At 43.3% G+C, this 131,321-nt stretch overlaps 4 protein-coding genes across 8 annotated transcripts; 1 reads left to right on the top strand and 3 right to left on the bottom strand.

The window, feature by feature from the left end:
• Positions 1-51,957: 51,957 nt before the first annotated feature.
• On the bottom strand, positions 51,958-74,715 carry NDFIP1 (Nedd4 family interacting protein 1). Its single transcript, XM_035105378.2, has 8 exons — positions 74,451-74,715; positions 63,118-63,205; positions 61,942-62,072; positions 61,665-61,752; positions 61,056-61,180; positions 58,861-58,927; positions 56,767-56,872; positions 51,958-52,494 (listed from the first exon to the last, which is right to left on the bottom strand). Exons 1-7 carry the CDS (start codon positions 74,505-74,507, stop codon positions 56,769-56,771), a joined length of 660 nt encoding a protein of 219 aa, XP_034961269.1. The 5' UTR covers positions 74,508-74,715; the 3' UTR covers positions 51,958-52,494; positions 56,767-56,768.
• A 105-nt stretch (positions 74,716-74,820) lies between these two features.
• GNPDA1 (glucosamine-6-phosphate deaminase 1) lies at positions 74,821-88,744 on the top strand. 2 transcript variants are annotated; one of them, XM_035105376.2, is made up of 7 exons: positions 74,821-75,132; positions 82,662-82,791; positions 84,959-85,060; positions 86,346-86,528; positions 87,040-87,224; positions 87,778-87,952; positions 88,607-88,744. In XM_035105376.2, exons 2-7 carry the CDS (start codon positions 82,668-82,670, stop codon positions 88,702-88,704), a joined length of 867 nt encoding a protein of 288 aa, XP_034961267.1. In that variant the 5' UTR covers positions 74,821-75,132; positions 82,662-82,667; the 3' UTR covers positions 88,705-88,744. The 2 variants fall into 2 exon arrangements, with proteins under 2 accessions (XP_034961267.1, XP_034961265.1); XM_035105374.2 differs by lacking the exon at positions 74,821-75,132 and adding an exon at positions 81,623-81,730.
• A 321-nt stretch (positions 88,745-89,065) lies between these two features.
• RNF14 (ring finger protein 14) lies at positions 89,066-102,131 on the bottom strand. 3 transcript variants are annotated; one of them, XM_035105371.2, is made up of 10 exons: positions 102,056-102,131; positions 100,277-100,428; positions 98,832-98,994; positions 95,811-95,962; positions 93,758-94,264; positions 92,820-93,048; positions 92,332-92,367; positions 91,803-91,975; positions 91,188-91,318; positions 89,066-90,820 (listed from the first exon to the last, which is right to left on the bottom strand). In XM_035105371.2, the coding sequence occupies exons 3-10, from the start codon at positions 98,983-98,985 to the stop codon at positions 90,769-90,771; spliced, it is 1,434 nt and encodes a 477-aa protein (XP_034961262.1). In that variant the 5' UTR covers positions 98,986-98,994; positions 100,277-100,428; positions 102,056-102,131; the 3' UTR covers positions 89,066-90,768. The 3 variants fall into 3 exon arrangements, with proteins under 3 accessions (XP_034961262.1, XP_034961263.1, XP_034961264.1); XM_035105372.2 differs by lacking the exon at positions 102,056-102,131 and adding an exon at positions 101,853-102,046; XM_035105373.2 differs by lacking the exon at positions 92,332-92,367.
• Positions 102,132-104,672: 2,541 nt separating this feature from the next.
• HSPA4 (heat shock protein family A (Hsp70) member 4) lies at positions 104,673-130,788 on the bottom strand. Of its 2 annotated transcripts, none has more exons than XM_035105369.2 (19): positions 130,311-130,788; positions 122,592-122,649; positions 121,629-121,769; positions 121,019-121,141; positions 120,172-120,271; positions 119,188-119,321; positions 115,878-116,122; positions 114,383-114,459; positions 113,025-113,176; positions 112,402-112,508; positions 111,961-112,094; positions 111,371-111,552; positions 110,478-110,588; positions 110,007-110,159; positions 109,736-109,861; positions 109,344-109,451; positions 108,291-108,410; positions 107,764-107,925; positions 104,673-106,664 (listed from the first exon to the last, which is right to left on the bottom strand). In XM_035105369.2, exons 1-19 carry the CDS (start codon positions 130,415-130,417, stop codon positions 106,458-106,460), a joined length of 2,547 nt encoding a protein of 848 aa, XP_034961260.1. In that variant the 5' UTR covers positions 130,418-130,788; the 3' UTR covers positions 104,673-106,457. The 2 variants fall into 2 exon arrangements, with proteins under 2 accessions (XP_034961260.1, XP_034961261.1); XM_035105370.2 differs by having other exon boundaries at positions 110,487-110,588.
• Positions 130,789-131,321: the final 533 nt, after the last annotated feature.

The raw sequence follows: 131,321 nt of genomic DNA, 5'->3' as shown, positions 1-131,321 counted from the left end.
CCACATCTGGTCACATCTGCATCTAATTTAAGTTAGTTTTAATCAAAGCGGCCCTTTCATTTAGCAACTTCCAGGATGAACGATCAATATATCCCAATGCCGTAACTGAATCTGCAAGGGTTGTCATTGCGTTTTTACAAAAATATAAAGCAGGCATAGCAGCACAGGGTTTTTTTGGACCCATTCAAATATTGTTAAGTACTAGGATGAGGTCTTGACAGAAATTAAAACAAACAAACAAACATTATTGGATGCCAGTGACCAAAAGACCCTCGGGTTGTATTTTTTGCATACTGTAAAGAACTGATACCTCAAGAAGAACTAGATGTAATGATTCCTCCATTAACTGACGAGCCATCTGTCAAGAATGGAAGAGGCCAGATCCCCCTACTACAGAAGAATGGTTTACAATAATAATCTGTATGGTTAAATTGATAGATTTTATTAGGATTGGAGAAGGAAAGCAACAGGAGAAAAACTATGTTGAGAAAACAAAATAAAAAAATTCCTTCAGTAGCACCTTAAAGAAGGTGCTACTGAAGGAATTTTTTATTTTTTAAAAAAAATAAATTTTTTATTTTTATTTTTTATTATTATTTTTTTATTTTGTTTCGACTCAGACCAACACGGCTACCTACCTGTATGTTGAGAAATGCAGCCTGCTTGTATTGGAATAATAAGCAAGGCACATCCGTACCCATTATTAGGGGAAATATAGACAAAATGAATGCAAAGAAGCATAATGTCATTGTACAGTGTAGGACAATTATGAAAGGTAAAGGATCAATGGATGATTTATCAGTGGTGAGCAATGATGCATTTTCGACCATCACCCTGCTTATTATTATTATTATTATTACTATTATTATTATTATTTCTTGCATTATATATTAAAGGGAGGCAAATGTTGAAATAAGCTAAGCTACAGGCTATGTAGTATGGTTATTTTTAATATGTCAAATGTTAAATGCAAATATGTTAATAATGACAACAGTAGCAAAATAAAATCAGCTTCCCTTTGCAACTGGGAGCATTTCGTACTCCAGTGTTTTATGCTAGGTGAGGCATTCAACTTCTGCCTTGCCCTGGTATAAGCTTCCCCGGATAAGGTCGCTGTGAGTGATGACTTTTACTCACTTTCATATCCCCATCCCAAGTGTGTCAGATTCTGAATGACAAGCCAAACCTATGAATGAAAAGAGTGGGCAAAACTGCAGCACAGGAAGCTTTCAATTAGCTTGGATTGAGTTTCATAGCTCGACTAACGTTTTTCTACAACATCAGCTTCCTGACTCAGCATTTCCTCTGTAAATAATTTATAGCCGAAAGAGCAAATGCCAGAATCCTGGCAGGGAGTGGAAGGAGGGGGACACAGTTAATGCTAGAAGGTAAGGAAGAGAGTCATTCTTCATGCTGGGCGCTGATGATGGCCTCCCCTCAGACAATGCAAGAGGGCCAATATACTGTATGTCACACAGAAAAAGAACCCAACCTTCTGGAAGCATCACCCAAATGGCTTGCCTAGAGATAAATTGCCGTTGCACTTTGCTTTACTTCCTAATGACAATAACCTCCTGCATGACACGGGGAATTGCCAAGCCTCTCCTGCCCCAGAGGGACCATAAAACTTTACAGATTTCAGTCAAATAATCTGGAGTAACAGCTACTGCTGAAGGCAAGCACCAATTGCTGCATTAAAAAGCAAATGTTTCTTCTTGTAAAACAAGTAAATCGTAAGTGCTGTGTGTGTGTGTGTGTGTTTTAAAGGTCAAGGCAGAATGTTCTAAAAAGGAATGCCAGTTGAAAAGTTTAGTTTACAGATTGCAGATTCAGTTTGCAAATTCAGATTAATGTAAGCAGAATCACTGGCTTCCGTTGATCAAGTCATCCTATACTATTTTTTACACATCACTTGGGAAGACAGGTGAACTAATATCAGTGTACTGGAAGAAGCAAAGATCACCAGTGTTGAAGCAATGATTCTTCAACATCAACTTCATTGGACTGGTCATGTTGTGTGGATGCCTGATGATCGTCTTCCAAAGCAACTACTCTATTCCGAACTTAAAAATGGAAAGCATAATGCTGGTGGTCAACAGAAGAGGTTTAAAGACTGTCTCAAGGCAAATCTTTAAAATGTAGTATAAAACAAATCTTTCTATTTTTTTTTAAAGGAAAATCAAAACCTCTGTCTACTGAAATGTAACAAGTGCTTTATTTTTCAAATGGGGGGAGCATTGTTGGTGTTGGGCTACTGCCAGGAAAGAGGTCCACCTCCTACCGTACTTTTTCCCTCCTACATGCTGCACATCATTAGCACATGAAAGTTGGGTTCCCCCAAAGCAGCAGGTATACTTTGACAAAGCCTGGGCCACTTCCACTTCAGATCAGATTTTGGCTGTGAGTCATAAACTGCCAACGGAAACCCATGGACAGAAACAATTGCAGGAACCTGACAGCACCAAGATCCTGTGCATTTCATGGGAAGTGCAACTTTTAACTCTTCCACCCCGTCTGGCTGAGAGGAAGCGGGCAATAAATAACAGCGTAGCTGCGATGGAAAGGAAACAAGCTATTTATGTATATGTATTTTTAAAAAAGTAAAAATGGGAGAAAATTGTTTCCTAATGATGTAAACTCCCTGGTAAGTGAGCAGTGAAACGTTTGAACACATACAGACCTCTTCAGTAAGTACCTCAGGGAAGTTGTGTACCACACACCCTGTTGTGGCAGGAAGCTGAAGGGGGAGTCTTGTGAAGCAGGGGGCAATATTAACACTCCTCTTGGAGACATGTAGGCCTGGGGATGCAACCAAATCCAGCTGTTGTTCAGATCTTCTGACTCAGAACCGCAGCAATGGTACTGATTCCAAGGAACTACTGTGCATCCACATGAGGACAGCACATGGCAACAAAAGCATCAGCATGGGGTGGCCTATAAATAACAAAGGGAGCGGTCTTTATTTGGACATCAAATTAGCATCATATAAATGGCAGCAGGAGTTATTCCTAATGCCACCTTCCTTCCTTCCTTCCTTCCTTCCTTCCTTCCTTCCTTCCTTCCTTCCTTCCTTCCTTCCTTTCCAGCGAACAGAATACAAAGTTTTTAACAATATGGAGAAGATGGCAATGACATCTTCAGCCTGAAAATGAGGGGGTCAAACAGCCAGAGGATAAGACCTGACAGGGGTGCCAACTTGAATAAAATATTGGGGGCGCAGGTAAACTCTGTCCTGCATAATAGATCACATTATGTGGCACACACACATCATTTGAATAGGAATGCCCATCAACTTTGGGGGGGGGAGTCCCCTCAATTATTTGGGGGGGGGGACAAAGGCACCTCGGCCCCTAAGAGTTGGCTCCTACTGGGAACAGAATTTCAAAGGAAATGCCTTTTAAAGCTCATAGTCTTTGAGTAATGCATTAACATCATCACATGGTCAGAGACGAATCACAGGTATAGTCACCTTCGTAGACAATCATCATGAGATTGTTCTTAGCTTCGAGAATTACCGGTATCAGTTGCTTTCCTAATAGTGGTTGTCTCCACTTAGCTCTCTGTGAAGCTGCTCAATGCTCAACAGGTTTGAGGTTGGGTTTGTTTGTTTGTTTATTTGTTTGCTTTTGCAATCAAGCGGTGTATGAATGTTAGGAAATTAATTAATTAATTTCCATTGGGTGAGATCTGTCCGAAGCAGTAGTTGTAAGGGTAGATTTTTGAAACGCAGAAGCTGTGGGGAGATCATTGTTGCTTCATTTGACCTAAAAATGTTGGCACCTTGTTTTAACTATCAGTGGTATTTTATTTGATCCTGCTGCAAACTGCCCTGAGCTCTTATGGGAGGAAGGGTGGTTTAGAAATATAATAAGCAAAACAATGCCGTAGTTATGTCCTTCTGTCCCTGAGTCAAGATACTTGGCTCCTTTTATTACATACCCCAGTGCGAGCCTAGTGTCATGATTATAGCTTTTACATTCTGAGATGGGGGAGTAAGATAGCACTCCCATTGGTTTTCTTTCGACGTGCCTTGTCTTAAATGGAAGGTGTGCACCCCAACTTCCATGCTGGAGAAAGGCTTCCTTGTGGAAGAGTCCAAATCCACTTTCACTGCACAGTCTTAATTTACCAGTGCATGAATGAATCCCAACCTCCTAAATAGCAGCAGTCTAGAAGAAACCTGAGAACTCAGGGAGGGCAACAGGATTCCCATCCCTGATATAGACTATGCAAGGGCACTGGCCAATAAGAAAACAGTATGCTGTATATATTTAGTATCTCAGATTTGCTGTGATTGCAAATACATATGGGGCGGTTAACATTTCAAAAGGTCACAAATGAATAATGTAGGCATGCGGCTGAGGGGTGGAGATAGAGTTATGCTACTCACCACTAGTCATGTATAGGGCACTTTCCACTAGGAGAAGGTGACCTTGACCCTCACCCAACCAAAATCACTATAGCAAGCAGTCAGGGCAGGCCAGCTGCAGGCAAGGGTGCGGAGGCTGCATTTTCTCATGATGAAATGCTGCTTTTTGAGGGTTGAGAAAATGCAGTGTCCCCTCAAGAGAAGAACTGGCTGTGGGGAAAGATCAATCAAGCAACAGAGGAGTGTTTATTGTCAGAGGTGCCATTTAGGAAGTAAAGGGGGAGTTTGTCATATGATATAATGCTCCAGAAGAAAGTAAATCTCTCGCCAGTTCATAGGTTTAAAACACGGGGTAGCTGTTGTTGTAAATCACATGAACAGCTGCATATGATGGCAGCAGACCCATGTCTGAATTTGGGTCACACATAAATACCAATAAAGTGGTGGCACTGCTGTTCCAGGCGTCGGCAATGTTTCCTGGCCGTGGTCCGGATCATTCCCACGGACAATTGTCCGTGGGCCAGACATGCGCCGGACATGCACAGAAGTGATTTCCAGTGCCGCACTGCCCATGTCCGCGGCTCTGGAAATCACTTCTGCGCATGCATGTCCGGAAACTGAAAATCGCGTCTGGGCATGCGCAGAAGAGATTTGCAGCACCACATGGCGAGTCCCCGCGCTGCACTGTGCCGGTTTAGCGCAGCACGTGGGGGACTTGCCAAGCAGTCGGCTCGGTGACCGGGCGGCTCGTGGGCCAGATAAATGGCCTCCATGGGCCGCATCCGGCCCATGGGTTAAGCAGTGGATGATGAGAGGGGGTGCTGGATTCTTGGCCTGCCCAGTGTTTTTACCTTCACAATAATTCTCTACAGGCTGCCTTTCCTCCAGCAGAACTGATTCCTGGTCTTGAAACCCACTCTTAAACCACTAACAGAGTCATTACCTCCCCCAAAGAAACCTGGTCACAGATTTAGAGCCTTAGATAAAGCATGTTAGCAAAGCCATGCTCCATTACACCAGCCATGGGCCCAGCTCTGGAGGAGCAGGGTAATTTAAATGCTGTCATGCATGTGATGGAAAAGTGACCCACAGTCAGTGTGTCAGGATGTGGTGTAGTTAGAAACCTCCCTCGTTTCCACCGAGATCTTTATTTTATTTTATTTTCATTGCGAGTGAATAGAGAACAGCCTTGACGCAGTCAACAACATTTCCCATGTGTGGGAACCACACACAACGTTGTCCTGACAAAATGAAGACATGGTCTAAAGTACACAAACATGCTCAAAAGAAGGAAAACCATGACATTAAGGATAATAAACAACAAAGAGAGACCAGTGCTTATGAGTCATCGAGATCTTCCTGCCTCATCTTATAAACTGTGGGAATCCACAGTGGTACATCCTCTCCTGAAACCACCAAGGTGCTATTTTCCGCACATACCAAGTAATAGAAACCTGAAGGATGGGACTTGAGTGCTTTTGCAGAGGAGGAGGAGGAGGAGGAGGAAGAGGAGGAGAACGGGAAAATAACAGTATCTTGGTTCTTTCCTCCCTCCCCTTTCCTTAAATGGGAAACCAAGTCAGGAGGCCAAAACACTGCATGGCACATAAATAGCATCAACTTCCCCAGCCAGATGGGTAAGAGCACAGTGTTCTTCCACCCCAGTGCAGTTTTCCAACAGCAAAGGGCTGAACAATAGGAAGGACATGAAATGCGAGGAAAGATTAAAGAGCTTGGGACATGTAGCCTTTGTCATAGGTTAGCATTCAACCATTGTTTATTGCAGAAAAACAGTTTCATCATCCATTACATCACTGAAGATAAGCACAAATGCTTAACCCTTTACAGTGAGGTCCCACCACCCAACTCTTGTGCTTTATTTCATTTCAAGATAGTGAAGAAATGAGTTCAAGTGGACTCTTGACACTTCCAACAGTGCTGCCACTGCCAAGAGTTCGTGGCATTTTTGATGGAAGGCAGAGGAAAGAGCGAACCTAGATGAGAGCTGTATGCAGCTATTGGAACAGGGAAGGGGAATCTGTGGCCCTCAAAATACCATTGGGCTATACAGTGCTCTTCCGCTGTCTTTATTTCTTATGGCTGCTTTTATACTGCTCTTTGATATTGTGGTGTTTTCAAATTTCTGCTTTAATGTTTTTGTTTAAGTTCATTTGATCGTACAAGCTGCTCCAAGGAAGCTGTTGAAGGACTGGGTATAAATCCCTTAAGTAAACACAATAGAAATAAATATTTCCCTCTATCCATTCAGAAAGAATTTTGCACACTGTTAAGTCCTGGTAGTCAAAATAATATGATGGCAACAATGTCCCCTCAAACAACTTCTGAATACTACATATTTTGAAGGAAATAAAAGAGTTGAAACCCCTGAAATGTCAACCGTAAGTGATATAATTTCATGTTTTCACTAACTATGCTTGAGCAGCTCCTTTCAACACCAATAACACCTCCCTTGTTCTTAAGGCCTGAGGCAGCCATGAAGCCAAGAGGCAATGCCTTGCACTTTTAAGCACAGTGTTAAATGAGAGATGACAGGCTGTGATAATGGCAGAGACCTTGTTAGTGACTGGCGATTCAACCAGCAGTTAAACATTCCAAGGTCTAATGCAGGTTGTCCCCCCCCCACCACACACACACACACACACACTCCAACTATGCAGTATAGAAAGGTGTGGAAGTCTGTGTATGAGGGAGAGGACAAAGAGGTTATTTTGCTGTCCTACTGTTATTTCACTAATTGCTTCAACAAAGATTTTTCTACATACGTATTCCAAATCAACTCAAATTCAGCCCTACATCCATGTTCTAAGAGCAAACGCTCTGGCCCGCTTCCAAAAATATTTCGGGATTGATATCATATTAGGATCCGTTGTTTGATATCGTCTCTAGAACCAGCCGTGCTGGTCAGCTGGATCCAGCTGCCCTTTTAATTTCACATCGTCCAGCAAGTCCAGCAAACATGCTTCTTAGAACTGGCTCTACAGAGTAATCAATGTCAATGGAAGAGTCGATGCCAATTATTGTAATCATTTCTGCTCTACCAAAGACCTTTTTGGACAATCATGCCATAAACTCTAAATACACTTTGGCAACTGCCTAGGCATTGGAAAGCAGGCAGTAACTAGAATTTGGCCTAGATATTGCTCCATTATCCCATCACCCAGTGATGTTATGTGCATCCCCAATAAGTTCCCCTGTGATCCTTCTGTTTGTATCACTGTCTTGCTGTTCAATAAACACACAGGGATGGAAGACAAGAGAAGGGAAATGGCATTTCCCCAGCATTTTTAAAAATTTATTTGTGATATCTATAGCATGAAGCCCAATACCATAATTCTTTGTGCAAGTCACCACATAAAACAAAATAAAAATTAAATACAGGTCATAGAAGCTGTTTTATGACTGTATTTTTAACATTCCAGTATTAACAACAATTGTCACATAAAAGAGTTTGGCAGAGAGTGTGCGAAAACCAGTCGGTGGGATAAGTAAAAATATGCACAATAAAAGCAGTGGATCAACACTCAATATTTTAAGATTGCAAATTTGAAAGGTCAAGGAGAATAAAAATGTCTTCACCTGGTGCCAAATGACCACAAAGAAGGTGCCAGGTGAGCTTCCCTGAAGAAGGCATTCCACAGCTGGGGTGCCACCACTGAGAAGTTTCTGTCCCTGGTAGCCACTCCCTTCATTTCACTTGGAAGGGACATCTGGAGCAGAGCCTCTGAAGAGGACACTTAAGGTTTGGGCAGGTATATCCAGAAGGTGGAGATATTCCAGGTCCTCTGATCCCAAGTCTTTAAGGGTTTTCAAGGTCAAAACCAGCATTTTTAACTGGGTCCAGAACAGGCTAGGACCATTATGTACAGTACTTTGCTGCAGCAGTACTGGAAAAGTGCACTTTTTCTGCAACTGATGTGATATGGTGGGAAGATTTCCTGATTTCCTGCAGTAAGTGCTTATTTCTTGCATAATAAAACCAGGACAGGAAGAGTTCAAAGGCACCAAGATCCACTCAGTTCTGGGAATGCTCAGGAGGGCCCATAGCTCAGTGGTAGAACATCTTTAAATTCAGAAAATCCAGGTTCAATCTCCAGACTCTCCAGGTAGGGCTGAGAAAGATCCCCTCCCCGAAACCCTGGATTTAGACAACATGATCCAACAAACCCCATATAAGGCTTGTTCCACTTAATAGGTATGCATTTTGTATTTATGTCTTCTTCTTTCCATTCGTAGGGGAAGTAGGTGGTTTGGGTATATCAAGAGGATGTTTTCCAAATGTCTGCCAATATAATTTACTGCTAAGTAGAAGGCCAGCTGGAATGTGCAGGAGAGAACAGAAAGGAGGTGGTTGACAAACACAAGAAAGAATGTTAACTAAGCCCAACCTGACCACTGAGTACACAGACAGCATTGCCTGAGGCAGGAAACTATTGTCAGCCAATGAAGAACCACACCCACCCAAGTTACATGGACAGTCTGTGTCTGAGCACAGGAAACTCTCCTTAAGATCTGAAATGAAGAGGATGTCATTATCTCACAACGGAATGTCTGCTTCATTCTTCAGTGGTTAGTACATGAGTCGAAAGCCAATGTGCCTGTAAATCTTATTGTTGGATAGGCTAGGGGCCGCCTGCTATTTGTCCTTAAGTATTTTGGTTGGCTGAATGGTATCAGTTTCTGGCTTCCCCTAAGCTCCTCAGATCCAATCTCATCCTGATATTTTTGGGTATCTCAGGCAGGGGTGGCAAACCCCTGAGATGCCCTTCCGAAAGCATGTTTTCCCTTGCTTCCCCCGCGAGACCCCACCACTTTAGGAATCACTGGCAAAAAGAAGAAACAAAAAAAAAGCAGCACAGGCTCGTGTATATATATATATATATATATATATATATATATATATATATATATATATATATATTGGCACAAGGTTTCATGGGCTTTCTTTCTTTCTTTCTTGCATGCCCATGTCTCTGATGAAGTGGGTTTGACCCCACAAAAATGTATACATAATAAATGTGTTTGTCTTTACGGTGCCACACAAGACTCTTTGTTAGTTTTGCTGCAAACCTCTCTGCCCAACCCTGATGGGGATGCAAATTGCCTCCTCCCTGTTTATCAGATCAATCAATGGATGAGTGGAAAGGGGGCAATATATGGGAATATATATGAAGAATGGGAAACCTTTTGGGCCTGGCGGGCCAGATCTTTATCTCACCCAGACACAGGGCAAGCATCTGGCAGCATAAGGATTCTTAAGATTCTAAAGAACTGGCTTTATGAGGAATTGAAACAACAAAGAGTTGTTGTTAAATATGACCAGGTGGCGCTGTGGGTTAAACCACAGAGTCTAGGGCTTGCTGATCAGAAGGTCGGCGGTTCGAATCCCTGCAACGGGGTGAGCTCCTGTTGCTTGGTCCCAGCTCCTGCCCACCTAGCAGTTCGAAAGCACATCAAAGTGCAAGTAGATAAATAGGGACCGCTCCGGCGGGAAGGTAAATGGCGTTTCCGTGCACTGCTCTGGTTCGCCAGAAGCAGCTTTGTCATGCTGGCCACATGACCCGGAAGCTGTCTGCGGACAAACGCCGGCTCCCTCGGCCTCTAGAGCGAGATGAGCGCCGCAACCCCAGAGTCGGACACGACTGGACCTGATGGTCAGGGGCCCCTTTACACTTTACCTTTAAGAGCAGGAAAAATTATGCTACTAGATGCCACAAGTGCAGGGGAAGCAGAAGGAACTGGTCACAAGAAACAACACCTGAAAGAGTATTGCCTTGAAGATGCACATGAATACTAGGCCTGGTCTATTTATTCTTTTGTCTCCTGCAGCCTGAGTGACATGCTTGCCCAGGTGCAAAGCAGATGTAAAACACCCCTGTTGTGATATGGCTGATTTTTACTAGGGTTGGGCTGTGGGGGTTTCCGCAATATGAGTGCCTGAACAAGGTGGAGCAGAATGAGTCACAGGAAGCAGCTCACCTAACCGGCAGGAGCTGTAGCTGTTAAGTGACATAGTTGCCATATATCATCCTACCTGCATTACCAGAAAACAAATCTGTCCCAGGCTAGGAGATCTGATTAACATAAACAAATTATCACTGAATGATTTAAGTAGCTCATTCAGTTGAGAAACACAGAGTGATGACTAAGCCGTCAGCTTGGTCACTACTCCCCATTTCCTACCTGGTGTCCTCCAAACATTTTGTACTACAGCTTCTAGCCACACCAGTCAGTCAGCCAATGGTCAGGGATGATGGGAGTTGTGGTACAATGATGTTTGGAAAGCATCAGTCAGAGAACGATATACTAGGCTATATATAACCAACCACAACAGTTAAACATACCCACCAAAATCAATGTTCTAGATCAGGCACCCCCAAACTTCGGCCCTCCAGATGTTTTGGACTACAATTCCCATCACCCCTGACCACTGGTCCTGTTAGCTAGGGATCATGGGAGTTGTAGGCCAAAACATCTGGAGGGCCGCAGTTTGGGGATGCCTGTTCTAGATTATGGATTATTTCAGAAGATGTGCACTACATTTTGCAAGCTGTGTACTTGGCGACTGCTGCAGTTTCCCCAACTGTTGTGTTTGTTGAAAGTCTTCCTGCCTGAACAAAACCCATTTCAATAACGTGGAAGACTTAAATGAATATTGTCATCCAGGACCAGAAACTCAGTCTGAAGAGCATCTAATAAGATTGGGCCCTGAAATTGCCAGTAAAAGGTAAAGGTAAAGGGACCCCTGACCATTAGGTCCAGTTGTGACCGATTCTGGGGTTGCAGGTCTCATCTCGTGTTATTGGCCGAGGGAGCCGGCGTACAGCTTCCAGGTCATGTGGCCAGCATGACAAAGCTGCTTCTGGCGAACCAGAGCAGCACACGGAAATGCTGTTTACTTTCCTGCTGTAGTGGTACCTATTTATCTACTTGCACTTTGACATGCTTTCGAACTGCTAGGTTGGCAGGAGCTGGGATTGAGCAACGGGAGCTCACCCCATCGCAGGGATTCGAACCGCCGATCTTCTGATTGGCAAGCCCTAGGCTCTGTGGTTTAACCAGTAGGTGATAATAAATAAACATAAAAAACAAGCAACATTCATCACTGATGTCTCCTGTAGAATCCCTGTAAAAATGAAAGGGAACACAAATTCATAATTGTGCTCTGGCACAGCTCCTTATAGTTTGAACTGAGCTAGCAAGGGAAGAATGAATTCCCAGTTGTCTGTGTTCCAGATAGGAATAACCAACACAATACTCAGGTGAATAGGAACCACAATAACATTAAATTCTTCTCTCCACCTTGAGGCAGGAGAACTATATGCACATCATGTCTTCACAAATTGTGCAGTGGCTACTCAGAAGAAAGGCCCATTGAGTTTCCCATTTTGCTCATGTAAGCATTTTATAGGATTGTGGATCCTTCCACTACTACCCCAAAATCATTCCCATTACAGTGAGAGCTGAAAATGCATTTCCACAAAAATCGCCACTGAGAAGCTGCAGCTGGAAACTCAACTCACATGCTCCATTGTTAGGGTTGCCAGACTCAATAGAGGACAGGACTTCTGTGCCTTTAATTGCCCTGCTCTCTTTTGAGACTGGAAACCTTAAAGAGAAACCACCTTTGCTTGGAAATTAAACAAAGGGTCTGCTGGTTTCTCTTTAAGGTTTCCAGACTCAAAAGAGAGCAGGGCAATTAAAAGGCACAGAAGTCCTGTCCTCTATTGAGTCTGGAAACCCTATCCATTGTCCATGCAAATGCATTTCCAGGGACAACTGGGGTTATGAATATCTGAATGCCCTAAATATTCCAAATCACTAAAAACACTGCTAAGTCTATTTTAAATAATGCAAGTGCCCTGGTTATGCGAGTTTTATTAAGTGTAATCTGCTTTTAAGTAGCAGACAGTGCAGTAGTTAGCTGAGTCCAGTGTTTCAAAGTCTTCCTATGTATTCATATTGCCCTAAAGGCAAGTGCATGGCACCGTCACATCCAGCCTCTGCTTATTCAGTTAGACTGCTACTTTCCTAAAACATCTGAGGCTTAACTGGAAGGTCTTTCATCTTGGTCTATACTGACAAGTGCAATCCCACTTAAATCTATGAAATAGATAAGATTCCACCCTCAGGTGTAATGGCTATGCCTTGACCACATCCATAACTATGTGTTGCACATGCAATGAACTCCAATAAGCTTATTTTTGAACAAATGCCCTGGGTGCCATAGAAAGGGGTCGAAAAATCACAAGTAACAATTTGGCTGTATTGGTGCATAGCACTAAGTCATAATTTGTTCAGCAAACCGTGAGTCATTTCACAGATGAGCAAACAAGTCATAGATTTCTCCTCTGAAACGTCATCTGTTTTCCAGCTGCTCTTGCCTTGGACATTTGTAGCTTGATAAGTGTCTGGTTAAGCAAGACTGTTGTGTCAGATATAACTCTAAACCATAGTTAAAACAAGCTGTGGTTTATAATCCAACCCAACTATGGCCTCACATCATGGGTTTTGTTTTTTGGTTTTTTTGCAGAAAACAAAACAAGGTTCAAATAAACCATAGTTAAACTATTGGCTCAGCATTAAGTGCAAACAAGGCCATTAAACCACTTATGCATGCTTGAAGGTTCATTGCTGAATGTTAACATCTCTCACTAATTTTATTTATAAGGGCCGAAGCTCATCTGCACAGTACATGCTTTGCTTGCAGAAAGCCCAGGTTCAAACCCCAGCATCCCTAGGTGGGGCAAGGAAAAACTCGTCTCTGAAATGCTGGAGAGACACTGCCAGTGTTGGCAATACTAAGCTAGCCGAACCAGTTGCCTGGGCTCAGTGCAAGGCAGCTTCCTATGTCCTTGCCCTGGGAATGCCAGTTGCCCACTGAAGAACAGGATGCACATCTTAGGGAACAAATGAATAACCACAGAGAACAGTTCCTTGCGATTGCTCTCCACATAAGCGCTCCATTCTCAGCCCTTTGTAAACCTTCTGAAAGGGAAACTGACTGAAAACTCAGAGCAGTCAGGACAGCACAGACTATGGGCCCAACCAGCAAAGAGCTCTATAGCAACGGATTCAAGGAAAAGCAGAACCGCCTACTCTCCCCGTCACCACAATGGCAAAGGAGAAACCACTTTACACATGCATTAGACCATTTTACCAATGTAATCAAACTTGAACTAGTGACCCTCAAAGCATGCCACAGTGTTTTCAAGTAGGCGGGCACTGTGTGCATATGAGGATTTTGTTTTGTTTTGGAAAACAGAGAAAGAGGGAGAGCCAGTGTGGTGTGGTGGTTAGAGTGTTGGACTGGGACCTGGGAGACCAGGGTTCAAATCCCCACTCAGCCATGGAGCTCACTGGGTGACCTTGGGCCAGTCACCAGCTCGCAGCCTAACCTACCTCACAGTGTTGCTGTGGGAATTAAAAAAGCAAACAAACCAGAGAAACAAGCTAAAACTTAAAGTCCTGCTGAAGTCCGTGAGGGGTACTCTTGAACAAACATATCTATGATTACACTGAAAAAGTGCAAAAGAGATAATCAAGGAGAAGGCGGCAAAAAAAAATAAAAATGTTTGGACCAGCCAAGAGTAGCTCGCCACCAGCCCTTTCCACAGGGCTACCAAGCGACAATGACTAAAATAGGCCACTGAATAGTGACTCCCAGAGCATGAAATTGTTCCTGACTCTGGTCTGTGGTACAACTTGGGTACCTCCAGGATCCTAGCCTAAGATCTGACAGTAGAAAGGGGCATGGGTAGAAGAAACAGTTCAGAGCAAAAGAAGAATCTTTTGTGGGTATGTATATACACCCTGCAATTCTAGAGGAGGGAGAAAGGTTGTTTTCTGCTGCTCCAGAGAAGCCGACACGGAGCAATGGATTCAAGCTACAAGAAAGAAGATTCCACCTAAACATTAGGAAGAATTTCCTGACGGTAAGAGGTCTTTAAGCAGAGGCTTGACAACCATCGATCATGGGGGGGGGGGGAAGCAATGACAGGGATGTTTCCTGGTGTCCCTCTTTACCATCATTCCAAGCAGAGGCTAGCAGTGCTTATAAAAATTCCAACTGTGCAGAGCAGCCGCCAAAACCAAACGCTATTTAGAATGAGAAAATTGTTTGCTTTGTTTTACTTTCAGGCTCAGGCTACTTTCCCCGAACCTTCAGCTGGAAAGGACTGGAGAGGGTCATGTTTTTCATGCAAACATAATCTCCCTATCAATGTTTATCCTACCTAGAATCATAGACTTGGAGAGTTGGAAGGGACCCCGAGGGTCATCTAGTCCAACCCGCTGCAATGCAGGAAAATAACCAGAGAAACATTTGAAAACTTGTTTTATTGTTTGTTAGGTTTTTTTATATAAAAAAATGTTTCTTATTGTTATTCCTTACAAATGTGTCTATAGAGCACCCCCACCAAACTAACTCCAGGCAGCACAAAGAAGTGAGAGCTAGTCACAGGAAGTAAAAATTGGCTTCTGTTCTGTAACACAGAAGAAGCCAATAGCTCAGCTTTAAACCACTTCCTTTACCTAGTCACAATGCTCCAAGGAATTTCCACACTCTGGCATGACTTCCATTTCTAATCTTGGGGGGAAAGAAATATTATCAGAACATTCTGCCGTCGTCTCAGCCTCACGGACTGTTTGGTCTGGCATTCTTCAACTAAGCTAAAGGATCTTGATTTCCCCAAGGCAGGGATGGGGGGAACCCTCAACCTACCCACCATCGAAAAACTAAACAAAACAGAAGAACTAAACAAAACAGAAGAACAGAGGAAAGGTTAATAGCATTTTACAAGTGGCCTGAGCTGCAGTTGTAAATTTATACCAGCTACTTAGGGCTGCCACTTTTCTCCTCTCCCTGTGCCATTCATCTCAGCATTTTGGCCCCACACATACCTGCATTTTGTAGAGCCTGGGAAGGTGCTGGAAAGGGCATCCAAAGTGATCTGAGGGCTGCAACCACTCTCCAAAGAGAAAAGGTTGCAGTATTTGGGGGTACCAAATTTAGAGGGGGGGGAATGTGAGTAAGGGGGAGCATGGTAGAGGTTTATAAAAAAATATGCATTATGTGGATAAAGTTAGATAGAGATCTATTTGTCTCTTTCTCTCAAGAATCCAGTGAAGCTGACTGACAGCCGATTCAAGACAGACAAACATTAATACTTATTTACATGGAAGGCCAGGGACGCAGGTGGCGCTGTGGGTTAAACCTCAGTACCTAGGGCTTGCCGATCAGAAGGTCAGCAGTTCGAATCCCCACAACGGGGTGAGCTCCCATTGCTCGGTCCCAGCTCCTGCCAACCTAGCAGTTCAAAAGCACGTCAAAGTGCAAGTAGTTAAATAGGTAGCACTCCAAGCAGGAAGGTAAACGGCGTTTCCATGTGCTGCTCTGGTTCACCAGAAGTGGCTTTGTCATGCTGGCCACATGACCCGGAAGCTGTACGCAGAGGCTCCCTCAGCCAATAATGCGAGATGAGCACTGCAACCCCAGAGTTGGTCACGACTGGACCTAATGGTCAGGGGTCCCTTTACCTTTTCCTTTACACAGAAGACAGTTTATCAATACTACAGGATAGTGCAATGGCCACTAGCTGTGATGTTTTTGTCTCATGGAGGACAAGACTACCAGTATGACAGCTATATGCAAGCTCCAAGATTAGAGGCTTTTTGCCTCTGAATACCAGATGTTGGGGAAACAATAGTGGGAGAGGGCTATTGTCCTCCCGTCTAGCTTGTGGATTTCCCAGGTGCATCTGGCTGAGAGCTGCGTGAGCAGTATGGTGGACTGAATAGGCGTTCTTATGTACTTATCCCTGACAATCGCCAACTCCTAAATTTCTGGGTGTCAAGAGCAGAGACTTATATAATGTAGCAAGCGTATGGCCAGAATATTGTCTCCTGTTTGCTCTCTAGCATCTCCAGGGAGAGCCACTGCTGCCAGTCAAAGTAGACAGGACTGAGCTGGATGGACCAATGGTTTCACTTGGCCCAAGGCACCCTATGCTTCCCTCTGGTTTCAGGTGCACATACATTAGCATTCCACCTTGGCCACTAGTACCCTTCTCTCATCAGGGCACCAACTGCTGCTTGCCTGCACAGGCTACTGACACACCTTTAGCAGGTTGTCAACACCTTGTCTCATAGTCTGTTTCTCTGGTGCCTTGTTCATTTTTTCCATGGAAAGGAAATATTTTGCAGGTGGGACTTCTCCTAACAATGATGGGATCACTGGGATGAGCGAAGGCACACCTGCCCAAACCTTCTTTGGTAAGAAGTTGGCAACCACTGCCCTACGCCCCTGTTTTCCAGGTGTAAGGCTAAGAAAGAAAACTTCTGGGAAGATTTGAGGACGTGTTTTCAAGCAACAGTCATCTCCTGCTGCGCACAGATGCTAAAACATTCCTCATTCACTGAAATGATCCCTATGCATGGCCAACTACCTCAGTGAGATCATGGGTGAAATCTGAAGATGCTGCTTCTGAGGATATGATTGATACATAAATGGAAAACAGGTAAAGGGAGCAAAATCTAATCCAAATATTTACATCCTTCTGTATTAATAATTAGCCAAATGAAGCAAACGGTATATGAATTGATTGCCCAGCATGCCTGCTGAACTATTCAGCATGGACATTGCTGTTTTAAGTCTGAGTTCAATCTCGAGTGATGTATAGGATCACAGAATCATAGAATTGGAAGGGACCCTGAGTGTCATCTAGACCAACCCCTGCGGTGCAGGTATCTTTTGCCCAACATGGGACTCAAACCCATGACCCTGAAATTAAGGGTCTCATGCTTTATCTCATGCTTCTAGAGGTAGTCACTCTGCCCCTTGCATTAGGTAAGATTGCACAACATAATTTGCTTTCCTGGCTATGACCTCCTTTGGCCAGGAACACACACACATTTCTCCTCAAGCATATTATTGAAACTGGGCCTACAGTCGAGTTGTGTCACTCAGATGGGGAAACTGGTACATCCATCCTGGGCAAAGAATGAGGGATCATGTAATCCACTGACAATTATTAAAGAAGCATTAAACCATGCAATGTTTGCTTTCAGCTTGTAATCATTTGGCATGTTGTCCAGGGGCCTGGTGGAAAGCCATCTATGGTGAGCAGATCAGACACATTGGTGCCCAACTGGCACATTATGCACAGATCCCAACTACACCTTAAGCACATTATGCACAGAAACTATTATGCATAGGTTGGAAATGTGACATGTCATGGGCATAGCGGGGAGTGGGGCAGGAAGGGGCAAGTGCCCCCCCTAAATCAATAAAAATACATAGCAAACTGAGGTTTTGCCCCCCTAACAAAAGGCCTCCCCCACAACAAAAATCCTGGCTACGCCCATGGGACACATGATTCTGTCTAGCTAGTACTGATTCAACATTGCATATAAATGTATTGGAGATTATTCCACTCTGTCTGAGTTCACTGAGATTTTTCTCTACCAACAGAGTGTTGTGACAGTGACAGTAATTATGCTGCTATGACCTGATACCATGATTATATTGATATCATAATGCACTCTTTCCACTAACTTTGTCCACTATGGGAAACGGCACAGGCTTCCTCCAGACTGGTGCTTTTTTGTGGGTGTATTCTGCAATGTAAATGTATTACTAGACTGCACATCATTTTGCTTTACTAGTTGTTCTCCTATGTTCTCCAGCATAATCACATTATTGCCATCCAGAGGAGCCCTCTTGCACTCTAGTGGAACTAAAGCAGGCTAAAAACAAACAAACCGGGACATTTGTGGTATAAATGTCAGTAAGTTGTGGGACACGCACTGAATAGAAATGAAGCAGCATACTTGCCCTGAAACCTTTGTAGACGCAAATGGTATTGAAAGTCGGAGGACATACAACCACCCCAATACCATCAGGAGCACAAATCATCATGAATGTACCATATATCTGGAGAAGCCCACAGACAAGGTTTGCTGGATTCTCACTTCCTGCCACTAGCTTGATGACCCACTTATTCCTTCTCTCTCCCCACTCCACCTCCTACCTGTTTTATCTTTTTACAAGTCTTAGCATACATTGCAAGACCCTCCCTGTGATGGGCCACTGTCGTGGAGAAAGAACATACTTTTCGTTTTGACAATTCCTTTTGAGATGAGAAAAGCGGGAAAACACAGCTCCGCGGCAACTTTCCCAGTCCCGCTGATGACTCCCCCGTGTATTGGATCTCCTGGTTTTTTTGTAACATCTTTTATTAGCCAGGGATTCTTTGGGCTGTTTATTTTCCATCTGCCCTTATGTTCCCCCACAAAATCCAGGCCAGCCTCTGTTTTAAGTTTAGGCTTCGAAGATGTAAGCGCAGCAGATGAGCAAGCGCATCAAGCCAAGCGGAAACAACACAAGTGAAAACAAACACCATATGTTTCCGGGGGGAGGGGCTTCTTTCCCCCAAGAAGTGGAAGGCTAGGACTGGTTCAGACAAACGCCTGGGGACGCCACGGGATGATTGCACAAAGTAACAAAAGCAGTATGTCTGAACGGACCGCTGGGTGATGGGAGAGTTCCAGTTGCAAAGGCGCAAGATGGCACATGATGCTGCCTTTACTGAGCAATGAGCAACCCTCGCATGAACCAGCCATGGGAAACAGTCTGATGTTTTGATTGTGTTGACAAGACTTCACAGAAATCTCACAGAAGCTGGCAAGAAGGATGCCTACTTCTAACAGTTCTGAAATAAGGGATTGGCTCTGCTGTTGGGCAGAGTGAGGCTCAGATGCTTGAGTGGGGGTAGGGGTGGTACCCCATTAGTCATTCCACCTGAGCCCTCTCCCCATTACTAAGCCGGCCTCCCACCACATAACTAGCCTGATGCCCTCAGATGCAACAGGAGACATCTCCCCATTGCTAGTATTGAAGTAAGATTCTGCTGTGAAGTAAGATTCTGCAGATGAAGGGGTGAGAGAGCCATCTTTCCTTCACCTCAGGAAATATAATGTCTTGGACCAGCCTTGATGTCTCTTAGTCACATATTGTCAGAAGCAGGTGCCAGGAGCAGGTAAGCAATAACTCACATGGCTTCAGTGAAGTTAACTCTTTAGTCAAAGAAACAAGATAGCTCAGGAAGCCAGGCCTAGAGAGCACAGCAACTTTTCCTGGTAGAACCTGCCCCTATGAGGCAGTTGCAAGGACTGAATGTCCCCACATTCCCACAGCTCCCTAAGTCTCCTCCTCCCCTGGTTCCTTCTCCAGCAATCTGAAGCTCCGTCCTCTTGTCTGTCTTAGCTCCTCCCTCTTCATACCTCTTTGGGTTCTGGGAGACCAGGGGGAAGGGTAGCTGGTAGCAGCAGGAGCAGGAGACAGCCTGGCTTTCTCTCCAGTCTGACGCATCTCTGCCTCTTGCCCACCCCACTTCTCTCCATCTTCCACTTTTGCCTCTGCTTCTGCCACAGACTCTTCCTGCTCACCAACCCTGTTACTGTTTCGGATTCCAACCCCTCCTCCTCCTCCTCCTCCTCCTCCTCCTCCCAGTCTGTTTCCTCTTCTCCCTCTGACTACAACCAATCCCCTGGCATGAGCCTTCTTCCCTTGAGGGTTCCCTAGCTGATGCCTCCTCTGGATCCAGCGAGTCCATGACAGCTATGGTGCTACGGTAACACACAGAAATCCCAGGCTGCTCCTAGGACCCCATTTCCCACAATCCCCTAAAGTGAGATTCCATCAGAGACATTGTGGCATATTAGAACAGTGGCTGGTTCTAATCAGAGCACTGCAGCCGGGTGAACCACAGGGGACCCACCAGTGCAGGAAGGTTGCTTGCTCAAAGGCAGTCAGAGAGGATGTGGCCAATGTGGGGCTTCAGAATCAGGCCTTTGCCGTCTCTGATGGGTGACATTTCATTCACTGGACCCAACTGCAACTGTGTGCAGAAATGCAGACAATCACAAGGAAACACAAAACAGCCCTGAGGTTGAGAGAAATTCTGTGTCAAACTAGTGTAGGGAAAATATTGCTATAAAATTAGTGAACACTTCTGGACGCATGCTGTTCTTCCCATCTGGTGGTTATTCACGCCAAAATGGAAAGAAAGACGGAAATAATGCTTCCCCCCCCCCATTAAAAAATCCTAATTTAATTCCAGCGATAGCTTGCATAAATGCACCATAACAGCTGCATGCGGTCTATGTTGCTAAATAATGCTTAATGGCTTCCATATTTGCTTACAGTTTCTATGTTCCCCACGGTCAGCAGTTTGTATCCATTATTCACATGTGGAGAGGAAAGGAGGAAATAGAGAACTCTAATGTTTCTGCAAACGCTTTTGTCTCTCAGGGTATATTGCAGTTACAATGTACAGGTAGAGCTTCTTGTAGCCAAGTGCTGGTCTGGGCAATAGCTCTAGGCAAAAGAACAGAAAGGAAATGCATTTTTTTCTTTTGCTTGGAGCTGTACTGTAACCTGGAAATGCAGACAACCTTCCAATTTTAGGACTGAGTTCCATAAAGCCAACTCGGTCCTGTGCTGCCTGCTCACGGGGGGGGGGGGACGTAACACATGGCCCATCATGTTGGATGAGATCATCTGCAGAAGCTCTGCTTCAGGTCCCCAAGTACCAGGGAAGTCTGCTAAAGGGGGATTGGAGTCAAACTTTTCTTGGATGTTGTGCTGCAGCTGTGGAATGCCCTCCCTGGAGGAGCCCAGTTTATGACATCATCCTTGTCAAAAGCTGTGCTTACAGTGCACAGAGTGCAATAGATGACTTAGAGCAACCACTGTAGAGAAATGGGAAATGGGACATTATTTCTAAATTCACAAGTTGCGCCTAGGGTATTGTGGTAGGTATCAACCCAAACGGATAGGCCTTCCAGTTCAAGGTGCCTCAAAGGTTATCCACAGCCACTGGAAGCCAAAAGTCCTATCAGCACTTCCTAATCATAGCCAGCTTGGACTCTGGAGAGTTTCCAAGAAGAAAGGGAAAAATAAGGCCACTCTTGGAGCAGTGTGAACTCTGGCACACAGGTGAGATACCTGAGAAAGTCAATCTGGGAGATTGTTCAGAGTATACTCATAGTACCAGTTTGGGCCAACCAGCCAGTCTCTCCCACTCTAAGGTGCTACAGATCTTCACGTAGTTTTAATTTCCACAGAATTGGGACCGAGTGGATCAGCACTAAAATATGTTGCACACTGTGAGTGTCTTGCTATTATATAGGCCAGTGTGACATACTGTATGTTAGACTTCTGGGAGCAAGACAGGAGCAGTGGCATACAAATATTAAATCAAGCCAACACAATGAAAGAGTATTCTGCATGAAAATTCTGTCTGTGATAGAAGGTGGCTCCTTCCAACATGCAAATCACCATCACTTGATTTTACAGTCATCGAGTGATAGCAACAGAGACAAAATGGGTTGTGTGCAGTGAAGTCTTCTCATTAGCACAAGGACTTCTTTCCCTCGCCTTGCACCCTTCTCCCAATTTGTTCCGGAGGAGATTTGGAGGGATGCAGGAGGCACACAAGGACAGAAGAGGGAGAGGGAGACCCATTGAGCAGGCGGAAGTACTTGTACTAACAGGGCAGCTCCACTGGCTGCCACCCAATGTAAATACATTGACGGTTTTATCTATCCACTTTCACACGCAGGCAAAAGGTAAGAAATGTTGCAGACTCAGTGCCCTGATCCTATTTTACCGCTTGCTCATTTCACACACAGATTTGTACCCCTCGGTTTCCAGCACATGCATAACAATATTTCAATGAGATTGTTCCCAGACTCTGATCCGTAGATCACCAGTGGTCTGCAAGCTCCATTCAGGGGTCCACAGTGTGTGTGTGGATTTGTGGCTGAAGATGGGAGATGGCACATCCATCCCATTAAATGTTGACATTTATTTTTACTTGCATTTTTATTCCCTCTTTTATTTATTATATTGTATTTAACTATATTACAATTTGAATTTCATTAAATTCAAGTTGCAATACAATAAAATACAATACAGAAATACAAGAAGAAATAAAAATACTGTGCAAGTAAAAATCATATGGCATCTAACATAGCACATTACCATCGCTATAACAGGCAGAAAAATCATCAAGTGATCCACCATGGCCCTTGTTTCCAGGTGGTTGGGAGAGGGAAAGTTTCAGAACTACTGTTCTAGTGTGGTTTATTTGTGGATGTTCATATTTTAAGGCATATATAATTGGTTTTTATACTTGTAAACCACTTAGAAACCTAGTTTGGCATTAAGCGATAGAGAGAGAGAGAGAAATGGCTGAGGAACATTCTGTTGGTTAGGAAGAGAATATGCATTTGTTTTATGGTTTTATTCTATTGTTCAGTTTGCTGTAAAAGAGATAATGCCTAGATGAATGAGGAGGGAATCTGGCCACCACAAGAATGACTCATGCTGGACTGTTTTTAAATTTAAACCTGGAACAGCAATTTTCTGTTGGGACAGATTTCAACTGTCATATTGTTGAGACGCTGTCGAAATGCTACATTTGCTAAGTTATTATTCTGAAGGATAATCATTGGCATGTTGCCATGTGTAAATGTAGTCGGTCACATGCCGTATGATGTGTAATATGGTAGCTCTTTCCCCCCAGGACATTTTAAAGAAAGAACAGCCTATGGCGATCTTGCAATGTCCTTTCTTTCACCAAGAACTCATGTTTTAACTTTCTAGGTGAAACCTCTGAAGCTGTTTCATTCTTAACCGATATGCCGCCATTACAAGAAAGTTTAAAGTCCAATCTTCAGTTCCTTATTATGTGACACATGGTTTGCTGTTTTGGGGTTTGTTTTGCTTCAAATGCATTAAGGTGATCAGTGTTCTCCTATGGCAATGCAATATTTTAAATATATCCTTACACTGGTGGTTTTCAACCAGGGTGACTTGGCACCCTGGGGTGACTTGAATGATGGTCAGGGGTGCCGGGGGCAACACCGGCCTCTGTCCCTCTTTCCTTCCATCCCTCCTCTAATGTCCTCTCACATCTCTGCCTCCCAATGGCTTGCACAGCTGTTTGTTGCAGCAGCCCAGGCTACAAGCTCCCCAGGAAAATGGTGCCTCTTGGGCTGGGTTTCCCAGGCCCTTGTGGGGCAGTGTGGGGAGGCACCTCTCTTTGGAGCAGAGGGACAGCTCACAGACCAGGGGCAGCAGCTGCGGCTGCTCAAAGAACTCCCAAGGAGAGGGGAGAGGAGAGGAGGCTGAGGTAACACTCCACAAGGGAAGATGTTTGAAAAAGGGTGACAGGCTGCCAGCTTCAGGCAAGGGGTGACATAACTGGGCTCCTGAGCCTCACAGGGGTGCCGCAGAAATAATCTAATTGGTCAAGGGAGCCATGGACTCAAAAAGGTTGAAAATCTCTGCCTTACATTATTTCATTTGGGGGGCAGATAAGACAACAAATCAGGCACAGGCAAAACAATTCAAATGCCCAGATCAGCTGTGAAATTCCATGTTAGGGGTAGAAAACAGAACTTGCAATGGCATAATTTACGGTGCGACTCTGTATTGTTCTGGCTGCCTCACCTAAAGAAAGGATATTGCGCATTTGGAAAAGGTTTCACAAAGAACAACCAAAATGAACAAGGTCCAGGGGATGCAGCAACTCCCATAATAAATAAAATATTCCAACATGCTGATATTTTTTGTTTAGAAAAAAAGCATGGGACATGAGAAAGGGGGCATGATAGAAATGTACATGCTTGTGCATGGTATGGAAGAAGTGGATTGCTCTCCCATTATCCTAGAACCTGGAACCATTCAATGAAACAGAATATTGGAAGATTCAGAACAGACAAATGAAAGTACTTCTTCATAGTTAATTAAGCTCTGGAGCCCACTCCCAGAATATGTAAGTGATGGGCACCAACTTATAGGGTTTTGAGAGAGGAACCTCGGCAATCTACCTTGCAAAAATCTATGATGATTTTATATGGTACGTTCGCCATATGGTACAATGTATCTGAAGAAGTGTGCATGCACACGAAAGCTCATGCCAAAATAAAAACTTCGTTGGTCTTTAAGGTGCTACTGAAGGAATTTTTTAATAAGAGCAGCAGTTCCTGCCAATAAATTGCTGAGGGAAGGAGACAGGGGGCCCAAGCCACACAAAGTGTGCCATGCCCAGGAAATCCTCTTGACATCCTTGCCACGGGCAGCCCCCCCATAGGTGTCTTCATTTGGCCCTGCTTGGGTTCTCCTGCATAAAACCAACCACTGAAGATACCTTATTCTGGCATTAGAAATGCCAAGATCTCCTTTGGGTAGTGGCACAAATTGCTTCAAACACAAAGAAACACAAATCTTAAAAAAGATGGAAGGAGGCATCTTGCAGGAAGTTCGTTTTCCTCTCCTGGAACATCCTAATGCACCCAGCCAAATATTCTTGGCTGTACATGCTTATTGTTTCAGATATGCATGAGGTAATTCATAGTAAATTCAGGAAGTTTGTGGCCATAAAGCACTCCTTCCTCTATATCTCCGGCAGCTGGATAGGGATCGGGTAATGAATTGTTCTTGTCTGATAAATATCTCTGCTACACAACAAGCAAGGACAATGCGGGCTGCCAAAACAAGAAGACGAGCAAAACCCAGTTGTGAATGACATGTCCGTGTGCGCTTCATGTCGCCTTACTTTGCCAGAATCTCAGCTATGAGTCAACAGCAAGCGAGTTTTGAAAACCAAATAAATCCAAAATGGGCACTACTTGCTCATTCCTGCTCCGTGGGAGCAATTATTTAGATACTTCTTCCTCAGCAGACCGTACTCAGGAAAAAGGAGGCACATGGAAATGAACGCAGATGGATCCAGGCATGTGTGCAGTGGAGGAAAACAACGTCAACAGAATGAGAACAAAAACAATGAGGGGGGGGGGGAACATCCGTAATTCTAAGAGGAACTTCTTTTTCCAATTCTGAAGAGAAATTCTTCAGCAGTGACATCACATTCACACCAATAGTCCCTAGTTACCACCCCCATTTTAAGTAGATGCCCCGGTAAACTGGGTTTCTTTTCTTTGGCTTTTTTTCCTTTTGGGAAGAGTTTGGGGCTGCCTTTCAAATATTTTGTTTGTTGCTAAAGTTGTCTTTCTTCAGGTTTCAGCTCATTTCCCCTCAGGTTTCTAAAAAGCCCAGAACCAAATGCCATGAGACGCCTTTCACACAACAAGCGATTTATTTTTTAATTTAATTGAAACAAATCAAATTATGTAATTTTGCTGGCTCAGTTCTGTGTTATTTTTGTGCTGCTGGAATTTGTTAAACAGATTGGATATTGTTAACTTATGTTACAGGCTCTGCTTTTATTACTGTCAGCTGCCTTGGGTCTCCTTGGAGAAATAGATGGCGCGGAAATGTTCAAAGTAAAATCAATAATAAATAGAATTACAGCAAATAGAATTAAAAGGCTTTTTTTAAAAAGTTAATAGCAGGTGTATGTGTGTGATCAAAATCTGGATCTTGGAAGAAGGGAGGGGGCTTTAATCCTCCACCCCCTGCTGTGGTCTTAATCCAGATGGTGCTATTGAAAGAAAAACTGTAAATGACACAAATGGGCACTTAACTTCTGCAAGTAGCAGCAGGTGTGGGTCCCCAGTCTGGATCAAGTCCACCAGGAGAGGCAAAGAAGGATCACAAAATCCTGATCAGGACTGGTGGAGGTGTCTGCTATTTACTTTTGGAAAACCACCCATGCAATTGCTAATTGTGTCAATGGCATCTCGTTTAGTTTAACCCTGCACGTCGGAGTGGGAGTGGGATACTTTCTGACTGCACTACACAAGCATGTACACCCACACACAGAAACACCAAGGGTATAATTGTGCATATGCCTGGCCTCCATGGGATTCAAGCAGGCTACGTACCTATATCTGCGCAGCTTGCCATTTCACATACTACACTTAGGCAAAGTTCATGCTGAACTTTTATTTAGGGCAACTGAGGACGACTCAGGAAGTTCAATTGATCCAAAATATAAAAGACAGGTTATTGCCTGAGGTTCCTTTTAGATCACTTATAACTTCTGTGTTAAAACAGCTTCCCTGGTCACCTCATTTCTGGGCCCAATTCAAGGTGCTCACATAAATGGTTAAGTAATTCCAGCCCCCAAGATCCGAAAAACATCCTCCTTCCCTACAGACCCTCTTGGGTGTTAAGACTGGAAACATTGGAAGGTATGACACAATATCCCAGGCTTTACATTCCTACGGCCGCAGTTCTTGAATTATTTCTTAACAGAGTTGGCCCATCCTTTGGCCCATCTTCGAAATGAGAGGCAGTAAACTGGAGCACGGGAGCCAGTGTGAATGTACCTGTTAGATCTAAAGCCATTTTTGTTATGAATGCAGTCCTTTGAAATTTGTTTTGGTAGGACATTTGAGTTCACAAAGGCTTGCACAACTTTGCACAATCTCTCTCTCCCCCCCCCCTTCCCGCCCCATTGAAAGTTGTCACGAATCCAACCTCCCACTTGAAAGCAGAACTGTTGAGCAACCACACGAGAAAAGAATGTTCTACGGGTCCCATTCACAAATTCCCCCCTTGTGTTATTTGAAAATATCACTGCCAGTTCAAACAGCGAGATATAGAGCATGTAGTCATCTGTGTGCTGTGGCGGGTACATATCTAATGTGCAGGACCACGGGGATGATCAAGATTGCAGGACAAAGCAAACAGGCGCATGAGATCATTATTCTAATCGTTAGCTTCCAATTCATAAAGTCTACTGTCTCAAAACACAAAACAAGCAAGCTAACTTTTTCTAACTGTCATATCAGGATTTCAGAAGGGTAAATGAATCTCCTCACAATGTGACACACACAAAAAAGAACATGATTTTCTTTCTTTCTCTTACTTTCATCTTTGGTTTTGACAGGGATATAATCATTCATCCCTGCTTTTACAGTAATTATATTGCTTGCACTCAGCAATGCTATAGTGCTCTGTCAGGGAAGACATTTAACCATCTCTCTATTAAAAAAGGGACCCAGGTGGCGCTGTGGTTAAACCACTGAGCCTAGGGCTTGCTGATCAGAAGGTCGGCGGTTCGAATCCCTGTGACGGGGTGAGCTCCCATTGCTTGGTCCCAGCTCCTGCCAACCTAGCAGTTCGAAAGCACGTCAAAATGCAAGTAGATAAATAGGAACCGCTATAGCGGGAAGGTAAACGACGTTTCCATGTGCTGCTCTGGTTTGCCAGAAGCGGCTTTGTCATGCTGGCCACATGACCTGGAAGCTATACGCCGGCTCCCTCGGCCAATAATGCGAGATGAGCGCCGCAACCCCAGAGTCAGTCACGACTGGACCTAATGGTCAGGGGTCCCTTTACCTTTACCTTTACCTATTAAAAAAAAGTGTTAATGAATAACTCACAATGCAATCCTATCCTCAACCTACGTCCATTGGGCAAGGATAGGATTGGTGGTGGTACCCAAAGATATGACAGCTGATCCACATCGCAGCAGCCCTGGAGGTACCTAACCCTTACACCAGTTAACCTTACACTGGTTATGGGGGTGCAGGGTAGCCCATGTGATACAGCCAGTTCTGTCCTCCAACAGAAGGGCGCAGGGAAGGGGCTCTAAAGTAGTGGACCTCAGCATCTACCTGAGACCGTTGTCCAACTTTGCCTAATGGAAGGACACACACACATACTTCAGGCATTATGCCCTACCAGCAATGGGGAAGGTAAGGACAAGTGCACTCGTTTCATACACCCAGACTGTCCCATCACAGTGTATAAAACAGAGGCCTATCAAATTATGCACAGTGTGGGGAAAGTTCCCCACCCCTCTCCCATGATATTAGAACCCAGGGTCATCCAACACAGTTGAATGTTGGAGGTTTCTGGACAGATAAAAGATGCTCTCGCACACTGTGCATAGATATGGGCACCAACTTGGGTGGTTTTAGAAGAACATTAGATGAATTCATTGAGGATGAGACCATCAATGGCTACTACGTAGCAATGATGCCTATATATTGATTGAGCAATGAATACCGGAATGTGCACATATCCTGCTTGCGGACTTCTTATGAGCATCCTTTGCCACTGTTGGAGTAGAATGCTGGACTAGATGTCCCTTTGGTCTGATCCTGCAGGTGTTATGTTCTTATCTCTATATTACACCAATTATCTCTGTGCTAGCAGTGAAACCTCATAGCTGGGTTGTGATACCCTTCCATAGAAAGTGATAGGATTATCAACATATGCAATGCCTTGGTTACAATGACTAACTTTAGCTAGATTGGCCCAAATACTAGCGTAGTTTGCACCATTTCAAATGTGTTCCTTGGGTGTAAAATTTGCATACCAGTTTTGATTTTTGAGAAATGATGGCACAGTGACAACTCACCTGTTACTAGGAACCCAGCCATTCCCTGCTATGGCTGTTCCTCCATTTCAGGAATACAAATATACTGGATTCCGTTCAACTCAAAGGACATCAATTAATTCTAACGCAATAGGAATTCCAGTTTCCAAGTGTCTCTTGGCATTGAAAAGTGCATCCCATTGCTATCCTCAGATGTAGGTACTTTCTTTATCTGTGGTTGCCATGAAACCTTCCATGCACCTGCCCCTGAAAGGTTTTAGAAACTTCTGAAACACATTAATGATAAGAACCTAGTTGGCAAATATGCCCACCCAGTCACTTTGCATGGTCAATGTGAAAGTACACCACTCACCTTTCGAGGGATCATTTGATGTGGTTTCTGCCTTCCATGCTGTGTCCAAGCAACCACAGAATACCAATGTCGTTGCCTCAAAAATGGACTTTTTATACAAATGGATAATGCTTGAATGCTCCCTGTGGTTGTAAGGTTGTGTAGACTAGTTCCTTGTCATCTGAAAGCAGAGGACCCTCAGCTCAATGATGATTTTCACACAAAGGTCTCCTTTGCATACTATTTTGTAAGGAAATAGTGTGTGACAACCATTACAGGTTGCCTCAAGTTGGCTTAACACATAAAGAAAAAATACTGGATCATCACAGTAATGCACCAAACAAATGAGAGCACACTCTTTTCTCCTCCCAGCTGACATTATGCGCAATTAACTGAAGGCATGGAAGGACTTGACTCGTGGTTCTCACCATTGAATGGTCAAAGAGAATATGGTCTCCATAGATGCCTAATGAAGATGGCATAAAGTGTTTTGCAAGAGATTCCCTTTATGTTGTGTTTGACCCGGGAAGGCTGGGGAATGCAGGCTGCGTGCTAATCGTTATGGGATAAAAAGGAAGCTCTAAGAAAATATTCTCATTTTTTTAACAGCAGGGTGGAATTGCCAAGCTGCAAAGAGCTAGTATGCTTTCTAGAAATGTACGATGCAGGGCCAATTCTTCTAACCTTCTAGCATTCCATGGTTCCTGGAGAAAGACAACAGGAGCATTTGGTCTAGAAGCTAAATTGCTGGGTGTAACCTAAAGCAGTTCTCAGATCATTCTGAAACAAACAGAAGATAAGATAACATTTTTATTCTGTAGCGTGCCACCCTTTTATAGTGGGTTATGAAAGCAAGTCTAGGCTATATGTCATCCCTTTGTACGCTTTCTTTCAATGCATACAAAGCTTACCAAACAGACTCTGCAAGGCAATAATCAAAATAATGGATTCTCAGTCTATGAGAGCCGAGCTACCTTTGTTGTCAACACCCTTCAGTAACACAGAATTTAAGGCAACGGGTATTCTTATAATGATATCTGATGGATGGCTGAACAGTTAGAGAAATAGATTGTATATAAGGCTATCACATCTGGTGTGTTTCTGTGATAGTGTTACAGAAGCACATAATTCAATACACAGAACAGAATTCAACATCCTGAGAATTTCAACTTCATTTTTAAAAATGCAAGTTTCTAGTGCTTCAGTCCAATGAAAGGACTGTAAACATACAAGAAGAATCTGATGATATCTCAGAAACAGAGGAAAGAAAAGCAGGACTTTCAGAAACCAGTAAGAGAGAGATTTCAGCACCCCACACAGCTCCTTGCCCTTCCCCATACACACAGAAGAAACAACTATATGCACATTTGCTTAATGTGCATAATTTTTCATGCTGCTTCCAAGGAATCCATGGTATTCTGTGCCATAATGCCTCTGAAAACGGAGCCTCCATATAGCCTTCATAAATTATATCGATTCCCATATTGTACATACTTAGTTGATGGGATTTGCTGCACAAGATGTGATGAGGATTATGATTGCCACTCGTTTAGATGGCTTTTAAAAAAGAAATAAATCATTTCCCAGTATTTTTAAATTATTTTACAATTCCACCACATATGAAAAAGTGCCTTCTTTTTCTTTACACTTATTGGAGCCTGTTCTATACATTTTTGCCACTTTTGCAGGTGTAATGTAACCACTGATAACATCATTGTCATATAATTCTCTTTTAACAATATATAATCGGTGAATTTTAAATGCACTTTCCATAGTTTTTCCCAGTCTTCCATTTGTATATTATGTGCTAGATTTTTGTGCCCACTTAATCATTATGCATTTAACCTCTTCATCTTTAGCCTCCCATTCAATGTGAGAAAGGCATCACTAGCAGAAGCCACAATGCATTTGAGATTAAGAGAAAGGCAGGGTTTTAAAGTTTTGTTTTTTTTAACCTTTTATGATGAGATGACTAAACTGTGGCCTTCCAGAAGTTGTTGGACTCCAAATGGACAGCATCAGCCCCAGTCACCCTGGCCAACGGTCAGGGATGATGAGAGTTGTAGTCCATCAACATCTGGAGGGCAACACTTGTTTTATACACTCAGAAAGAACATGTGTCTCAGTCAACCTCATCTCCAAGTGTCAATCCATGCAAGAAGAGAGGATGTGGCTTTATCCTCCTGGCACCATCTGAGGAACCCATGACCAGCCAACCCTCCTTGAAGATGCAACACAACCCCCGGCCCACCGCCTGTTCGCTTTAGTGAATGCTCTCAGTGCTTGCAGAAGATGGCAAATTTTTCATTTTTAAATAAGGTTTCGTACATTTCCACATAATGCAAACAATACTCACATGTAAAGGCCTGCAACATTTGGTAAATCTAGGCAGCAGATCTGAGCAAAGTACAGTGTGTTTTGTAGCACAAGACTGTACATGATTCCCCCCCCCCTTACTGCTCTTTACAATGTTAACATCAGGAAATCATTAACTTTATCACAGGCACAGACAGTCTTTCTTTTGGCCTTTTAATAGACACAACAAGGCCTGACTGCCAGAAGAATACACTGTACCTGTAAATACCAGATACCGGGACACACACACACACACACACACACACACACACTTTGCATAGGACATTTCCTCTATCTGCAACAAACATGGCAATTTAAAAAACAATGCAATGCCAAGCTGTGGGCTTCAATAGGACCTGTTCTGCCCCATGTTACACTTCTGTGAACTGCTCAAGATCACAGCATTCTGCTCCACCCCCACCCAAAGGGACAGTTGCTATGAAACTATTCTCAGGGGAGGGAAGGAAGGAAGGAAGGAAGGAAGGAAGGGAGGAAGGAAGGAAGGAAGGGGGGGGGATAGGGATAAGGAAGCTAATGTTTTAAAGCTCCCTTGAGGATACTTGTGAAGGTTGACAATTGGGCTAGATTTTTAATAAACAGGGCAAAAATAACCCCACCACGTCCTGCTTGTGAACATCACCAAACATTTGTGTACCATGTTCTTGAGAATAGCCATAGTATGCCATACCATGGAACTGCAAACCCAGTCTGAAATAATATATGATATAGCATCACCAATCAGCATCTGGAGGATGCAACACTGACAAAAGCTGGTCTACTCTGACTAGCTAGGGCTCTCTAAGGTGGGAGGCAGAGGTTGCTTCCACCCCAGCTCCCTAAAAGGCACCCTCTTGGCAATCAGAGACACTATGTGCCATCCAGTCCAGTAAAGTCTACTCCTGAGCCAGCAGCTCTCAGGCAAAGAGAGCCCCATTTCTCTGAGATCCTTTAAATTGAGATTAAAACGGTCATCTTTTTCTGGATGGAAAGTATGCCATTTGCTACCATATTCTGGACCCACCAATGAGCAATTAGTATCAACTCTCTTTTTTCTGGTAGAGCTCCTGAACATTTAACTGTTTCTTAGAAGGCAAAAATTCAAGGGGTGAGGCTTTTTTCAGCTGCTGACTATGCAGCTGTGAAGGGCACAGAGCTCATGTTTAAAAAGGAAAACTGACATCCTTGCACCAAGAATGTTCTTTGTATCTGCAGATGTTTGATACTGTATTTATCCAATAGTACTAAAATGCAGCAGAACTGAAATCAGACACATTTTCTACAGAGGTTTACTATGTTTCCATCTTCCATTTGGTTATTTATACTTATTTATTTTTTATGTTACATTTATATCCCATCTTTCCTCCAAGTACATCAAGGTCATGTACTGTGCAGGCAGTAAAACTTGGCTTAGTTTCAGGGGGTGAAGGTTCCTAAAGTATTGGTATAGGAACTCAGGAAAGGCTTGTTAGAGCCATGTGGTCTCTAACCATGTGGTTAGAGCTTGGAGCAACTACCTCAGACCTCTTTACATGCTGAGCTTCTCAGGTAGACTGGGGTACAACAATAGGCTTGATTACCTTCCTCCAGGGTGAGGGGGAGTGACCTAGCTATGGCTGGAAATACAGCTTACTCTATGGCATTAATGCTTTAATTACACTTAAGCAAGTTGGGTCTGGGAAGCTGGTTATCCTACCTTGGCAGAGGGTTCTATGTAAACCTGCATAGCATCTCATGTCAAAATGATGAGACCCCCCTCCTTCCCCGTTTATCTTACCCCTTCCTGATTCAGGGAGGAGTGTACACCAGAATCTCGGGATAAAATGGAGGTGCAATTGCCCTCATTTTACCAGGTACTCCATGCAGACCTGTATATGTAGGCCTATTCTGTATTGCCTAAGATTTCTGACAACATATTTATAAAAGAAAGGCCGGTACACCTACAGAGGTTTCAACTTGCAATGGAAATGAGCTTTCCATATACAGGAACTTACTGGTAGAAGTGAGCAACCACGGCCTCCAAGCTGAAACACAGATATGTTTCTCTTCAGAGAGATGCTCTGCAATTAGCCCAAAGGCTTTCAGCATAGCTATTCCAACTCCATGTGTTTTGTTTTGTTTTTCCACACATCTTTCCAGCTATGAGAAGGACTGGGGTCAAATAACAGAACTCTCTGTTGCTGCCTGTTACCACTGCAAGATTAGATCCAGCTGAGGTTCCTTACTCAACATATTCTATGCCATAAAGCAGCCTTCACCAACCTGGCGCCCTTGAGATATTATGGAATATAATCAGTGCTATACTTCTAGAAAAAAAGAGGCAGCAGTACTCACAATGAACACCTCCCTCGTTCTCTTAGAATGGCAATGACGTCCATCTGAAAGATGCCAGGACTGAGTTCCAGTGAGTTCCGGCTGAAAGAAAGCCCTGACTATAATCCCCAGGAGCCCCAGCCAACAGAGGCTGGTGAGAACTGTAGTACAAAATATCTGGAGGTCACCAGTTTGGAAAAAGCCACCCTAGAGAATGTTTGGGTGTTGTCTTGTGGGTGGGTATGATTGGATAGCCACAACACCCAATTGGTAGGTCCCTTGATGCAGGGTTCAATCAGGCCAATGGGACGCAGGCTAATCGGATCAAGGGACCTACTTATACCCATGCATGTGACCCAGAGTTTCCGCTTTCAGCTCGTGCATTCGGAAGACCTGCCCACCTCTCCCTACTTTTAGAGCTTGTGTGCTTGACCTATGCCAATGTGTGTCGTCTGTCGTTGGGACAGGGGCACGACAGGAATTTTCCCCTCTTGACTGATTGGCTGGTGCCATTTGGGTTTCACCTGCCGCGTAGCAAATCGTCACAACTTGTAAGTTTGCGGATAGGCTCTGGTTCAGGTGATAGGAATGGAGGAAGCGTTCTCGCCATCCCTATGTGAAGGATATTCCATTAAAGGAATCCAGGGACTCAATGGTTTGGTCAACTCTGAGAGGGGTTGTGCCTGAGTCCAGGGGGACATCTGGGTGGTGGACATAGCCTGTCCCCGGCTTTCCACCATTCCAGGTGTTCACCCTTGGCTGACCTATGCTGGTACCCTGGGTCAGCGCTACCTGCAAGGGTACAGGCAGCTAGTCGAACCAGAGCCTATGCAACCACTCACTTTTCTGCAAGCAATAAAGTTGTGGCCTAAATTCTGCCAAAAAAACCAAACCAAAATCTGAGTCTTGTCTGAATTTATTTAAGGGGGAGGTTTACAGGTCTTCACAAGCAAAGATGATCTTGCCTCGGTGTGGCTGGTTAGAATAGATCGCTTTCATGTTCCCTGGGGGTCTAATTCCAAATGCTTTGCCGTAAAGTCTGATAACAGCACAATTATTATGTTTCTAAGCCTGCTTAGCCCAATAGCTCCGTATGTGACCCATAGGTCTCAGAACTATAGCTTGGAAGCTTTGCTCATCTGGCTGCAGCTTCACAAATGTACAGACTTGTCCCCTTTAATTTCAATGTATGCAAGTCCAGAAACAATACAAATGAACTGAGGAATTGTCAGAGGGCCAAACTACACATTATATTGAAATCACGTGCTTTTGTAACATGAAGGTAAAGGTAAAGGGACCCCTGACCATTAGGTCCAGTCGTGACCGACTCTGGGGTTGCACGCTCATCTCGCATTATTGGCCGAGGGAGCCAGCGTATAGCTTCCAGGTCATGTGGCCAGCATGACAAAGCCGCTTCTGGCAAACCAGAGCAGCACACGGAAACGCCGTTTACCTTCCCGCTGTGGCGGTCCCTATTTATGTGCTTTCAAACTGCTAGGTTGGCAGAAGCACATGCAGGTATTTATTTATTTTTTAATTTTAAAAACGCCAAATGTATCAGTTGTGTAGGGGGGTAAGAGGTAACAAGTCTAGGACAGACAGAAAGAGGAGATTTGATTCTTTTTCCTCCCTTGCTACAGTAAGGGAGAGAAAAAGAGTCAGATCCTGAAGAAAATGCTGCTTCTGTAGCTGGTACAGTATTTGCTTTTTTGGGTGGGAGCAGGGGGATAGCGGCAAACAGCAGCTTCAGAAAAGATATTTTCCTCAGGACCACAGTAATAAGAAAACACAGGGTTATATCCCATCTCCATGCTTGCCTTGATTCTGTTCATTTTATTTTTTTTACACACCTGCCAACTAATGCTATTTGAATTTTTTAAAGGGCTTATAGAATGTTGTGTAGTTTGGCCCTCAGTTTCCCAGACCTGTTGACTAAAGCCAGCGCTCTGCTTATCTTGTTGACTGTAGCAATGTTTGTTTGATGCCAGTGCCCAGGCCCAACCAAGCTGCCACTGCTTCTCTGCTAGCACCAGAACATGCTAGATGGTATCTCCTCAGGGATAGGTGCTGCCTTCTGTGATGGATCCCCCACCTCACTGCTTTAACCTCAGAGGCTCTCCCTGTGCTTCTCCACAAACAGGAGAAAAAAACCTCCAGAGTCCAAATTGGACTTGTCTCCAGAGTACCTCAGGCTCTGCGTTCGAAACCTATTGCCACCAGTGGGGTCTCCCTCCCTGGGATCCCTACTGCTACAGTGTGCCTCTCCCTTAGGCAACTATGTGGCTCCTTCGGCTTCGCTAACCAGCCCTTTGTATGACAGGAGAAACAGCAAACAGTTTCCTCTTCCCCAGGAAAGCTTTGTTCTCCCCTCTTTGTCACACCTCTGAAGGTACTGAGACACTGCCGAGTCAGTGAACATTTAAGCACATTTAACTTTATTATTTAACTTATAAACATGAGTTTCTTTGGTTCTTAAAAGCACATATCTTCTTTTTTATTTAACACAGTTTTCTTCATACAGCTCCTGCATCCCTCTTTAACACTCTACTCTCTACCAACTCCCTAACTCCCAACTGTCAATCCCCAACTCCCAACTGCCATTTAGAATGCCCCCAAGCTCCGCCTCTCAGGGAACACTTGTCTAGAATGGGAGTGAGGGATTAACCCATGATGAACCAGAATCATCATCAGGCACCATTCCGCCACACCTTCGCAACTATTCCAAGATCCCATACATTCATCTGGTGCAGATTTTATCAAGTGGTTAGAGAACACATAGCTGATCCTACTAGGAGCAGAGGATTCCGGTCAGCCTTTCAAGACCTGTCTTCCTTGAGGGGACTAATAGATCGATTACCAAACAGGTGGCAAAATATTTGAACGTTATCATATCTCTCAGACCTGCTATGAATGTTAGTTCCTAACTTGCCAGAGTTAATCATTAATATTTAGCTCCCCTGAGGCTGTGGTTTTTATATTTTGTACCATGTTCACTGGTCGATCAGCCATAAGAAACACTTGACTGACTATAGTTGTCATCTTCTGATCAGCAAACAGTGGCAGATTGGCACAAAAAGATAAGTGACGTTAAATGTTATGACTGTGGAACCAACTACTAAGGTGCCCTGAGTCCACTATGTGTACCAACCCTAATAAAGAGGTGGGGGGAACCATTATTCTCATAGTTGTGTGGTCATCTCAGTTAGCAGTGACCAGAGGGAGAGTTTTCTCTGTGGCAGCCCCCTTTCTATGAAATCACCTCTCCTTGGAGCTCTGAAAAGCATCAACACCAATTACATTTTGGCACTGTTTAAAACGAGGTGGAATATGTACCACCTAATACAATCTGTCTCAAGGCTGTGTACAAGTTTGAAATGATAAAACAATATTTTTCTTTATTAAATTTGCATACTGCCCTCCATCTGTTGATCTCAGGGCAGTTCACAGAATGAAAATGCAAGATAAAGACAAAACAAACCAATAACCACCACCACCCCTCTCTCCCACACCGAAACAATACAACAGCAAAGAGCTCAAATGGCAGTGTTACTCGTCCACACTATAGGACAGAGTGAGGCTTGAATCTCGGACAGTAGACTCTGGGTGTCATTAAAGAGTAGCAAGCTGTAAGTTGATCTTTAACCAATGGAATAGCAATTGAATTAGCCAGCAAGAGGGGGGGCAGATGAGCAATGGTGAGGAAAAGCAGGTCCACAAGGCTCTACATGGAAGACCCCATCCTGCTGGGGTGTGAGCCCCAGAACATGGCCAGCTGTGCTGACTGACCCCCTGATCCAACTCCCTTGGTCTACAGTGGCTTCAGGGATGTAGCAAGGGGGGTGCGACGGGAGCAGACCGCCCTGGGTGCCGCCCTGGAGGGAGGTGAAACTTGGGGTGCTGCTCATGCGGCAGCCTATACGGCCGCCATGCACAAGCAGCAGCCCGTACGGACTGCGCATGTGCAGTATCCCACACGTGCGCAGTCCATACGGTCTGCCGAACATGCCGAACATGCCTTACACACGGCGGCACCCCGTACGGAGTGCGCACGTGCAGGATGCCGCACATGTGCAGTCTGTAAGGGGTGCCGCACATGCGCAGGCCGTAAGGGGTGCCGCACATGCGCACTCCACCGTGTACCGCCTGGGCTTGGTACGCCACTGAGTGGCTTTCTGTTCCCCAGGCAGAGGAAGAGGATAAGCAATCCTTTTGCCACAAGGAGAGCTGGCAGGCCCAGGTGAAGGGAGAGACATCCTGAAGATGAGTCCTTTTGGCCCCTGACCATTTTGGCCTGGCTTTTAACCATTTTGGCCAGCACTTAACATCTTGAAATGAAAAGTGCTGAAACTCGAGCCAGGAAACTGTAGCTTCTGAACTGTAACAGCTGTCCCCAAATGGGCGAGAGGTTCAGATTTTGGCTGTCGTTAGTCAGCTGAGGGAGTGAAGATCACTGCAAATGACATTTGCCAAATGCTCAGAGGAACTCTCTTTCCTGTAATTGCTTCATGTGTTCTGAGGCTGAACCGAGCATTCGAAATGGGTTCTGAAATGGAGCCCTGTGGAACTGCAGCTCATTTTAACCCCCTAAAGATAGCTCAAAAGTATGATGCGCTAACCAGACATTGAAGGGCTTTTAAGTCTGCTGCAGTGCTATACTCATTGCTGGCCGGGCCAGAGCAAGATATTTTGCAGCCTGAGGTAGAAAAGCGAATGGCACCCTTTCCCACCAAGGCAACATCCATAGTATCTGTGGAAGTCAAATTACTGCCTTCTATTAGATTCTGGCAGTGGTTAGGTTAGCCTGACTTCTGTCGTCTATGCTCTGCTAACCTCTGGGTTACATTACTGCAATGTGTCATCCATAGAGCTCCCTCTGAAAATGGTTCAGAAACTTCAGCTGGTGCAGAATTCAGCAGCCAGGTTGCTCACTGGGACAAGAAAATTTGAGCATATTACACCGCTCCAGGCCCAACTGCACGGACAGCCAGGGCCGTCTCTAGGCCTGGGCTGGGTGGCGCAATGCGCCAGGGCACCTGGCCACCGGGGGCGCTGTTGCCGGGGTTGGGATGGAGGAGGAGGAAGCGGTGGCAGCCGCCAATGCTGCTAGTTCCGCCTCCAGAGGACGGGGAGTGGGAGGCAAGCCCAGGGGCTGCTGTGGGTGCAAATGGGTCCGCGGCTGCCTGCTCTGCGAGGCCACTCCGCCCCCGCAGGTACCATGTGCGGCATCGGAGGAGGAGGAGTGATGGTGAGGAAAGGAGCCCGTGCCTGCTGCCTTCGGCCCCGGAACCTCTTCAGCTGAGGGGCGCGCGCCTCTTGAGGGGGTGCAGAGTGCAGGCGCCCACCGCGCGGGCGGTGAGAAATTGCTGCAATTATAGTAGTGGGTGGGAGTAAAGAGGCCAGAGGAGCCACTCCGCTGCGAGGAAAGGTTTGGGGCTCTATTGGTTTGGGGAAAAGGCGCAGGAAAAGTGACACGATCATGGCAATCATGGAGAAAGTGGGCAGAGGAAAGTGTTTTCCTCCTTCTCTTACCTAACACTCGAACTCGCGGACATCCCGCGAAGCTGAATATTGGGAGATTCAAGACAGAGATAAGTGGAAAAGGCCCTTCTTCATGCAGCACCAAGGTCTGCAACTCTGGGGAACGGGGGGGGGGGGGGTGCCAGAGGGATCTTTGAACCACGGGGCTGGATAGGCTTAAGACGGCCCTGCGGACAGCCAATTTGTTTCTGGGCCCAATTCCAAGTGCTGGTTTTGACATATAAAGCGTTACACAGCCCAGCACCGTAATGTCTCAAGGACTGCCACTCCCCTTCGTTGCATATCTTTAGGTGACAGGCAAAAACATTCCTCTTCTCCTAGGCCTTTGGCTAATTAATCTATTGTCTTTTAAACTGTGTGGGGAGCATTGTTTATGTTTGCTATTATGGTATGTATTTTTGTGTTGTTGTTTTGTAAAGCACCCTGTGATCCCTGAATGAAAGGTGGTATATTATTATTATTATTATTATTATTATTATTATTATTATTATTATTACAATATTAAACTAAATAACTACCAATTTGCTTCCATTTCAAGACACCCCATTTCAGCTGCCTGAGGCTGCCCTCTCACTCTGCCTAATGGTAGGGCTTTGGCCTCCTCCTAGTCACTGTACTTACACAGGGCCAGCTGAGGCAAGGTTCCTAATCACTGCCCCTAGCCAATAAGCTGTTTTCCAGCTTTTGACACACATTCACCCGTGTGTGTGTGTGTGTGTGTGTGTGTGTGTGTGTGTGTGTAGTGATGTTGCTTGGGTTTGCTTTCCTTTCTTGCCTCTGCTGCAATCTTTTGCTAGTTATAGATTTAGCAGCTGGAGCCAATTGGATTTGTTTGATTTTTCTGTTGATGGTTATTAGGCACAGGAAGTGCCAGAAGGGATTTGCCTTGAGTTCAGAAATCCATTCCCATTACAGCCACCGAGTCTTTAATTATAGATTGTGTGCTGCTTCTGGCTTTTTGTGCTTTGTTGTTGTTGGGTTTCAAACGGTCAGTTGCGTGCACTTCTGTTGCTTTTGGTGCACAGAGCTTCAGCAGCAACGGGGGGGGGGGGGGCTGTGCTTATGGCCCATTTTAAGAGGAGGCTCTGCAGATTTCACAGCTTGCCGAAATGAGTTGCACCCTTGGGAAAGAGTTGTAAGGCTCAAAATTAGGTATTTACAAAAAACCAAACTGCATGGGAGGCCAACAGATGATATTTCCAGAAACAGCCTGGTCCTTGGGGCGCACTTGGCTGAGTAACGGAAGTCATCTGAAGATTGTCCTTTTGGGGCAGTTTTGTCCCGCCCCGCCCCCACCAATACATGCATACCTTCTGCGCCCTCACAATGGTTTTCTGGCCCTCTCACATCAGAAATACTGATGGGACAGCAGAGCAAGCTACCCCATACTTCTCAATGTTTTGTGGGAGGGATTCAGAGGCAAACCAGAAATTTATCTTGGTGGAATTCGTGCATTAAAGTGCTCTGTCACCCTGTAGTTCAGGGGTGTCAAACTCAAATTCATCGGGGGGCGCATCAGCAGTTTGGTCACCCTCAAAGGGCCGGTTGTGTCTGTAGGACTATGTGTCCACTCTTTATTATCATAAATTATTGTCACTGCATTCAATTATTAGTTTTTTGTAATAATGTAAGCTCATTCCCGCCCCCACGCGGATCACATTCCTGCGTCGTGGCGTGTGTGGGGGAGGGGATGTAAACGAGGGAAATTTGAACAAAAGGTGGGGATCGACGGCTTCGGGGGGGGGGGGCTCAACTAAACCTTCGGCAGGAAGGAGAAAGCCACTGCTGGGATTAAAAACCTGCAGATGGAAAGAGGGCTTCCCTCTCCCGCTCTGCGCACACCCAAACCCCGCTAGGCAGGATGCCACACGCTGCAACCCACCCCATGCTTTGGAGAGGGGCAGGAACATGCGGTGCAGCGCCAACTCCCTGCTTTGCTTTTGCATCCTCCCTCCTCAGCACCAGAGTCCCTTCCCCTCGCGCTGAGGGAGGGCAGCGGATTTCCCGGGGAGGAAGGCGGTGGCAGCCCCAGCGGACGTGCATCTTCGCCTCAGAGCTGCTCTTCCCCCCACCCGCGCTGTTGTCGTCTTCGCCGCCGCCTCTCCCTACCGGGACTGCAGGCAGAGGAGGCTTGAAAACCTCCCCCCCCCAAAAAAAATTCCCCTCCCACCTACTCAAACCGCGAGGCGACTCCATCTGGAGCCCTACATCACGAGGGGTTGAGAGGAGGCGGCGGCAGAGCGGGAAGAGCAGGAACCCGTGCCGTCGCCGCCGCCTCCCTCCCGGCTGCCCCCTGGGGAGCAGCTCCGCCGGAACTGAGAAGCCAAAGGGCGGCTCGGGGGTGGGGGGCAGAGCAAAAGCCAGGCACCCTCCCGAGTGTCTATGAGGAGAAAATGGGGGAAGAGGGAAGAGAAACCCGGCTCCATCAAGAGAGCGGCTGTTGCGCTTCGCCTACTTCCCCCTCAGGCTCACTCCGCGTCCCTTTCACCCGCTCTCTCGCCCACCTCCCGGATGCAGCCGAGGAGAGGAAGGGAAGCGGCGGGCGGCGGCTCCCCAGTGCCGCCTCACTCGCTCTCGGAGACAACAGCAAAGCTCGGCAAAAAAAAATCCAGCGCTGCTCCGTCCCGGCACCAACTTTGCCGGCGCCGCCTGTAGGGCTTTCCTACCTCCTCGGCGGGCTTCCTCCTCCTCCTCCTGCATCTCACTTCCCCGTCTGGCCGCTGTGCCACCGCCTCCCTCAGCCTCATTCGAAATTGAAATTCCCTGGCCAAGGCCGTCAGCGCGGCTCCAGCGCCCCGGCCTCTGCCTGCAACCCCGCCCCCGGTTTTGACCCTCGGCCAATCGCAGGCTCCAGAACTACTGTCAGCGCCTAATGTCGGCGGCGGCTACGCGGGCCACATGACGAGGTCTGGCGGGCCGGATTAGGCCCCCGGGCCTTGTGTTTGACACCCGTGCTGTAGTTAGTTAGTTAGTTAGTTAGTTAGTTTGTTTGTTTGTTTGTTTGTTTGTTTTTGCAGTTAAGAAAGTGAGGCGACAATGCACTGAGAAGTATGGGATGGACAAATGATTGACAATGAGACCTATCACCACTGCACCTGAGGTGAAACACAAAATGGCACTCCCCTCCCCACTATGAGTGAGTGAAGGTCTACACCAGAAAGAATGGGGGAACCAAGATCTACACTGGGGTGTACGATAGCTGTGGATCCTGTCCCCTGAGGCGGCTGCCTCACTTTGCCTCATGGGTGAACCAGCCCTGCCCTGCCACTATACAAGCAGATCAGGATCGATGTCATATAACCTCTTCAGAAGGTTCAATAAAAACCAGACACAATCTAAGCTCCCTGTGAGCTTTATGCAAGCACATCAAGATGAATGCTCAGGTATGAAGCCACCAGGAGGAACTTTTTGTTATAAAAGAACTCAAGTAGGGCGCTAACTATAACCCAAGTGCCTGCATGCCTTGAGTGCCTGATGCAACCACCACCACCACCTATGCAATTGCCCTTTCATGGTTTGGTGCTGGGTGCAAAACAGGCAGCTCCTTTTTCATTTCCTTCTTCACATCAAAGTCTTGGAAGCCCATTACAACACTAATAGCTCAGAGGAGCTGATTCGAGTTGCCTCGCCACCTCCTTTACCTGACTCTATCCCTCTCCTAGTTTCTCCTTCCTTCTGGCCTCATCCTACCCTAGCCAAGGTTTTCACTCTGCCTGATCCCATTCACCAGCACCCCAGCCTTCAGCCAGTCTTTCACCCAGCATTCCTGATTCTCACCAGACAGGTCCTGTCTCTTTGCGCATTATTCTTTATTTCTTTGCATCAGGATATATATCTCTAAATATTTCCTCTCCACTGCATTAATTTGCTGCTTCAGTTTGCTGTTCTTGCTCCCCTGTGCCTCTTTCAGGTGACCCTGCCCCACAGGGTGAGAAGCGCAGCGCTGGATTCATGCTAGCCCTCTTGTAAAGGGGAATATACAAGGCGCAGCACTCGGCTCTCCTGAGCGGAACTGCTGTTTCCAAAACACATTCTCATTAGTTCGTTTCCGAAGAGAGGGAACACATGCAGGCTTGAGGCACATACATCTGGAGAGCAGAGGCCCTTTCCCTCGCCTCAGACCCCTCCTTCCTGACCTCAGCAGTGAAACCAGAGGTTCTTCCGCTTCTCCGACCCCAGCTTGAACAATATCCACACACAGGCATAAATAACATGACGACGATATGGCCAGCTGTCTCGGCCAGCTGTCACTGATGTTGGAGGAGCCTCTCAACTTATTTTCACAGCTAAATAACGTGCAAAGTATACAGAGTTGATGTATACAAGTAGAGCTCTTGTGCTGGATCAGGCCCAAGGGCTACCTGGTCCAGCATCCTGCCTCCAGGGTGGTCAACCAGATGCTGAAGGGAAGCCCACAGGCGAGGCAACTGTTGTTCCCCAGCAGCTGGCGTGTACGGGTATGGTGATTCCAGTCCTGGAGGTATACCAAGCTGGTATATCCAGCTGTAATTGTGGTCAAACTACTAACACAGAACAGTTGACAGCCCAGAATGCAGCTCCCCATGTGCATCGAAACGCACATCCACCCAGTTCATTAGGCATCAAAATTCTGAAAATAAAGGACTCCTAATGTGGGTGATTCTCTTTTGCTTGATGATGATGATGATTTATTTATACCCTGCCCATCTGACTGAGTTGCCCCAGCCACTCTGGGTGACTTCCAACAAATTATAAAACAACAGTAAAACATCAAACATTAAAAACTTCCTTGTACAGGGCTGCCTTCAGATAATAATAATAATAATAATAATAATAATAATAATAATAATAATATAATAATAATAATAATAATAATAATAATTTATTACTTATACCCCGCCCATCTGGCTGGGTTTCCCCAGCCACTCTGGATGGCTTCCAACAGGAGATTAAAAATACATAAAACATCAGTCTTTTTTAAAAACAAAAACAAAAAAACCTTCCCTAAACAGGGCTGCCTTCAGATGTCTTCTAAACTTCAAACAGTTGTTTATTCCTTTGACATCTGATGGGACGGCATTCCACAGGGCTGGTGCCACTACCGAGAAGGCCCTCTGCCTAGCTCCCTGTAATTTTGCTTCTCGCAATGAGGGAACCGCCAGAAGGCCCTCGGCACTGGACCTCAGTGTCCAGGCCGAACGATGGGGGTGGAAACGCTCCTTCAGGTATACTGGACTGAGGCCATTTAGGGCTTTAAAAGTCAGCACCAACACTTTGAATTGTGCTCGGAAACATACTGGGAGCCAATGTAGGTCTTTCAAGACCTACTCCTGACAGTAAAAGTTGTTTGACAGTGGAATTTGCTGCCAAGGAATGTGGTGGAGTCTCCTTCTTTGGAGGTCTTTAAGCGGAGGCTTGACAGACATCTATCAGGAATCCTTTGATGGTGTTTCCTGCTTGGCAGGGGGTTGGACTGGATGGCCCTTGTGGTTTCTTCCAACTCTATGATTCTATGATTCTAAGATGTCTTCTAAAAGTCGGGTAGTTGTTTATTTCCTTGAGATCGGATGGGAGGGCATTCCACAGGGCAGGCGCCACTACTGAGAAGGCCCTCTGCCTGGTTCCCTGTAACCTCACTTCTTGCAGTGAGGGAAGCTGGACCTCAGTGTTCAGACTGAACGATGGGGGTAGAGACGCTCTTTCAGGTATACAGGGATCAGACTGATTTGCAGGTCTGGGTCATTGGAACCTAAAGAATTATGTTATTTATTCATTACAGTATTAAATTTATATCCCACACCTCCCTCCAAAAGAGCCCAGGACAGCGGACATGTCAGTACTAAAATAGCACAATTATAAATTTCTAAAATGGTTTTTAAAAAATCCTAAAAACAATGAAAACTCCTAAAAGTAATCAGCTATTGCCAAACTAATAATTTCGGGGCTGCCAGGGACAGAATTTTCAACCATAAAATGCACTGGCAAACAGGAAAGGTTTTTAATTTCTCCTAAGAGTTAATAGTGAGGGAGACTGATAGGGCATTTCACAATGGGGCATGGTGTGGGGAGGAGCACCGCCAGAATAGTCATAGCAAAAACCAGGCTTTTAGTCAGTGATAGAAGAAAGAAGAAAAACAAAGCTAGAAATCCCAAGGTTATCAAACACCAGCAGAAAGAGCATGGAAAGGCATGTTGACAGCTCAGCAGCGTCAGAACAGGAAGTTATGTCCACAGCAAGAGATAATCTGGAGTTGGTCAATACCTATCCACAGCTGAGCCAAAGTTATTTTGTCAAGCCAAGGTCAATGATATGGGAGAAACTTAAGGTCAGAATTCATTACAAAGCAACAGTTCAGAATTCATTACAAAGCAATAGCAAAAATAAAAAATAAAAATCCAGGACTCTGGGATACAGAGAACCATCGAAGCATCAACATGCAGTGCAACCTCATACATGCCTACTCATAAGTAAGCCATCTAGTGCTGCAGGTATCAGGTTATGCTTAGGATTCAGAGGTAAAGAAGCACTGGCTGAAACATAAAACACAGCTGTTACCCAAATCTGTCTCTTCTGAAAAGAGTGAGATTAACTGTCCATTAAAGATGGAGGGCACAAGGAGAAGGGGACGACAGGGACGAGATGGTTGGACAGTGTTCTCAAAGCCACCAACATGAGTCTGACCAAACTGCGGGAGTCAGTGCAAGACAGGAGTGCCTGGCGTGCTCTGGTCCATGGGGTCACGAAGAGTCGGACACGACTAAATGACTAAACAACAACAAACTGTCCTCCAACGTGGTCTTGGTAAGAGGAAAAGGAAGGAAGGAAGGAAGGAAGGAAGGAAGGAAGGAAGGAAGGAAGGAAGGAAGGAAGGAAGGAAGGAAGGAAGGAAGGAAGGAAGGAAGGAAGGAAGGATTAGGCCTCAGCCAGACAATCAGGGGTGGGGGTGGCTCTGCCTGCCATTGCTTCTGACTTCACCTACTGTTGGTCTCCCTACCTGCCACTCTACCAGTCCTAGTGGGGCTGGCCAGGTTTTTTGCCCCAGGTGAAGCCTCCAGAGGGGCGCCACTGAAGCTCCCAGCCTGTGTGTGTATGTATGCAAATACATGTGGGGTGGGTTTGCCAAACTGGGTCTTTGACCCTGGTGAAATAAAGCCTAGTTTCATCCCTGCCTAGCTGCCACCACACAGAAAAAAAAAACACTTTTGTTTGCTCCCAAGAATGCTCAGTCAGGATCTCAGGATAGTTATTAGGTTTAGGTACCTTCCTCCTATGTCGCTACTGCACTACAGAAAGAAAGTGAGCCGGCAGTGAGTGGACCAGCAGTGAGGCCTAAATTGGCTGGTAACCCCCTTCCTTGGATTTTGAAATCGAGGGTGTTCCCACCCCACCCCCCACAAAAACCCAGTGATTTGACTTAGAGGGGGGAGAGAAACTTACTGAGAAATCCCAAGCTCCTCTGCACATTTAAAATGGCTCTTTGGGTTCCATTGGTAACTAGCTGGAGACAGAGGTAAGAGCCATGAAGACTATACATTCGTACCTTGGTTTTCGAACAGCTTCATTCCCAAATGTTTTGGCTCCTGAGCGTCGCGAACCCGGAAGTGACCGTTATGGTTTGCGAATGTCCGACGACGCTTCTGTGGCTTCTGATTGGCTGCAGGTTGTTTTGGAAGTCAAAAGGACTTCCGGAACAGATTCCGTTCAACTTCCAAGGTACGACTGTACTCTATTTCCACAGTCAGAAGTAGCAATGCTTCTGAATACCAGTTGCTGGAAACCACAGAGAGGAGAGTACTCTTCTGCTCAGGTCCCACTTGTGGGTTTCCCACAGGCATCTGGTTGCAATGGCGTAGAGCCCGGGGGTGCGTGGAGGGGGGGGAATGGGTGGAGTATGCATGTGCGCCTAATGGTGTCCAAATCACCCAGGAGATTGCAGCCAGAGAGATAAGAAGAGTGCTTCTGTGGTCTGGAAAGGTCACATTTGCATGGAGAAGCCATTTTCAACAGAGCCCAGCGACGAACACATGCAGCTATTTAGATGCAGCGCCAGGTGTTGAAATTTTGTGCCCCTAACAATTTTGCACCTGTCGCAACTGCCTCCCACCACCACACTACACCACTGTCTGGTTGGCCACTGTGAGAACAGGATGCTGAATTAGAAGGGCCTTTGGCCTGATCCAGAGGGGCGCTTCTTATGTTCTGATGCATGCCAACACGGCAAAGAAGCACAGCAGGCCTTGCCCAGCAAACGCAGGTAGCCTGCATTTTGTTCTAGGTGCCGTGCATAGCACAGTCAATTGTAGTGTCTTTCTGCACTTTCCTACATAAACCATTCAAGCCAAGCAGAATCCAGGGAAATGGTAAACAAAAAGTTCACGAGAAAGCCACGCCTCCCTCCCCCGCCTCACCTCACGTGGAAGCCCTCTGCTGCAGAGGACAAGCCAAGTTGCCCCACGGTGACCCAAATGAAATTCTAAACTTTGCACCATCAAGGCAAAGGTAAACATGTGGCTGATTGCTAGGTGCAAATAAACACAGTGGGAGATAAGGTGCTGATACTCTGTTCCTGGTGCTTCCGGCAGGCCTATTTGAACACTTTCAGAGTAACACACAAAACGTTCCTTTGTCTGCTGTGCATCCGCGGCTATTCCCTCTGCCCCGAGCGGCACATAAGTTATTATGACAGCATGCACTTTTGTGTTCTTCATGTTGTTAAGGCGCTTCTTTTCCTTTGGCACAGCCAAGCAGACTCCACGCCAGTGTTCGTTCAGGTAAACACCTGGAGTCTGAAGGAGAGGCATGTATTCTCCCAGGCCAGTCTTAACCACATCGAGCGCCATGGTGCAAAGGTCCCTCCGCCGCCGCCGCCCCCCACTCACCGCAGACGCAGAGGAGGGACATGGCATGGGCGGGCCAGGCGCTGAGGGTGGGACGAGCTCAGGGGCGCCACAGCGGGTGGGCCAGGCTGCCTGGTTGTCCTCCGGGGCACCGGCACCACCTCCTCCTGCATGGAGGCCTCTGCTGGGGGGGCGGTGCCGTGCAGTGCCCGGCCTCTTGTCCTCCTCATGCCCCCAACCCAACCTGCCAGGCTGAGACCAGGACTCGAACCCGCGGCGGGAGGGAGGGAGGCAAGGAGCAGGGCGAGCGGGAGGGCGGCTGGGCTGTCTGGCGGGCACGGCGCAGCGCAGCTGTCTGGCGGACGCTGCAACGCGGCACCCCCTGGCGGCCCAGTGCCCTGCCGCATTGCGCCACCCAGCCTTGCCTTAGGGCCGGCCCTGTATTCTCCAAAAGCCCAAAGAGTTGTAGTTGTTTATCATTGCCACAAAACCAGCAGAAAATCAGGGTGCTGCATTTGTCCCAGATGCTACATTTATGCTAGTCGGCTGTTAAAAGCATGTTAAAAGCAGGTAGGGATGTCAATTTGTGTTTATTTTCTCATTTTTCCAAATCTTGAGTTCAGCTCCCCACATTTCCACACTTGTTTGCAGCTGTTGGTGGGTAGGCTTTTTAAAAAAAGTTAGCATGAAAAATCATTGACATCTTTTCATGTGCATGTCACATAATATACGCTGGTTCAGGAAATGCATATTAAGCAAGCTCACATTCAAATGCAAACCAAACTAATTCTCTCCCCCAACCCAGTCTCTAAAAATATTAGGGTTCAGATGAAGGGAAGTCATAGTACCGCTCTGTTCTGCTTTGGTCAAACCCTCACCAGGAATACTGTGTCCAGTTCTGGGCACCACAATTTAAGAAGAGCTGTCACATGGAAGATGGAGTAAGCTTGTTTTCTGCTGCTCCAGAAGGTAGGACTCAAACCTACAAGTACAAGAAATGAGATTCTGACTAAATATTAGGAAGAACTTTCTGATGGTAAGAGCTGTTTAACAGTGGAATGAGCAACGCTGGAAGGTTGTGAAGACTCCTTGGATTTTTTTAAAAAAACAGAGGTTGGCAGCATTTAAAAATGCATTTCACTAAAGATCACTCAGGATGAACTTAATGACATTTCCCCGTTCCTTAATATGCTCGGTGTTATTGTAAGATGAGTAATAAGTGTTATCCATAAAACGCACCCTGTGAACCCACTCCCAGCACACTCCACCTCAAAACAATGTTTTTAACATTGGGGGCAGTCTGACTGCTAATAGAGTGAATATACGGAGAACAGATTTGCCATGTCAGCAGTCTCTCTCTTCATCCACACAACAAGCACAATAAAAACAAGTGCACCTTCTATTAAAAGACAGTTAATGGTGTAATTGCAGGGCAGGTTTGTCTCTGGAGAGGATTGTAACATGTAACTTTGAGCTGGTCACCATGAAAGTAGCACCATCAGACACTCCTCAGATATGGGCTCTGGTACCTCGTACTCATTGAGCAGGATTGGGCAGTGGTGGTAGAGGGCTCATCTAAGGTGAAAACTGCCATGCACCTAATAAATGTGAGAGGCAGTTCTCGTTGAGGTAGTGACTACATTTAAAATTAGTCTGCTTCTCTGGAGCCAAATGAGGATGAGTAAGTTTAACTGATACAAACTGCACAATAGCTCAGTTGCAGTAAGGTGTACCTAAATTGTCAGGGCACTTAGTGGCACCACTGTAGGGTTTATTTATTTTTAAAATTCCAAATGCATGCACATTTTTCAAAGCTGAAGTTGTAAATGATTCGCTTCTCTTTGCAAATGAAAGGATTTGTGTTTGCCAAGTGCCCTGGCCAGGACAGCCAAATTACCCACTACCAGGGATGCTTCCTTAAACCTCTTAGGAAATGACCAGAGGAAGAGGGAATGTGACACCTCTTTAGCAAAAACAATGAATATCTATTGAAGGTGACAACAGTGAATGCTCAGGATCATTTTACGATTAAGAATGCTGGAAGTTATACATTGCAAAGGATCATTTTTTTTGTTTTTTGTTTTAATTAAATATAATAAATTTAAAGTTCTTACAAGGGTCAGAATATTTTAATGGTGTTTTGTTGAGAAGGAAATAATCCTGATCTAAACAGGCCACTATGAGCCAATGCATTAAAATTATCCACAAAATTCCCTTGAAAGGTTGAAATTCAAAAAGCTTCTTGCTCCAATAGTAAGCAAAAAGGTTTAGAACACTGCAGAACAAGGGATAACAATGTTGAGCGAGCCATGAAGCTATGCCATCCGTTATAAAACTTTCATCACCAAGTCTCCTGTACATATTGCATCATCCAGAATGTAAAATCTACCACTGTGCTGCAAGTTTAACACTTTGTCGCAGGTCAATATGGAGAACAGATTTTCCATGTCAGCAGATACGGAGGCAGAGTTTAGGATAACACCTTGTATCTGAAGAAGTGTGCATGCACACGAAAGCTCATACCAAAATAAAAACTTAGTTGGTCTTTAAGGTGCTACTGAAGGAATTTTTTTATTTTACTTCGATCCAGACCAACACGGCTACCTACCTGTAACCAGAACCTTGTTTCAAGAAAGACATTGCCATGTGATAGACTGATATGCCTTAGAACAAAATGAAAAAAGCTTCTAAATTGTGGTGTTCACGAACATTTATATGTAAAAAAAGGAGGGAGAAGGAAGCCCAGTGGGTGTCCCATAATCCTATTGAAATGCTCCTCTTGTGGGTGGGTGGTGCAGTTTTGGCTACGTAACAGCACTCTTGTGGAAGGGGGACCTGGAACAAAATGTTGCAGTGTGGAATACTCCTGTTCATAATTCCAGATGCTCATATTTCATACCCCCACCCTGGTTGGATGGTGTGATTTTGGCTACATAAGGACTGACATTTTGAGGGCTGAGAAAACTACGAACATGCTTTAAAATTTCTGAATTAATGGCAACGGAAGCAATTGGTTTATGGAAAATAAACTCTGCGCATCCACCAATATTGTAATATTAAGAGCTGGCACCTGATTTTGCTCCAGATTTGATTCAGCAGCACATACACAAACTTGCCTTGGGTTAGTCAGGAAAAGTTTGTGTCTTCTTTGGGTCTTTCTAGGGAGAAGTTGCCTATGTTCCCAAATGGAAGGATCCACAAAGAAAGTCAAAGTGTTTAGGGCAATGAAACACAAATAACTAAGAATGGAGTGACTTCAAAGACAGTAGAGTGGAATACCAGACAGAAAAAAATGAGCTCCTTTAGTAGCCCCCCTTAGTAAGAAAATCATAGCAAAATAGTTATTATTTGGCTGCTACCATCATGTCTATGTAACTCAGCCCATGAATTTATGGGGATGGGGGTGGTTAAAACTTAAGGGGAAAAAATAGGCACCCATGTAAACACTGATGTACAGCAAAAAGAAAGCCCTAGTAATATAAGTGACATTTATTAACATTCTGCTATATTTACAGTTTTAACATAATAAAACTCTGAATTACTGCTTTGCAGAAATCACACAAGTGCACATTAATCTATATTTAAATGCACCAGAAATTAGAAAAGCAAGGAGTACAGCTATGTTAGGAACCATTTCAAGTTCTAAAGTCAACAAAAATGACGATGTGCTTTCTGATTTTATGCACTGCATTATCAAATTATTTTAGGTGCTTTCTGATTTTATATACCACATTATCAAATTCTTTGAATTTGATACCACCAACATATACTATGAGAGTTCCTAGCCAAAAAGTGTGCAGTACAACAGTAAGAAATACTGAATACATACTACCAAGAGTTAATACTTGTAACCAGCTTCTTAATGCTCTTTCACTACTATGCCTTAAAAACATCCACATGGTACATGTAGATTTTATTTCCAGGTTGTTTTCATTTTATTTTAACAACAGATACATACTATGTGCAGAAATACAGTCAAAACAAATTTCTAAAGTTCCAAGAACACCCCTTCACAATGGCCAGCATTATTACTTATCTTACACTAAGAAAACATATTCAAAGTTCAATTTTAAGGAGAACAAAAAGCAAGACTGACCCCTTCTGGCTGCAGGGCAATAGCTCATGCTATTTAAAGAACTACAAATACTATATAAGGCATTATTAGTAACATCACAGACTTGATTGCAAGAGCCGTTTCAAACATTAGCCACTAATGATTCAATGATTACAGGAGTTCTGCATTAAACTATTAAAATTTTACATCTAGAAACAAATAGAAAGAAATGCTTCTTTTTTCCAACAGTACTTTATTCATTTTAAAGCGGGTGATTATTATTTTTCCTTCTGTGTTGAGAGTCTTGATTTATTTCCTGCAGGTGTCCACTTAAGGGAGAACTCATCAATGCAGGAAAATGTTGCCAGAAAACATCAGTCTGAAAAGAGCAAAAGCACAGTTACTATTTTAGCTAAGAGAAGGATGTTTACAATCTTGGAATACGTTTTGCCTACGCAAATGCACAACTGTTCACTAGTTTTTTAATCCTTTGTTTCTAGTTCCCACCTTGCTATTACATTTAATTCTGACCTCACTCCTGTGCCTCTGTGACTGATGAACAAAATGTACACGGTCAAACTTTTTTTTTCTGGTATGGCACAGGAACAGAGGCACAATGAATTCCAACCCTATTCTTCCCACCCACAAAAAAAAAAAACCCTAAACGGGGGTGGGGGGAAAGGAGAGAAATCATCTTGATTACATGAGTTTAAGTTTCAAATACTTTAAACTAGCAGAATCATCCAGAATCTGGACCACATCAAAAGTATAATTAGGGTTGAAGAGCAAAAAAGAGGAGAGCCAAAGCTGCTGCCAGTCCGAGCTGGGGAAAGAGGTTGGTGGGTGCAGGTGGGCGTGGTCATTGCACCCACATGCCTCTTTCCCCAGCTTGGGCTGGCAGCAGCTGTGGCCTGCAGAGCAGCCCAAGCTTCCCAACTCCGAGTCTAACAACCCCCCTCCAACATTTCCTTTGAAATGCAAAAGTTCACTGGGATGGGCATGTTGCCCCCCCCCCCAAAGAGGATATGTCCAGGTTTTCCCAGACATATGGTATCCCTAGCACAATTGGGGGGGGATATCAGTAAATTTTCATTAACAAGCAATTTTTATACCTTTTCAAAAGATTAAGATTGGTAATGATATGCTGGATTTTACCAGCCAGTTTAAGTAGCTCCAAAAGGAACTGTTCGCAGGCAAACGGCAGCACTGTTGTTCATACATGGTTGCTCACTGTTCCCTCTCCTGCGCCAGGCTGGGTAACTATTCTACAAATTAAAGCTAAACACATCTCTTAGTGTTCTGGCTTAGGTTGTAGGGGGATGTGGGCAGAGTAACCAACTATTACAAGAAACAACATTTTCTTGTCATCAGGTCTACGAGCCTTTTTAAGTTCTCAGGGACTTTTAAGAAGATTAAAAAAGAAGAACCATCCCCATGAGTGTAAATGGTAAAAACAAGGACAAGTGCTGATCTGGTGTTTTGTTCACAAATTACAGTAGCAGTACATTTATTTCCGTTAAACAGGAATCTGGAAGCCCGGCTGATCTTATGGATATGAAACAAAAAAATAAGGAAATTGGCTTTCTCCAACAGGCTTTTGGGAACAGACTGCTCCTAATGAGAGGGGTGGCACAGTGCTGTTTTCATTATAATTATTTGTATGGTTTTAATAGATTTTATATATGTGTGTGTAGAGAGAGAGAGAGAGAATGAGAGAGTTTTAATTTTATCAATGTTTAATTGTTTATTATTATTATTATTATTATTATTATTATTATTATTATTATTTCTATGTTTTTAGCTTCCCTTTTATCTGTAAGCTGCCCTGAGTCCCTGTCAGGGGGAAAGGTGGGGAGGGGTATAAATAATATAGGGGGGGAGTTATTAGAATACCGTGATGTTAAGCAAGAGGTAAGAGAGGCAGGGTGATTTTGTGTATGAACAAGGACAGATTGGACATAGGAAGCATGCAATCCTGTGGCTGGCTCCTAAGACCTTAACTATGGTTACATATGCACCAGCCAATGGCCTCCCACATGAACACAAGGTCAAGCCTCCCATTCTACTTAAGATTACTTTCAAGTAAGCTCCATGGAACTGCGTCAGGCTTACTTCAGGGCAAACATGCCCAGGATTATACTACACTTCAAATAACTAGTCGTCTTTCTAGTCCTCTGAAATTTGTTATAAAGAACTAAGCAGCTTCAATGCATTATTTCTTATTACTTTGCTATTCCATCTTTCCTTTAAGGAGCTCAAAGATCTGTACATGGCTCTCCCAATTTTATTCTGTACTTACAACAGCCCCGTGAGGTAGGTTAGGCTAAGAAGATAACGATTCCCCCTCCTCCCCCCAAAAAAGTAGCTTGAAAAAGCTACATTCAGATACAAATTATAATTAATGGTTCCAGCAAGAGCAAAAGAACAAGAGTGGCCTACTACTTAATGGTGTTTCTACCATTGGAACTGAGAAAAAAAAATAGGAGCAGGGAAGTTTGTAATTCACTGTGAATTTCAGATCCAAAAGGACTACAGAGGACACCACAAACTTTACTAAGGAAGTAAAGAAACCCTAACCACAGAGCATTTCTCTTTTTTTAAAACAGCTTTTTTCAGTTCAAATGTTCTAATGTGGTGGGTGCCAACTGCATTTCTTACATGGCCCATGTCATGATGGTGGTTGGATTTGTTTTTTAAGTGTTCCACCACTGCTAAAGAAATCTTCTTTCTGTGTGTGGTCTAGCCATGTATCTCATTAACTACTGGAAGGAAAGGCAAACCTTTTACAGCTTGTGTGGTTGCTGGCCAGCTGAAAAGAAAAGTGGAAAGGGAAAACTAAAGTTCCGTTTTATAGGACACATGCTTAATAACATGCAGTTGAAACTTTCATTTTTCCACTACTGTCCTGGACAGAATATCTCCAGGTTTCTCTGGGATAAGAGTTTCTATGGAATGGCAAAGGGCATGTCTTTCAAATATTTCTAACTAAGGACTCCTTTCTCAGCTTCTAGACCCTTCTAACCCAACACTTAACTGGCAGGTGCATATAGAGATTCCCACGTCAAATTTTGTGGTGTCTAGGGCAGGGCAATAACTGGTTTTCAATGTTGTGATATATCACCAGTTAAACATCGCAATATATCACAGTATCTGAAACAAGGAAGGAACTATGCAGAGGCAAATAGGACAGTGTCCTGGCAACTGCTACTACTTAAGGGTCTAAAACTGATAAATGATATTATCTATCACCTCATGGCCACTTTCAGCAGCAGGCAAGCCGAAATGCATCCAAATGAGACTTTTGGTTTTGGGCTTGGCTACGAAATAGTGGTATTCAGGACAAGCCAAAGTACAGTGATGAGTCATAGTGAATACAAATAATCTGGAATCTATTGTGGCATAAGCTTTCCTGGACTAGAAACCACTGTACCCATGCCTTCCTTGGGTTTTGCTCCACCATTTAAGATCTTAGACTCTAAAGAGGCTACCTCTCTAGCAATTCTTGATCTGGGAGACCAGGGCTCGTATCCCCACTCACCCATGATGCCCACTTGGCGACCTTGTGCCACTTCTTATCTCTCAGCCTAACATACCTCACAGGTTTGTTGTATGGTTGAAATGGGGAGAACCATGTAAAGCAACTTGAGCAACTTGGAAGAAAAGGTGATATATAAATGTAATAAAATAAATAAACTCCAGGTTTCTCTGTAAGACACTACCCAGATTCCAGCAAAAAAGGAAACGAAAGCAATGTTATCATATTTGTCATTTCAAACTGGTATAATTTAGTGTAAATGCTAGCGCACATTAGAAGTTGGAGGGAGTGACTTCTACTGAAATCAATGGGACTTCAAAATGTCTAGGATCATAACAGTAAATAGGTGCTCTACAAATAAATTAAATCAGCCACTGTTATTTGGTGAACAACACTGAAGATGGTATATAGGATGTGGGATGTTCTGCTTTTTAAATCAAGCAAAGAAACACAAAGAAAGAATTAAAGTATTTCAATTATGTACAGTGGTGCCTCGACTTACGAATTTAACCCGTTCCGAAGGCACCTTCGTAAGTCGAAAAATTCGTAAGTCAAAAAACGCCATTGGAAACTCGATTTTCCATAGGAATGCATTGAAAACGGAAAAATTCATAAGTCGAAGCAACCCTATCTAAAAATTCATGTCGAAGCAACCCTATCTAAAAATTCATAAGTCGAAGCAACCCTATCTAAAAATTCATAAGTCGAAAAATCCCTATCTAAAACCGCTGCGGTTTTTTCCGATGTCGAGACATTCCTAAGTGCGTGGCCATTACCCCCATTCGTAAGTCGAAAAATTCGGTTGCCGAGACGTTCGTAAGTCGAGGTACCACTGTATTTGAAATACATAATTTGTTCTTTATTATTGATGTAATAAGCTAGAAATGGTCAAGAAATAATTTCGAGGATATGAATATTGGTATTATATGGTAATGGAATGTAGGTGTTTGTGTTTTTGTAAGTTTTTTGTATGTTTTTGTATGTCTGTCTGTCTGTCTGTCTGTCTGTCTGTCTGTCTGTCTGTCTGTATATTTGCTGTCGGTGATTGTAATAAAATATAAGGAAAAGGGGGGGGGGAAGGAAAAAAGAATTAAAGTAGATTCCCCAGAGAATTACCTTTAGTAAATAAAGAGAACTCTAGTCCTGGGAAGAGTGGAAAATGTATCTGGCATCTTCCGAACCTTTGCATAATTGATAAATCCTCTGAGGAACAGGAGAAAGCCTAACAAAAAAATATCAAGAGTTATATTTCACATACACACCTTCCATTCTTCTGAAAGGCAAGGATCATTCCTACAATTGGTTCCCTTTTGCTTAACCAGTTTTTGATCCACAGGATTATCCATTCTTTTATCCAATCACTACTACATTTACCCAGGAGCCTGCAGTAAAGGACTTTGTCAAAATGTTTTCGGATGTCCAACCATGTATCTTCTCAACCACTTTTATGTTTGTTGAGTAAAAGAATTGAAAAAGTTGGTGAGCTGGGCTTCCCTTTATAGAAGCCATGCTGACTGAGAAAGACTTATTCTTTTATTTGCTTAATAATTCCAGCTTCAAAATGACTTTCAACCAACTTTAGAAAAGGGTTAGCCTGACAAGGTCTGCTATTTCTTCAGTTCCCCTTCCCTCTGAGTCCCTTTTTTGGAAATAAATGATCTCATATTGGTTACCTTCCAATCCTCTTGATAAGGATCAGGAGTGTCTTTGGATTCGTTTCTGCTCCTGGAGGGGCAGGTTGTGGCCATGATCAGAAGCACATCTGTACATCTTTGGCTAATGTACCTTTCAATCCTCTCATCAGGAGGTTGAGTTTAATGATGTGGTATACTGCCATTGAAAATTCAGCAGTTTCAATTTTGAGCAAAAGCTCTTGGGTTAACACTATCTGGTCCTACTATGACTTATGGCTATGAACCTTGCATGCTCCACACACTGTTTTGAGTGAGAGAATATATTTAAAGTTTCCATGTCCTGTTTACAAGAAAAGTGCATCCAAACCTGGCAAAGGGTGGTTTGTTCAAACCATGCTTTGTTAGTGAGTCACAAGCAACCCAGGTTTTAATGCAATGACAAACAGCAGTTCCTTGCAAATCAGAAAAGGAAGTTTTAAATCTCACCATTTCATGCACAGTGGGGAAGGGGAAGTGAACCTGAGGCTCATGTTTGGACCCACTGGAGCATCTCTGTGCCCCCCTTTAATTTTCCTTTCACAACTCTGGCGTCCAAACTTCCTATTGCTTCCCTGGCTAGTTCCTTGTTCCTGGTGTAGTTGAAGAAATATTTGTTTTCATGCCTTTCTCCTCATTCCCCCCCCTTTTTCTTGCTTGACACATTTATTTGCTGGAATTAGGAATCGTTTTTGTTCTCATTTTGGCAAGACTACTTCCTTTTAAGGGACGCTTTCTTGCCTTTTATGGTTTTCTTCACACTATTATTTAACTACACAGCTATCATCCTGAACTTGTTTCTAAATCTGTGGTGTTCATTTTTCTGAGCCTGTTATAAATACATCCTCCAAGCTTCCCAAGAGGATCTGACCCACCACTGACAGTTTTGAAAAAGCCCCTCTTCCTAAATAGTTAACATCACTAATGTTTTTCCAAGTCAATGAGGGCTAAACTGTGACCCAGCTGACCTGTGGAACAAATTTCCCACTTTTTTCCTTCTTTATTTCAAAAAGTCAGGTGTGGATGCCAATTTGATCACAGGGGGTATTTAATTCTTTCCTCCTGTGTTGTTTTAAGAACTTAAGAAAAGCCCTTCTGGATCAGACAAAAGGCCCACCTGTCTTCATGGTGCCCAGATGCCTATGGGAAGCTTGCAAGCAGGATCTGAGCACTACAGTATCCCCCCTGATCACCACGACTCCCAGAGTTGCTACTATCCCTCAGGAGTGAGGAGAGACAGATACAGCACTGTGCCTGTCATTTTCCACAGTCAAACAAGGTTGTGGGTTTCTTACTGCAAAGAATGAGATGTCCACTAGATGGCAGGATTCCTTGAAAGGAACATCTCAAAAATCTGCCAAAGTTCTCTCAAGTGCCTAGCATAGGAACTAACCTAAAAGATTGGCAGAAAAGCCCCTTTCTGAAATTAACATTAAAAATACACTACAATCATTATTACAAGTAAGGAATAACAACTAGATATGAGCAGGTTCATGCACGATTCCTAAAGTAAAAACTGAAATTAATGTTTAACACTTACCTAACACAAGGAACACCCACCACAACCAGTACTGGCCATCAAAGTAACCAGGGAAATAGGTGGAGAACTAAAAAAAAAAAGCGGGGGGAGAATAAGGTCAATCAGTAGGTAGTTGCAGGATTTTTGCACTGGCATTTTGTTACTAGCAGCAGTTATTGCTGGATAAATTACTGCTACCGCACACATTTCTTCTGTAAACTGTTTAGTATAATAATTAAGCAGTATATAAATTTTGTAAAATTATACACACGCACCCCCATTAACTCAGGGTTAAGTTCCTAAATCTCTGCAAAAATCAATATTGCATAGTGAAAGGACATGATCCAAAAAATCTCTAGGTGAAGAGGTAACTCTCCAGATAGACACAAGCACTTCTTGTTGCAATGGTCTGGGATGAAAGCTAATCTCAGAATCTGTTCTGGATGAGGAATTCTAAGGGGGCAGGTGATGTGAAAGAGCTTCTCTGCCTGAGATCCATAAGAGCGGCTGTAAATCAAGAATCCACAATACTGTGCTTAATGGCCAAAAACAGAAACCTCCTGCATGTGCGAAATGCAACTACTGAAATACAAAAGACTGTACAATTTAGGACCAAACATGAGTTCTCTGGCTTCTAAAATCAATTCAATCACATTTCTTCTTGCACATCCTCAAACTATTGCCACCCTGACACAAACCAGTCCATCAACTGCATACAGAATGTATTGGGTGACTTCACTGCAACACCAATAACTTCCAGCAGGGGATACCTGTACATGTATAAGCTTTGCAGACAGTAAATCCTTTCAGCCACTCAAATCATTGCTTCTACATAGGCATTTTCACCTCTATCTCCTATTCAGAAAGGTACAAGGCCAGAAAGGTACAAGGCCAGTGAAATTCTAAGCACCACTTAACAAACAACTACATTATACACATGTAGTTTTATCTATCCAACAACAGGCAAGTCTGGCTTTATTAAGGTATGCTGCACTGCTAGAAACCTACACACACACAAAATTTTAACTGGTTCTCAAACTTTTATTGCAGTTTTGAATAAAATCTAATCAATAAAATGGGCAGGTCATTTTGGCATACCATGGCCAATACTACAAAGGGTTAGACCAGGCACCCCCAAACTGCGGCCCTCCAGATGTTTTGGCCTACAACTCCCATGATCCCTAGCTAACAGGACCAGTGGTCGGGGAAGATGGGAATTGTAGTCCAAAACATCTGGAGGGCCGAAGTTTGGGGATGCCTGGGTTAGACCTAGTGCATCTAGTCTCTCCTTGCGATTTTACATACGGTACATCAAAAATGTAAAGTTTACATCACAGCCTTTGTTTGCTCGTTTACATCAACCTATCTAACCAATCTGTCCCCACTATTTGTGGGAATACATTACACCAAACCAGAGTGTTTTCAGTATCCATGCCCTTCAAGACAACATTCACCTCACATAATTACACATCAGATATTTCAGATATCTGCAGTGCTGGAGGGTAGGATGAGAGGAGTCCCCTACCAGGAAAGACTGCGCTCGTGTGCCCAAGACACAGACTCTATAAAACATATTATACTGTACTGTGTGAAGTTCAAGCAAGCTTGGGCTGAACTGATTTCACCCTTGCTAGCCCCGACCCCAGGAAAATCGGAGGAGTATTATATCAAGTTCCTATTGGAAGACCGGTCAAATGTTAGAACACTAGCAGTGGCGAAGTTTCTATCGGTGGTTCTAAGAATCAATGATCCCAACTCTACGTCTGAACAAAATGTTTCTGAAACCTGAAGGCAGGGTGTCCTTATTGAATATCGCTTTGTAACAAATTGATGGCTCTATGGACCATAATAAAGATTGTATTTCAGATATCTTTTTTTCAATTACTCTTCAATGGAGCTGCCTTTTGGTAGTCTGAAGCTATGCAAATTAGCTGAAACAAGCACACTGCACAAATCTGCATAATTTCCATTTCAAAAATCATGTTTGGTGGTTGCAACATGGTGTTCAGAATTTCAGAATGCTTACACAGGGTTAGTAACTCAATCAAGCAGCATTTTCTTAATATAATAAAGACATATTCATATGCTTTGTACATGATTTGTCTTTAGGACTTTCACAAAGGGAGAACTCACTAGGGAATTATTTGTTGCAATGCCTATCATACACAGTGCACTCGCCTATTGATGCAGCCTTCTTCTTCCACTCCTCAACTTACCCTGACAATCAAGATCCACTTAATGAGAGACAGACCAAATCCAGAAATGGCCCCATATCTTCCTGCTGCTGAGGTAGTCAGGCAGAAAGAGAGAAAGAATCCAATCCAGTTGAAAAGGAATGCCACTAAGGAAAAAAAATAAGAGAGAATACAGCAATCACAATTGATTTCAATTTGTGCCAATTGTGGGCATCACGGGGGCATCTCACTGGAAAATAGGCTGCTGGACTAGAGGGATCTTTGATCTGAACCAGCAGTGCACTTCATATGTTTTTAAGCAGAAATGGTCGCTCCACCCTTCCATTTTTCTGAAAGTTTCATTCCTAACCATCCAATATAAAATGCATCCCAAGTAATGACAAATCCCTTCTCTGCCCGGAAATGGCTGGCTCGTGGTAAAAGTTGCCCATCTGCACTAGCAAGGGCAGCAACCACACCCCAAGCAGGCATGTAGCACACAATCAACGTGGATAATCAATATTCAGGAGAGACAGTCTACTACTGTATATGGATGAACCACCTCTTTGAAAAAAAGAAAGTAAAATGCTAGTTCAATCTTGTTAACAGTTCTGTCACAAAGGTTCAGGGGTTTTTTTATAGTGTACTTACTGAAGAAAGTCAGCATGAAAATGCCGTCATTTCCTATCCTCAGCTGGTCAGTATCATCAAAGTCATCCCGTGCCACAAAGTCCTCCTCCTAAGACAGAAATTATTCAAGGTGGCTAGCAAATGTCAGACAAACTAATTTACCAGCATTAGGCTTACAATACTTTCCCCCAAAAGAAAGCTAAAGTGCAGCTACCGTCAATGCTTACTCTTCCTTGAAAATCGCATGGTTGAGATACCATAACTAAAGGCACATGACACAAAATCATATCACACTTACCCTCCCAGGAACTAAAGGTATGGTAGCTTCCGCCTTGGTTCTCTCTGCTTCATCATAAGTAGGCAGGGTTGTGGCTACATTGTAAGACGGGGGATTAGGAAACCCAGCCTCATCTTTATAATCAAAATACACTGCGGGGAAAATAGATGGGAGAGAGATAGGTTAATTATCAGAATACCTACATACTAAAAATTACAGCCTAATATTTCTTCCTGATAATAAAAAAATAAGGATAGGTGAAATGATTATAGTGAAAGTATTGTGTATATGGCAGCAACCCAGCTTTATGGCACATAATGTGGCTAATTTGTGACCTTTCAGATGCCACTGGATTACAGCTGCCATCATTCCTGACCCCTCACTAGGTTGGCTGGGGCAGATGGGAGTTGTAGTCCAACAGCACCTGGAGAGTCACTGATCAGCCACCCCTGCTCTATGGTCTTTTATTCAGGTACAGAAATGGATAAAGCAGGATTCCTTGTGCACAACCACGTCAGACAAATCAATGTTAATTTGCTTTCCAAAATGCAAGGTTGCCAAGGCTAGGCTGATGTAAATGATGAACATAATCATATAATGAGTGTCACTTAGAAGTAGATTATGGTGTTTTGACTCATCTTATTAATTCTACACTGCATGGAAATATATTCCCAGGTGCCAATTTGAAACCCAGATGGCTTGGAACTTTGCAGGATGATCATAGCCTGTCATAACAGCTGAGCACAACCGAAGCATGTCTGCAGATTCCTCACAGATATAATGAAGACTTGGAGAAAGATGCACTCTGCAAGCAGCAAGGAATAATTATCCATGGTTTCAAAGTATGTTCAGAGGTGGCAACAGAATTTTTGGGTCCACAACACTACGTAGAACAGACCAGTCACCCAGCTGCAAAAAAAACTCTCCCTCTCCCTCTCATTTTCCTGATACACACACCATTAGCATCAAGTTTTACAGCCACAAATGGAGTATAATATAAATTGGCAACAGAATGAAATGCTGCCTTCCTCTCTATGCTAAGACATAGCACTCAGGAATGTAAGATGAGCCAAGAAAGGTAGTTTATGAAATCACATATTTCCCCATGAATTTATGCTGCCTGCACATAACTTCAAACCATTAGCAATGATACTTGACTAACGAAAATCAGTGAGCATTTAAAAAATAAATAAATACCTGCGTTCTCCCCAGAAATGCTGCTGTAAGGTGGTGGGAAATCATTTACAATTTGCAGGTTCTCACAAGGCTCCTCCTCATTCTGCAACTAAACAAGAGACATTTATGGTTTTAACATGGCAAAGACAAGATGAAGAGTGCACATTTTTTTATCTTAAAGGCCTAGATTAAAAGAAGTCAGATTAATTTCAACTGTGGCTGCAGAAATTAGATGCCAACGGAGAAGTCTTCCTATTAATAAACATACTTTAAAATGCTTTAAATGGTGTATAGATGTTTCATAAATTAAGAACATTTAATCAATGATTTAAATTAGGGGTCAGCAACCTTTTTCAGCCATGGACCGGTCCACTGTCCCTCAGACCATGTGCTGGGCCAGACTATATTTTGGGGAAAGAAATGAACGAATTCCTATGCCCCACAAATAACCCAGAGATGCATTTTAAATAAAATGACATATTCTACTCATGTAAAAACACGCTGATTCCCGGACCATCCGTGGGCCGGACTGAGAAGGCGATTAGGCCGCATGCAACCCATGGGCCTTAGGTTGCCTACCCCTGATTTAAATCATGATTTAACTCCCCAGTTCCCCTCCCAAAAAATTTAAATAACCGAGTCAAGTTTCCAATTTTAAAATTATACTTTTCCTAAACAATAATGCATACTTTCTGTCTACTGCAGCAATTAAATGTACTGATTTGCAACTCAATAGAGTCTTTATATAACGTGGGAGCATAATCCAGAACATTTGACCAAACAGATCATGCATCTTTGTGCAACAGAATTGTGACTACAGTGGACGCTCAGGTTGCGAACATGATCCGTGCGGGAGGCACGTTTGCAACCCACAGTGTTCGCAACCTGCGCCTGCGCGGGTTGTGATTCGGCGCTTCTGCGCATGCGTGCACGCTGAAACCTGGAAGTAACCTGTTCCGGTACTTCCAGGTTCAGCGCAGAGCGCAACCCGGAAAGACGCAACCTGAAGTGGCTGTGTGTAACCCAAGGTATGACTGTACTTAGAAAAAGGAGTCTGGTTAGTTCTATTTGTACATTCACAAGGATACTGAGCAAGATCATATACTTGAAGTCTAAGTTAACTTTATTTGAAAGTTAAGTTCCACTGAATAAACTGGGACTTAATAACATGCATAGAATGGAGTTGTAGGTATCCAGAATTTTAAAAAAGGAATGGCAAAACAATGTTTCTCAACAATGAGATAGAAAGCAAATGCCCATGCTGTTTGGTTGGTAAGGGTCACAGATATTCTACCGTACAACACTGCCGAACTCAGATAGCTGGAGTAAAAGGTCATCCACAGATTTGTTTAAATAAATAAATAAATATTGGCTCTATGGATTTGGGGATAAATATTGGTTCAATTCTCCTTGTGATTTGGTTAAAAGGTTAGGAGGGGACAGGAAATGATGTATACTGTATAAGTAAACCTAGAGAATAGTAAGAGACCTGGATCGCTTTAAAGGACGCCAGGAGAAGGTTAAAAAGGGACCTAGAAACTGAACTAAAGAGTATAAATTGTTAAGTATTGGCTTGGTTAGAAAAACAGTCTCTAGAATAGTTGGATGTGTTTACATGTTTCTTTTTATTTGCTCTTATAGATAACTAAGCAAAATGCAAAACCAGTTTTCTTTTCTCTAAAACAGTCTTCCAGAAAATTATTTGTCTGATGCTTTACAAAAACACTGAAGTAAAAGAAATAATTTTTGGAAATAATAATAATAATAATAATAATAATAATAATAATAATAATTTTATTATTTGAACCCTGGCCATCTGGCTGGGTTTCCTCAGCCACTCTGGGTGGCTTCCAACAAAGATTAAAATACATTAAAATGTCACACATTAAAAACTTCCCTAAACAGGGCTGCCTTCAGATGTTTTCTAAATGTCAGGTAGTTGTTTTTCTCTTTGACATCTGATGGGAGGGCGTTCCACAGGGCGGGCGCCACTACCGAGAAGGCCCTCTGCCTGGTTCCCTGTAGCTTTGCTTCTCGCAGTGAGGGAACCGCCAGAAGGCCCTCGGCACTGGACCTCAGTGTCTGGGCAGAACGATGGGGGTGGAGACACTCTTTCAGGTATACTGGGGCGAGGCCATTTAGGGCTTTAAAGGTCTGCACCAACACTTTGAATCGTCCTCGGAAATGTACTGGGAGCCAATGTAGGTCTTTCAGGACCAGTGTTATATGGTCTCGGCAGCCGCTCCCAGTCACCAGTCTAGCTGCCACATTCTGGATTAGTTGTAGTTTCCGAATCACCTTCAAAGGTAGCCCCACGCAGAGCGCACTGCAGTAGTCCAAGCGGGAGATAACTAGAGCACGCACCACTCTGGCAGACAGTCCGCGGGGAGGTAGGGTCTCAGCCTGCATACCAGATGGAGCTGGTAAACAGCTGCCCTGGATACAGAACTGACCTGCGCCTCCATGGACAGCTGTGAGTCCAAAATGACTCCCAGGCTGCGCACCTGGTCCTTCTGGGGCACAGTTACCCCATTCAGGACCAGGGAGTCCTCCACACCAGCCCGCCCCCTGTCCCCCAAGAACAGTACTTCTGTCTTGTCAGGATTCAACCTCAATCCATTAGCCTCCATCCATCCTCCAACCGCCACCATCCTCCTCTCACCTCACACTTCAGTGCCATATGACTCTTCTCTATAAAGGAAGTATACTGGTGCAATTAAATAAAAATAATATGTGCTTGGTGACAGTGGTGAAGGAGGGATGGGTTTGGTTGCCTCCCTTCCTTCTCAATGTGCACACCAAAGCCTGTGACACCACAGAAACAGAGAGCAGTCTGAGTCAACTATTCCTGGCATAAAGCAATTGTTTGCAGCAAGAATTGTGGAATGACTAGGCTGAAGCAGAAGGCCATGCCTCTCAAACTGCAAGCCTAGGGATGGTGTTTCCTTCCCCCTTTTAGCTTCCAGTTAACCCAGAAGAACACGGTAGACTACTGCTAAGCTGGAAATCATCTCTACTTCCTGCACCACCCAAAAAGAGCAAGGAAAAGCAAGGGAGGGGTGAGAGGGGAAGGTGGTTGCAGATGGGAAATGGCAGATCAGGACTTGACTTGCAGACCACCAGTTGCAATCATTAACTTTAGTTTATGGCTCTGATACCTAGCTATGAGGGAAAGAAGTTATGGTACTGGAGTAGCTACATGTTGTATACAGTGGTACATCCGTTTACAAACACAATTGGTTCCGGAAGTCTGTACTTAACCTGAAGCGAACTTTTCCCATTGAAAGTAATGGGAAGTGGATTAATCCGTTCCAGACGGTCCGTGGAGTACTTAAACTGAAGCATACTTAACCTGAAGTGAACTTTCCCATTGAAAGTAATGGAAAGTGGATTAATCTGTTCCCAACGGGTCCGCGGAGTACTTAAACTGAAAATACTCAAACCGAGGCGTGCTTAAACCGAGGTATGACTGTACATTTGCAAAAAATGGACAGCCATTAGGTAAATTAGGAGTGATTACTTTGGATATATTTCTGTGAACAGGAAGAAACAGTCAGAAGAATCTGTGAAAGAAGTGAGAATGAAATCTGAGGCTGTGCACGCAATGAAAGAAGAAATGCCACAGACATGGTTAAGGTAATTCCCCTAGAGAAATGGGAGAACTGCTGCTTTTGCATTCTAGATGCAAGAAGGAAAGGCCTGCTGGAGGCAAGCGGGAAGGGGGGGAGGAATAGAGACAGTTTGAGATTTAAGTGTCAACCCTGGGAAACCATTGAAAGGGTGATATAATAATATCAGATAGAATGACAAAATGAAGGAGGAAAGGTGGAGATTAACAACCAAGAAAACATGCTGACAATTCTGTTATGCAGAGTAAAAGAAATTGCTTTTTACTATTTTATTCAAGCAAATTCTAGTAATGCTGAGAGTTATATGCGAGCAGACGCACACACACACAAGGAGAAAATGAGAGTAAGATAATAGTGGTGTTGAATTATTTTTTTACTATGCTGCAATTTTGTTATTGTGCCATGATATTTATAATGCACCAAAATCTAGATAACTTAGATGCAATAGATTTTTCAAAGTCCAGAAAGTTACATGGGATCTCCTTACAGGCCCCTTCCTTCCTATTCAGTTGTTCTATTAAGAGGCATGCTATAAATTCCAAAACTCAACATTACATCTTGCCAGCAACATGAAAATGATCCTCCTCTTAATGGACAAAGCACACAGCCTCTTTTTCAATAATGCCAGCCATCTAAAACCTACTAAGTGCTTATTAGCACAGTAAAGATTCACATAGTAGGAAGAACATATCATACAATTTTACATGAACAAATGCTGCTCTAGTAGCATAAAACTGGCAGTTGTCACTTGCAATAGTTTTATTTTTTGAGAATTAGCAACTGGGTGGTGAGGAACACAGAAAGGTAGAAAACAAGGCCTGCTCAAAGTTTGGGGTGACCAGGTCAATGACTGTCTTGTGTTTTTGCAACTGGTGAAGTGGGTTTACTTTAAAATGGAGATGGCTAACCTTTTCTGCCCAAGGGTCAATGCAACCCTTTCCAGAAACACATGCCAGTGGTGACTGTGGCAAAATATCAGCACAGCACTCTCCTCCAACAGCATAATTTGTATTTGTAATTTGTGCCCAATTACAAGAGATTCCAAAATGAAACTGGCTCTCTCTTTGTTGTTGTTATTTCTGTTAGTTAACAATGGCATGACTAGAATCCCCACTTCTGAACTATACTACTGCAATATATTCTACTATCAGGTCTTCCCTTCCCATCTTTCTCCTTTAACTGCTGATCAAAATCTGACCACCTGGTATAATGTAATGCCCATGTCACTATGATCACATTTCCTCATTGTAATATTTTATTCATTGGCTCCAGGCAGCATTCAGTTTGACTTGCTACTTTTAAATGCTCCTCCTTACCTTTCTTTTCTTATCTCACATTAGTCCTGCTTTTTTCATTTGTTGCACACTCTTCTTTTTTCCATCTGCTTTACCTTTACATGGGTTCTTTCTCAAACCCTGCTCATCCTCTCTTCTTCGCCATCACTGAGAGCAGCTCAGAGCGCTCCAGAAAAAGGAAGAAGCACTCCGATTTGCTATGATGTTTCCCAAGTGGACAAAAGGGCCAGGAAACATTGGAACAGCTTAAAGAGTGCCTTCCTGTTTCTGGAGTGCTCTGATCTGTTCCCAATGGTAGTTAAAAGAACATCATAAAAGAGAAAGGTGCTTTGCTGTTGAGCACCCACAGAAAATTGTATTCAGGGCAGGAAGGCTGTCAAAAACACTATGATGGGTCAGATCAGGCACATGGGCCAGTAGTTAATTACCCTTCCTTTAAAACATGGAGATAGGGCAAAACAGATCAATCCTAACCCCCATGTCTGCTGAATCTAAGGAGTTAGGATTGGTTCAATGTGCCTTATTGGCCAGTGGAGAGGAGCACCACCATAGGTAGGCACCTCCATTCACAGAAGCTCTGCAGGCATAAATTTGGGGTACTTCTGTCAGAAGCAGGCCCTGAAACAAGGCATTCCAGCAGTAGAGGACATCTGGAATCAAATGAATCTGAAGGCCCTCTGCTTCCCCAAGAGGCTGCAAGATCCAGGCCCATCAACTATACCAATCTGGACCTGGTATAGTACCCCCACAAGTAAACAAAGAAGCAATAAAAAAAAATCTCAATATAAAATGAAATAAACCAATGCAGGGAATTAAAAACAACAAGAATAAAAACCATCAGAATGAAAACACCCACCCAATCTCGTCCCAGGGCCTGCGAGGTCACCAGGGCCTGCGAGGTGTTGGAATACCTGCAACTTCACTTTCCAGTCACCTTGTTCTTAGGACTGCTCCAAAATCCTTCTAGTACAATATGAAAAGGCATAAATTTCTGAGTACATTTTTTTGCTAGGTACTCCTTAATTCTGATACTATTTATGACATTTTAAAATTATGTGGCCTTTTCATTAGGTATTTGTGCTTTTTACACTTATTCAAATTACGGTACTCAGATTAGAATGTGTAAACAAACCTGTGATTGTTTATTCTATTTTAATGGAGAATGTATACTTTGTTCACTAGCCATTAGGATGCTTCTTTATTTGAAAAGAAAAAAGGTCAGGCCGTTACAATTTTCATACTCACATTCACAAAGCAATGCAGAAAGGGAAAACAAAACAAAACATAAACATCTGACATTTAAACTCCAATTACCATAAATTAGAAGAATGGTCAATATTTCCTAACCTATGTTTTTATTTCATTCCTTCTAGTAAAAGCTAATCCATTATTCCTTAAGAGTTTTAACACAACAAACCTCTCATGCACATGCAACAGCAGAATCAATACAGGCATTCCCTTACAACTGCTTATGTACAAATCTAGAACAATGCAATCCTTCATACCAAAACTATCATAGAAAGCTGGAATATTAAACATAGGCTTCTATTTCTGAATTCTATTGCCTTAACTTGTGTACAAAAACTAATTATTGGTCTCAGAATGACAAATCACGAGAGCCTCTAGATTGCAGAGATACCGCTCTTCAAATCTCATCCTGTTGCTATGGCAACATAGGGGAGTTCTCCAAGGTCTCTACTAGGCATGTGAAAAAGACACCATTAGCACTTCACAACAAAGCATGTAAAATACAACCTATGCATCTCAATCCATATTACTGCCACCCACTTCCTTTATTGGCTCTAACTTTCTGAACCATATATCCTCATCAATGTGCCTCTTCACTTTATGTCACAGCTGTATATGACTACATTTAGAAACATACCTGCTGAAGAGCAAGGTGATTTGCTCCAGTTTATGGAAGCTACCTCCTGTAGGTGAGGCAGTATACATGATGCTGCCTATTAAGGATGATTAAATGACACAACAGGAAGACACACACATCAAACAGAAGCAGAAGTCACTAGATTGTCATTTGTTCAATGCTGAAAGGAATAAGGGTCACACCCACGCTGTAAAAGCCTCATTTCACCAGTCCTACCCACATCTTTTTGTCATTTTCTAGCTGATGTCTTTCATTTTTCAACATACATTTTAATTCAGCCATTTTGAAACATCTAGGTACCTCATCCCCAGATGTTGCCTCTACACTATTTTATATCATTCCACATTATTACCTTCCAAATGATCTGTAAAGATCACTTGCTTTTATATGTACTAAAACTATTATGAAGTTTAAATGTGTACTATGCCAGTCACTGGCAATAAGGAATTGCATCAAAGCAAGTGAGTGGCAGAAGAGTGATGGCTTCCAGTGGGCAACCCACTGCCATGTTCAGGATCCCAGTGTTGCCTGAGACCACCTCAGATTCCGACACCTCATGAGTCAGTCTACTCTGTGAGGATATCTCAGCACACCCTTCTATGCTGCCTCAGCCTGAGGATGTGGGCTTCACATCAGCCCTGCACTCATTCTAGTTCTTTACACTTGCACGTGTCTTCTTTGCGAGTACATCATTTTGGCAGGACTTGGGTCATCTTGCAATCAAATGAGATCTAATTGCTCTACTCTGCTTGTAGTACACTATATTCTGTAATCACAAAATTCTGTAGAACAGGTTGATACTGAAATCTGAATTGTGAACATTGATGTTTGATTCCAAGGATGGGAGAACCTGCGACTCTCAAGGAGTTGTTGGACTACAGTTCCCATCATTCCTGACTATTGGTCATGCTAGCTGGAGCTGATGGGAGTCGGAGCCCAACAACCTCTGGAGGGCCACACATTTCCAAAATCGCATTTGTGTTTTGTCCTCTCCTTCCTTTTCCTTCATTTCTCTCTCTCTTTTCAATGCAAGCTTTTATCAAGGCTCTGGTAGTTGGTAATCTTGATTGTGTCATCTTTTTAAACACCGTGGAAATTTGACTGTGCAACACTTGGTTAAAATGGAAACTTCCCATCATCACACTGCAAGTTTTTATAAAATAACTGCATTCAGTGTTGCTAACTCTATAATATGTTTAAGATTTCAGAATAATGCTACCTGGTCTGGGGAGGGGCAATCTAGGCTAGATAAACTGCCAAATCCCAAACCTTGCCAGGCTGATGCTGTGAAGGGCACATGGCATTTTACGCCCACACCTACTGTCAGCAGCTTTCTTTATTCAAGTTTTTTTCATCCCATTGCTTGCAACAGGAGAGAAAATAAAGATCCAAAACCTCCTCTAATCCATCTCCAACATGTCTCCTATTTGCCCTTTCTGCCACTGGAGAGAGACATCTGCAGTTTTCTCCAGTTGCAATGAATAGGCTTTCTACTCTTCCCACAGAGATTTCCAAAATCCCATTGCCCGCCCCCGGAACACCCTGTGAGGGACCACAGGATTGTACCCTATATCACATTTACTTGGGATTTTCATGCACCAGCAGCAAGTCCTTATTACATTCACATTCATTTATCCAGAAATTTTAATAGGGTACATTTTACAACTGTTTTAAAAACTGTGATAAATTCAATAGGTAAGCATGGTAAGAAAACAACTATTGTCTGTCCTATTTTTTCAAGCTTTGCTAAGTACCACTACTGAAAGAAGATAACGCCCAATCAATTTTACTGTTATTGATTGTACAAATTGTAGAGCTTTGTTAAAAGCCACAGAATATGAAATGTATAACCTGTTGGATCCTTTTTAACAATAAAACTATATGTAATGTATAACCTCTTTGATCTTTTTAAACAACCATACAATATGAAATGTATAAGCTGCAGATAAGTCAAACATCTTATTTCCACTTGAGAGGCCCAAATCTGAGGTACAACAGGGAAGCTGAAGAAATAGCTATACAAAATCAAAATCTGAAATATATACTATGTGGTGCTGCATGATTTGGTAGACGATCTAGTGTAATGTAGTAGACGTTGCTGGGAACTGGACCTGGGTTCAAATTCCCATACTGTACAACTTGGTGACCTTAGATCAGTAACTAGCTCTCAGCATAACCTACACCACAGAGTTATTGTGAGAAAAAACTCCATGTAAATTGCCCCAAGTTCCTTGAACAGAATATGCAAGTAACTAAGAAACAAAGTAGTACAGAATGTTCAGGTTCACTGATACCTATTATTGTCAGTAACAAATATTCTGCCCTGAAAATTTAAATATGTTTCCCTCATGAAGTGTAATGATACCGTAGGACCCTCATTTATGTTGGTGGTGGGCAATACGTAATCTGTAGACTGTTCTCAGAATTCTAACAAATTAAATTTATAAGTTCAAACTCAAATCCTCACCTGCTGAAGCATGGCTGAATATATGGGTGTGGGGACCTGTTTACAGAATTTGCAGAAATGAAATAAAAAGTAGCACACATTAATTAAATCTGAAAAATTCCATTGTTTTGAGCACAGGGTGCTAACACAGCTAGAGCTGATATTAGGAGGGAGGAGCACTTATCTCTCTTTCCAACAATGTCATCTAGTGCCAACAATCATGTGCTCTAACAAAATACCACACAACTAACAGAGTTAAAAGGCCATGTGCTATCACAGAAATGCATGTCTTCTAGAGCTAATCATCAATCACTCATCAGACACATCTAAATTTTATGTCACTGCAAGGAAGACAAAGTCATTTTCAGGCCTAGCATACTGTATGCTAAACTACATGTACACAGAGCCTCCCAAGCATTAATTCCAAATAAATTAAATTTCCTCCCTCTAACCTGAGAAATCTAGCTTTGCTTGCAAGACTCCCTTTAATAGGGATCTGAAACTGCTGAGTGAGCAAATTGTGAGAGTAATTATTTGTTCAGCCCAAAAAAAAGTCCTCAAAAAGGCACTAATAGATTATTTGTTGCCTTGAAATTTTCAGTCCAGGAAAGAAACAGGGACAGGGTCAACTCAAAGCATAAAACCAACCGATTAAAACAAAACAAAAAGCTGCATTGTGGTTGTTAGTGGGAAGATACCCTGCTTCCATATATTTAGGTTGCAAATGAAGACTAACAACTATCATTTCTCCTTGGCTCCCACCCACTGCACTCAGTAAAGCATAAACAAAGGCATCCAAGTGACAGTTTGGGCCTTTTCAGAGCACTAAATTTACTGAAGCACTGGAAATTCTCCCATGAAGAGGAAATATGCTGCAAATGTATAACTATCCACTGAATGCTACCCCACCACTGATTCTTTTCTGCAAATTTCAACTTTTGCTTTTGCAAATTTAATCAATTTTTTTGCAAATTTAATCAAAATAGGAACTATTGTGTACTGATTCCACTGGTCAATCCCAAATGCTGGAATTCAAGAGTGTTTTGAGGTTTCCCAAACCTGGGCCTCCAGCTGTTTTTGGACTACGACTCCCATGATCCCTTGCTAGCAAGACCAGTGGTCAGAGATGACGGGAACTGTAGTCCAAAACCAGCTGGAGGCCCAAGTTTGGGAAACCCTGGCACAAGGTGGGCTGGGAGGCTGTGTTTACATCTCAACATTGTGAACATTTAAGTATCATAGGAATGTATAACGCCCCTTAACTTAAAAACAACAAACGCACGCAAAATGGTGCTACTGCTTACGTTGGAAAACTCGGGGTTGCCGGGGGGGGGGGGGGATGACAAACGCCAGGATCGAATTGCTTTCGGTATCTTTTCATTGTACTCGATGTCAATTAATCCGGGATAACTACCAAGACAGCTCCACATCACTGCCAATCTAGGCAGGTTGAAATCCCAGTATAATAAGCAAGTACGCACTGAAAGGTCGAGGGGGGCATTTATACCCCCCCCCCCGCGCTACTCCGCCTTTAATGACCCGACTGTCGAGGGTGGAAAGGCGAAGGCAACTCGTTGATCTTAAAAGCACCGTCCTCAGAGCTAAAGAAACGGCACCACCCAGCAAAGCGAAGGGACGGGGCAAGTCTTAACTTAGGGCCTCGTATCCCCGAGGAGCCCGGGAGCCAAAGGGCCTCTCCGCCGTCTTCTTATCGGGGGCTCGGGGCGGCTTCCGCTTCTGGCCTTCAGATGCAAGGGCTCAAGGGGAGGAGGAACCGAAGCAAGGGGGCCGGAAAAGAGATGACACGGCCCCACAAATAAAGGGCCAAAGCAGCAGCAGCAGCTGGGAGGAGGGGGCCTGTTCTGGAGTAGATAGGGAAAAAAGCAAGATTTGGCCCGTGACGGGGGGGGGCAGAGAGCGATTCCTCCGCTCCTTCCGGGCTCGGCTTCCACGTCTTCAATGTGGGTCATAGACAAGCAGCCTCTCCCCTCCCCCCTTCCCCACAACCTCCTTCTTCGCTTCGCTTCCCGCGACCGAGCGCGGCCTAAAAAGCCTCGGCGCTGTAGTGATCCGTCTTGCCCAGCCAGCGCATTTCTCACCTGCTGATATCGGCCTCCACCGCTGCTAGGCTCGCCTGCTGCTGCCGCCGCCGCCATGGCGCTGGGCAAGAAGCGAGCGTGCTGCGTGAGGCAGGAGAGAATTAGCCTGGAGTGCCGGGTGCAGAGAGAGGCCGGGCGGGGGCCCCGCTGGGGACGGTTCACGCGGACTCCCGTCCCCGAATGGGCGCTACCGGGGCTGGCCTTGGCCGAGGAGGAGGAGGGCGGCAGCCACTCAGCTAGGTTACTCGCTGCTGCTGCTGCTGCCTGCTGAAGCGCCAACCCCTTCTGGTCGCCGTCCTCCTCCCCTTCCTCCGTCACACTCCTCCTCCTCCTCCTCTAGGCAGACGCTCTCGTGCTGCTGCCCCCTCGCCATCCCCGGCGCAGCGGCGCATCTGACGGCCCTCGCGCCCGTTCTTTTCCCAGGCCGCGGCGCGAACCTTCCACACAAGAATCCCTCGCGGCTTCGTTTCTCCTCCTGGTATCCTTTGGTCCGCAAGGACCGCGCAAAACCTCTCGCGGTTTCGCATCCCGTGAACTGATCAGATGCCAGTGTTCCTCCCTTGAGCTCGTTTTATCATCGCCATGAGGCGTGAGGAGAGAGTTGCCGCAGATCTTGAAATGCAAACAGTAATAACGACGACACCCTTCCTTGGGTTCAAGCGGTGCCGGATTTACGTATAAGGTAAACAAGCTATAGCTTAGGCCGGGCCCCACTCTCTTGGGACCCCCCCCCAAAAAAAAGGAAAAAAAACCTGGATGAACATTTCCAAAATATAAGATAAAAAACAAATAAAATAAAACCTACATACAGCAACAGTGGCAAATGACTTTAGATACCTATTACAGTGGAACCTCGGTTTATGAACACCTCGGTTTATGAATTTTCGGTTTATGAACGCCGCGGACCCATCTGGAACGGATTAATTCACTTTCCATTACTTTTAATGGGAAAGTTCGCATCAGTTTATGAACGCTTCAGTTTATGAACAGACTTCCGGAACCAATTACACCCATGTTTCAGTTTATGAACGCTTCAGTTTAAGTACTTCGCGGACCCGTCTGGAACAGATTAATCCACTTTCCATTACTTTCAATGGAAAAGTTCGCTTCAGTTTATGAACGGTTACTCCGCGGACTGTCTGGAATGGATTAATCCACTTTCCATTACTTTCAATGGGAAAGTTCGCTTCAGTTAATGAACGCTTCAGTTTATGAACAGACTTCCGGAACCAATTGTGCTCATAAACCGAGGTACCACTGTAGGTCCATAAATTACCATATAGCATATATTCAAGACAAAAAGCAGCGGCAATTTGTTGTTGACAAAGGACAGCTGGACATAAAGGGCCCCATTACCTTCAGTAGCTTAGGGCCTCATCAAACCTAAATCCAGCCCTGGGTTCAAGTGATGGCCCCAGTGATGGAGCTTGCAGGAAACAGGCCCTTTAACTGAGGTGCACAGCAGCCACATTTGCTTGCCAGTGCCCTGCCACCAAGCAGTGCCATCATCTGCTTGCCAGACACCCCCACCTCACCCAGTGATTATAACCACATCATTTGGACTGTGCCAGAATCCGAAAACCAGTTAACTCACCCAAAGAGCAGATAAGACAAGCCACACCAGCCTGCTTGCTCAAGTCCCACATTGTATGGCCAAGGCATTAAGCATCTAGAAAACGGTTGCCCATTTTATGGATTGAGAACGGGAGCTAAGGTTATCCTAAGGACAAACAGCATCAACAGTCATTAGGCAGCTCAGACTGATAATTACAGGATACATTGTAATAGTGCCTGGCGTGCTATGGTCCATGGGGTCACGAAGAGTCGGACACGACTAAACGACTAAACAACAACAACTTCACCTGCTAGTTGTTGGCTTTTTTATGAGTTGTTTTATTAAAAACTATGAAAAGAATAAATGATCTTTTTGTTGATCCCAATAGAACAGCCTTTGCCAATCACCTGCTAGTTGTTGATTCTACCTTGCCAAGTGGTCAACTAAACTAGCTGATAGATGAGGAATTATACCTTTGATTTGTCACTTTTCATACCAAGAAATCGGGAAGAAGGGGAGCTCAAGAGAGAGAGAGAACAAATGAAAAACGCTAATGAATTCAAAGACATTGGAACCTGTTGTTCAGTATATCAAATGGCTGTCTAATAAATTAGTGACACTGACATACAGCATCCACCTCTGTGGTTATTTTTAGCCGTGCATTTTCAATTGTGTTCTAGGGCAGGCACGTCCAACAGTTAGATCGTGATCTACTGGTAGATCACTGGATGTCTGTGGTAGATCACTGCTAGATCACTGGCACCCAAAAAAAAGCTCACCCAAAATTTTCCTCCTCCCTAAAAAAAGCTGAACAACTATGACCTGAAGCCCTAAACAAAAATGGGCCTCCCTCCCTCCTAAAAGAAGCTCAACAAGTTTGACCTAAGCCCGCCAAAACAGGGCTTCCCTTCCTTAAAAAAACCTCAACAGTTTTGACCTGAACCCCCCAAAAGGGGGTAGATCCAGGACTGGTGCTAGGGTTTTTTACGCCCTAGGCGAGATCACCTTCTGGCGCCCCCCCACCTTCCTGCTCGGCGATTGGCTAAGGAGGCATGTGAGGGGAGGAGCCTGGAGTGTGGAGTGTGTCCTCCGCCGCCCCGCCCTACCCTGAAGGCCGTGCACTCTTTTTTCCTTTCCTTTTTTTTTACCCGTCTGCCTAACAACTGGGCGCGCGCGCGCTCAGGTTTCCCCGCCTTCCAGCCTGCTTCGATTGATTGGTTTGAGGCCCCCCCCCCATTTCTGGCTCCGCCGTGTGGTGCGGCCCTGCGCCCCCTGCAGGGCATTTCAGGGAAGCGCCTCTGCAGCAGCAAGCAGCAGCAGGAGCGAAAGTGGTGGCGGCAGCAGAGAGCTTTTTTAACTCTGTGAGTAGATCACAGTCTCTTGGGAGTTGGCCACCCCTGGGGAACTCTGGGGTTCCTCCAAAACATATCATGGGTTCTTCAATGGAAGGAAGACAAGCATTGCAGAAAGTCCACTTCTGATCTTCCTCTGCAATGCACAGCTCCAGGGGAATATTGGTTATACAGTGGTACCTCGGTTTATGAACTTAATCCGTTCCTGAAGTCCGTTCTTAAACCGAATCCATTCTTAAACCGAGGCGTGCTTTCCCTAATGATGCCTCCCGCCACCGGTGCCCTTCCACCGTTCGGTTTCCATTTGTAGACTGAGGTAAAGTTTGCAAACCGGAAGTTTTGCAGAGTTTGTAAACTGAATCGTTCATAAATAGGCATGGGTGTAGGCAGGGGGGCAGTTGCCCCCCCAGAAGCAGGGCCGCTGGCCAGCCTGCCCCGCTGTCCGCCGCCGCCCGGTGCCGTCTCCCTTCTGGCTGTGGGGCGGGTGGAGGGAAAGCCCCAGAGCCACGCAAAGCATTTGGCTGGCTTTCCCTCCGCCCGCCCCACAGCCAGCCGGCTAGAAGGGACGTCTCCCTTCTCCCTGGCTGGCTGTGGGGCGGGTGGAGGGAAAGCCAGCTTTCCCTCCACCCGTCCCGGCGATCACGGAGGGGGAGGAGGGGGTCGGAGCAGCCCGATTTCGGGCTGATCCTGCCGCCCCCTCGCCCCTGCTTGTTGAGGAGGGGGTCAGAGCAGCCCGATTTCGGGCTGATCCTGGTGCCCCCTCGCCCCTGCCGATCACGGAGGGGGAGGAGGGGGTCGGAGCAGCCCAATTTCGGGCTGATCCTGGCACCCCCTCGCCCCTGAATGACCATGGCTTTCCTTGCCCCACTGTGGCCCCTCCCATGCCTTGGCCCCGCCCCTTGCCCCCCCTAATTTTGATCCTGGCTACGCCCCTGTAAACAGGACTGTTCTTAAACCGAGGTACCACTGTACTAGTATGCACACTCATTACCTGCTTCAGTTGTTGCATTTTCTGAAGGAATTCTTCATCTCCTTTATTCATAATTCATTGTATAAAGAGATCAATGACAATAAATAACAAGACCTAAAGGTAGTTAACTTTGGCTAGGTTGCTCTTCAGCTATTTAGTAAATTATCAGATATGGCAGATTCAATGCAGCCAAACTCATGTGTCTTTTAGTCCTGTTGATGCTAACAGAAGATTTACGGCCCCTTCCTATGCATGTTAACTGCAAAGTCTAGTGAATTCAATGATACTTACTCCCAAATAAATGTGTATAGGATTGCAACCATATGCAAATTTTCAGCTCCCTCAGTGTAACCAATAGAATGTAGCTGCACTTAGCTTTGTCTGGGTCATATGATTTAAAATTACTTTTTAAAAATCTGACCCCACATCCTTTTGTTATTCTGATGTCTAAAAGGCTGGAGCTCTTTTTCTTGATGTTTTGGTAATTTGAAGGAAATGTGGTAAAAGGCTGCCTTGGTTGGAACATCGGCAATGAAAGAAACCATGAAGTTGGACACATCTCTTGAATAAAGGCTTTCTCTAGTCATTTGCTTTCCAAATATGGTATGAATTATCCAGGAGCTGTATAACTAAACCTGATGATAAAGGCAGCAGTGATGTATTGTGAACCTATTAACCTGCTAATTATACCTGCTAATTTTCAGTAATTAGTAACAAATGGGTTTCTGACTTGATAAGAGCAAAATGGCTGGATGTTATCACCTGAAACTGATATGCAAGAGAATTAGATTGTGTTTGTTATTCCCTGCACTTAGGAACATCACATGTAAAACAGCTTCAAAAGTACCGTTAGTCTGTACCTTCCTATTTCTATGTTCTATTTAACTGAATTTTATCTTTATTGTTTGCTTAGCGAGTATATGATAGCTTGCAGAGCAAAGGAAGGCTGAAGTTCTAAATATTTTCCATGTGTTACTTAGATTGCATTTAACTGCCCTTCATCCAGGTTGGCATACAGTTATAACATCAATCATAAAATACCATAAAAGCAAAAGAGAAACCAAAACATAAGCCATCATAAAACAAGGATCAAAATACAATAGCTAAAAACAAAATGTAGCCCCTTTAAAATAACTTGACAAACAAGAAAGCCTTTACCTGCTTTCAAAAATATTGTAATGTCAATGCCAGCCAAGTCTATCTAAGGAGAGTTTTCCAAAATTAGAGTGCCACCAGGAAATGGCTGTCTCCTTCATGCAAGTACCGGTATAACACACTTCACTAAGAGACAGCACTTGGAGAAGGGCCTTAGTTGAAGATCTTAAATGCATGAGCAGGACAGTATATACTGAAGAAGCACTCCTTCAGGATATTAACTGTAAGGACAAAAAAGCTCCTTGATTAATAGGCCCAAACCCAAGAAGGGCACCCTATTATTGTAATGTTGACTTGATAAGATCACAGTCTGTGTGTGCAGGCCCGTATGTGACCTGCAGCTTCTTCTTCATTGAGGTAATCAGTATAACCTATTAGATGCCTTTTTCATCCTAATTTTCCTGCAGAGGTGAACAAACTGAAGCTGTATTAAAGTATCCTACTAGGGTTGAATGTATTTAGGTCCTTGAAGAAAGTAGTTTGCCAACACCCAGACATCTTCCTCATTATTTAAACTCTCCTTGCATATATTTCTACATTTCAGGTAGTGCTGGTCGTTGCAGAATGACAAGTGACTCTTTTATAAAACATCACTTGAAAAGAACTTATTTGCATATTTATCCATATAAAACTGTCTAAGTTTTCTTTCATAAAGAAATGTGATGGCAGCATCTTACTTTATTTTACTCAGTAAGCCTATTAAAATTCAATGAATGGCATGAGAATTACAGTAGGAAGTGCGCACCTGAGAGGTGCCGGAACTGAGTTTCTGTGAGTTCCGGATGAAAAAAAACCCTGCCTGTGGTGATGTTTTGCTGGGTGCTGTCTCCCTCCATGCCCCCCATTTCCATTTTGTTTCCATCAGCCCAAAGGAAAGGCTGCAGCCTGCCTTTTCCCACAACCAACTGCTGAGGGCACATTCATGGTATTTCTATTTTTACAATTAAAATGGCTCTTTTGCACAGAAATGCATTCGCACAAAAGAGCAGTGTTAAAAATAAAGAGTTTCCCTTGCAGGTGGTAGCTTTTATACGAGAACGAGTCCATTGTACAGTATCACAGCATCTGCTTGGGATGCCTAAGACTCAGATTCAGTCCCTAGCATCTCCAGGTAGGTAGGTAGGTAGGGATGGGAATGCTTCCCGTCTAAAACTCTACATTGTCAATCAGTTTAGTGCAAAGCTGAGCTGGATGGCCTAATGGTTTGACACAGAGAAAGTAGCTTCCTCTGCTTCTGTGACTGATCTGCTTTCTCCAAGAGCTGCTGGAAGAAGCCACTGCTGTCTGCCTGGTAACCCATTCCTATGTTGGATGGTCCTGCCATTGAAGTTTGTCTACTTTGTACCATCTGCCTACAAAGTCCAGACTGGTTGTAGATACTGTCAAGAGCTTTGCCTGTTTGCACCCCATTAAGACTGTTTAACAAACTTGACTGTGTCAAATTGCAGAAACTGCTGCACTAAGTGTGTTTGTTTCATATTGAGGAGGAGGAGGATGGACAGAATCAGGTTTTCAGAATTCATATAAGCTTGCAAGACTGCTTTAGACCAAAGATGTAATTATGAACAAAGAGCTTGTGTCAGATTCCTAGATATGGCAATACTGTAGTAATAAGTGGTTAAAGGGCCTTGGGAGACCAGGGTTCAAATCCCCACCCAGTCATGAAATGCACTGGGTGGCCTTGGGCAAGTTACTGCCTCTCAATCCAACCTACTTACCTCACTGGGATCTTGCGAGGAAAAAATTGGGGAGGGAATTTGTTTCATTTGTATTATCTGACAAGATTTACATACCAGCCTCAACTGATAAAAACCTCTAAGCAGTTTCCACCACCTTCGAGGAAATAAACAATGAAAACTTAGAAAAGTGGGATGGGAGGGCAAACAGAATGGAGTATCCTGGAAAAGGTCGTGGCTGGCTAGCACCTTGGAGCAGAGCGCTCGACACACTACACTGTTTCGTCGCCAGCCTGGCCCCACTTGCAAAGCAGAAGTGCCTTCGGGTTTTTTCCCCAAGAAGAGCTGAGCTAAGCGGAAGGGAGGAAGAAGTGCGAAGCTCAGCAGTTCCTCTTTCCCACGGCGGCCGCAGCCAGGCGTTCGAAGGGGAGGGGAGGGGGCCGGGGGCGGAGCTTCTGTTCGGCGCTTCTCTCCACGTGACCAACCGCCGTTCACATGACCGCCTAGGGTCCTAGGCTCAACGAGAAGGCGGGCCAGGAGTAAACTGGAGAAGTAGGGGCTGTAGCGGAACGGTAAGTGGGAGGAAATATGCCCGGCGTTCGATGTGGGCAGCGATCCAGGATGCGGATCCGGGGTGTTGCCTGTTCCTGTACGTGTCGAGGCGTGTTCTGCACCGAATGATCGGGACCTGTTGCAGACCTGGGTCTCTTGCCGGAAGCGGCTGCATTGCGAGACTGGCACATAGGGGTCCTTTTGCGTGTGTTTGTCTGTCTGTCTGTCTCCCTGTCTCCCTCCTCGTCGTCTCTTCTCCATCTAGTGCTCTAAAATAAAGTTCCCTTTCCCGCGGTTTGGTCTCTGATCTCTGAGCCCTTGACATACTCCCCTCCTACAGTGGCTTCCGCTATGTCTCCTAGCAACATTCCTTTTAAACAGCTCATCCGCCTCGCGATCAGGGGGGTTGAAGAGAGAAAGGGGAAAGAGGGCTTTCTAAGTTTTATTTACACGCTTACACGTAACCTGGGTTGATGGCTATGAATCAGGAACTAAGACTTGGCCGTGTTTCTGGTCAATCGATATAATGTGGGGTACAGATATGTACTCTTCCCTAGGTGTTGCTACCGGTAGCTGCTTCTGTTGCTTAGTGGATCTAAAAGTGCCTGTGCAACCTGTTGCTTGCTGCCTTCTGCTCAGTGCACTGGAGGGTATATGAATGTGTGTGTGTTATATAAACACACTCACAACATCAGGTGGGAATTGTACTCGGAAAATATCCAAGTCCAGGTCCTTGCTCATGATGCCTACTGTTCACGCTGGGTATGTTCTATCTCCACGGTTGGAGGCTTATGCCTCTGAATACCAGTTGCAGTTTTAGGCTTGCAAGCCAAATGCATCCAAGCAGAAGAGGTGCTGTTGGTTTTAGGAGGGAATGGTGGGTAGTGATGCTGCTGATAGCTTACTACCTATTAGCAATCTGTTAATCAAACCTTTCTTTCAAATTTGCAGGTTAGCATGAAACTCATCATTCTAGAGAACTATGCTCAAGCCAGTGAATGGGCAGCAAAGTACATTAGGAATCGGATCATCCAGTTTAGTCCTGGTCCAAGCAAATACTTCACCCTTGGACTTCCCACTGGTAAGTGACAAGCCTGGCTTTGTGATGGAAGGGCTCTTACCTCAGTTTTCCACCCCTAATTTACTTTACACTTAGTCAGCTGGAGGACTCAGCCTATGTAATAGACATTCTTCTTTATACAGGGTATTTGCCATTCTTTTAAAGAAGTGACTAACTATTCTGAGGGCATCTCTATTTTGGGAAACTACTTTTAAAACAAGATCCATGTAAACTTCTTTTTTAAACACTTTTCTGTTGTGTGACTGCTCCACTACCCTCACATGCTACACATATTATTCCCAGTTTTACATAACCCCAAATCAGCCTCGGAATCCTATGGGCTATGTAAGTGGAAGGTGGGGTGCAGTGCTGGTGGGGGACAGCCTCTTCCTATGGATGTATCTCCCACTTTGTGCTCATTGTAATAGAGTGTGTTAGTTGCACAAAGTGGGTAGCAGGAGGAACTAGATAGTTTCTTTATTTTTTTATATCCTGCTGTTCAAGGACCGCAGGGAGTGACACTGAAAATAGCAGCCCTATTTGGATTCCTCCTCTCTTCCCCCTCAAACCTTTTTAATTCATCCCTGTACGTTTCTCACCACTCAACATATTTCCTGCTCCATGTATTTGACTACCAATGTAATTACGAAGAAATGCATGCCACAGCATCTGAGCCCCAAGTAATCTTTAGGCCAGCGGCGCAGGGTATAGGGGGTGGAGGGGACTTCAGCTCCCCTAATATTTTTGGCCAGGGGGCTGTGCTCCCCCATATTTAGGGGGCTGCCCACCCCCGCCGTCGGGCACCCTCTGTGCACCCTAGCCTCCACCCGGCAGCCCATGAGCCAGGCGGTGGCTGCGCCAAGCGCAGCTTTGCTCACCCCAGCCTCCACCCAGGAGCTGGGTGGTGCCTGAGCCGAGCATGGGTGATCTTTACTTCGCTTGTCACAGCCGCAGGCCAGCAGTGAAGAAGCTGAGCATGGGCTGGGATGAGCAAGGGAAATTGCCCTCTGCATGTCCCACCCCCGCCCGGTGTATATTGGGCAGCATCACATGATGCGTCATGTGATGTGTCACATAACCACCACCCCCTCGGGGGGGCAAGTTGGCGCCCCTACTTTAGACTGATGGTGCTCGCCAGTAGAGCAGGGGTCAGCAACCTTTTCCAGCCGTGGGCCGGTCCACCGTCCCTCAGACCATGTGGCGGGCCAGACTATATTTTTTTGGGGGGGGGGGAAATGAATGAATTCCTATGCCCCACAAATAACCCAGAGATGCATTTTAAATAAAAGCACACATTCTACTCATGTAAAAACACCAGGCAGGCCCCACAAATAACCCAGAGATGCATTTTAAATAAAAGGACACATTCTACTCATGTAAAAACACGCTGATTCCCGGACCATCCGCAGGCTGGATTGAGAAGATGATTGGCCCACAGGCCTTAGGTTGCCTACCCCTGCAGTAGAGGGACCTTTTAGCTGAGAAGCAAGATAAAAGCTTTAGAGTCTGCATTCTTTATAAAAGTTTAAAAATAAACCACTAAAAAAAATCAAGATAGATGTTAGTGGAGGAGAGGGGAGAGCTCGGCATGAGGCTGCTGTTTTGTGGTTCCCATGTTCATTGAACTCCAAGACATCCCTGGACTGGGTTAACAAGAGGAACTGTATTGATTGGGCTATATTGCAGAATTACGAGAACCATTCTGCGACTGTAACATGCTCCTTACAGACGGAGACTTGATGCCTAGGTATTCTATTCCAGTGAGCCATGAACCCTGTTAATCACGTGGTGAGGATTCTGTCACTTAATTGGCTTATTTGTGTTGTGTCATACACCTCCAAATTCCTGATACATGTACTACCCCACTGTATATGTACAGATTGGAATCATTTTCTCTGCATGCCAGCACTTAAGAGACTCTTCCAGTGCTATTGGCAGAAAACACTTTCAAGAAAATGTGTTTTGGAGCTGGGGTGCCAATATGGTCTTGGAGACCTTGATGGAAGTACTGATTAGAAGGAATCTAAGTAGGTGGAACTAGAACTGAGCAGCCCCACAGGCATCTGAGCTGTTGTTCTGTAGTAGCACACACAATGATTTCTAGTCAAATGCATGCTGCTTCCCATTTCTGTGGTCCAGATTTAGATCTCCCTGACTGTGCAAGGCTCTCTCTTTTTTTAATCTCCAGGAAGTACGCCGTTAGGATGCTACAAAAAACTAATAGAATATTGCAAGAATGGAGATCTTTCTTTCAAATATGTGAAAACTTTCAATATGGATGAGTATGTGGGTGAGTCACCTTTTTGTTGAGAACTGCAGGGGGGGGGGAAATAATTGCTATTCTTTGCCCACAGCATTTATTTACTGTGATCAACTCAATAAGGGTTTGTTTTTTATACAGTATTGCAGTGATTCAGGAACCAAGCTTATGAACCAGGAAATGGATGGTTTGGATCTTGCCACTTAGCAGCAAGTCACTCTCTCTCAGCCTTGTTTCCCCTATCTGCAATATGAGGACAGTAATAATGGCCCACCTTGCAGGAATGGTTGTGAGGATTACTGAGATAATGTATGAATGCTGAAAACCTAAGAACTGTCTTTCAGAAACAAATAGTGGCAAAGAATGAAGCACAGTAAAATGGGAGGGCAGACTTTGGGCTTGCAGGATCTGTTGTTGTTTTACTAAAACCTCAAGATCCACCAATTTGAGCTACTGTAGGTGCAAAAGACATACACTTCCATACATACACTTCCAATTAAAGACCCAGGTGCCTCTGAGCAGCTACAGAGCAAAGGGATTTGTTTTTAGTACCAGGGCTCACGGTCCCTTCATTCAAAAATCCATTCCTGCTTATCTCCAAGCATTGTTAGTTCAGCAGTCTGTTGTTGTTTTGTGGGCAGGGGTCTGTTTGTTTCACATTGCTGTTGCTGTCATTCAATAATAACAATAATTTATTATTTATACCCTGCCCATCTGGCTGGGTTTCCCCAGCCACTCTGGGCGGCTTCCAACAGAACATTAAAATACAATAATCTATTAAACATTAAAAGCTTCCCTAAACAGACTGACAAGCTGACAAAGCACCCAAAAATGTATAGAAGGAATGTTCATTAAATTGATTCTCTGTGTTGGTTTTTTTTAAAAACTTAGCCTTTGGGGGAGGAAGCAAGAATTTAATGTGTGTAATGTAGACGAACATTTTGAAGCTGCTATAATCTGAATGCTGCAGGTTCTGACACTTCCCCATGATCCCTGCTTGCTGTGAATTAGAAAACAAGCTCCAAAGTTCTGTTCTGTTCTGTTTGGCCACCCTTTCTTATCATGGGTCCATAGAGAGTGAACTTTAGACTGCTGTGTAACAGGCCAGGAGGAGCATGGGTGGTCAAGTAGTGACTGTAATATTTGTGGAGTGGGAAACTCATCTGGAGAGAAACTCATCTGCAAAAACAACAATAAAATATGCAACTTTCCCCCCTGCTGGATGCTACAGTAGGACATTGGGCTGTTGCTGCTGCATTCATTTCACAGAAATGCAGGAATATATAGCCCTGAGCTAACCTTGTGTTCTTGTCAGGTCTTCCAAGGGATCACCCAGAAAGCTACCACTCCTTCATGTGGAACAACTTCTTCAAGCACATCGACATCTCCTCTGAAAACACACACATTCTGGATGGAAATGCAGCTAACCTAGAAGCAGAGTGTGAGGCTTTTGAAGAAAAAATCAAAGAGGCTGGAGGAATCGAACTCTTTGTTGGAGGTGAACATTGAGATGGGGCAAGGTTTGAACATGCGTGGCCATCCCTCAGTGACTTGCAGGTGGTGAAATGACCTTCGTAGATCAGCAAATTGCCACACTGGCTTTTTGTGTCTACCTCAGAGCATGTGCTTTGTAGCAAAAGCAGTTCATTTTATGCTGCAAACCAAAGTGATGAGCCATCAAGGGGTAAGATACCAAGTGGTGTATACACATGTACAGAAGAGGCAGATAGTGTCAGTTAACTGAAGATTGCTGTAGCAGTCTAGTTTCATTATTTCTGCTTACCCTGTAGATGACTTTGTCAGGTCCTGGGATATGGGAGAAGATGCTTTACCTAAATGTTAATCAGGGGTGAGTAAATTTTCACAGGATGGTTTATGAGCTAAAGGCGACTTGCAACTCCTGTTAGTTTTCTTGAGCCCAATTAGCACTTAAGCCTGAGTCACTTTCTTGTATTCTTCTTGACGTTTCCTTTCACCTAGATTCTAAACGTGAACTGTCTCCATTACAGGTATTGGCCCAGATGGTCATATTGCCTTCAATGAGCCAGGTTCAAGCCTGGTGTCCAGAACCAGAGTCAAGACCTTAGCTATGGACACGATATTGGCTAATGCCAGATTCTTTGATGGAGACCTCTCCAAAGTGCCCACAATGGCACTCACAGTTGGAGTGGGTACAGTCATGGATGCCAGAGAGGTTAGCACAATACCTTAATTTCAGGGATGGGGAACCTGTGGCCGCCAGAAGTTGCTGAACTACCAGCTTCTATCATTAATACTGACAGGGGCTGATGGGAGTTGGAATCTTAAAGTGGAAATCAACGTCACACTGACTATGACGAACATGCTACTTTGCTCTCTCTGCCCCTTGTTGGCAGACACTCTCAAATATTGGTAGTATCCTCTAACTCTTGTCCCTTACTTTATTTGTAAAATGTTGGTTTTCTGAATCATAGAGTTGGAAGAGACCACAAGGGCCATCCAGTCCAACCCCCTGCCAAGCAGGAAACACTATCAAAGCATTCTTGACATATGCCTGTCAAGCCTCTGCTTAAAGACCTCCAAAGAAGGAGACTCCACCACACTCCTTGGTAGCAAATTCCACTCTCTCATCACGTCCCTCTCTCATCTCCTTCTCCACCCTAAAATCTGTACATATTAGAGAGTAGCAAGGAACATTTCTTTCTTATCTCGGAAGGTCACAAAAGCCCTAAGCCTAACCGTGTTCCCTGTTGTGTCTTGCAATTCAGGTTATGATTCTAATCACAGGAGCCCATAAGGCATTTGCTCTGTACAAGGCTATTGAGGAAGGAGTAAATCACATGTGGACAGTGTCTGCCTTTCAGCAACATCCCCGCACTGTCTTTGTATGCGATGAAGATGCCACGCTGGAACTTAAAGTAAAAACTGTGAAGTACTTTCAAGGTAAGTAGCTTGGTAATGAGGATGAGAGATGGTCACCTTGTGGGTAAACAGCCGTTAAAACACGGATGTGAAAGATGGTAACTCAAAAGGACTTTACAAGAACTCCCCCTGGGTTGCTAAGTACGGCTCGCTGCTCACCTGTTTTATCTTTGGGGAGCCTTAAATACAAGGAGAATCTTCTAAGTCCTTAACATGCAATGCACACTGTTTTGGTCCATTCTCCAATTTGGAAAGCTATTACCTCACTGGGGAGTCACTAATTATTTTTCCTTTACTTGCTGCTACTCTTTTTTTAGAAATGTTGAGGAGTGTTATATTTTTTAAAGCTCTAAGTGGTGTACAGAATACTACTATGAACTGAAAACATTTCAACTGGTAACTGCCCCTAAGCTATTTTAGTAGTGACTGTAAGTTTAGGCCAGGCATCCCCAAACTTCGGCCCTCCAGATGTTTTGGACTACAGTTTCCATCATCCCTGACCACTGGTCCTGTTAGCTAGGGATCATGGGAGTTGTAGGCCAAAACAGTTTGGGGATGCCTGGTTTAGGCAGAATGTGAAATATTTCCTTTGAAGCTACTGCCAGTTTTATTGAGGGACTCCTCTAATATCTGCATTAGAACTAAGTGTCTGCTGTTTTGTATCAATTAATTCAGGTTTGATGCTTGTTCACAACAAACTTGTGGATCCACTATACAGTATGAAAGAAATGGGAGAAGAAAAAAGACAGTCCAAGAAGCCATATAGTGACTAGCCTCTTATGATTTGGAGCAACTGGTTGTGCAGTCCCTAAACTTACATGGAGCTAGTTGAAAGCACCCTGCCTTTGTATCTCAGGAACAGTCTACAGCAAAACACATTATTGGAAAATATCATTTTCTCAATAGTGAGGTAGTAGCAAAGGATGCAGCTATACCAAGCATTGTTCAGCTGCAAAGCTAACTGTCAGTTTGCCCCCTTTTGAAAGACCAAATGAGAAAACAGAGGCTGTCTATTTCTCCTTAACAGAGCATTGTATAACTTAAGGGTTACTAAGAAGGAAATCTGAACATGTTATCTGTTTGCATAACAAAAAGAAGATCTGTAACCAAGAATGGAATGTGAAAATGTGGAGCTTTTGCTACTAATTTTTTTTACATTAAAATCTGTACATTTTCCCAAAACAATCAAGTTGCATTTATTCTGTAGGATTTGGAAAGATGGATTGGAACATTGTTGGGGGCTGACTGGGAACTAAGGAAACATAATCAGAGAAAGCAAGAATTGTAAGCCATCCAGAGAACACAATTTTTTAAAGTTTCCATAATTCTGTATTGCATCATATACAATGAATATATACTTCCCCCACTTCCAAGTCCTCCATGGTGCCAAAACATTGCCCATGTTCTTGGACTCTCCTTACTATTACTGCTTGGAGTAGTCTTCCCCAACCTGCCCTCCAATGTTTTGAACTAAAACCCATCAGCCCCAGCCAGAACTGAGTAATAATCCAAAACAGCTGGAGGGGACCTGCATGGGGAAGACCAACTACAGCTTCTGGGGATGCAGGATAGTAAATAGTTTTTGTTTGTTTTCTGTTTTGGTTCCTTTTTTATTACACCAAATATACTAGCAGTATATAGCCTGCGTGAAAATTAAGGTTGCACACCAAAATTCTTTAAACGTACAGTGCACTGATTTAGTCCCTTCACAATGGAACCGTTTCTCCTTTAAGTTCATCTTTTGGGATAATGCAGATTTTTAGTGCACCTCCAGGGTATACATCTCTTTCTGCAGCAGAAATAAACACCTCCTTGACTGCAAAGCCTTCTCCAGAGACGAGAACACTTGTTCCCCATTTTGCAAGTTCTTGAGGCCAACCTGGTTGTCCAGCAGAGGCTGCAGCCCCTCTCACACAATCCTGAAAACTAGCATGCAGGCAAAAGTTTGAGGACTTATTGTGCCAGTGCATCATTTAGCCGTAAACCAGATTATCTAGAGGCAGGTGTGATGGTGAAAGTGAATTTCTATGTAATTTTAATATATATATGATGCTACTTTATAGCACCTGTTGACCTTCAGTAGGGTGAGCTAGTAGGATGGCAAATATTTATACACTGTGTGGAAGGCCAGCTTCAGAAATTAACATGGGAAGAGTCCCAAAAGTTCAAATAACCTCAGTGTTGGAAAGTGCTTCAGGAGGTGAATGAAAGGTAAAAATCAAAGAAATCATGTTCTTGGGTTCATAAGCCAGAGAGGATCTCCACTCCTGCTGGAATAGATTCTAGCATGAATGAGTTGCTGTTCTAGAATAAGAACCATTAAGGGACCCCTGATTTTATAGCAATGTGCATTTATAATGCCACTTTCTCCTTAGTATGGGTAAATAACAATAATCAGTGGCAGCAGAGACATTTGCAAGAACTGTTATTCTAGTGAGTTTGCTCTAATTTTTCAAGGTGCAAAGATCTGGAAATTACGTAGGATTTCAAATCAGCCTGCGAATTTAAAGTTCAAATTTAAATTTAAAGTGAATTTCCCCCCCTAGCCACACCCACCTGCACCGCACTTGATGCCAGTTGAGTGACAGGCGGGCAGCCCCGCCCACCTATCAAAGTGGCCTGTGTGGTAAGTTCCAGCCCCCTTGCTGGAAATGGTTCCCCCGCCCCAGTTTGAAGACTTTTAGTGATAACCAACAACAAAAAAGTTCTATAAACACCTTTCAGTGCTTATACATACTCTTCTCAAGTGCCAATGTTTAAGTACAATCTTGAACACAGCATGTGTGGCACAACTTCATTTTTCTTTGATTTCTTTCACTTTTGAATCTGGGTACAGACTAGTCCTCCTCATCCCAGAAGTTGCCATCATCTTCCCCACCTCGAAACAGCCTGAAACACACAAGAAAGCAACTCTTGAATCGGGAAACCATCCAAACTGACCTATACGTAACAAGACATTCACTCTGAGGTTCAGCTGCTGGCCTCTTCTTCCTTCCTACTGAAGGACCTATTCATACAGATGGGCTGAAAAAGCACATCTTTGGATTCCAGCACTTCAGTCAGCATGTTCTCAGCACAAACAAAACTCGTATATAAAGCCTGGTCACCAAAAGAGTGCATGTCAGGGAAGAGGGCTGACTAGATCATAATCTGCGCTGAAATCCTTCTAGGTTTCAGCTCCTGCTGATCCAAATAAACTGGCCCCAAATGCAGTTGTTGTAACTTTACAGTTTCAGTATTACAGAAGTATACATACCGGTTAAAACAGGGAGAGGCTGGATCATTAAAGTGCATATATGGATTTCCTCTTGACAGAGAACCCATACAAAGCCAACAGAAGTACTGCGTACAAGCAGTGCATGTCATCTTGTTGCAGCCATCCAACTTCTGACAGTGGAGAGAAAGAAAGACACAAAGGCAAACAACTTCAAGTATCAATTATGTCTTAGGCCACAGTCATCTGCGCTGTAATCACAGCACATTCAAAAATATGAAACTTGCTGATTCCCTTCTAGGGAAAAGGAGTTACTCTGCTCTCTCACACACACAATCACACAGGATTTCAGTTTAAGATCTTTCCACAGGGGGTGGCTGTGTTAGTATATTGCACAGAGAAAAAAACACATGTACAAACAGCTTGCAATTCTTCTCGCCCCAGATATGTGTGTGTACAGCTTTTGAACCCCAATACCAAAGCTTCAAGGGAAACCTTGAAATCTTTGTCTTTTACCCACAAAACGGACTGTGCATGGGTGCTAAAGAAGGAAACATTAAAAGTTCTAAGTTATTTGCCTATAAGAATCTGTGTTAGTATCCTCAAAACAAATGCCTTTGATTCTCTGAAGCATTTCCCCCTCTGTCCTGTTCTCACCTCTATAGGAGTTCCACAGGAAGGACAAGATTTGGAATTCTTTTCCAGCCACTCTTTGCTGTCCATTTCCTCCAGTGTCTTTTGAATCACCCTTTTCCCATAGCGCTGCTCTAAAAACTTCTGCGTGGCCTCATCTGCTTCAAGGTACTCCTTGCGCAGGTCTGCTAACTTCTCTGAGGGAAACAACAGAATGAACAGAAGGCGCTGGTCAAGTCTGGCAAAACCATACTTCACAAATGTGCCTAACTTGACTTCTCAAACAAAACAAATGCCATTACTGGTCAGCTTATCCCATATGGAACAATCAACAGGGGTTGTGAAGCAGCTGAATCATAGGCAATCAACGGGTTCTGAATCAATTCCACCACCAGAAATTGATTTCCAAAACTTATTAACAGCACTGAACTAATAAGTTGATTACAGCCCTTCAGTCCTCTCTGTCTGGCTATTAGGGCTCTCCCCATGCTTCACCCTCTTTCGTCAGGCAATGCCCCTCAATGGCCCTGTTTTGCACCCCGGCCGTTTTTACCTGGATCGAGTATGTCTGAAAACGCTTCTGGCTTACCTGGGTAGAAGATAAAAGAGGAGTGTGTGGTGTGTGTAGAAAGTTGCTCTACTGTACGAAGGTAAAATGTACATTTCTCGCTTCACCTTCTTCTGCCTCTAGCCCTGTCATGTGGCCTTTGGAGGGTTGGAAATGGAGCCTTTGGGCTGAAAAATGTTTCCCCACCCAACTCTGGTGCACACCTGACTGTACACAACAGAATCTCAAAACTATAGGCAGTACTTCTAATGGGGTGAAGAGGCCAGTGGAATGGAGAGACAGCAGAAACAGTGGGAGGAACATGTTATGCGGAAGACCACAGAATAAACTATATCCTTAAGAGAACTCCACTTAAATGATCCTATGGAAATAATATCATCAAAAAGGTGTCTACCTCAAAAGGCAAACAGTATATACATTTAACTTCCAAACATTCCATAGTTAAAAGGCTACTTTTGTTGAGTTCAACTCACCTGCAGTGACTTTACACCGGGAGACGCCATGGTAAGTCATCTTACACAACGTACAGAAGGCATAATTGCACCTGGAACAGATGCCCATCGTGCCAGATGGTTCCTGCATTACAGGTGTTTGGCAACATGGTCGTGGGCAATATACCACATCGGCCATCATATCCAAGCTCGACTGGAGCAGCAGGCGGTCGTAACGTGCGAAGAGTTCCTCTTCCACCAACTCTTTTACCTAAAATGAAGGTGATCAATAAAATTTAGGGTTGGATCCAACTACATTCCAGTCAAGAGTAGATCCACTGAAATGAATGAACCCAAGTTAGTCACGTCCATTCATTTCAATGGGTCTATGCTGGGTTTGACTGCCATTGGATACAAATCATAGTGTTGGTGAGTTTCAACTATCAGAAAAAGAAGGCACCTGCAATGGCTTTATTTGCCTAGCAAGATTCAGTCATGGCTTTGCTAAGAGAAGCAAAAGAGACACTGCTGAGGTATTCATCAGCTACTTTCTAGTTAGACCTGTTGCCTTTTCATAGGAACTTCAGCTAGCAGATCATAGAAGAGAGCAATCAGTGCCCAAGACAGCATATCTACATGTGTTCCAGTTATTCCAGTACCAGACCAAGTCAAATTCCAGACAGCATCAAATATTCGCAAAAAGCTCTAGGTAGCACACCCATTCCAAATAACTGTGGCCATCTACCTAATAACTCATTGCAGAAAACTAGAAACATGGGTTTAAGTTTGTGCTTAGTCTAAGTGCAAATCTATTTCACAAAACTACCGTCCTAGTCCTTTACAGCCACAAATATTTTGCGTTGAAGTCCAGGCTTTCCTCTTTGGGTTAACTCCTATCTATTGTGGGGCTGAGAACAGTGCTGCATTTAAAAACCAAACTCTTTTTTTTATTGGATTGCCATAGAAATGATTGTTGTTACCTGCCCAGGAGTAGCAACGGAAGGACATTTCGGTTCTGGACAATTCAAGTAGTGGACCTCACCATCTTTGATTTTAATTTCAAAGTAGTCCTTCAAGCAAGCCCTGCAGTACACATGCCTGCATTCCATAAAGTACATACATTCACTTCCCAGCTTTTCAGAAAAGCAGACGTTGCACGTGTACATTTTACTGTTGAAGCACTTTTGCCTTTGGGCCTGATCAAAGTCCAGAATCTCTCTAATCAAGCTGGACAGAGACTCAACATCCTGCACTGCTCTTGCATCGAGGGCTTCTTCATGCGCGGCTGCGGCTGCGGCGCCTGCCACATCCTCTTTGCCTTTCCTGCTTTGCTCTTGTCCTTGGTCACATATCTTTGGCTCATAGGGCGAGCTGATGTTCAGATATGTAAGTGTTTCTTCCTTGAGAAACTGCATCCAGGCAAACAGGATCACACAGCCTCTGTTTTCTTCCCATAAGTTGTCCAAATGCTTACAAAGCGCAGAAAGCTAGAAGAAAAACAAACAGCAGCAATGTGAGAGCATCTTCTACACTTCCTGAAATCTGTATCCTACTTTATCTTTTAAGAAAGCATACCATTTCAAGATTAGGGGTTGGATTCAAGTAATGGGCCCCACTAGAAGAAGCCCACAAAAGGAATTCCACTAGCAAAACAGGGGTTTTCTCTCTCCCCCACCCCCAATTAGTGGGGGGGGTCAGAAGAACCCCCAGAATAGCAAACGGGGAGGAGACAGCAGATTGTTCTATCTGGAAAGCCAAAATGCTTGCACTGACAGAATGATTACCATAGCACCATGCTGAATTCCTTCCTGAGTTTGGAACTCAATGTAGTGCAATGGAGCATTCTGCTGAATAGAAGCTCCTAGCTTAGCGCTACAGCCTTAATAATATAGTAAGAATGTAGAGGTCTTCCTGAGAACAGCCACAGCACAGGGTGTAAAATACGTACAATTCCAGAAGCAATTAAGTGTCCTTTGTATTCATATTTTATTTATAAAATGCCAGATGTAATAAATACCAGGGCAGTGTACAATGTTAAAACATAAAACTTCATTCCAATAGAACATTACATTGGTAAAATGTAAGCTGGAAAGCTAGAGAGAATTTGGCAAGACTTCTAGTAAAGAAGAAGGGAGTCTCATTTGGCAGTCCACTATTGTTTCTGCAATGATTTATAAGCGTCATACCCATTCAAATTAATGGAGCTAAGTTCCATTGATTTCAATGTCTACTCTGATCATGACTCACACTGGATTATCACCCACATACTTTTCTCATGATAGAATAAACAAAACCAAAATGTACATCCTTCACTCACTCTTCCATAAACAACTATAGATCTAAAATAAAAGCTATTTCTTTAATGCAAGGCAACAGCATCTAACTCTCACTTTCATGAAGCATTTTTAGTGTTATTGATGCCAAATTTTGAAACTCCTTTATTTCCTGACTTAGGTCTTAAATATAGAGTAAGAAAACCATTGGAAAATCCAGTGTTCTGTTAAACTGGATTACTATTTACTTAGAATTAAGCATGGGGTGCAAAGTGAGTTTGGATAACTAGAAGGCTGGGGACTTTGCTGTACTCACACCATGTTTAGGAGAGCACAGTTGCTCATCATGTGCAGCATTCACACTGCATGTCCCACATCACACAACAACCCTTTGTGTGCACAATATTATGGGTGCACATATATAGACGACGTAGAAGGGAAAAGGAAAACCACAATTTATGGTAGGAGTTTTCAAAAGAAGAAGCAATGCTAATCATGCTGAAGTTCATTGGACATGAAGTATTTAGAGCAGCTTTAAGAACAATTAAAAACGTTTTAAACTAACACCATCTGACTTTAGATATGACAGAGATACATCTAAGAAGTTTGAATAAACTATTCTTCCTAGATAGCACTTAAGCTTCTTCTAAGTAGTTTTTTGTTGCTGCATCCAGATTAATAACCAACCACAATATTAATCATTAACAAGAAATTTTACCATTCTGGTGAACTACATGAATGTTAAAGACCTGTATCGAACCTGTGCATGGGAAAGCCACTTGCTACTGAGGGTGAAGACAGGTGGGGAAGTTGACGGGTAGTCTGGTGGGAATTCAAAATGCAGCACAATCGGAGGCAAAAAACAAACTCTGCATTCAAACTTGCTGTTCTGGAGATTCTCTGTCAGGTTGCCTAAAAAGATAAAAATCTGATAGTGTCAGGAAGAGGCAACAAGCTGTGCTACTACCTAACAGAATTGTTTGATATGGTTTCATAAAGTTTCCCTTCATCTGAAATATTTCTGTTATAAAACTAGTTCACACAGACTCTACTGAGATGTGTTTGGATTGCATGGTCCCTCCTTCCAACATGTTTTTTAATTCTCTCTTCCACTTCCTGGTTCACAGTAACCATTGCTTGCTATGGTGTTAAGCAAAAACCATGGTTATCACTAACCATATTTTGTCTCCAAAGAAGAACGAGACACCCACTCGGTAAGTTCTAGCTTCCAATAGTGGTTTTGAGGCAAACTGTAGTTAGTAGAAACAATCACTGATCCAATGCAGACATCACAAGAAACTATGTCTGAGGATGTGAGCCTGCAATTGTTGCAATGTCTGAACCAGGCCTTAGCTAAATAGCATGTCTCTAAACCACTGACAGGGAAACTCTGTCTTCTGGGACAAATTAAGCCCGGCAGGTTGTTTTGGCCAAACCATACCCACCTTTCCTGAGTCATATGGCACAGGAAAGGCACAGGAAAGTTCAAGGAAGAATCTTCCTTTGCAGCTGCAGGTTGAATTCAACCTGCAGCTGCAAAGGAAGAATCGGAGTGGACTCTAAGTATGCTCCTGATTCTTCCTTTGTAGCCCAAAGTGGACACTTTTCAAATTTTGTGCTAATTTCTGTTGACAAGAAAATCTTTGAAACCCCAGAAAGAATTCAAGCCAGGGATTTGCAAGCTGAGGTTGCAAAGGAAAATTCTTCCTTTGCAACCTCAGCTTGAAGTTTGACTCACCTAATGTTGTATGGTGTCAGGTGTTGGGCTGGCTACTCCCAGATCTGGCTTTCTGTTCCCCATCCCTGCTCTAAGCAATAGTGATTAGAGCAGGAGTAGCCAATGTGGATGTTGTGGATGTTATCATCCCTGACAACTGGCAGCATTGGCTGAGGGGGATGGAGGGCTCCATGTGGGCTACCACAGGCTTAGGGAAAAAGCCCATTCCTTTCTCTGAATTCCCCAAAGGGAGAATGGTTTAGACCAGGCTTCCTCAAACTCAGCCCTCCAGATGTTTTGAGACTACAATTCCCATCATCCCTGACCACTGGTCCTGCTAGCTGGGGATCATGGGAGTTTTAGGCCAAAAACATCTGGAGGGCCGAGTTTGAGGAAGCCTGGTTTAGATGCTCATGAACAAAACAGAAAAGCCAGACAAGCTAATTCAGCCTAAGTAGCATTGTCGTCCCATACAGTTGGGTGCTAAGACCAATTCATATTGGTGGGACAATTTAGTTGTGCACACGATTTCAAACTAAATAAATGTATGCAGAAAATATTTCAGGGAACAACATGATACCAACCATATCTAGCAATCCACAAAGCTTTCAAAATAAGGTAATGGAAAACTTAAAACTAGGAGCTTAAGTTCAGTGTCTATCATTTATATCTTATTAGGAAATTGTTCCTCCCTCTTTTGCTCTGTAAAAAGAACATTGCAAATTAAGAGAATGGTAGGAAAAAGTTGTTGAGCTCACAATCTTAAAAATAGCATGGTTCTGTCAGTAGCAGCTGTTTTATAAACATAAGCATCACTTCCAATGCTTATACGCAATATTAGACAGGATTGCTTCAACAGCTCTCTTTCTACCAATTAATATTTCAAGAACTCTTCTAAGAAGCTCTGATGAAAGATACTACTCAAATGAAAAATTAATAGAAAAGCACATAATTTTTTAAAAAGAAGTGTGAGGTCCAGTTCTTTAGGTGTAAGTAAGCTTCAATCCTCTAAGTTGCCATGCCAGCAAAGATGCAGGCAGGGTGAAACACAATATTGAAACACAATATTGTGCAACATCTCATTCTGTGCTGGCATCACACCAGCACAACCATATTCAGGCAAAAACTAGGGTGGGATTCAATTAATGAGTTCTATCAGCGGAAGCCTTCTGCAAGGACTTCTGCTTGTGCAGTGGGGCTTCCCCTCCATCCCCCCCAAAAAAAACTGAAATGGGGGAGGGGATTTCAGGAGAATCCCCAGAACAGTGTGCAGGAGGAAGATTGATCTGTCTGGCAAGTCAAAATGCTTGCCCTGATGGAGCGACTGCCTTAGCCCAATATTGATTTTGTCCCCAAATAATCCCACTCTACAGAGGTCATTTTATTTTGAAGACCGAGCTCTGTGATTATGTGTGATACAAGCAGACTGGGATCTCACATAACCTGAACAGCTTTCTTAACATTCAATGCAACTACCCCTTATAGCAGGCATCCCCAAACTGTGGCCCTCCATATGTTTTGGCCTACAACTCCCATGATCCCTAGCTAACAGGACCAGTGGTCGGGGAAGATGGGAATTGTAGTCCAAAACATCTGGAGGGCCGAAGTTTGGGGGTGCCTGCCTTATAGAACTTACAGTTAGCTAAATGTTTTAGGGCTGGTTCACCCTCAGGACCAACATGTAACATTCACACAACCTATACCAGGGGTCAGCAAACTTTTTCAGCAGGGGGCCACTCCATCGGCCCTCAGACCTTGTGGGGGGCCAGACTATATTTTTGGGGGGGGGGGATTGAACAAATTCCTATGCCCCACAAATAACCCAGAGATGCATTTTAAATAAAAGGACACATTCTATGTAAAAACACAGTGATTCCTGGACTATCCGCAGGCCAGATTTAGAAGGCGATGGGGCCTTAGTTTGCCTACCCATGACCTATACCAACCAAAGGTGTTGCATGACCTAACCTGTATCAGCCCCTACTTCTTGAATAAAGCACTTGGAACATCCGATAGTATTACAATAAGCTTAAAGAAGGTAAGTATCCATGGAAATGGACTCACCACTCATACATATGGTGAAGCTTGGTGGCAATTCCACAGAGATTCTAGTTTCTCCTCCCTGTACAGACTGCGCTCTCTTGAATTCATCTTCATCATAAATACTTGCCAAAGCAAGTAGCTCATCTTCTTGAGCTTCTTTGTCCTCTGAAGACATTTACAGTTCCTGTTAATGATGAACATATCCCCAATATAAATTAAGCAGACTCCTGGCTTCTGAAGGTATTGGCCATAGGAAACGAGCACATGTAACCAACAAAGCAGGACTGAATGGGCAAGGGGGTTAAATATGGATTTCTGCACTGTACCCATCAAACCTGCCCAGCAGCAGATGTCACCCACCCATTAAGGCATGGTTCACGAAAATTGTCTTAGGGACAAAACTGGAACCCATGCTGGGTCAAGACTGGCCTGAGGGCTGAAGGCTCCCCAACCCTGTGCTAAGGCATGCTGCAGTCAGCAATTTAAATATACATGCAGAGAATCTCAGGATACACGTTGATCTTCTCAAACTTAGTTGTTAACTCTGAGAAATGCAGGAAACAATAGGAGACATTTATATGATCCCTTTAAACCTAGCTGATGAAGATGAAGACACCGAAACAGGGCCCTGTCCTGGCTTCTGATTTATGACCGACCTCTGACTACAACTTAAAGACTCTCACATTTAATGCTGTGACAGATTGTTGCTTTGTATACACTCTTGTGGCTTTAAGTTTACAATCTCTGTATGATTATATGTATTCTTGGTTTTTTGCAATTCCTGTTTTTTTGCAATTCACAGTTACACAGTGGCAACAGCTTGCCCACAGGACAGCAAGGTAGTTCACAGTAGGATCTGTTTTACTACACACAGGCAAAATTTGTAGCCAGGATATAGAATCGTGTCGTGTCACAATCAGATTCCAAACTGCTCTCACAAAAGTTTAATCCAATCTTACGTTCAAAAATTGTAAGCCATGAGATCCTGAATGGCAACATGACACTAAACTGTTTTTCCATGAAATGAGCATTGAAATATTCATGGAGTGGCAGGTGGGGGGGGGGAGTACTTGAGCCCATGCAAGTCCATGCAGATAACAATAAGCCAATTTTTATAGCAACATTGGTAACAGGCTCCTATTACAAACACGTTTCATCTGAAAGGCTATTATTTCCCGAAGGAAACTGGTCACGAAGATTAGTTTCATGTGTCAGATTTTAAATTTGTAAGTTCCTTGGGGCTTACATATCCCCTCATACTTGATAAAGTGAAATGCACACTGGTGGCATCATCATCATCATCATGACAGCACAGCAATATTTTCTTAAAGGTACATGGAAAATGCATTTTCTTCCATTAAAATAATTGTTATTTCTTAAGCTACACACAATAATACACAAGCAACCCCAATGTGTAATGTTTCTGATTTTCATTTTAGCAGAGGAATGTTGTAAGAAATGGGTACCTTTCTAGTTAGTCACATCAGTAAGGCCTGATCATCAAACTTGTTTATCCACTGAATATCTCGGGCAACAGGAATACAACTTCTTGCTGAAGACAATGGCATTGGTGTCTTAAGTGGTCTACAGAGAGTCAATGATGCTTAGTACTTACTTTCTGCACAAAAAGAAATAAAAGGTAAGAATCCTGAATTTCAGGGGGTTGGATTATTTGACATCCAGGGTCCCTTCCAACTATACAATTCTATGATTCTTACATTATGTACTTCTACACTGCTAAAATATAAAATTCCTGGTGGATGCTTTCAGTCCCGCAACAGGGTTTACTGAATTTAGAAAGGCTCCACCCTACTAAACCAGCAAACCCATTTAGTAGGAGTAATTCCCACTGCAGTTAAAGGGGCTTATTTCTGAGCAGGCACATATAAAAGTGTACTGTGAATCTGACTAGTTTGTAACTCTGCAGCACATCCCAGAGCATATACTCACTGGGATTGTATCCAGTGAGGTTGTTCCATTTGCACAATGACTTTGGCTTGTGCAACAAACCTTGCTGTCCCTTTCCTTCCTCTTGCCCCCACCCAAAAAATACGATCTGGAGGATTGAGGCGAACCCCAGAGCAGATTTGAGGAGCACATGAGGGGTGTTGCTCTGTTGTGCAAGCAGAAGTCCTTGCCCAAATGGGATGACATCACTGGATATAACCCTTAATGCATAGACAAAAATCAAAGTAATAGTGGTGTAACAGAAGGCAACAACAAAATTCTATGTACTACAAACTCCTGCTCCATGTCAGAAGATAATGGAGAACAAGGAATTCCTGACAAATGCCTACTCATTGTCTAAAAACCCTTAGCTTCCCTTAGCTACTGCGTAGGGCTGGTTTTCAACATCGCGCTATATCAACCTCACGATATACTGATCTATCACAATGTCTGAAATGGTGGAAATATGTAGAGGGCGAGGCCAATGGAGTCATGTCCTGGCAACTGCTACTACTTAGCAGTCTAAAACTCATACATTGTTAACTACCTTTACCATATTGTTAAAACTGTTATTTTATGGAACAAAGCAACAGAGGTGGCAGGAATCAGGAGAGAAGCGATGACAGTTTTTCCCAAGTCATGATTTTTTACACAGAACACACAAAACATCTGTGATTCGGGGTATATTATGAAACGCTTATTACAACGTTAACTACTAACTGGTTTGGCACAATATATTGATATATCGTCCAAACCCTGCTCTCCCATAATCCTGCAAACCGCTCTCAAGAGCTAGATGTCCTGAGTCCTTAAAGAATTAAGAGAGAAGTACAGTACACAAAAATAGCAGAAATGCAGAGAAAGGGGCGGGGAAACTACATCCTTTTGGTGTCAGTGACACTCAAAATGCCAGCATGTAGGACTTTCAGCTATAGTAGCTGGGGACAAAAGCAGGTGTGCAAATCATTAGACTTCACTGTTGGGGGGAAGAAAACTGCATTTCCCTACAACAGAAGCACCGTGTTCAGGAAACCTAGAGAATCCCCCCAAGAGGCTGTGCTTAGCTTCCGGCCAGACCCCGAAGAGTCACGAAACCTGGGCGTGGCAGACCCCGCCGGTGCACACGGAAACGCCTGAGCCGCGCTAGCGTGCCTCTCCTCTCGGCAAATCCCCCTGCTAGCTCCCGTGGACGGTCCAGCCCCGCCATAAGCCCCCAGAAGGCGCCGCCAGGAGCAGAGCAGGGGCTTCGCTCGCCTCGCAGGCGCGCGCTGAGACCCCGGCCCCGACCCGTCACTCACCAGCTGAAGCGGCCCCTCCCTCACCCAAGTCTCCTGGCCTCGGCTTCCGGCTCCGACTCCTAGAGCGGCAGGGGGGGGGAGAGAGAGAGAGGATAGAGGAGCCGCATGGTTGCCAGCCTACGGGTCATGCGCGCCCCTCGGCTTCCGGTTTGACTGGAGGTCTCCATCTTAACGTTCTTGGAGGGGTTGGAAGTTAATGGAGCGGCAGCCGCGTTCGTGTCCCGCTGAGCAGGGTTTTTTTTCGGGGGGTGGGATCGCCCTCCCGACCCCAGTGAGAACTTTCTGGCCGCTTTGGAACGTGGCTTGATTGCAAACGTGTTTGGCAAGAAGCCCTTTTTGCCGAAATCAGTTTCACTTGTCGTAAATAACCTGTGTATCGTTTGGGGTGGGTAGTTTGGCTCTGCTGCATCTTAGCAGCAGTGTGTGATTACGGCGCGACGTGGAGATCCGGGTCTGTGACGTTGCGTTTCGCCCACAAAACAGTTGAATAGGCGAATGTTTGCTGAAAAGTGCGATCGTGGCATCATAAGCACCTTTAAGTGGTGCTTAAGTCATTCCCTTTGAGTTTGGTACGACTTACACCCTACAAGCAAATGGGGTTAGAACTGCAGTCTAAACTGTTATTAATCTCAGGGCGATAGCACATACCCTCCCAACATTTCCCTGATGAAAATAGGGACATCCTATTCTCCATTAGGAAGCTTCTCGTGCGTTTGATCTCCTGCACATATAAGACGCCATATACAGTACACACTGACATTGGTGGCTCTGCCTCACCTACCGGTACCTCACAGGGTTGTTGTAAAGAAAAAAATGTGCGAGGGAAGGGATCGTGTGCAACATCTTCCACAGATGAATGGAACGAAGTGAAGTTTTAGCAATAAGCTGCCTTGAGTCGCTGACAGGGAAAAAGGTGAGATATAATAAATAAATAAATAAATAAATAATAATAATAGAAAATGAGAGACTGGTTAGAAAGTAAATCCGACTGAACTCAGTGGGACTTAGTTCGAGTTACCTGTGAATAAGCTCCATTGAAAACAGTGGCACTTATTTCTGAGTAGACCGTGTAAGACTCCATTTACAGTAAAGGAATAAACTGTTTCCAAAGAAATGGCTGGTTGCTGAAGCATTGCAATGAAAGAATTTAAAGTGGATTGGTAACCTTTTCCTTCAAAATTATAGGGTTTTTGTGCCAGCTTTGCCATTTCTTTAATTTGGTACAGGGATTTTATTTTCAGGATAAGCAGGACCTAGTTTTGCACCTACACACACAAAAATAAAACAAAAATAAAATAGAAAATTTCCTTCCAGTAGCACCTTAGAGACCAACTAAGTTTGTCATTGGTATGAGCTTTTGTGTGCATGCACACTTCTCCCGGGATGTGAAGGCCAGGAAAAAGGAAAACACAGACATTCTGGGATCACATCAGAAAAGGGACAGCTTCTCTAATTGTGAGACTGTCCCTGGAAAGATATGCTGATATTATAGATCTATTGAAATGGTCCACTGATTTCAGTGGCTTCTGTCCATTAGCCTTACTCAGATTCAATGATATTTATGGACATGACTAACAGGTCTATTAATTTCATTGGGAATAGTCTGCTTATAACGTAGTAGGTGTAATTGGAGAATTAGGCATGTATCACCCTCAACACACACACCTCTTTAGAAGGCTAGTTTGTATAAAACATGGTGCAACATTCACATATCTGTCCTTCTCTCTCTGCAAAATGGGATGTACAATATTGGTCAGTTTATCTAGTGTAGGATACAACAGCATCGAAGTTTTGTTGTTGTTCAAGATTAACATTTTTCTCCACAAATGATTATAAGGGTATCAAAACATCGGATGCATACAGTAGTTGTAATTAAATGAATACTACTGAAAAGGTGGAAATAATGAGTTGCACTTCATTGCAAAAGGATCTGTGAAAATAGATATAATTTCTGTTAGTACTATTTCTCCATAGGAGAAGCAGCTGACTGCAGGAAACTTGCCATTGGATTACTGTAAACCTCAGGCTCTCAGGATTCTCACCACCAGAATTTCACTGAAATTACTGTTTTGGATCATTGATGGAACAAATATTAACCCTGCACCTAAAAACATTTCTGGATTAAAGAGGAGCTCCCCCCACCTTTTTGCTCCTTTTTCCTTCTTAAGCAAGATGCTGAAAGCAACATACTGTTCCTAGGCAAACCGTTATACCTTAATATGCTTTAATTTATTATATTGCTGCAACCTTGTATATCAGCTATTTCCCATTGACTTCGAATTCCTTTTACCAGCACCTTGTAAGTTTATACTCCCAGCTTTTTCTTCCCTTGCATATATTCTCTTTTCCCACATTAAAGATTCCCCTTCATTCCAGTTTGGTTCTACCTCTCACCCTTTCCAAATTTTGGAAACACTTGGGAAGACACGATTTTTAGCTCTAACATTACATACAAACCCATACATAAATATGGGAAGATTAAATATTTGTATAAATAGATGTACAGCAGTACTGATTTCATCATTTCATGCACAGAGAAAAGCCAAGGTTTTTTTTCAGATGTAAGGAAACTTGCACTATTCCCCGTCCCCCGATGAAATAAAAGCTGACAAAACAATGGGGCTTCATAGACCTAAAGCTTTTATTTCAGTAGAAGGGTTGCCCAGTCAATTACAGGCAGCAGTTGATGAACAGGTAGAAAAAAACAGCAATAATATTCTGAGTTGTCATTTAGTCTCAAGGTGATCTCTGGAGTCTTCTCTAAGCCCATAATCAATGATTTTTGTTTTAACTAAAAGCTGGATATTTTCAGAGGTAAAAAATGGATTTCTGCATGTTAAAGAACCACTTTGATACTAGCACACAATACTTTGCTGTAGCAGAGTACCAGTTTAGTCTAAACTAATGGAACAGATTGTTTAATCCATGTGTGATTTTAAGGTATGACTTGACTGATTAAAGAATGTCACTTTCTTAAAACAATCCACCTCAGTTGTGTGGTACTGTTTTCTTGCTTTACAAGAAGCTATTTGCAATAAGACTGGACTGAACTCATAGGTCTCTTGAGATTTTAAAAAAAATTGAGAGATTTGACAATACTGGGACGCAAGCAGAAGCTGACATTTCTTCCCCTGCCTCCTGTTGCCAGTCCCTACAGCTTCCCAAAATTATCTCCCCCTCCTAGAGGACCAAAGGACCCTGCACCTGTTCACTTTTCTGCAATACCCCCTACACCACTTATCAGGATTCTCCGAACTCCAGGGAAGAGAAAAATGGGCTTCCGCTCACCCCCTTTTGTTGGCAGATTGCCGAATCCAACCTGTGTCTTTCACCAATAAACGGGTTTTAAAAATCCAGTACAATCCAGTGCATTTATTTCTTGCAATGTGTATGGATGTATCCATTCCTATTTCAACACATACAAGTTTATATGACAATTATCAATACTAGAAGCAAAACAGCCAAAGTGTAGAGGAGCACATGAGAGAAACTGTCAGACTTCTTGTTTTGCCCAGAAGATAAAGCTAAGCACTTCCAAAATGAAGGAAGCAAATATCCTCTTCAGGGTTAACAATCAGAATTATCCAGAAGTGTGGACAGCAAGCAGTATCCTCTTTCTCCCCGCATAAGCAACTACTTCAACTAGAGACAGAAATTTATACAGCATTTCATATAGCTGGGGCGACTTTACCATGAGTATACATTTTTGCATATCTAATAGCAGGTTTAGGTATATATTTGCTACTCTGCATATCAGATAAACAATCTGATACAATGCCCAGGACATCAATAATGGAGTGCGGACATGAACTGGAAAAAACACTCCAGCCTTTTCAATTCTTTGTATTTAGCACAAACATGTAATCTGATCCATAGCGCCATATACCTCACATAACTATCAATGGCACAATGTGAAATGAATTATACTTCCAGCTAGGAAACATGCCATTATTGCCTCTGTAATTGTAGACAGATCACAAACTTGTGTTTTGCTATATTACTCTTGTGCAATAAAACCAGAACTGCAAACACTCCTGGCCCTTGTCTATCAATACTTATAAATGCAGCTGCTGCAATTCACAATAGAAACCTAGTGGCAGATTAGAACAAAATTATCTTCCTGTTATCCTCACGTTTTTAAAATGATCACCTGTGACTGTTTTTGCAAATCTTAAGTGGTTACTGGTGGGCTTTTAAAGTCATGGCAAAAGAACGAACCTATCTGACTGAATAATTAAGCTATCCAAGGGTCAAGATGCTTTATACTGACCAATCTGATCTAAAAAGAATTAGTGTGAGAAGCTGCAGCTCTCACTTGGCTCCCCGTTTATACTCAGAACATAATAAAGTTGATAAACTTAAAGCTTTATTGTAGTTTCTAATCCAAACAAGGAACTGGGATTCAATCAATGTCCATTTCAGGAAGTTTCTTTTCTGTAGATGTTTGGGCTGTTGAATCAGTACTCTGTTCTGTAGTCTGAGACACTCCAAAGCCATCCCCCTGGCCTTCTACTGGACCATTCTGTTCTGCTGGCTTTTGATCTTCTTTTGGAAGTTCCACCTTGGGTTTAGGTTTGTTGATTATAGGATTACAGATGCTGATCAGTTCCTAAAATGAAAGAACCAGAATACATCACACCAGGAAATTAAGTTATGTTAAGGTTGCTCTCCAAAATGTAGCAGTAGCAGGACCATGGCTGGCAGCTAGATACAAACATTAGCTTCCCTAGCTTCTTTCTGCAGTACCTGGAGAAAAACAGCCTAAAGTGGCTGGAAGGTTTTGCCAGCAAATGGCCAGTGACACCCAACAACTTTCCACAGCAATACTTTTACTTTTGGGGGGGGGAGCGGGAAGGCAGGGAAGCCTAGTTTTTGGAGGTCACAATTGGCAGCTGGTCACCACCAGCTTTGGGTGCCTCCTTTGGGGTGGGAGAAGTGTGAGGGAGCCATGTGGGTGAGTGGTTTCTTTTACAGATTATTAACAGTATGTCTGCAGAGGTGGTTTTATTGTTTTTAGAGCTTGTGGTTTTGTGCTTTATTCCATTTTTATCTTCTACACTGCTTTGATGACTTAATGCTCTGAAGCAGTTTATGAATTTGTTAAATAATAAAGTAGTTGTGCATTGGCTTGCTCCTAGGTGAGAAGCTGGAGCAGCTGTATGTTTGCAGTGGGCAGGATATGAATTAATACATTGTTCACTACTTTGGCGGCCTTTGGGACAAAAAGTGGTCTATAAATAAACCATAAGTTTAAGAAATCAGTTGGAAAATATATGTGAATGGACCAACTGAATCAGAATGTACAATAACTTCTGCAATTCTCTCAGTTGTAGAAAATTAAAGAATATCAATACAGTATACTAATTAAAGGCACTGTGCAACACTAGTTTAACTCTAGTTTGATTTATGGGGAGTGACTGTAGCTCAGTGAAAGAACCTGCTTTGCATATCAAATGCCCCAGCTTCTCCAGGTAAAGATGGGAAATGATGTTGTTTAGTCATGTCCGACTCTTCGGGACCCCATGGACTAGAGCATGCCAGGCACTCCTGTCTTCCACTGGGAAATACTGCTGTCCAAAATGATTGAGAGAGTCTGTGTACAGACAGTTCTAAGCTAAACAGGACCAATGATCTGATTTCATATAAGGCAGCAGCTCCCTGGGTTCTTAACTTCATCATTCCCCTGCAGTTTCAATATTATTACTTACTTTTGTTTTTGCTTCAATTTCCTTAGCTGTGATAACAGGGTCCAAAGACAGGCTTCGCTTGTTCTGAAGATTGAGTTTGTTGTTCATCCATTCCATTGCATCATTTGCACTCTTCTCCACTTTGGCCACTTCTGCAGGATCTAAGTGATCGTACTGTTCATCCTAAAAATTTAAGTAGTGAAATGTGACTTTGCTTATTCTACACTTCCTCCTTTTGGTAGATCATAAAAAAATTTTAGCTTCAGTCTGACAAAATAATCTGAATGAAGCCTGGTGGTCTACTAAACAAACTTAACAGAAGAGCACTGTACTGATTAAAACATATCAAGTTAAGAGGGAGGATAAGCAGTAAAATCTGCTTGTTTGCTATGGGAAGAGACTACAATTTCCAAGCACAGCCGCCATCACCTGAAAATTTATCCTATACGGCCCTGAAAAGGAAAAAGGATTTCTGCCTCAAAGCTTACTACTGAAAATACTTAAGACTATTTTGAAATACTAACTTGTCACATAAAAGATAAATATACCTTTGCTTTAAAAGCAAGAACAGCTTTCATGTAGAGTTGGATTTGTTTTCCAAGTTCTTCAAAGGCTTTTGGTCTTTCTTCAGATTCTTGAAATCGTGCCTGAATAGGCTGTCCCACAGCCTGAATTGAAGAGAAGTTTACCAAGACAGTTATTGATCTGAACTACACTTGTAAGATGAGCTACACTTGGACTGAAGATCGATACAGCGTATTAATTTTAAAAGCAGCTTATGTCTCGACTGCAGAGAACTGTAGTAGCAACATTGAAAAAAAGCTCGGAATATAATATCTTGTAAGCAAAACTGGTATTCAAGATGCTTGTTGTGATTGCTTTACAAGTCTATAATTTGCATATTGAAAGTTAACCTTTATACAGTAAGCCAGCAGCTTACCCAGGGGTTATGTTTTGCAGATCGTGCCTAAAGCCAAAATTACATATAGACAAAACCCATCGGGTTCAATTGTGGGTGGGATTGCTAATGTCATTTTTCCCAGAACCCCCCCCCTCACTGAATCCAACCTTGTGTCTTTCACCATGCACACAAGTTAAATGTGTGTAAGTTGCAGGTTTACTGTATCAGACCCCTCATGTGTCCCAATTTATTTGGCACATGACAGATTGGCAGAAGTTGCCCTGGCGTCTGTTCCCAATCCCAAGATGGGTGCTTGGGTCTGCATCATATCAAGAGATGCAGTGCAGGCTGGGTGTGGCCTGCTAGAAGGTCAGCCAGGCCTGCACTGCTTCTGCTGACATGGCACAGGCTGGGTGCTGCGGAGGATGACAACTGGAGAAAGGTAGGTGGAGTGGGATCAGATGAGGAAGGGGTACCCTGAACTGCCCTCCTAAAATGTTGGGAGGTATGCTGTATACAAGCTGGCCAGCCCTGGATAAGCCTGTATAATCCTAGCACATCTAGTTCACTCTCCACCCCAGCCGCCAGAATGTTTTTCCATGGCAACTACAATGTGCAAGCAACATTCTCTCTGCAGATAGACCCTTGTGTGTCAGGTTTCAGCTAAGTCAAGTTTGACAGTTTTTGAAGTCCCACTTACTTTCATTTCTGTCAATTTATCAATGTAAACCTGTTTTGATTGGTCTTCACCCTCTTCATATAGCCAGTTTTCAGTGTCTTCCAACTTGAGAGTGAAACTATTACGATCCTAGAAAAAAAAGTAAATAAAGCAAATTGTGGAAGTTGGGTTTTTTAAAACAAATAATGAATTTCAGCTTAAATAAAGCGACATGAATCTTCAGCTCACATGACATCCTGTATGCAGCAGGTAGACATAACTTGGTGGAACCACCTCATAGGCCAAATTAGGACCTATGCTGGGGGAAATTAAGCCAATATGGCAGAGGTTTCCCCATCAATGATTTATAGAGAATGTTCTCTGATTAGTGGACTACGTAAGCCACCATAGCACTTGTTTTTAGCAGCACGTACCTCTTCACTAACAAATTTCTCATACACGCCGCAGAGTTTGTCTCTCATTTCATAAACATATTCCTCCACAGCATTCTTGGCATCATTCCGTTCCTTCTCTAGTTTATCTTGCATGATCATTTTACCCTGCCAAAAACATTTTTATTACATTTTTGTTTCAGTTAAAATAAGGTAACTTTGTTCCTTTGTGATTTATTACGTAATCCCCTCACCTCAGCATCAACCACCAGTAATTTGTAAAAAACTTTTCTGCACTGACATTAGTGCTTACCTCATTCTCAATAAATAAGTTCAACATATCCTTTCCTATCTGCCACACCAACTGATTCTCAATAGGAAGGTCAATGGTCGTAGTCTTTACTTTAGCTTTTTTAGCTTGAGGAGGTTGATCTGTTTTCTTCTCTTTTGATCCAGTTTGAGTTGTCTGCATTAAAACAGAATTCAAAACAGAAAATGTGACAAATCAATTGTGGCTTCTAGACATTTGTTTCGAGTCCCACATTCACCACAAGTTCTTTTTATTGAAGCTTTTCTATGTTGGGCACCAACATTTTCACTAAGAACTCAACACTAAAACAAATCACTGTTATGCAAGTCCCACTGGCTACCTGTGTCCTGTTAAATATTTTTATCATTGAAGTAATATGTCAACAGAGAAAATGCCTATTTTAGTCTAGCATATGTTCTAACTTTCTCACAAAGATAGGGAGGCTATTGGTCAACACAATTTAGTTTAACACACCATTTTTACCTCCATTTCTTCAGCCTCAGTCTTGTTTTCAGCTTGTGCTTGTTGCTGTTCCTCAGTCTTCTGTTGCTCCTTCTGTTGTTCTTCCTGGTCTACTTGCATCTTCTGAAATTAGTGAATAAAGCTTTGAATATAGATCAAGGAAACAGATCTTACTAAATGTGACTGACAGAAAGTCAATTTAATTTCTTTCATGTCCATGTAGTGCATTTCTTCCTACACTTCCACTACTAAAGGAAGGCAGAAAAGTAGGCCGCTCTCAATTTCAGAGCAAAGGGAGGAATGCACTTCTCATACTGCAAAGACTCTCTAACTTGTCAAAGTCCTATCTTGGCAAATTCTCTAAGCGCTTTAAAGCACAGAGGCAGCACATACCCCTAACAGTAATGTTCAGCAAGAGGACAAAATTTTTGATAATAGCATATGTTCTTCTGGCTTTTAAAGACTATTGGAGCTGGAGGGAGGGAGACAGGCCAAAGAGGAGGCTATGACTATAGAAATCCAGATTGCTGCTTAGCTTAAAAGGCTCAAACAAGGGCCATTCCCCCCCCCCATTTTCTTAAATCTGAGTCCCCCAAAATAGGTGGGGTCTTATAGGTGGAAAAATACAGTATTTACCTAAATGTATTTATGTTGTTGGGACAGCTGCATTAAACTTTTTTTTTTTGCATAGTCTGTTCCACTGAACATGTGAAGATGCAGTCAAAGTTAATTGTCAGCAACTTCAGCATTTCTTGTTAAAGGAATGTTTTCAAATCACCACATGTTGAGCTTCAGCAACAGAATCCTGTGTTTGCAAAGTTCATTATCCTGGACAACCAGTATCAGTGGTAAGATACTGCTAAAAGCTAGGCTAGCAAGGGCATATGACAATTAATAGAAATTACCTCTTCCTCTTTTGCATGTTGATCTGTTTCCATAGGCTCTTCACTTTCTTCTGATTTATGAACTTCTACAAGTGATGCACTTGAAACACTGAAGATGCCATGGATGTTTACTCGGACTTTAACTTTAACTTTTGAACTGGTTCCATCCTTCTGGGCAATTACCTTCTGAACTAAAAATTGAGCTAAACAGGAAAGTAAGACAATAACTTTATTAAAAGTAAATTCAGTAATTTTAAGGTGGTTCTTAACAGCAAGCATTTGGTTCTATTTTAGTAGTAGCATAAAGTTTTGTGATTTGAATGAGAAGCTAGATTTTGGCATGCACTCAACACCCATCCATCCCCAACAGAGTACAAAACTGGTTCCAAAACTCATCATTACATAGCTTTTGCCTTTCCATTTAGTAGGTATCTTTACACCAAATTAATATTTACATTAGTTCCCAGTTTTAGCACACTCAAATCCTAAGCACAATGGAAGCCGTAGTAATATTAAAAGAATCTCACCTACAGAATTAGAGGGAAACTGGCAATTAGGCTCTCACTCCAGTTATATTACAAAGTCAACATTACTTTTTTATGCATACATACCTATGGCAGGATTTGGGTAAGGCAATTCCTTAGGACAACTATAATAAGCTTCCAACGTGAAAGGTTCTTTTCTGTAGAATGTCAGGACCTTGGAAAATGGTGCAGCATGATTCTTTGGGAAGACTTCACAATCACTATAGGAAGGGAGATTGTTTTGAGTGTACATCGTTATATAATCTATATAAGAACATGCTACCGTGCTGTTTCAGACAGGAGCAGCTATGTTTAGTGGACCCAGAAAATGTTTGTGTTATATCCTACAACAATCACAGCAATTTATAATAAATTTATTGCACGTTTCATTATAAGCCAAGCAACTGAGATTTAAGTTTTTGTATTCAAATATTCCAAATGCACATCTACATAAAATAGTATAGAATTAGGTATGACTCTCAGTAGCAGCTAGTTCTTTAGAAGCACTTTAAAGTGTTAAATATTTACCTTAGTCCTTCTTCTGCTGGGGAATTCCATTTCAAAGAAATAGGATATGGCACTAAATCTGTGATAGAAAACTCTCTCACTTTAAAAGCTGGGGATAGAATAGCACACTGCAAAGGGGAAAAACATTAAAATAAGTTGTGCAATATTAGAGCACAGGTCAGCTGTAATATAAAATGACTGGTAGTTTATTCACACACCGTAATATAATTTGATTTGACAATGCCTATCTGCTATTGTGGTCCAGTGAATAGGATTTCAAAATAACTTTCAAGTAGATTCTATTTATATTGCATTCCCAAAAACTTAAGTCTTAACTATTGAGATACATTGGATTTTTAGAAATTTCCAAAAAGTTGCCTGATTTCAGCTGCAAAAAAAGCATGGAGAGTGTCCTGAACAGCACATTCTTTAAAAACAAACAAACCACACACACAACACACTTGATGAGATAGGAAATAAATGTATTACCTTTCGATTAAATGTATAATATATTCCAACATTATTATTATTTATTATTATTATTATTCCGCCATTACCACCCTATGCCCAGAGGTCTCAACATTCAAGAAACTAGGATCAAATCAACACTGAATATTCTACAATATTCCAACAGTTGCTCTTACCTGCAGGGCAGCGCCTCGGGTGACAGCTTCATCAGCATTCAGAGTTGTACTGACCTCTTTACCAAAAAATTTACTGACACGCTCTTTTATAGCAGGTATTCTTGTAGACCCTCCTACTATTTCTACTGCATAGATATCCTCCTTCTTTAACTCTGTAGAGAGAAAAGACACTCGAGACATTCAAAGTCTGAACTCATTTGAGCTGGAAGAATTTGACCAGATGAAATGTGAGTTACAAGTGCATTTTTGAATTGCAGCTATACTTGATACACACAAATCAAGTTAACTTTACTGTCTCTCCAAAGAAAATATGTTCCATAGTGGAAGATGAATATCTCTGAAATATCCCAGCTGGATCCACTCATTAGCACCAAAAAAAGTCTCTGTAAACTAGGCAGCAGTTGCCAATGAAAGTGGACTTCATGGCTAATTAAAAGTATCTTCATGGCTAAGATAGTTATTGTTCCAACAGTTCAGAGGAAGAACAATTGGTCTATATTAGGGTTTAACTCTTGTTTTAACATAAAAGAATCTTATAAACAAAATTACAATATACAGTGGGACCTCGACTTACGAGCTCCTCGACATCCGATGTTTTCGACTTACGAGCGGGAAAAGTGGCCGTACGCTTACGATTTCCGACATCCGAACGGAAAACCCGTTTGCAGCTAGATACGGTTTCCTCAACTTACGAGTTTTTATATGCGGTTTCCTTGACTTACGAATTTTTCCGTTTCCAATGCATTCCTATGGGAAACTGCTTTTCCTATGGGAAACTCGACTTACGAAGTTTTCGACCTACGAGTGTGCATTTGGAACGGATTAAATTCGTAAGTCGAGATCCCACTGTATGTATTATTGGTTTTCTAAAAGCAGTTAACCACAACATCGCCTTGAGGATACAAAGCCAGGCTAGCAAAAAGCTGCAGGATTTGTCATCTTTCCGCAGGGCCTGCAAGACAGAGCTGTTCCGCCTGGCCTTTGGGTTGGACTTAGTCTGACTCCTGTGTTTTCCTCCCTCATGGCTTGGATTTATGGACTACTTAAAATGAGGCTGCATTTTAAATTTTAATACTGTACTTTAATCTGTATTTTAATTAATTGCTTTTTATGTTTTATTGTAATTTTATTGGTGTGAGCCACCCTGAGCCCGGTTTTGACTGGGGAGGGCGGGGTATAAAGAAAAATTTATAACTATTATTATTATCATTATTATTATTATTATTACATGACAACTAAAACAAATATTACTGCTTTTATTATAGCATACTCAATGTACCAGTTCCTCTATATTTTATACTACTCTTTGTGTAATATTTTCCCGTTTATTTTAATATTTGAGCTAAAGTGGCACTTACTAGCTTGCTCCAAAACACTGCGAAGTGGTGGTTCAACTCTAGCCAAGAGGTCATCACACATCTCTAAGAATTTGCTCCTATGGGTGAGATAAAATATGAAATTATACTTTAAAACAAAGCAAAAATAAAATATAGTTAAGTTTCCTGCAGCCTCTTAAATCCTGCCTCTCCCAAAATTTACAAAGTTGCACTTAAAGGGGTACAGACACAATGTGTATTTAAAAGTAGCAGCAATGTTAAGAATTTTACAGTTATTGGTGAGTGATTACCGTATTGGCCCGAATATAAACCGCACCTTTAAAACTGGAGGGGAGAAAAGAAAAAATACCCGAATATAAGACGCTCCATTCCTCGCTGCGCCTGGCTGCATACTTTGGGGGGGGGGGCAGAGCCATGCTGCGTTGCCAGCAGCCTTTCCCCTTCCTTGCTCTCTCCCTTCCCGGCCTTGAGGGAGAGGACCGGGAACTATGTGAGGGGCGGGCCCCGCTTTGTCACGCTCCTGGCTGCATATCGTAAGGTTGCGAGTATAAGCCACACTTTAACTTCACGGTCGGAATTTGCGGGAAAAGTGTGGCTTACATTCGGGCCAATATTGTATGTCATACTCAGAGTACACCCATTTACTGAAATAATTTATCTTAAGTTACTTAAACCTATTGATTCCAATGACAAACTCTCTTACTATTACCAGCATTGGATATTATCCTATATTTTTAATTGTACAGGATTCTACTAAATTTTAACGCTACAAATATATAATTCACATTATACATATATATGCACACATGCACACACATACACACACACACAATTTATACAAATTAATCATTTAGCTCCAAAATTAACTCTTCTGCTTAAACTGATCACCTAAATAATAGAAGAAATTTGTCAAAAGGTCAAAATGTATATCAAGGGTCATGTGTGAGATTAATCAGTTACTCCCTGAAAAGTGTTTATCACTGGGCATAACCATGAAATGTGCTTCATATCTCCCTTTAGTGATCCACACCTTTAACATTTATCCTCACACCCAGCATATACTTTACAGCATATACTTTGTGTGGTGTCAAGCTTGTTTTATACAGATTCTCTTTCATATTTTCTACCCCCCACTATAAAAAAAACTGGCAGTGATCTACCAAAGTTGTTGAGCTTCTTTTAGAAAGTCAAAGTTGTTGAAGTTTTTTTTAGTGGGGAGGCAGCAATCTACCACCCTAGCACCCTGACAATCTACCACCAGTAGATCACAATCTACCTGTTGGCCATCCCTGCTTTAGGTAATCTAAGGACTGAATTAGTGATATCCCCAAGTACATTGTTGGGAAAGGGGGAAAAATCACATCTTGCTATATATAAGTAATAACAATAGCAATTTATTTATACCCCGCCCATCTGGCTAGTAGCAATTTCATTGGTTTAGCTATGAAAGACATCCAGAGACGGTCAGAATTCATATGATTAAAAAAAACGAATAGACTGAATTAAAATAAGTTACCTGTTCATAGTTCCAGAGACATCAATATCATTCATGAAGCATTCTATGTTCAGTGGCAGATCAGAAGCATTTGCACTCATCAACTTCTTCAGTTTCTCACATTCCTGAGATAATCTCAACAGTGGACGAATTTTGGACTTTATGTCTAGTTTATATTTTTTCCCAAATTCTTCACAAAAATAATTTACTAATACTTCATCAAATTTCCTGCCACCAAGTACTGTGTCAAATGCTGTTGCAAGAACCTTTACAAGGGAAGGCATAAAGTGTCTCAGTTAAATAAGATTACTTTTCAATATTAAGTCTAATGATTTGATTAGCTCAAACTGGCATTTCACTCAAATCAGTGCCTGATTTACAAACTATCACAATGATTGTTATTGCTTATTCGAACACAGAACTTTGTGCACAATCAGTTATACAACATCCCTACTATTTACAGACTGCTAATCAGGGTGGATTTGATTTAAATCAAACTGATTTAAATCACGATTTAAATCACGATTTAAATCACTAGTCAGTAAGCCTTGATTTAAATCATAGTTGATTTAAATCATAAAGACTAATTCTTGCTGGTATAACTTTATTATGCAAGTAGATTTTTAGAATAACAACTTTTCATATTAGTTTTTTTATTCCCAGTTTAATAGGTTAATCATTCATATTTGGACAACTTTACTGTTGTACTTAGGAAGGAGAAAAATAATCATTACCTTAATAATAACAATTTAAATAGATTTATTCAACTGAAACAATAACATTTCAGCAAATGTTATTTGCTTAAACAAACATCCATGTTTGTTAACTAATTTGGCTAAACAAAAACAAAATAGATATATTTTAAGAAACTTAGACTGTCAGCCCAGCCTACACATGAAAAACTTAAATACTGTCCACTCCAAACAATCAGAAAAATATTGTTTCTATTCTATTCACTGAACTTCTTGAAACTTAGCACTGAAGGGGTTGTTTCTGTATTCATAGGTTTGTAGAACAATATGATTAAGGTCTTTTTCTCAACTCTGTTCATGTTATAACATTTTTGCTGTGAAGAAGAGGCATGTGATCTCTGTTGAGTCAAATTCAGTTTTGAGAACTGCAAAAGTAAACCAAGCACCTGTGATAATATCTTGTAGGCAGAGAAACTGCCCAATAATCTTACAAAAACCTCTGGAAGAGGTGAATAGATTAATGGAATTTATTTACCCCAAAAATTAAACATATACAACCTTATACTACATAATTAAAAAACTAATCTTTATTTCATGATGGAATAACCTTTGGATGGTAATATGTTTTCCTCAAAAAGCATTTTATTTTAAAAAAATCCAATTTAAATCAAAAAAATCGATTTAAATCAAAAAAATCCGATTTAAATCAAAAAAAATCCGATTTTTTTGATTTTTTTTAAAAAATCATTGATTTTTATCCACCCTGCTGCTAATAGGACACTCAGGTGTGAAAGAAAATTACCAGCATGTGGAAAGCTTTACAACAGCCTATCCACTTCCATGTCGTCTGTTTCAGCATGCAACCTGGCCATATTCAACCAAGTCAACCCACTTACACAAGAAGGACTTCCAATTGCACAATGGAATTTCCCCTCCCTCTCCTCCCCGCCAAATCTGCTTCAGTTAGTTGGGAAAAGCCCCAGAACAGATTCTGAGGAGAAGTGATAGAGAAGTTTCATTGTGCAAGTGGAAGTCTGTGTTCAAGAGTGATGGCCTCACTGCATACAACTCAAAGTTGCCATTCATACATTTAATGTGGCTACCATTATTTCATATAACCTCTTCAGTGAAGGCATTCAAGTTTCACCCAGACTCAGAGGCCTTTCAAAACCAACATTTCTTTGAAATGATAGCTAAACTAAATGTTTGAGTCACTGAAGGCACAGAAGTTAGGCATCCAATCAGCTGTTTTTTATATACTGTATAGGTGAACCCCTGAAGGAATATAAAGCCTTCTATATACGAACCGCTACTGAGTTGTTCTGACAAGGCAATGAAGCAGTTGCCTACACATTGTTGTATGCAAAGTCTCTTACATATTATTCCCTCCCTCCTCTAATGTCCTCTCACATCTCTGCCTCCCAAAGGCTTGCACAGCTGTTTGTTGCAGCAGCCCTGGCTACAAGCTCAGCAGGTGAATGGTGCCTCTCAGGCCCTGGTCAGGGTGTGCTGCTTGCGAGGAGCTGAGGTAGCCTCAGAGTAAGCAAGCAAGCAAGCTGGCGAGGCAGCCCAGCCAGCCAGTCTGCCAGCCCTTGCTGTTGAGAATGGAACAGACAAGTCCCAGGTCCCTGTGGGGCAATGTGAGAAGGCAATCTCTTTGGGGCAGGGGGTGCAGCTCAAGAGACTGGGGTGGTGGCAGTGACTGCCCAGAGGACTCCCAAGGAGAGGAGGCTAAGGGAACACTCCACAAGGGAGGGTGTTTGAAAAAAGGGTGAGAAGCTGCCAGCTCTGCAAGCAAGGGGTGACATAACTGGGCTCCTGAGCCCCACGGGGTGCCGCATAAACAATGTAGTTGGTCAAGGGAGCTGTGGACTCAAAAAGGTTGAAAACCTCTGGTTTAGATAAATTATAAAAGCAATAAGCATCAATTTAAAAAAATCAATAAAAACCGTAAAAGAACAGCAAAAACAAGCAACTAGGAACAAAACATGTGGAGAGCTAGGTATCTCCTCTCATGGCAATATGGTTATGGAGGAGTGCACTGGTAACAACTGGGGGCAAGGAGAAGAAAGCTTAGCTTGAACAACCAGCTGCTGAACCCTCTCTCACTGCCGCTTTTAAGAGGAGTATTTTATGACTGCCTGTGCAAACAGTGCATTTCTGACACTGAAGTAGATCCAGACATCTTTACAAGAAAGATGAGATACCATAAGAGGCACAGTGAAAAAACTGGACTGACTTCATCTATGGAGAATGCATTATCTACAAAAGGAAATAAATGATTAACACCTTTCACCAGTTTTCTTTTAAGCAGAACATATGCCACTGCTAGAGACCATATGTTTCTGAATACCAGTTGCTGGAAACCGCAGGAGGGGAAAGTGCTGTTGTGTTTCCCATAGGTATCTGCTTGGCCACTATGAGAACAAGATACTGGACCCAGATGGACTACTGGCCTGATCCATCACACTTTTGTATTCTTTTGCAGAAGTGACGACAGAGCAGCAACTACTAGAACATAACATGTATTCATAACCCAGTATGTTATCTTCACACAGCAATGCTTCTTGACGCTAACATTTTGTATCCCAGAAAATCAATATATCCCATTATTAAAATAAGTGCATAGCTTTACTTACCTTTAATTTTCCCTTGTTAAATGCACATACTGAAACTTGATATGCCGAATGGCCTATATCAACAAACACCACGTTTCTTGGCTTCTCTTCTAATGCAGGCAGATCTTGTTTATAGATCCCATATGCCAGAGCAACTAGAGAGAATTCAGTTCACTATGAGTGAAATACATTTTCATTCCTAGACACATTATTTTTGAACAAAAGGATCTTTTTCCAATTATGTAGCTGCAACAATTAAATAAAACTTCATATGGCTGCAAATTATTAGAAAGCTAAGCCATCAAAGCACAAATGCTATATAAGAGGTGGAGAACCTGTGGCCCTCCAGATACTGTTGAACTGCAACTCCCATAAACCCCAGCAAGTATGGCCAAAGGTCATGGATGATGGGGAGTTGTAGTCCAGAAACATCTGGAGGGAAACAGGTTCCCCATCCTTACCCTATAAACTCATTGGATGCTTCCATAAAGATTCCCTTGGGATTTTGGATGCTTCTTTATTTTTCTCAAACAAGTCTTAATATTAATTGCTTTGCAAAGCTCCAAATAAAACTACAAAATAGAAGCATTGGTTTTCCTCAAACCTTTTAATCTAAGCATGTCTTACATGTTTCTTGGGCATCCAGAGAACAAGTTCACATATGTATGCTCACCTTGCATTGACTGTCATCAAGTGATGGCCATGTATGAATAAGCCATCAATGCTTTATTACCAGACAGAACTTTCATTTCGCCTAGTGCCAATTCAAAACTTTTCTACAGAAATAGCCATAAAAAGTTGAGTAAGCAAGTGACATTCATTCATGTGTAAGCCAGCCCCAAGTCAAAAATAAGTTTTCAGCCAGTGTCTCGACAAACCTGATTTCACCCTTCAACACCAAGAATAAAGCAGGTGAACCCTTCAAACCCAATACAAAAGAACCTGAATGATTTAAGCTTTATGGGAACAGACATCACTCTGTATTCATTACAATTAAGTAGTCACCTGCTGTAGTTTCATTAATTAATCGCAAGCAGTTGAGTCCAGCAATTTGTGTAGCATCCATTACAGATCTCCGCTCTGCATCTGTATAGAAACAAGGAACCTGAAAGAGCGACAAAAGCATATTTTTACAGCAACTAATTTTCCAAAACAAAAAGTCTAACAAAAAGTTTTTCAAATTCTGGGGTACATATTTTTTAACTAAACTGCATTTTACAGTAACAGTAACACATTATAATGTGTTTGGGGGAGGGGGGTTATTGGTTTGTTTGTTTCATTATGTATTTTCTGTTCTCTGTTTTAGAGGCTAGCTTTGGCTTTGCCCTGGCTGGGAACTCCTAACACCAGAAAAGTAGAGAGCCTGCAGACCTCCACATAGCTTTGAAAGAACAAAATGCATTTTTATTCCTTTGCCTTTCCCAGAAGCTCCAGCTGCAATTCAGCTGCCCCTGCCATATCTGCAGACCAATTGTAAACTTGTAAATGACACCTCTCCTTCCCATACTATTACTGTTACATAATGAAGTTGAGTCATCTTGTCCAACATTGATGACAGTCTCAAATGAACTCTTATCAATAATGTTAGACAAGATGTGATAACTTAAAACAATGGTTTACCTGATCAAATATTTGTGTAATTGTACTCTTAAGTAGCATGAAGAAAACTGGTTGCAACTTAGAGAAACTTAGGGAAAACTAAGGATTCCTAAGATAACAGGAAGTTAAGAGACTTTCACGTTAACCAAATTCAGATGGACAAAGTGCCCATTCAATTTGATTGAAATTCCATTATACTCTTTCCATTTACAGACGATCCATACAGAAACTAAGGCAAATATTGTCTACTTACAGATACAACACAGTCAACTACAGGTTTCTTAAGTGCGTTTTCTGCAGTTTCTTTTAGTTTAGTGAGCAGCATTCCTGTCATCTGCTCTATGGTGAAATTTCGTTCTTCTTCCATATACATAACCTTAGTGGAAATACAAAACAAAGCAAACAAATTTTAATGTTGCAACTTTCAAGAAAGCCCTAAGCATGTCTAGTGTTGATCAGAATAATATCTAAAGGATGTAAACCACATCCATATCTGTTTTTTGATACAGCGGAACCTCGGGTTACGTACCGTCCTCCTTGTGAACGCTGCGGGTTACGAGCTCCGCTAACCCGGAAGTAGATGCCCCTTGTTGTGAACTCTGCCCCGGGATGTGAGGGGAAGTTGTGCACCGGCGGCGTGGCAGCAGCAGGATGAACCATTAGCGAAAGCACGCCGCAGGTTATGAATGGTTTCAACTTAAGAACGGACCTCCAGAACAAATTAAGTTCGTAACCAGAGGTACCACTGTGTTTTCCAAAAGGATTCTACTGTTTTTACTTCTATCAAATATCACCGCATGGAGGGGCACTTTAATGTGCATATTTGTATGTGTGTTTGAATGCACACATACATACCAACTCACCTTGATGCCAGCTGAGTGTGAGGGAAGCTGGACAAGTTCATAAGCAAGCTTTGCTTTTTCATCTTGAACAAAGGGATCCGAAAATGCACGGCCATGAAATCTTTTAAAACCTTGTACAGTATTCTTTGCATTTGAAATCACCTTTAAAAAACCCAGAAAAATTTAGTTTCATCATAGAAAATTTCTAATACTTCCCGACGAATCATACTTAATAGCTAATTTGTTCTTTCCTGTTATATATAAACCAACAATTGCATTTCCTGGAAAAAATATATCACAAAAGCAATCAGAAGCCAGCAATAACCATTTGAAAATCTACTAGAAGTGACATATAAAAGATACTACCCTTACTCATTCCTGATAATTCTGTTAACATGCTCCTCAGGAAATTTACATTTACATTTAGCTTTCTATCAGTAAAATAATGAGATTTATTCTATCTGAATTCTCTAGTACAGTTTCTTCACAGAACTGGGCACTATGCTCCAGCACTGGTGAGAACAGAGATCTCATTCTCCTGCTTTAACTCAGAAAGCAGGCCAAATCACCTGCCAAAAATTAGTAGCCACAACTAGTGTTTCTCAATGGGGAAAGGGCTCAATAACTCCTTAAGCTCCCAGAGCAACTCTGGCCCCTAGCACTGCCCTAACAAGAGCAGGCACATTCTTTAATTTATTTTGTATATCAGTCTTCAACAACCTGGTATCCTCCAGGTATTTTAGGCTCCAACTTCCATCAGCCTTAGCCAGTTTATCATGACATGCAACACAGTGATACAGTACAGAGTGCATACAGCATACACACACATTAAAGTCAAATCAATACAGCCAGCAGAAAAAAATTAATAAAACTGCAATATGAAATTCTGCTTTCAGCATTTTTGTGGTTGTTTTTTTAAAACCATTATCCCAGTTATTATATTGGTGATTCTATTATTTCCAAATACAAAAAAAATATCCTTACTTGGCTTTTAGCTGCAGCTCCAATTGAACGATTCTTGGGTCCAAAGGAGATACATGACCTACAATGAGAAGAACATGTTCAGTTATAAGACACAGGTTGAAATAAATCAATTTATCCTGATGTGAAAACATTATAAGCAAAGGAATCCATTTACAAATATCTGCTTTAATACCAGATCTTTTGTAAAAGGTTTTCTATCAGCTAGGTAAAGTTAAAATTGCCACCAATAGATCACTTCTATGGAATACAGCCACTAATAATAATTTTATTATTTATACCCTGCCCATCTGGCTGGGTTTCCTCAGCCACTCTGGGCAGTTCACAGCATATTTTGAAACATACTGAAGGGAGAGATTTGCCAATTGTATTATTGAGCTAAATCTGATCATATAGTTGCATTGTACAACATCAAACAATAACATTTTGCCGATACAGGGCTGCCTTCAGATGTCTTCTAAAAATCACATACTGTAGTTGTTTATTTCCTTGACATCTACTTGTTATGAATGCCTTTATTCTGAATTAAAATATCAACACAACCCACCCACAACTTTCTTCTAAGCTGTTATTGTCTCCTTTATCTCAGGGATGAACTTTTACTGCTAAAGCAAGCATATTATAACGATTATTCATTGCATTATCAGTTTGAATCCTAAGTTCCCCTTCTGTTTGCACAAGGGTGGATTCCTCCACACCATTCCCAAGGGTTACCCAAAAATCTATTCCTGAGGATTGGGGTAACAGGGACAGAAAAGTCCCATCTGGTGAAGCCAAGTTAATATCAACACTATTGGTTCCTGTGTAGAAAGATGTTGCTTCATTAGACTATTTCAAACATTGAAACCACAAAAATAGTGAAAAATAACTTTGCAAAATACCAAGACTGTGCTAGCTGTTGTTTCTAAACTATCAAGTACACAGATTAATGGCCCTCTAAAATATATCAATCAGACTAAGGCAATAAACCCTGATTTTACACACACTGCTTGATACTGGCACACTGTGTTTTAATATAATACTATGTTCGATGCGACAGAAGTAGTAAATCCACTCATCCCCCTAAACTAAATATAGCTTTATTATGATACAGAAATTCAAAATAAAGGAAATTTACTTGTATCGTTCAATTGAGCGATTCCCAGGGTGCAACACTTTTCATGGGTAAACATTTAGGCCACTATCTGCATATTCTTGAACAATGATACCATACTTATTTACCTTTTTATGCTATTTTAATGATTCACTCTTAAAGACAAAATCAAGTTAGTTAGGGCCACTGAATTGGGGACTCATTTCAAAGGGAAATTAATAATACAGTAAGCCATTACAATGAGAGGTAATTACCGTATACAGGTAATATGAAGCAGAATATGACTATGGCAGTGGATGTGTCAGGCAAGGATATGTTAACAGGATTGAGATTCTGTTAAGGATACCACCTATGTTGCTGCATAACAGTCTCCCTGGCCAAATCTTGGGGGCTTTTGGCCTTGGGGGACTTCAACATACATGCCAAGGTCACTATATCTGGAGTGGCTTGGGATTTCTTGGGCCTGTCCCAAATTATATCTGGCCTAATGCATACAGCAGGACACACGAATCCAGTGTTCTATACTAGATCAGTAGGAGGTGGGCTGTGGGTGGAAGAGCTGACAATAACTCAGTTGTCATGAATAAATCACTATCTGATGAGATTTTATCTTATGTCACCTTTGAACTAACCTATGCACAACTTCTTCCAAACTGCCACGGTGTTTTGTCATCAATTTTAATGACAACCATGCAACTTACTGCTATGAATGCACCTCACTTGCCAGAATTGCCCCTGCGTTCCAAGCAAACAAAGCACTTTTTATTTATCACTTGCATGACTCAATAATTGTAACCTTTAGATGTAAAACAGGCCTGTTCTGTATACATGCATTTTGACCCCATGCAATTTTTTTCTAGTATTGATGGCATTACTTTAGTTAATATGTTTCTACCATAACCATTTTCACTTCATCACTACATATTTACTAACATATTCAATATGTATACTTTTCTTGTACATGGCAAGTTTTACAAACTAATGCTAGTATTTACAAAAAGAGGCGAGTTCCTCTACCAACCAGTTTCTCAGGGTAAACCTACAATGTCAGATTAAGAGCAAAGGCCATGATGACATTAAACCTGCACCAGTCTTGCATCTGGACAGGGTGAGGAAAGGTTCCTTCTAGACAAATAAGGCGACTCCCCACTTAGTGGAGGTTATATTCCAGGCCCCCTGAACACATAAGTGAAATTGTGTGGAGAGAACCCTCTAAACACCCTTTAAAAACCCTATCTGTCTCTTCAAGCCATACAAAAAATACTGTATCCAAAAATACCCACAACTGGAATTGAAGCTCTGGGGCCAGCGGAAGGCTATGCTGCTGCACTACCACACACATCAGCTGTTAGGAGGGGAGGCTGGGCAGTGTAAACAAAGCCCCTCTGTGCCTCCTCTTTGGGGCTTCCTCTGTCCTCATTGGTGTCCTCTTTGGTGGCTCCAGGAAGGGTTCTCCTCATGAGTCAAGATAACTCTCCAGCTCTCTTCCACCATTTCCAGGTTTGAATCAAATCATTTAATTATTTCCAGGCACTGCACATATAGGCGGTCGTGCACGAATCAATTATGCATAAGTGGGGGGACGCCTGTCATACATTAACCTTGTAAATAAGCCCAGAAAGAAACCAGCATTTTTTTACTAGCCTACTAAGGGTCTAGTAACACACAATGACAGCCCTAATCGCAGAGACCGCCATGCAAACTGGTCAGAGGGTATGATGTGGACACAATGAGACACATCCAAACTCCTTTAAGCAGTGTACTGAGACGGATACAATATCTCACAAAATGATGTCCTAGATTGAAATTGTGCCTAAACACTGGAGCTAAGTACTCCTAGCATCCCAAGTTTGAGTTACAAGAGGAGAAAAGTTCATTACAACAAGCCTTGAGATTCCAATGAGCATCACTATTCTTGAAAGCAGCGCCATAGTGCCATCATTTCGGTAACAGCAATTCCAGGCAGACAGCAATCTCAATCTTGGTAGCAAACTCAAATAAACTATGCAACATTAGCAGTGCCTCAAGTGCACTATAAAAGGCAATAAAAACAGAAACCATAAAAAAGCATTGACATCACCCAGAAACTAAGGTAACACTATATTCCTCAACTGTTCATAAATCACAACTTATCAGATGTTAACATTTTCCCCCTACTTTAAGAATAGTTTGTTTCAAGCAAATTGCACGTGGATTGTCTCCTTGTTTTGCTTGGAATTTAGGCCATTCCGTACCAAAATTTAAGTGTTAGGAATTCAAAAGATTACCAGAAAGTGCAAATTTAATTGCAAAAACCAGTTTTAGAAAGGCTTAATTGCAACTTAATTGTATTTCTTTTTTAAGCCACCCTCAGAATACAAATCAGACACTGAATGATAGAATACAAGTCTCAGAAATAAGTAAATGAATAGAAGACTTAAAAAGTTCTTAGGTTCCTTGATATATCATTTCTGTTACACTGAGACCAACAACTAAAGCTCAATCCCATTAAGACTGGGGCACTGTTAGCGGGTGGTTCCCTAGACCGGATGGATTAGAGCAGGGGTCCCCAGACTTACCGAGCGGCGGGCCGGTGCCAGCCGCGCCGACCGCGCGGTGGGCCGGACGGCAGGGGAGTGCGCGCGCAGCGGGCCGGAGGGCGGGGGAGTGCGCGCCCGTGCGCATGCGCACACGCACACGGGCGGGAAAAAAATCGCCGAAAATCGCTTGTGCGCATGCGTATGGGCCTCCCCCGACCCGGAAGTGCACCAGAAATGACCTCTTCCGGGTCGGGAGAGGCCCGTACGCATGCGCACAAAGGATTTTCGGCGATTTTTTGCCGATTTTTTAGATCGCCGCTGCGCCGCGCGCCGCGAGAGCGGGCGGCGGCAGCGGGCGGCGGGGGTCGTCGCGGGCCGGATTGGAAGGCCGATTGGGCCGCATCCGGCCCGGGGGCCGTAGTTTGGGGACCCCTGGATTAGAGGTTGCCTGCTCTTGATGGGGTTACGCCCCCTCTGAAGAAGTGGGTATGTAACTTGGAGTACTCCTGGATCCTTTGCCATCACTTGAGGCTCAGGTGCAGCGTTAAAAACTCAGATACATAAGCTAGGGACCAAATGGTGCCTTAAACCAAAGTTACAGTTGCCAAAATGGAATGTCTGGTTGCAATTTTGGGGCATTTTCAAATGATGGACTGACTGTGATTGATTATCAGTTAAACATCTGGCTAGTTGAGATGACAACCTTGAGCTAGATTAAACACTTTGAAAACTTGAAGAAAAGTCAATTTATCCATGGACAGTCCACGTAAACATTGGCTTATTCCTACCTCTTTTTCTTAATGATGACACCGACCATTTATAACGTAAAATGTTCTTCACAACTGTGAGCAGGGTAGTGGGGTAGGGTAAGTGAAGGCAAGCTACAAAAATTAACTATAATGTTGTTCACTACTCCCTCTCAGGCCGCACAGAAAAAGCATTTTGGTTCCTGAAATTTATTATGATTGTGCAGATAAATATAACTGATAGAATTCTACAGATGTGGTATTAGTGTGTGAAAACTGTCAAGTTCCAATGATCCCTAGGCATGCACCTGCAGATGGTGGAGATGTCATGTCTTGTGCCATCGTGGCACCCAGGCATCTTCACTTAGTAGCAAGTGGCCAATAGCTCCCTGGCTAATTTCAAACACTGGCTGACACATGTAGCAACTCAGAACATAATCCCTGCGCAAAAGGGGAGTTGCCTGTATACCTATTCCTGGTTCACTAAGTACTGTAGTTAGGACAATGTATTTGACATTCTGAAAGTTTAGCTTCCATGTACAACTGGCCTCCCATGGGATAAAAACCCCATTTTTAGCAAGTTCTAAAACTTTGGTACCAAGAGCTGGTGTGAGCCACGGTCACAATTTCAACATTCACCTCAATTGCGGGCTTGCTAGGTAGGCAAGTCAATTCTCACTATCTAACTGATTCATTCACAACTTATATCTGGAATATAGGGTTAATACTGACCTATTTAAAAACATAAAATACATAATAAAAACAAAACAAACCAGCAACCAGTGTTAGAAACTGAGATATGAAAGCTAAATGGCACCTTAAACCTAGTAAAATAAAAAAATTCCTTCAGTAGCACCTTAAAGACCAACTAAGTTTTTATTTTGGTATGAGCTTTCGTGTGCATGCACACTTCTTCAGATACAGTGAAATGGAAGTTTCCAGGCACTTATGTAGAGAAGGGGTGGGGAGGGGTGGGGATGGGGAGGGGGGATCACTCAGAAGGGTGGTGGAAATGGGTGATTGACTGACTGATAGTGGCCAATAGTCAGTCAATCACCCATTTCCACCACCCTTCTGAGTGATCCCCCCTCCCCATCCCCACCCCTCCCCACCCCTTCTCTACATAAGTGCCTGGAAACTTCCATTTCACTGTATCTGAAGAAGTGTGCATGCACACGAAAGCTCATACCAAAATAAAAACTTAGTTGGTCTTTAAGGTGCTACTGAAGGAATTTTTTTATTTTACTTCGATCCAGACCAACACGGCTACCTACCTGTAACCTTAAACCTAGGTTATGGGTGCCACAACAGAATGTCTAGGCACACTTTTTATATAACAAGGATAGAAAGCTGATAATGAATGATGAAGTGCAGCTAAAATCTTATATTCATTTTTTACATCATCTAGTCCTCATCTGAAGACTGCAAAAAACAAAGCCATACTTCCCCTGCCCACCCCCTTAATAGTCTTATGAGGGTCCCTTCTCCAGTCTTCAGAGGGTAGCTGGAAGTGGGGAGGCAGAAAAAGGTCCTCCTTTTGTTCCAGCAGTGGCAGTTCTAATCTGAAATCTTAGGCGCAGTACTGCTCCCAGAGCTCAGAAACTGCTCACATTAATGAAATTCCCTGTCGCAAAATGCACCTAGAACAATGTGTGTTTTGAACCTCCCAGCAACCCCTTCCCCTTCACACCTTTAAAAGGATATAGGATGTCAACAAAAGGCCTGGTTGAAGAAGAATGTTCTTGCCTGGCACCTAAAGATGTATAATGAAGGCACCAGGCGAACTTCCCCCAGCAAAGCATTCCACAAATGGGGAGCCACTGTAGTCATGTTATCACCCAATGGACTTCTCATGGGGGAGGCAAACGAAGAATGCCTCAGATGATGACCACTGGATCCAGACCCATTCATATGGGGAGAGGCGGTCTTTGAGGTATTGTTGTCCTGAGCCACTTATGGCTTTATAGGTCAAAACCAGCACTTTGAATTGGGCCCAGAAATTCACTGGCAGTCAGTAAAGTCGGGGCATGATTGGTGTAATATGCTCAAACTGTCTTGCCCCAGTGAACAACCTGGTTGCCGAATTCTGCATCAATTTATCTTACCCTTCCCCCCAAAGGAACACAGGCATTGTTGACCATGGTTGGTGTTGAGATACTCAAAGCTCACCAGACAATAAAAAGAAAGGTAGCCATGTTGGTCCATTAAAATACCATAATTGGACACGCCTTTATTGGGACCACTCTGAAAATCAAGCTTGCCACAACTATGTGACACTTAGGTCAGTTTTCAATAAAAAAAGCACTGTAATATCATACTGCTATTTGATTTAGAAGTTTGTGTGTGGTGCATAAGAAAACTATCCCAAAAATACAACAAGAGTAGGTGACCAAACAAGCAAACTCAGAATTCATACCAGCTGAGAACTGCTGGCTTCAGCAGCATTTGCAATTTTATTTCCCAACAATGTGTGTGCTTTGTTGCCCACCTTTTTGGGGAGAGCTTTAGTTGTGGTTTTTAACAAGCCTTTCAGCTCTTCACCCAAAAACATAGGCAGAAATTTTGGCTTCTGCTGTCACAGCTGACACCAGAAGGACCCACAAGTCTGCACCATGCAGAGATAAACATACCAATAGAGAAAGCCATCCTTATGGGCAGAAATTACAAATCCGAAAGCAGGTCAATTATCAACTCACAGATGGTTTCAGGTATTTAAAGTAGACACACAAGAATAGCAAAGGGCAGTAAGGGAGGAACACAAAAATATATTCCCGAAACAAACAACGAATGCCTCTTCGAATGACTCTTCGACATGGGCTGCATTTTTCAACCCCACGAAGGCAGAGCACGAGATTAACGGTTCCGCCTCCTCTCGGTTGGCCCCCTCTGCGCAAAGCGGTAGCGCAGCTTCCCCCGGCTGGTAGCCTCGAACCATTAATGCACCATCTTTCTCCCCGAGCGCACGCACGTGGAGAAGAGAAAGGCACTTCCTTCTCCTCCTCCTCGGCGCAGGGGCTCGTCTTACTCATATATTAAACCTTCAGCCTCCGCTTTCCTCCCTTTTTTCTTTGAGGGGAAAAAAGGTGTCGCAAAGACCCTGTGCAAAGACTCTCCCACCTCAACAAAGGAGGGCGGGGAGGGGAAGGCAAGAGGGAATCTGGATGAGAGCCGGCCCTTTCCTCTAGGCCCCGCATACTTGGCTCCTTGGTATGATCCGGCGTGACAAGTTAGCCGCAACTGCGCTGCTTCATTCCCCGGAGCCTCTCCCACGCCGCCGCCCCCCCCCCCGAGGAAGCTCTTCTCCCCATTCGTCGTCGTCCGTCCCCCCGACACTCGCCCACCCTCCCTCCCCTCCGTTACTCACGGGGTGCAGCGGTCGCTGTACTCGTTGGCGATGGTCTCGATGCCTCCCGCTCGGGCCACGGCCACATAGCAGCTCTGGAAGCCCACGTCGATGCCCACCACCGACATGCTGAGCCTGAGGGGGGCGGCGGGGAAAGGGGGCGAAGGCGGCGGCGGGTCGCGCGGAGACGGAGTGAGGCGGCCTGAAGGGCCCCCGAGGGAAGGGAGGAAGCTCGCTGTGAGGGCCGGCCGGGCAGGCCAGGCGCAGGCGCAGGTCCCGTCTTCTTCTTCCTCCTCCTCCTCAGCCTCTCGGTTCGCTTCAGAGAGCGGCCGCTCGGACAGTTTTAAATGAGTGGCGGCGGCAGCGGCGCGCGCGGCTGTGGCTGCCTCCTCGCGAGGAGGGGGAAGGGAGGGCAGGAGGGCGGGCGCTACAAGAGGCAGCCGGGCAGAGAAAGAGAGAGAGAGATCTCGAAAGATCCTGTCCCGTCCAGAGGAAGGGGAGGCGGGAAACCGTCTCGCGAGATTCCCTCTTCTGCGGGTTCCCGCGTGCGCGCGCACTCCTCCTCTCACACGCAACGCACGCACGTACGTAGATCTATATTCTCTGTAGCTCCGCCCCCCTAGCGGCTTAGACGAAGCACTGCTGTGGGCGGGAGCCAGGGTAAGGCAGGTGGGAGGGGGAGAACTCTCCGAAAGCCCCCTCCCCCAAACAGCTCTTGCGCATGCTCCGATTGTCACTCGCTGCGGGGGGTGGGGCGCGCCCGAACACCGTAGCTCAGTGGTGGGGTTTGTGGTTTGTATGCAAAAGGTATTATGCGCAGAGTTCGTGCATGTACACGAAAGCTCATACCTATGACAAACTTCGTTGGTCTCTAAGCTGCTAATGGAAGGGTTTTTTTATTTTAACTACGTCAGACCAACACGGCTACCTACCTGCAATCAATACATGGCAGCTTCTGAGTTGGTATTTTATTTTATTTATGTAATTTGTTAGTCGTGTTATCTTGACCAGGGCAACCCAAAGCAACTTACA

Source organism: Zootoca vivipara, chromosome 2 (genome assembly GCF_963506605.1).
Source record: "Zootoca vivipara chromosome 2, rZooViv1.1, whole genome shotgun sequence".
NCBI classification, from domain to species: Eukaryota; Metazoa; Chordata; class Lepidosauria; order Squamata; family Lacertidae; genus Zootoca; species Zootoca vivipara.
Note: the sequence above shows the minus strand (reverse complement) of the source record. Positions and strands in the feature narration are given on the sequence as shown.

What these genes read in the sequence shown, in the direction of transcription:
- NDFIP1 (XM_035105378.2), bottom strand. Translation starts at nt 74,507, where the DNA reads ATGGCGGCGGCGGCAGCAGCAGGCGAGCCTAGCAGCGGTGGAGGCCGA. An exon ending in GTGGAGGCCGATATCAGCAG is followed by an intron (nt 63,206 to 74,450) that starts GTGAGAAATGCG and finishes TCTCTTGTTTAG; the next exon opens with TTGCAGAATGAGGAGGAGCC. An exon ending in AGTGGATCTTGATTGTCAGG is followed by an intron (nt 58,928 to 61,055) that starts GTAAGTTGAGGA and finishes TTTTTTTTTTAG; the next exon opens with TTCTCCACCTATTTCCCTGG.
- GNPDA1 (XM_035105376.2), top strand. Translation starts at nt 82,668, where the DNA reads ATGAAACTCATCATTCTAGAGAACTATGCTCAAGCCAGTGAATGGGCA. An exon ending in CAATATGGATGAGTATGTGG is followed by an intron (nt 85,061 to 86,345) that starts GTGAGTCACCTT and finishes TGTTCTTGTCAG; the next exon opens with GTCTTCCAAGGGATCACCCA. An exon ending in AACTGTGAAGTACTTTCAAG is followed by an intron (nt 87,953 to 88,606) that starts GTAAGTAGCTTG and finishes CAATTAATTCAG; the next exon opens with GTTTGATGCTTGTTCACAAC.
- RNF14 (XM_035105371.2), bottom strand. Translation starts at nt 98,985, where the DNA reads ATGTCTTCAGAGGACAAAGAAGCTCAAGAAGATGAGCTACTTGCTTTG. An exon ending in CTTCACCATATGTATGAGTG is followed by an intron (nt 95,963 to 98,831) that starts GTGAGTCCATTT and finishes TTATCTTTTTAG; the next exon opens with GCAACCTGACAGAGAATCTC. An exon ending in CCTGTGGAACTCCTATAGAG is followed by an intron (nt 91,319 to 91,802) that starts GTGAGAACAGGA and finishes CTCCACTGTCAG; the next exon opens with AAGTTGGATGGCTGCAACAA.
- HSPA4 (XM_035105369.2), bottom strand. Translation starts at nt 130,417, where the DNA reads ATGTCGGTGGTGGGCATCGACGTGGGCTTCCAGAGCTGCTATGTGGCC. An exon ending in CAGTGTTTTGGAGCAAGCTA is followed by an intron (nt 113,177 to 114,382) that starts GTAAGTGCCACT and finishes TTCTCTCTACAG; the next exon opens with AGTTAAAGAAGGAGGATATC. An exon ending in CCAGCAGAAGAAGGACTAAG is followed by an intron (nt 112,095 to 112,401) that starts GTAAATATTTAA and finishes CCCTTCCTATAG; the next exon opens with TGATTGTGAAGTCTTCCCAA.